This window comes from Macrotis lagotis, chromosome X, assembly GCF_037893015.1.
Source record: "Macrotis lagotis isolate mMagLag1 chromosome X, bilby.v1.9.chrom.fasta, whole genome shotgun sequence".
In the NCBI taxonomy this organism is placed as follows: domain Eukaryota; kingdom Metazoa; phylum Chordata; class Mammalia; order Peramelemorphia; family Peramelidae; genus Macrotis; species Macrotis lagotis.
In genome coordinates this window covers 629,779,170-629,919,728 of record NC_133666.1, presented here as the reverse complement: position 1 = coordinate 629,919,728, position 140,559 = coordinate 629,779,170, and the positions used below count along the sequence as shown (strand labels likewise).

The 140,559-nt window shown below is 44.4% G+C and overlaps 6 protein-coding genes across 11 annotated transcripts in view; 3 read left to right on the top strand and 3 right to left on the bottom strand.

The window, feature by feature from the left end:
- The window catches only part of C3 (complement C3), a 16,318-nt gene extending 4,124 nt beyond the window's left edge, over window positions 1–12,194 (bottom strand). Inside the window, exons 1-12 of the mRNA XM_074203714.1 lie at window positions 12,045–12,194; window positions 10,957–11,149; window positions 7,113–7,272; window positions 6,817–6,887; window positions 6,504–6,598; window positions 5,883–5,965; window positions 4,991–5,081; window positions 3,562–3,664; window positions 3,129–3,246; window positions 2,875–2,990; window positions 2,547–2,693; window positions 336–548 (exon numbers count right to left, since the gene is read on the bottom strand). Coding sequence (XP_074059815.1) covers window positions 336–548; window positions 2,547–2,693; window positions 2,875–2,990; window positions 3,129–3,246; window positions 3,562–3,664; window positions 4,991–5,081; window positions 5,883–5,965; window positions 6,504–6,598; window positions 6,817–6,887; window positions 7,113–7,272; window positions 10,957–11,149; window positions 12,045–12,106 — 1,452 coding nt within the window. The 5' untranslated portion in view covers window positions 12,107–12,194. The remainder of the gene's footprint in view (window positions 1–335; window positions 549–2,546; window positions 2,694–2,874; window positions 2,991–3,128; window positions 3,247–3,561; window positions 3,665–4,990; window positions 5,082–5,882; window positions 5,966–6,503; window positions 6,599–6,816; window positions 6,888–7,112; window positions 7,273–10,956; window positions 11,150–12,044) is intronic.
- Window positions 12,195–41,090: 28,896 nt separating this feature from the next.
- LOC141500501 (retinol dehydrogenase 8-like) lies at window positions 41,091–46,789 on the top strand. Its single transcript, XM_074203713.1, has 7 exons — window positions 41,091–41,336; window positions 42,429–42,598; window positions 43,087–43,248; window positions 44,668–44,847; window positions 44,949–45,042; window positions 45,707–45,890; window positions 46,049–46,789. Exons 2-7 carry the CDS (start codon window positions 42,502–42,504, stop codon window positions 46,289–46,291), a joined length of 960 nt encoding a protein of 319 aa, XP_074059814.1. The 5' UTR covers window positions 41,091–41,336; window positions 42,429–42,501; the 3' UTR covers window positions 46,292–46,789.
- A 96-nt stretch (window positions 46,790–46,885) lies between these two features.
- On the bottom strand, window positions 46,886–54,393 carry GPR108 (G protein-coupled receptor 108). 4 transcript variants are annotated; one of them, XM_074203712.1, is made up of 18 exons: window positions 54,211–54,392; window positions 52,774–52,893; window positions 52,473–52,523; window positions 51,983–52,065; window positions 51,677–51,768; window positions 51,507–51,562; window positions 50,854–50,922; window positions 50,554–50,658; window positions 50,347–50,480; window positions 50,107–50,182; window positions 49,799–49,872; window positions 49,218–49,335; window positions 48,782–48,912; window positions 48,191–48,234; window positions 48,051–48,100; window positions 47,620–47,703; window positions 47,406–47,533; window positions 46,886–47,280 (listed from the first exon to the last, which is right to left on the bottom strand). In XM_074203712.1, exons 1-18 carry the CDS (start codon window positions 54,346–54,348, stop codon window positions 47,208–47,210), a joined length of 1,626 nt encoding a protein of 541 aa, XP_074059813.1. In that variant the 5' UTR covers window positions 54,349–54,392; the 3' UTR covers window positions 46,886–47,207. The 4 variants fall into 4 exon arrangements, with proteins under 4 accessions (XP_074059813.1, XP_074059812.1, XP_074059811.1 ...); XM_074203711.1 differs by lacking the exon at window positions 54,211–54,392 and adding an exon at window positions 53,828–54,049; XM_074203710.1 differs by having other exon boundaries at window positions 48,051–48,234; window positions 54,211–54,393.
- Window positions 54,394–68,840: 14,447 nt separating this feature from the next.
- On the top strand, window positions 68,841–79,784 carry TRIP10 (thyroid hormone receptor interactor 10). Of its 2 annotated transcripts, XM_074203707.1 has the most exons (15): window positions 68,841–68,915; window positions 72,936–73,051; window positions 73,299–73,355; window positions 73,497–73,644; window positions 73,836–73,898; window positions 74,300–74,404; window positions 74,488–74,616; window positions 74,823–74,969; window positions 75,361–75,555; window positions 76,707–76,871; window positions 77,218–77,327; window positions 77,783–77,915; window positions 78,134–78,264; window positions 78,538–78,659; window positions 78,989–79,784. In XM_074203707.1, the coding sequence occupies exons 1-15, from the start codon at window positions 68,892–68,894 to the stop codon at window positions 79,135–79,137; spliced, it is 1,794 nt and encodes a 597-aa protein (XP_074059808.1). In that variant the 5' UTR covers window positions 68,841–68,891; the 3' UTR covers window positions 79,138–79,784. The 2 variants fall into 2 exon arrangements, with proteins under 2 accessions (XP_074059808.1, XP_074059809.1); XM_074203708.1 differs by lacking the exon at window positions 76,707–76,871 and having other exon boundaries at window positions 78,989–79,780.
- Window positions 76,958–85,751, bottom strand: SH2D3A (SH2 domain containing 3A). 2 transcript variants are annotated; one of them, XM_074203705.1, is made up of 11 exons: window positions 85,664–85,751; window positions 84,401–84,649; window positions 83,624–84,021; window positions 82,701–82,786; window positions 81,921–82,561; window positions 81,719–81,834; window positions 80,991–81,168; window positions 80,808–80,919; window positions 80,498–80,683; window positions 80,220–80,394; window positions 76,958–79,981 (listed from the first exon to the last, which is right to left on the bottom strand). In XM_074203705.1, exons 2-10 carry the CDS (start codon window positions 84,476–84,478, stop codon window positions 80,234–80,236), a joined length of 1,956 nt encoding a protein of 651 aa, XP_074059806.1. In that variant the 5' UTR covers window positions 84,479–84,649; window positions 85,664–85,751; the 3' UTR covers window positions 76,958–79,981; window positions 80,220–80,233. The 2 variants fall into 2 exon arrangements, with proteins under 2 accessions (XP_074059806.1, XP_074059807.1); XM_074203706.1 differs by having other exon boundaries at window positions 84,401–84,497; window positions 85,664–85,732.
- Window positions 85,752–87,442: 1,691 nt separating this feature from the next.
- On the top strand, window positions 87,443–127,524 carry VAV1 (vav guanine nucleotide exchange factor 1). Its single transcript, XM_074203704.1, has 27 exons — window positions 87,443–87,752; window positions 100,260–100,376; window positions 101,537–101,595; window positions 101,884–101,952; window positions 102,214–102,322; window positions 102,437–102,532; window positions 102,634–102,702; window positions 107,011–107,114; window positions 107,647–107,746; window positions 114,065–114,160; window positions 114,451–114,519; window positions 114,923–115,009; window positions 115,104–115,189; window positions 115,916–116,048; window positions 116,261–116,370; window positions 116,793–116,894; window positions 117,306–117,403; window positions 117,927–117,949; window positions 118,480–118,525; window positions 118,675–118,811; window positions 119,754–119,819; window positions 119,994–120,025; window positions 122,490–122,606; window positions 124,087–124,174; window positions 124,570–124,684; window positions 125,900–126,054; window positions 126,561–127,524. Exons 1-27 carry the CDS (start codon window positions 87,549–87,551, stop codon window positions 126,612–126,614), a joined length of 2,541 nt encoding a protein of 846 aa, XP_074059805.1. The 5' UTR covers window positions 87,443–87,548; the 3' UTR covers window positions 126,615–127,524.
- The last annotated feature ends 13,035 nt before the right edge of the window (window positions 127,525–140,559 follow it).

Below are 140,559 nucleotides of genomic sequence, written 5' to 3'. Positions count from 1 at the left end.
GGAAATTAATAATAATAATAATAATAATAATAATAATAATAATAATAAATTTATATAATAATTCAAAGTTTACAAATCAAGCAAATGTAAGAGTTGGGATTTGAATTCAGGCCATTCTGCCTTCAAGTTCAGCTCCCTGTGAACAACACTTTTCATTAGGGATGAAGGTGACTCAAGAAGGATCATAGAGATGGAGGATAGGAGGTGCAGAAAGGACCTGGGGCGGGGAGGTTAAGGTGTACAGAAGGGGAAAATGAATAATCTGAGCAAGGGATACCTAGGAGATAGGGAGAGGAGGAAGAAGAGTGGTGTCAGGGATTGCATTGGGGATATACCACATAGGTGAAGTAATTGATTTGCTGGTTCACGTTGGGCCCATCTGTTCGCAAATGGAAGTTGATGTTCAGGTTATCTCCAGCCTTGAGCTCCACTGAGGGGACGGACAGGTGCAAGTAATTGTTGGAGCCAGCTATGGTTTGATAGGGTTGAGCTACCATTTCCTGGGTTGCCTGGCGATCCTCAGGAAGACCTTTCTTGTCCGTCCTTACCTGAGGGTAGGAAGTAAGTAAAACCTTAGCACACAGCACAAATTTGTTTTGCATATGCAAATGAATTTTCTAAGGATAAGATCACTTTTGGCCAGGAGAATAGATAGGATGACTTTTGGTCAGCACCATCCAGAAAGCCCACAGGGACTTGTTGAAAGCTGGCATTTGTCCAGAGTAAGCAAAGGACAGGGGTAGCAGGGAACTTCAAAAATGAAAAGGGAAGAGGAAAGTCTATATGGAAGAAATGTATATACATATCACAAAAAAAGCCAGAGATGGGGTGGGGAGAAAGGGAGAAGATATAGAAAAAGAAGAAAGAAAGAAAGAAAGAAAGAAAGAAAGAAAGAAAGAAAGAAAGAAAGAAAGAAAGAAAGAAAGAAAGAAAGGAAGGAAGGAAGGAAGGAAGGAAGGAAGGAAGGAAGGAAGGAAGGAAGGAAGGAAGGAAGGAAGGAAGGAAGGAAGGAAAAAGAAAGAAAGAAAGAAAGAAAGAACGAAAAATACAGTCTCAGAGACAGAAAGTAAGAGGAGGGAAGAGAGACAGATAGGGGAAAGATGGGGGCAAAAAGGAGAAGAAAGGGGGAGAGAGAGAAAAAGAAATGGAGAGAGGTGGAGGGAGAGAGAGAGACAGTCAGAGATAGAGACAGAGAGAGACAGAACCCAAGAGAAAGAGAGAAGAGAGAAACAGAGAGAAGGGTGGAGGAGTCAGCTTTTGCTGTCTGAAAAACTGCCAGAAGCATTGAGGGAGGATAGGGAGGAAGGAAGAGAGAGGACTATGAACTGCAGTATTCCTTATCCACCACTAAGACATATTAGCAACAGAAAGAGTACTAGCTCGTAATGATCTGGTAAAATATGTAGATGTTGAAAACCTATATAAACAGCTAACAATTATATCAGACTAAAAGTCATTCCACAAAAGAGAAATTGTCAAAGGATATGAACACAGAATTTTCTGCAAATTATGAGCAGCCATATGAAAGAATGGTCCAAATCATTAATAATAGGAAATAAAAATCAAAAGACTTTCTTTTCACCTCCCACCAGCAAATTAGTAAAGATGACCATAAATAGAAATAGTCAGTATTGGAAGGATTATGGAAAGATGGATACATCAATGCACTGATGGGACTGAGAATTTGTAGAATGGTTTCAGAAAGTACTTTGGAATTATGTAAAGAGTGTCTAAAATATCCATATCCTTTGACTGCTAGGACTATACACCAAGGAAGTCAATGACCAAAAGAAAGACCAAAATACACCAAAGTATTCATAGCAAAGTAGCAAAGAAGTGGATCTCAAAACTTATTGATTAAGAAATGGCTAAATAAATTGGACTGCAAGAAAAGATGAATATGATAACTACGGAGAAATTTGAGAAGATATTGTCTGATGTGAAGTGAAATAAGCAGAATTAGCAAAATATCTACAATGACTATAACAACCTAAATGGAACAAAACATTTGAAATTGAATGCTGTGAAATTGTAGCAAGCAAGCTTGGCTCCAGAGAGGTAACATAAGACTCCTCTCCTTGTTTCTTAGTAAAAGTAAGCAACCCAGAGTGAAAAATATTATAAATAACATCAGACTTTTTAACTTTGCAGAAGGTTTTCCTTTTCTTCTTTTAAAAATTTCATTATTTGTGGAAATCATAAACTTGCAAATGGATGAATTTGAAAACTATCTTTGCCTGTAATTGAAAAAAATTAAAGTGTTAAAAATTCATTATTATGAGAGCTGGCTCTTTGAGAGTCAGTGGGGAGAGGGATGCAGTGGCAAATGGAGGAGATATAAAAGGAAAAAAATCCATAAAAATTTTGAAATAAAAATTAGATTCCTTTTTTCTCCAAACCATGAACCTTGGCTCTAGGTAAATAATATAAGTCCATCATTTCAGAGAAAAGAAAAATATCTCAACTATTCAAGCAACAGGACTGTGAGTATGTCAAGGAGAGACCCTGATTATCCAAATGACAGAACCCTTCCTGAGATTACTTACTTTGATGTTCAGAGGACCACGGTTATTGGGTGTGTTGATTCTCAACTTGGCCAAGCCGTCTGCTTGAGTCATAGACTGAACCTTAAAGTTTGGGACCACCACTGGAATCTGAGAGGCTGGGGATCCATCTGGATTAGTCACAAAAACCTGGAAAGGTCACAGAACAAAGAATGTTCAACAGAACAAAGGGATTCATTCCTCATCAGTTATCCCCACCTCTATGACAAGGAAAGTGACTAGACCTAATCATCCTCACCGTCAGCCTTGTGATGGCTGACCTAGGAGGGAAATGACAGAGAAAGAGAGCCTGTGCATTCAAGGGTCTCACCGTGAGATCAAAAGGCATAGCTGGCTTGAAGTGCTTAGGAGTCTTGGTGAAGTGGATTTGGTAAGGAGATGTCACGATAGGGATCCCAGTGTATTCAGCCTCAACCATGTCACTCCCTGCAGAGGGAAAGGAGAGGTGAGACCAGAAAAAAAGGAAGGGGCCCAGGGATCATATGTATACATATGCATGTATATACAAGCATGTTGGTTGCACTTTCACACACACAGACAGACACAATCTCCCCTATCACTCACCAGTCTCCAGTATAACTGTGACTGACACATACAAGGACTTTCCCACCAGGTTTTGACCTGGGAACTGTTTCACCAGAGCATTCCGGGACAGAATAACTTCTCCATTACCATCATCAATCTGTGTGTGATATAGGCCAGTGAGAAATGAAGAGCAGAAAAAATGATCTTCACAAGGAGGCAGACATGAGCACAATGAGGATAAGGAGGGAGGAGGACAAAGTGAGGAGGAGGCTCCATGAATCGAACACCAGTGAAAGGGTGTGGGAGACGCTGTGAGGAGGACCCCAGCTCAGAAAGGAGCAAGAGTGATCAGGATGGATGTAGGGCTTAGAAGAATGGGAGGCCAATAAAGGAATACAAAGTCCAGCAGTTCAGTGATGGAAATGGGGGCTACAGTAAAAGGCATGGGGTCTGGGTGTGGCAGGTCACATACCACAACTCGGGAGAGTGATTCAGGAATGCTACGCTTATTTCCTTCATCCAAGATTCCAAAGATGGCAAAGGCAGTACCATCCACCATCTTTCCATACAGGAACCTGTGCAGGGAAAGGAAAAGTGGTTTGATCATTTCATCCTTCCCATTGCTTCTAAGAAGGATTGGTCCTCCTCTGGGATTCACCATCTTCCTTGACTCAGAAAGTAACCCTTAGTATATGATAGATGAACTCTGATAATTCAGGACAATGCTGAGACCTCCCAAGATATTCTTTTACCCTTATTTCCACAGCTAGCATTCATCTGGTTCTCCTCCTACCTCTCTGACCATTCCTTTGTCGTGGTCCATTTTCTCTTCAATTCTTCTCTTGTCTATTTAACTAAAGTATTCCCCAGTGCAATACTCTTTTCTAGGCCCTCCTCTCTTTTTTTTGTGAAGGTTTAGATAGATCATGTCCAAAACAATATCTTCATTACTGACCTTTCTCCCCAAAGTTCTGGTCCCATATTACCAACTGCTTGCAGGATATCTCTACCAGACTATCCTATTGACCTCAAACTCATCATCTTTCCCTAAACCATCTCCTTTCCCTATCTTCCTTACATCTATGGATGGTAGCTCATCCAAGCTAGAACCTTGAGAGTCACTTTTGGCTCTCCCCTCTCCTTTATCCATTATATCCAGTCAACTGTCAATTCTTTTCATTCCTACCAGCACATTTCTTACATGCCATTGCTTCTTTCCCCTCTCATTGCCACTATCCACTATTCATCTAGATTGTAATAATGAAGGAGTCCCTCTGCCTCTGGTCTCTCCCCTTTCTTTCCTTTATAGCAATGCCTGGGTCATCTTCTTAATGCAGTGCTATGACCATGACACTCCCCTCCTTAAATGCCTCCAAGGGCTCCCTACCACATACAGAATAGATAGCTTACACTGTAACTCCATACTATTCCACAGCCTGGCTCCAACCAACCTTTCCAACCTTATCTCAAACTGCTAGATAGGTCTGTCTTCCAATTTTGCCTTGAATTTTGCCTAGGTGAGGGTCTTCCTTTTCTTTAAGGCTCATCTCAGGTACTTCGTCTTCTATGAAGTCTTCCCAGGCTCCCTTCCCCACCTCTTCCCAAACTCCCTCTACAAATGTTGTATCTCTTTCCTGGTCTCTCTTTCAACGTCTGTTATAATTATTTGTTCACATGTCATATGTCCACCAGAGATCATTAAACTCCTTCAGGAAAGAAACTTTGCCATTCCACAGCAAAAAGCCTTGTAGAAAATAGGGCTCAATCAACATTTGCCAAATTGAATTCTGCATGCTCCATGCTGAGCACTTGGTCCTTCCCCTAGCATGATCACATTCCTCCTCCCCTTGTCTTTCCATGGTCTCTTTTCCTCAGTCCCTAAATTCTAAATAAGTCCTTACCTGGCTGTGATGGAGACTTTTAGACCATCATTATTGTCAATATAGAAGAATTTTTCCTCTGGGTGCAGCTTTACCTCAAAGCTTGGCAGCACTGGGTAAGAAAGAAGAAATGGTGTTCTGAGTTTTCTGAGTCCAGATGGGGAGATGTAGGAGCTATTCTGAGGACTCTGGGACTGGGAGAAGGAACTGGGGTCTTCCTTGGGGGGGTCTGGGTCTGGGAGGAGACTCTGGGGTCATCCCTGGGGGTCTGGGTCTGGGAGGAGACATTGGGGCCATTCTTAGGATCTGAGTGTAAATAAACATATTTTGAGGCATGTTCTGAGGGTTCTTGGTCTGAGGAGGGAAATAGTGAGTAGAGAGATATTCTGATAGGGCTGGGTATGGAAGGAAGAGCCTGAGGAACATTTTGCCATTGTACCCTAGAGACCAGGGGAATCTTTCTATCTTGCTCTGCAATTGAACCTTCCTACATGTTTTTGCCTCTCCCCATCCCCAGGAATTGACTTGCTTTTCTGTTTATATCCCCAGTGATTACTTCAGTTCTTGATACCTAATAATACTTAATAAATATTTATTCATTCATTCTGAGAGATCTGAGTCTGGCAGAGGGGAGACTGGGGGAAATTCTTTGGAGTCCGAGGAGAACCCTGGGTGGTGAACACTAGGAGACATTCAGAGAGACCAGAGGAAAAAGACAGTGAAGGTGACACTTTAAGAAGTATGGTTAGGGGACTGGGAGGTACTGGGAAGGCCTTCTGACAGGTCTAAGTCTGATAGGATCACTGGGAGTTAAAATTGGGGGACATCTAGAAGGATCTGAGGAACTTTCTTGGTGAACGCTGGAAGGGAAATCATGTTCCTTTCCATCTTTAATGCCCCCTCCCTTTCTTACCATACTCCTTCACTTCAAACTCAGCAGAGAAGGTTTTATGGGGGGAGTCATCATAATAAGCAATGATTTTCCACTGGCCCATCCTAAGAAGGGGAAGGAGACATGGACAAGACTGAGCAGAGTATGAAGCAGGTAGTCTGCTCTAGGGAGCATTCGTTTTTAAAAGATGATCATAAGGACATAACATAGCAAGCCTGGAGGGACCTCAGAAAACCAGTCCAAATTCCTTCATTTTACTATGAAGAAACAGACCCAGAGAGATCAAGTGACTTCTCCAAAGTCATAAAGCAAGGCCTTATTATTCTGGAAGCAGAGTTAGTACTCCAACCCAGATGCCCTGAGACATGCCCTGGATTTCCCCCTCCCCAAACTGAAGTATCTCAGGGCAAGTCAAGCAGATATGAAACAGATTCAAATCAGGACCCAAAGTGGATGACCAGGAGCAAAGCTGCCCACTGTCCACGTCCTTCTAGTAGGTTTCCCTCTGGGTTTTGTCCCCCAAGAAGCATAGACACAGACAGAGATCCAGACACAAAGAGCTGAGTTCAGCTAAGGAAGAAAGTTGGGAGAATAAATGCAGCTCTCAGATCACCCCCCCCCCAGAACAGGTGGGCCACCTACGTGACAAGCTCAGGAATCCCCCAGGACTGACTCAGTATGCCATTCTTGTTCTGAGAGGACAGCGGGTCCTTCTTGATAATGACCCCATCAGGAGTCTGTGGACAAAGAGCTTAGGTTAAAATTCAACTGGTCCCTTCAGCCCATGGTCCCCTCTCCACCTCTGTATAGATAAGTCTGTGTGTGCCCCTGTGGCTATTTGTGGTGGCTCTCCATGCAGCATGGTGGTGGTGGTGGGGCTGTACCTTTCTATATGTGTATGAATGTTTGTGTCTATCTGTGCTCCTTTGAGTGTGTGTCTCCTGGGTCCCATTACCTGGATGCTGACAGTCAGAGTTTTGGCCAGAGGCTGAAGCTTGTGACCCACAGTGAAGATCCGGTACAAAACTGAAAAGGGGAAGGGGAGAGAGGCTCATGAACCCTAGCTCTCTGTGGTCTGTCTGTTTTTCACTCCCTCCCTTCTTTCCTCCCACCTCAATTATATACCAGCAGGGATGGTTCCCTGCCTGGGAGCCCATGCCCAGGGTCTGAGCCCTGTCTCAGGACCACTGCAGAGTCAGGGAAGCTGATCAGGGCTGGGGTTTCCACCTGAGGGTCTAAGTGGGAGCTCACCTGTGGAGCCCGGTGTGTAGATGGTTTTGTCTGTTTGGATAAATAGATAGCCACTGTGGAGAGACACCAGCACCACTTTTTCTATTTTTTCCTTGTCAAACTTGGCCACGATACTGACATACTGGTGGTCTTTGTTATTCTGGAAGTTCTGTGCTGGAATCTGGAAAGGAATGGGGGTGAGGCAATATGCCTTGGTGATCCAGTCACCTGCCTGCCTACCTTTCTCCCTAATCTCATCTCCAGGAGGTTCTCTGAGCTGAGCTCAAACTCTTCCTCTTCCAGGAAATGTCCCCTGATTCTTGCAATTTGCAGGGATATCAGTCTCCCTTCTGGTCTAGGATGGTCCCACCTCTGGGGAACTCTTTTCTAAGATCTCTTGAGTTCATAACCTCAGACTCAGTCCTGCTTTCTGGGGAGGAGGGAAAGGAGCAGGTCCATTTCTTCTTGGGGTTCTTCTGGGGTGAGGTTCAGGTGACCAGGATTATGGTAAGCCCATGGGACAGAAACAATTTATTAGGACTTCAGAATTTACAGCACAGTGCTTTTGTTGAATTGAATTGAATTTACAGAGCATTTTCTCTACTAACATCTCTAAGGAATATAGATAGAATAAATATTATGAACCATAAAAACATAAGTCTAGAGATGGATGGGACCTTAGAGGTCATCTAGGGTAACCCCTTTATTTTACAGATAGGGAAACTGAGTGGACAGCTAGGTGGCACATTGGATAGAGCACTGGCCTTGGAATCACAAAGACAGAAGTTCAAATCCAGTCTCAGACACTTGACACTAGCTGTGTGAACTTGGGCAAGTCACTTAACCTGATTGTCTCCCATCCAGGGCCATCTGCAGTTGTCCTGATTCATATCTGACCTCTAGACCCAGATGGCTCTGGAGGAGAAAGTGAGGCTGGTGTCTTAGCATAACACCCCCCCCTTTACTCAAATCCAATTCACATGCTTGTCATGGCCTCACCTCCCTGATGTCATGGTCTTCTTTGAGAATGAAGAACAAACATCATCATCAGGGAAACTGAGGCCCACTTGGGTGAAAGTATTTTGCCCTATATGTCTCCCAAGGACAAGCCAAAAAAGCTCAAGTCCTTTGAATACTTGAAGAGAGTTATCTTTTACACCCTATCTTTTTTTCTTTGGGCTAAAAACATCTCAATTCCTTCAAAGGATCCTCTCATGTGGCCTGAATACCAGGCTCTTCAGCATCCTGAACACTTTCCAGACTGAATATTGTCTGAATAACAGAGCCAGAAATCAAAAAGATCTTGACTGTCACAATGGGCTAACTCTAGATGAAATCTAATAGGAATAAAAGTAAAGAAATTCTCAAATAATGTGCTATAGATAGCAGAGAAAAAGTTGACCAGGAAGATTTGGATTCAAATTCTGCCTCTGACACATATTAGTTGTGTGACCATGTGCAAATCCTGGGGTTGCTGAAGCCAGTTCTGAATATTTTTATCTTGTTTTTCAGGGCTTGGTTTCTTGGTTTTTTTTTTTTTTTATTGTCAGGACTTTAAGAAGTGGGGCAACTAATTGGGGCAACTAAGTGGTGCAACCAGACCCGGAGTCAGGAAATTGCATCTTCCTGAGTTCAAATCCAGCCTCAGACACCTACTGTTTGACCTTGTTTGTCTCAGTTTCTTCATCTATAAAATGAACTGGCAAATCATTCCAGTATCTTCACCAAAACAAACCAAACAAAACCCAAATGGGATTACAAAGAGTTAGACACAACTGAAATGACTCAACAGCAACAAATAACTTAAGAAAGTGAGGGATAATATATTAAATAATCCTACTTATATTTGGGGAGATTGTTAAACATTCACCAGCACATATTTGCAAATTTCTTACCTTCTTCATGCCTTAAGGCAATTTTAAAAAACTCTTAAGCTACAAAGGAGTAAGAGGAACAAGATGATAGAGGAAGTTTCCTCACCTAAATTCACCACACTGAAGAAGTCACCTATCTAGACTACTCATTTCAAATGTAGAGATTTACATTTGGGCTCAAAAGAAAAATCAGCTCTCCAAATACAAGGCAAGACAATTGAGTTTGTCTGGAAAACCCTGGGAGCTTTGATGGACAGCAAGCTAAATTGAGTCAATGTGAGATTATGGCAACTCAAAAAAATGATCTTTGACTATTCTGAAAAGCTTAGTATCCAAGAACAAGGAGGGCTTTGCTCCCTCCTTTTCCCTGGTTAGAGACCACATGTGAAGTTGTATATTTAGTTCTGAGCTACTACATTTAAGCAAAGACTTTAATGGACTGAAAAACATTCTTAAATAGGTAAACAGAATATTGAAAAAGCTTTTGTTGGTGTTTAGTTGGTTCAAACTCTTAATAGTAAAGGAATTGGTTTAGGAGTGAGTGACTTGCCCAGGGTCGCAAAGCTAAGTGTCTCTGATCAGATTTGAACTCAGGAAGTGAAGTCTTCTAGATTCCAGGCATGACACTCTATCACATTTGAGTTGTTTGAAGGAAATGGAGAGTCTTCAGAAGATGAAAACTTAAGAGAGACTGGTGGTTATTTTCGATTATTTGAAAGGATGAGACTTGCTCAGGTTGGCCTTAGAAGGGACAACTAGAATCAATGGGTAGAAATTGCAAAGAAACAAATTTAGATTTGGCTTAAGGAAAAACATTAGCAACGACAGCTGTCTCAAAGAAAAATGGACTTCCTTGGGAGGGGTGGGGTCCCTGTCCCTGGAGATACTGAAGAAAACTCTGTATGAATGACCATTTGTGAACTAGGGTGGAGAAGACACTCTGGTTCAGGTGTCTCTAACACTGAGCTTCTACAGAGCTACAAAGATCTTTTGGTGAGCAACTCCTTGCTAAGCCATGCCTTTTTCAGGCTGAACTAGGTTTCCTTTTTGTTTTGTTTAGTTTTGCTTTGTTTAACCCAAGTGCAAGACTTCATTATTTATTACTAATACATTTTCTTTTTATTGGACTTGGCTCATTAATCTAGCCTGCCTTCCAAAGTATTAATGGTCCCTCTTAGCTTTGTGCCATCTGTAACTTGAGTGGACTTTGTATCTATGTCTTAAAGACATTCTGACTGATGTTAGGCATCACTGGAAGCCCTAGGTGAGTGAGAGAATATTGTAGAAGAAACAGAAGCTGAATTTTACATTAAAAGTTTAGAATAAAGTTTCATCTCTACCCCCTTTATACCTGTATGCACTTGGGTGAATCACTCATTAAGCTTCAGTTTTTTTTAACTTTAAAATTGTTTAGTATTGCATTTGAAAGTTTGCAAAGACTTTTACATGTTATCTCATTGGAACTCAAAACAACTCCATGATATTAGAATTATTATTTCCATTTTACTAGTGAAGAAACAGAATAAGAGCCTTGCCCAGGATCACCAACTAAGAAGCAAGTGAAGCAGAATTCAAACTCAGCTCTTCCTGACTGCAAGTTCAGGACTCTATCCACTGTACCATCCAACTGCCTGCAAGGAGAGACTTGGCCAATCATGAGTGTACAAATTTTTAGCTCTTCTCAGTGGCATCACCCAACAAAAACTTGTCAAGGGCCACATGCAGAATTTAATATTTATTTATGACTACAATGTAAGCCAATTACCAATGAGTATAATAATAAAATATAATAATGTCATATGAATTGACTTTGAGGGTCATATGTGACCCTCGGTCCATGAACTAGACACACTGCAAGGCCCCTTCTAGCTTTGAAATTTTATCATTCTGATAATGGGTATCTCTGGGGGCAATCCGAGCAGACTTTGTGTAGGCTTCATGTTTAGGAAAAGGAAAGTTGGACAGATTGACCAGATGAAGATTCTACTCACCTTAACAGTGATGGTGCTCAGGTAACTATTGGCATTGTTCAGTGTGGTCTTTTCCGAATAAAGTACTTGCTTCTTTTGGGGGAAGTCATGAATGGTGACCTCAACAGGTATCTCACCTGCCACTTCATGGGCCTCCAGGATTAGTTGCTCCTCACTTTCCAGTCTCATGACATTGGGAGTGAGCAGGACATAGCTTGAAAGAGGGTTAAGTGGAAGAAGAAGTCATTGTGAGCCCTTGACAACCAGTACCTCCTGGGTCCTCTCTCCAGGGCTGAGGAGTCCCAACCAAAGAGGCCTAAAGAAGGCAGTAGCTGAAAGCTAACCTGGAGAAGGCACTGAGACCTTATTAATATTAGGCTCTTGGATCTCTGTTCTTGACACTGCTCCACTCTGTGCTCTGTGGCTGGGGTCATGGTATAGCCTGATGCCACCCTTTAGGTCCCTTCTTCCCCAGAACTCACTACCTGAAGACTTGATTCTATCCATCTTCAATATCTAGGAATATCTAGATTCCTTAGCTAGCAACTGAACGTGGCCAGAAACATTGTCTAAATCTCTATTCTTCTTTCTGACCCAGGGCAAATAATCCCTGGCTCCCACAGGTTTGTCTCTAACTCCTACAGATGCAACCTGCATCTTTTGGAGGAACCCAAATCCCATAGACATCTAGGCCCCACAGTTATCTCCTGGATCCTTCAACTGTTTCCAGAATTCTAGGGTCACTCATCAAGTCCATGGTTGCCTAAATTCCATAAATATTATATGTCTTCCAGCCTCTCAAGCCCAGAGACTGAAGTCTCTGAACTTATTTCAAAAAATATTTTGATAATCATATTGCAATATAAATGATTCCTTTTATAATCCAATGGTTATAATTTTTGCACTTAAAACATTATTCCAAGAAGAACTTGCAAATGAGTCCATAACAACAACAAAAAAAAACAATAAAGAACCGCTGAGCTAAGCATTCCTCAATCCCACAGCAATCCTGGAGGCCCAGGACTACCTACCTAACTCAATACACCAATCCCTACAGATCTCGAACTCCCCAGGGGAAGAAGTTGGGAGGTGGGCTCCCCACTACTCACAGTGGATCTCCTTGAACCAGGGTCACATAGCTCAGGGCCAGCAGGACAGCCAGTGGCCCCATGGCTCTGAACTGGAACTGAGAGAGCAAATCAGGAAAGATCAGTTGGGGAAGAGGAGGGAGAGGGAGAGGGAAAGGAGTGAGCAGAATTCTGGAGGTGCTTTCTTATCCTGGGACTCAGAGACTGCCCCCCACCAAACCCTCCCCTGGAGGGGCGGGCCTGGGGATTTCTCAATCTGGGATAGTCCTGGTCGAACCAAGCAAGGGGAGGGCCGGAACTCTTTGTTTCCTTCTTCATTTGTCTGGGTTTTAACTCTTCTAAGGGAGTCAAGGCCAGGACATGGAGAACATCTGCCTTCATAATCTCACACATCTGTATTAATAAACCTGCACATCTGCATTAATGAACCAACACAAGTGTGTTAAGAAATCCAAAGTCTATATTAATAGTCATTCAACTACATTAATAGGCTTATTTTACAGATCAGAAAAGGAACAACCAAGCAAGGGAAGAAAATTATGGTCCAGTGTCATAAAGTCAGTTAAATTTGGAACTGGGACCAGACAGTCAACCTAGTTTTTTTTTTCCACTATATATGCCAAGTGACTTCACTGTAGTGCAACCAACTAGTCCAGACCCAAGTGCACGACTTGGTTCAAAATAGGACTTTGCTTCCTACTATCTTTGGAGCTTTGGGGAGAGTCACAACCATTTGGGGGCTTCCTATTCTTCTCCCCTAAAATGAGGGAACAATAAAATGAGGAATTTAGATAAAATGATCCCTAAGTCTCCCACAAGTTCTAACCTTAAGAATGCTTACATAGGGTGTGACTGAGATCGTGACTTGAACTAACTCTAAGTTAGAAGAGGCAGCAAGAAAATGCCCCTGGTGACAGCCACACCACTTTCTATATTTCCTTATAGACTTTCTCACTTACCTGTTCTCTATCAGGGTTAAGTGACTTGCCCAGGGTCACACAGCTAGTAAGTGTCTGAGGTGGGATTCTGACTAATTCTTGACTCTGGGACAGGTGCTCTATCCACTACACCACTCTACTCCACCACCGACAAAAATTCTTAAGGTCCTTGAAATGGAAAAAATAATATTGGGGGGGAGGAGGAGGAGAGAAGGAAGAGAGTCTCTTGGGAGTTGGACATATGTCATCAAATCACCTAGATACAGTAGGTCCATTTTCTGTGACTATGTTATAATGCTAGGAGAGGTGCCTTAGGTCCCAGCCTTCCTGCCCTCCCTCCACAACCCCAGGTCTTATTTTCACCTGGGATAGGGGTGAGGGGGTATGGGAAATGGTAGGGGGAGCATGGTTGTATTTTAATGTAACTTGCTCCCTTTAAGGCTCAACTCAAATGTTTTCCATCCAATTCTATCCTGATCCTCTGAACTGCTGTCTTTCACACTTCCTGTATTCATTTTCTTCACTTTTTGCACTTATGTATCTGGTTAAATGTATTTCTCTACCCATCCCCTACCCCACAAATATAAGACCCCACTAAAATATGGGATCTTTTTGTATACTGGGCACCTAGGCTGACTCTTGGTTCACAGAAGATGCTTAAGACATGGTTATTGAATGGAATGGCATGGAATTGAATGGAGCTTCTGGCAGTCCCTCTCTCCTCAATATTTCCATCTTTATTGCACCTGTTGGCTATTGCACCGTTGAGGCGGGCAATAACTAATATTCAAAGAGAACAATGAATTTGTTCAGGTACACACAGCAACCATGCATGAGGGTCCCAATTCCCAGAGTCAAAAAAGCCAGCCCTGCCCCCACCGTGTACCATTTACTCTCTATTCCAAGCTCCCTGCCCCCCTTCTTGAGGGGAATGCTGGCTTGGTTTCCCGGTAAGCCCCACCCCTTTCTTGGCACTGATTTAGGTTGGCAGAAGATTGGAAAGATTAAGAGAAAACAAACCTGACCTCCATCTCCCCACCTCCAGCTGTTGCAACATGCCTTTCAGGGGAAAGGGAACTCAGGGCTCCATCTGGTCACTCCAACCAGGAGGGCACTTAGAGCTCAATTGGCATTTTAGAAAACTGGGACCCAGAGAAATGAAGGCACCAGCTTGAAGTCACTTAGTGAATCATATCTCCTGATTCCTAAGCCCAGGACTCCTTACATCACAAAGAATACTCTCACAAACCTCAAAAATTTGAGGAGAGAGAGCAGTTATGTGGTAGTGTGGATAGAGCATCAGTCCTGGAGTCAAAGGATCTAAATTCAAATCCCACCTCAGACACTTCCAACTGTGTGACCCTGGGCAAGTCACTTAATCCCAATTACCTCATCAAAAAAGGGGTGGGGGAGATTGGGGTGAGGGAATGAGGAAGGAGAGTCTGAGGGAGAGAGACAGCAGAGGAAAAATTGCCAAAAGAACCCCTCCTCTATTCTTTCTTCAAGATTTTTCCTTACTGGAATTGTTTCACTTAGTTAAACATATATAACTTATATTACTCACTGTCAAGGGGAGGGGAGATGGAAAGGGGGAAGAGAGAAAAAATGTGGAACTCAAGATATTACAAAAATTGAATATTGAAAACTATCTTTGTTTGTAATTAGAATAATAAATAAATTTAAATTAAGATTTTTCTTCCATCTTCTTATCGCCAGCCCCCCCCCCCACAAGATTTCTGGATATCAGTCCCTGCAGGGTTAGTCCTGCTCCCTCTATACTCTGGGATATCATGAGTGTAAGATTATACATTGGACCTCCAGAAGGATATAAAGTCATTGGTTATAATGCCCAACTCTAAATTGGTAGAGATCATTTACACCCCACTCATTTTATAGCTATCGATGTCAAGAAACAGGGAGAGAGGGTGGCTAGGCGGTGCAGTGGATGGAGCACCGGCCCTGGAGTCAGGAGTACCTGGGTTCAAATCTGGTCTCAGACACTTAATAATTACCTAGCTGTGTGGCCTTGGGCAAGCCACTTAACCCTATTTGCCTTGCAAAAACCTAAAAAAAAAAAAAAAGAAACAGGGAGAGATTTTGCACAAAAACATACAGGAAATGCTGAGATTTAAACTCCTGTTGATCGTCTCCCAGGGTCCTTGACTGCTAACTGGTGAGACTGGAGTTAAAATTGGGAAGAGAGGGATGGTCAGACTTTTACAGGGATTTTCCAATATTAGGAAAAGGAGATGATGGTGAATAAGAATAAAGGGTCTTGGAGAAGGGGGGGGAGAGCAACTAAAATACCTCATGTCCGAAGGCAGGAATGGACCAATTAGGTACCAAGCAGGGAGCTGGGCAGGCAAGGTCCAGAGGACATTGTACAAGAGTCCATCTGAGGTCTTTGCCCCCTCCACCCCCATGGACATATTTCCCATCAATCAGTAATCACCACCCTCTGGAAATCAGCAGGAAAGGCCAAGCTGGAGATAATTCAAGTTGGACCAATATGTACTGTTTTCACCTGCCTATGGGAAGATAGCGTCATTACTTGCAGGGGGGGTGGGGCTCCCTCTTGCAACACCAACTCCCCTGAGCTTGATCACTTTTCAGTTCATCTTGGCTCTGCCTTCCTCCACTCTTCCCCACTCTGGGTCAATATAAGCATGTTATCTCTTCAGATCCAACCTGCCCCAGCTCTGTGGAACCTCCTCCCCAGAGAAGGCACCATCCTTCACAGAAAGGAAAGGGGGCAAGGATATTCTGGGGAAATCCATAACAGAAGCATTCTCATAATGGAGAACTGAAAGAGAAGGGGAACTTTTCAAAAACCATTTATTTATTTATTTTGCCAACTACAAGCAAAGACAATTTTCAATAATAATTTTTGTAAGGTTTTTGGGTTTCATATTTTCTCCCTCCCTCCTTTATCTCTCCCTTCCATCTAACAGAGAACAATCTAATATAGATTATATATATATATAACTATGTTAAACATATGTTCATATTTATCATAGGAAACAAAAATTATTAAGCACCTAATATTTGCCAGGTTCTTGTACTAAGTGCTTTCCAAATAATATGACATTTTAACCTCACTACACCCCTGGAAAGTAAGTTTTATTATGACCCTCAATTTATAGTTGAGGAAACTAAGGCAGACAAAGGTTAAGTACTTGACCAGGATCACACAGCTTATAAGTGTCTAAGGCTAGATTTGAACTCAAAACTTCTTGACTCTAGGCCTGGTGCACCATCTAACCCAACCTTCCTCATCTCCCCCTCATTTTACAAAGAATGAAACCGAGGCTCAGAGAGAAGACTGACTTGTCCTAAGTCATCCAGTGAGTAACAGAACTTAAACAATCTTGGAATCTGAAGGGGTCGTCTTAGTCTAACCTTTAACTAAGCCAGAATCCATTGTAGTTCACCTGATACCTAGTCTCTGATTCTAGGTGCTGTTCATTCTACCTTGTTATGACTCTAATTATAAGGAATTTTTTTTTCTTACATTGGAATCAGAATTTGAACACAGGACTTTGAACTTCAAATTCAGAAATGTGGGCACTACCTCAAAATGTTGGCCAATCTTGTCTCCCATGAAAAGGGAGGAGAAAGAGGGAACCTCAGGGTGAGCTCTCTCTCCACCTCCATTTTGTTCAGAACCTCATCCAGGAAGAATCAACCAGATTCCTTCGCCAGTAAGTTCTCTTAGCATCTCGAAGCACTCACATCTCTTCTCCATCCTAGTTCCCCGAGCTTCAATTATTCATTAACTTCCCCATGTCCTTGACCCAGTAATAAAGTCCGCAGCTTTAGTGAAAAGTTTTCCCACTTTATCGTTCTCCCATCTTTTGTGCCTGTTCTTCCATCCTTGTTAGGAAAAGTTCTGGCCCAGATAATTTTATTCCTAAAAATCCCATTTACACATGAGAAATGGAAATCGGGTTGGAGAAGTAAGAATTGACCCAAACACCAATTTAATCCCATTATCCCAAAGCATCCTCCTTTCTTCTCAAAGCAAGAAGTTGAAGGGCCAGGAATAAATCCATCCAAGGGCCATGGTGTCGGGGCAGATGATATGGAGGTCAGGATTCTGACCTTAGACTAGTCCCTTCCCTACCTGGGTGTTACCTAAAGCCCCTAGGGGTGGTGGACAGAGCACTGATCTGGAAGGGAGGAAATTCAAGTTAAAATCTGACCTGTCACTTTATTAATTGTGTGATCTTGGGCAAGTCACTTTGCCTGTTTCCTCAACTGTAAAATGGAGATCACAATAGCAACTACCTCTCAGGGTCGATGTGATGATAAAATGTCATGCTATTTGTAAAACATTTAGCATGCTATCTCATGATAGACATTACATATATGCTAGCTATTATTATCACCCATCATTTATCCTCTTCCCTGTCATTCCTCTCAACCTCTAACCCTGGATTCATAATAGCATGTGATTCAGCTTCCATTCAAAAACAGTTCTGGAGTGCCCACTCTCTCTTTAATCCTAACCAGATTAAAATATAATTGGGAAATATTTAATAAAATAAAACAAATATAATAAAACATAGATAATTTCATATTTTGAGAAGTTAGATGGCACAATGGATGGAACACTGGTCCTGGAATTAGGAAGACCTGAAGCATATCCAGCCTCAGACACTTACTGTATGACCCAGGGCAAGTCATTTAACCTGGTTTGCCTCAGTTTCTTCATCTGTAAAATGAACCAGAAAAAAAGGAAATGGCAAAATGTTCTAGTATCTCTGCCAAGAAAGCCTCAAATGGGTATATGGATACATTGAAACAACAACAATATCATATTTTAAAACTAAGACAATATTTGCCCTTCAGACATTCTTATATAAAGATTATTGACCCTGGCTTCTATTTGAATTTGACATCCCAGTTGCAAAGGAATGTAGAAAAGTCCATCCAGGCTTAGCTTGGACTGTCATATCAGCATATAAAAATCCAAGAAAAGAGACAAGGGCCTTACCAAGGGATTAACTTTGTCTCGAGAACTTTTCCATTCCCTTCCTCCCTATGAAAGAACTTAGTGTTCAAAAGCAAGGGAACCTTGAACCCCATTGTTGAATGTTTTGTTTATCTTCAACAAGTCTTTTTGCCAACATTGGGCAAAAGTTTCTGCCTCTTCTAGCTAGAAAGAGTATATGGTCTTTAAGCTAAAATGGCATGGCACCATTTACCCATCCCTTAAGACAGTCATTAGGAGGTATGTGGACTGCTCATAAAGTACTAGAGTGGGGGCAGTTAGGTGACACAGAAGATAGAGCACTGGCCCTGGAGTCAGGAGGATCTGAGTTCAAATCCAATCTCAGACACTTAAGAATTGCCTAGCTGTGTGACCTTGAGCAAGTCACTCAAAATTCCATTGCCTTAAATAAATTTAAAAAATTAAAAACAAAGTACTAGAGTGAGGTCACTCACAAGAGACCCCTCCAAGTCCAGTGTTCAGAAAGTTAACACCAAAGAAAAGACAAACTCATCCCATTTCCTTAACCTAGCTTGAAGTACTCCTGCTCTTTGTTCAACAGACCCCTAAGACTGAGAATCTCCTGCTAGAGGAAACTGAGACCTCATAGCAAAGACTATTGGGGAGCAAGGCAATTCATTACAAAAGGAAAAAAGATGAGATTTGTTTTGTTTTATTTATCATAGGGAAGGCTTTTGCCATCATTAGGGAGAAGTTTCTGCCTCTTCTAGCTTGAAAAAGTATATGATCTTTAAGCTAAAGGGCATGGCAACACTTACTCTTCCCTTGAGAGATCACCTAGGATTTCTACTAAACCAGAGGCAGCAGAGCAGCATCCAGCAGACACCACGCATATCCATTAGGGTTGGAGGAGGCAATAAAAGAAGGCCCATCTTGGAATGTTTGTCTCTACATATGTCTCCTCAGGTGAGAAAAGGAAGCAAACATTTCTCTGATGTCTCACTTTGTCCTGAGAGGTTGTAGGTGTCTTCCATCTGTTCAGGGAGTCTACCACTTTCATCTCCCACCAGGTGAAAAGAAGAACCAACCCTCCTCTGTCCAGATGGGTTCAACATATCCCCTGAGGGAAGGTAGAAAGAGGACTGGCCAGATATCCTCCAGTCAGCCAGTCTATCCATCTGTGATGGAACAAGAATTCCTAGTCCCTTTATCATTTTGCTAAATATACCCTACCTAACTTCAACCTTGGGTCACTCCCACCATTTATTGCCTTCTCCCCTATACGGGGGAGGTATAGAAAGTATAAAAGTATAGAAATATGAAGGTATAGAAAGTCATGCAACCATTCTGACTAGGTCGACTACAAAATTTATATTGAATAACTTCAACTGGGCCTTAACTGTAGCTAGGTTCTACCATACTATACCTCCCTTATCAACTTATTATCCCACTCACCATGGCAACTCTTCCAAACTTCGTTATCGCTCCTTAAGCCTCCTATGTATGACTCCTCCTCCTTATACTGTTTCAGATTTAAACCCTTCTTCCTATTTTACTGAAAACACTTGAGGCCATTCACCATGAATTCCCTCTTCTCTTTTTCATCTCCTATCACTCAAGTGCCTTCTGCCACTCTCTTCTTCACCTCCTCCCACATGATGAAGTGACCTTATCCTTTACCAAAGCCAACCCCTCTTCTTATTCAAGTGATTCCATTCCATCACATCTCTTCCAAAACACTGTCCCCTTTGATACTTATTTTTAGTCTCTCCCTGCCTACTGGTTCATTCCTGCAGCCTACAAACATGTCCTTGTCTCCCTCACTTGATCCTTCCATCCCTGCTAATCATTGTCTGCTTTTGTAGATAAAGTCTTTAAAAAGGCCATCTACAATAGATATAGAATTTACTTCTTCTCCTTTCTCTCTATTTTTAACTCTAACTTTGTATCACAAAGTGGAAAAAACATGAGGTTTTCATAAAAGATAGTTGTTATGTTGTATAATCTTGTGGGACTTTGAAAGAACATATGTAATTTATGAGTGATTGGCTCTTGGAAGCACTTTTGGTTTGTTCACATAGCTGACTGGCACTCCTGAGAACACAGCTATGGTACTGATGAAGATTATAAATGACCATATAGCTGGATCTGTGGGGCAACTGGAGCTAGCTCATGGAAGTACCAAGTGACTGAATCACCCTCTGGCTTCAACTTGTGCCCACCACACATTAGGATGGTATGGATTAAAGGAAGTTGGCCTCTTGGATGGTCCAGGGCCAGCCTGTTGATTATTGAACAGCCTCCTGGGGCCCAGGGTTGAGTAGTAGATGGACTTAAGTGGCAACTGGAAGAAAATGAACGTAAGTTTCTACAATGACTTCAAGATGGAATGAGTTTGATCGTGTTGAGGTTCCTCTTCTCAGAGGGACTGAATTACAGTATCTAATGCTGAGTGAAGGGAACAGAACCACATTAACATGCACATTAACAACAACATTGCGAGTTGATCAACTGTGATGATGCGGCTCCTCTCAGCAGTCCCGAGTGCAAGGACAACCCTACTAAACCAGCTAGGGACAATGCTATTCTCATCCAGAGGAAGAAAAACACTTCCCTCACTTTTTAAAAATTTCTCTTATGGATTTCTTTCCTATCTCATGGATTTCTTTCTTTTACCTTAATCCTAATTCCTCATACCGAAAATGACTAATTTATAAACATGTTAAACATAAATATGTATGTAAATATTCACCTGACTGTTCACCACTGAGGGGGGTGGGGTGGGAAGGGAGGGTGGAAGGGAAATCATGTAACTTAAAAATATGCATATGTATGTGAATGAATGTTGAAAACTTTTCATAACATGTAATTAGAAAAATAAAATATCAATGGAAAAAAGAATAAAGGAAAAAATGAGACTCCCCTTTTCCCCATGACTTTGAAAAGTAGGATTGTTGAAAGTACTTCTCTGTAATGGCTTTTGTTTTCACTTGGGAAAATGAAAAGGCATGATACAGAAAGCAGTAGAGGGGAATTGAAAAGTCTACTTTATAAAGAGTAGGTATATCTAACTGCTCCCAAATCTTATTGTTTTATAATGAGGGTCTTGGATCATGCCTAGATCAGTTTCCCTACACCTTCTATATAGCCTGCGATTGGTTATGCAGCCAAATGATTATATCTTTAAAACTTACCAGATTGGGGGGTAGATTGCTTGACTAAGAGATATTTGGTAAACTTGGTAAAAATGCTTATTTTGCTGAATCTGTATAACTTTGTATTTTGACTAATTGTGATTTTCATCTGTTCATGTGGGATTGTATATGATCATACAGCATAGACTATTTTGAAACTTTACTGAATGACACTGAGGAAGCAAATTAATATTCATTGTTTATGCCATGTCTTCCCATCCTCAACTATTCTAATTACCTGCTGTTGCATCTGGATGGGGTAAGATCATAGCTGGGCACCATAAACAAAATTGGGGGGGGGAAATACCTTCCTACTTCCTCTTTTTTACTTTGGGTCTGAGAAATGGGTCTAGTCATTTGTTTCTATTAATTTTGGGTACCACTGAGGCCTTGGTGGGACATGGAAAAGTCAGGATGTCTAGGACTCTAAGATGCGGTTTAGATCTGGAACTTAGGTACAAGTTTGTTGTACCTTTGAAGTAAAGTATTCTTCGTAAAAGCTAATCTGTTAGTTCAGGGGACCTCCTCTGAGGGAACAGTATTGGTGGAGGCTAGAGCTACTGGCAGAGAAATCCTAGACACAACCCAATCCCCTTAAGGATACTAGAGAACTTTGTGGTGGAGAATTGAAACTTAACACAATTGGGCTGGGGTGGAGGTGGGGGGGTGCTCACAGGTATGGTTACATTTTTCTTTTATCTTCTGTGTAGTAAATATAATTTAGCCTCTATGCAGGGGTGTGCTGGTAAATGTTTTAACAGTTTCATGGAGAAAATTTGCATCATTAATATTGTCTCCATTACTTTCTGAAGTCTAAACAACCAACAAAACCATACACCAAGCTCAGATCTGCAGCATTTTGCTGATTTCTGAGATAATATTCAGCGTAAATATTCACACTGAAAATTTATCAATTTGACGTGGTTGGCCCCTATGTTGTAACAAGAGTGGACTCCACATGTCTAAGGAGGTCCACCTGTATGGAGGGTTGTGATTGAGCAATTTGGAGGGAGTCACAGTAGTTATCTCTAGCTTCTCTTCCTCCCCACTCTCTCCAAGTGAACTTTTAATTCCTGCCAGAAGAAAATGTGAGGGCTGGTGACTCCCACTCTACTATTCTCAGAAAGTTGGAGGGGAGGGATTACTAAATTAGAATTATATCTTTCTGCTCCCTTAACTATTATTAGTCAAGAGTATAAGATCGTTCCAATTTCAGTATATATACTGCCAAAGTCAGCACAAGGGTATAAAAATTGAGTTCCTATAAATTTTCAGCTCCACAATGAACACACAAAGCAAATAGCAAAAAATAAATTCATTTATCCAAATCATAGCAAAACAGAAATCATATGATAATATATATGATATAATATAATGACATAATACATATGATAATATATATTTGACAAAACAAAAGGAAGGAGCTTATGTCACCCAAGGAGAAACTCCCCTAAATCTCTAGATAAGAGATGGGGGACATGTTGGAGACTGCCAGCTATTTTCATGTCTTCCTAGAGTCTTTTTTCCAGCACCATGAAGTGGGCTTGGTCTCTTATGTCTTCCTTCTTGAAGCTGGAAGCAAGAAGCACCCAACTCCACCACAGAAGGATTTCAAAGGGAAATTGGTCAGGGTAAGAACTTTCTGCTGTCATTGAGTCACCAGGACAGGGCATTCATCTCTACCAATAAAGAGACAGTCAAATACTAATGGTCTTTGGGACAGGGGTGACCATGCCATTTGATTAAGTTCTTTAAGGACACACTGAGACAGGGAAAGAATGAGAAACAGAAGTGAGTGAGGGGGGACATGAACTGAATGAGTTATGAATGACCATTTAAATACAGATACCTTTAGGTGGAAAGAACCTAGAAAGCACTAGGAGGAAAAGACTGGATCTACAGGGATGTACAGTCACTTTCCTAGGATGCAGTGAAGTGGCACTGTGGATAGGGTCTACAGTCAAGAAGTCCTGAGTTTGAATTCAACCCTGTTTTATGACCATGAGCAAATCACTTAATCTTTGTCTGGCTCAGTTTCTTCAACTTAAATCAGGATCCTACCTCAAATGGTTGCTGTGAAGATCAAATGAGATAATATTTTTAAATCATTTCACACAGTTCCTTATATATAATAGATGCTATATGAATACTTATTTCCTTCCCCTTGGGGAAATGTCCTATGTGGAGGCAAAAGTATTTCATAATAAAATAGTAGAGTAAGAAAAATAACAATAGACCCTTTCCTCCATAAGTTTGAGGCACTCCTTCTGGTGATGTCATCGAACTGCTTTCTTCCGGGCCTGCTCCTAGTGAATCATGTCTCTGTTACCCCCTCACCTCTGTGGGGATCTTATTGATGCTGCCATGTACTAGGTCTCAACTGTGGTCCAAAGGGAAGTGGGGCTCATAAGGGGCTCAATTGGTCTTCTCTGACACCTAAGTGAATATTTCCTAAATGAGCCCCTTTTGTGTGGTGATTTGAGCAGCCACAGCAGGAAATGAAAAACAAACCACAAAAATGAAGAATCTGTGGGCAAATTGAACGAAAGATATTTTAGGGGTATGATTGGTTGGTTCTTGGTCTCTAGTATGTGGAAACAGCCTCTGACGAATTTGGAAAGATTCCATTTGGACCATGCCCTCTCAGGTTTTAGGTCTGGTTGGATCACATCAGTGGAAGTGGTCACAGTTTTAAGACAGCTCCTAGACTTGTGCACTAACCCAAAGATGAGGTTTTCATCCTTCCTTATACAGAAGAAGGAGGAGTCTTCTGACTTGATCCATGAGGTGCCAACCATTGCTTCCCTGCTTCTAAGGTCTATGACATACTGGGGTTTGAGTCAGAAGTCAAATTTGGGCTTGAATCTGTGAAAGAATTTTCATATCTGCCTGGATTCAAAATGGAAGAATTTCATCTGAATTTGTTTTCTTGTTAAACAATAGGAATGAATGGCAACCTGATTAATTTTTGGAAATCAAGGAGACAGAAACAAAACTGAAAAAAAATAGTATAAGAAAACACATGTAGCAGTTCATTTAACAGGAAAGTTTCATTAGTTCAGTATAATTCTAAGCCCAGATCTTCCAGGCCTTCTCCAACACATGGCCACAATGCTGGCAGCCTCTCTCATAAGTTGCAGTATTCCCTATGGTCACTAGAGGGACTTCAAGGTTGCAATACCAAGGCTACTCCTTCCACCATGCTATTGTCTGAAATGCATCTTTTATCAATCCCTCCTTTTTGATGTTTTCTTCTTGGAAGATATGACCTTTTTTTCTGATTGGTCAATTCCTCCTAGACTTTCATTTGAAGGAAGTGTCCACTCCAGTAACATTCATTTCTCTATTTGGTTTCCACTTCTGACTCTTCAAGGGCAGCTAGATGGTAAATTGGGTAGAGCACCAGATCTGCAATCAGCAAGATCCGAATGATGTGTGACTCTGAGCAAGTCACTTAACCTTTATTTATCTCAGTTACTAATCTGTAAAATGGGGATGCATTAGAGAAAGAAATGGCAAGCTGGTGTCTTTCACACACACACACACACACACACACACACACACACACACACACCCCTAGGGAAAAACCCATGGGGTCTGGTTCAGTAAGGTACAACTGAACAATAAATCAAAACTGACCCTTCTGATTTTTTTAGTTCCTTATCTCCATCCTACCCCCTCCCTTTTTAGTGATGTCTTACTTACTAGAATGTAAGCTCCATGAGGGCAGTAATTACCTTTTTGTTTGTATTTCTATTCTCAGTGCTTAGCAGGCACAAAGTAAGCATTTAATAAATGCTAACTGACTTTAATAAAGAAATTATTAATTAAGACATTGTGGTGGTGGTGTTGAATTGTTTTTGTCATGTCTGCCCTTTGTGACCCCGTTTGGGATTTTCTTGACAAAGATACTGGAGTGGTTTGCCATTTCCTTCCCCAGCTCATTTTATAGATGTGGCAACTGAGGCAAATCAGGTTAATTAACTTGCCCAGGGTCACCCAGCTAATATGTGTTTGAGACTGTAGATGAACTCAGGCCCTCCTTACTCCAGAGCCAGGGCTCTATTCAACCACCTGGCTGAAATGTAATGCATTGCATATATTTTTAGATTTTTTTCAATGTATTGATCAGCTATGCTGAGTTTCTTGTTGACTTAAAAAAATTACCATTGGATGACTCTCTGGGAATGGGACAGGGGAATAATAATGGGAAAAACTGGTGATGTAAAAAACAAAAGACAGTAGTCAAAACTTATTTTTTTAAAGTTTAAGGGATAAATAAAATATTGATCCAAATATTAAATCATATATATATATATACTGACATATATTCACATATATATGTATATACACATAAATAAGTTAAGTCCCTATCTAATGAAATATTTTACTCTCCCTTCTTTCTTCTCAAATGAAAATTCCATTCAAAGTCTTGTTTGTTCTGGATTCCTATATTGTTATTTGTTCTTCATTCTCGAAGAGGATCTTGACATTTGGAAGGTGATGCTATGACTTGCAAATTAATTGAATTTAAGGGGGGGGGGGCTGTGCAAAGTCACCAGTTTCACTTTCTCCTCTAAATCCATCGCTCTGGAGCTATTTTTTTTTACTAGGTAAAAAGACCATTCTTTGAGAACTCAATGAGAAATTGTCTCTTTTCTTACCTAGTCATGATCACTGAATGAATGTTGCCTCCAAATTGAGACCTGAGAAAGAATTTCTATAGCTATTGTATTATAAATTTTTGAGTGACCCATTATATATGAAATGCTCAGGAAACCACATGAAAATAGATGAGATGATGGAATTCCACCTAGAAATGGATAGTCTCCATAGTGTTGTTTTTAAACCTTTGAGGGGTTTTAGAAGAAAAGAGGAAAAAGAACTCAGAACTTTGAATATGGAATACTGCTAAGACCCTAAAGGAATGACCTGGACTTCCCACTATTCCTAGAGCAAAGATCCTAGTTCTCTTTAAATAGGATGAAGAGGAATAAACAATTATTAAGTACCTACTATTTGCCAGGTACTATGTTAGAATTGTTGAGTTCATTTGGTCCTCACAAGTCTGTAAGGTAGATGTTGCGTTTATCTCTATTTTACACTGAGGTGACAGAAGTTAAGTAACCTGACCAAGGTTGCATAGCTAGTAAGTATCTGAGGTTGATTTGAACTCAGGTCTTCCTGCCTCCAGATCTAGCACTCTATCCAAAGAAGCACCTCCTTGAGACACCATTGAAGCCCTAGCTCAATGACTTCCATCATCATGTGACTCGGTGGACTTTGCTGCCATCATTATATTGACCTTCTCATCCTGGACTTACACCTTTCTCCCACTACTGAACTCCTTTGGGACCTCTGTGTTTGGAAATGGCTCAGGTTATCCCTGCTTCATTCCCCTTCCAGCTATGTTTCTGACTCTACAGACTACATTACCTTGCCCTTGCCCATGGTAGCTTCTCTCCCCCATTCCTTTTAGGTGTTGTCTTTTTCCATTAGAATACAAGCTCCTTTAAGGGCAGGGGTTATCTTTATTTTTGTTTATATTTGCCTCTCCAGTGCTTAGCAAAATGGCCAGCACATAATAAATGTTTATTTATTCACAGTAATAGAAATAGTAATAAAATATTAATAAATTAAATATTAAGTTGGTGCCATATTGATTTGTAGAGACTATGGTCTAGCAGGAAAGTATAGCAAGGCAAAGATGCTGTGACCAGCAGTAAGCAAGTCCAAGGAGCTGAGCAGAGAAGCATACTTCATAGAGATGGCAAACCCAATGAAAAGTAGGTAGAGGACATTATGGAAAGATATGCAACATCAGATATATAACTTGCCCCTCCACAAGTATTCTCCATTTGGAGAAGTGTGTACAATCTCCATACCATCTCACTTTCTCTCTATATGCATGTATATGTATGTATATATATATATATATATACATATATATGTGTGTGTATGTGTGTGTGTGTGTATGATATATATATATATGTATATATATATATATATATATATATATGTATTGCAGGCTAAGGGAGAATGTTCTAATGTACTATCTTATTCCCGTTAAATGCCTTTTGCACTAAGCTAATTTTTTTTTCTTTTAGTTTAATACTGAAAGGTAAACAGGTTGGGGCTAATGAACTATAATTTTAAATATGCAGTACCACAGAGTACCTTGAATTTAGGGTAGCTATCCACTGAAGAAACCAATTTTCAAATGCTTAGTTGTAAATTGAGGAAGGGGAGATACAGCATAGTGCAAAGAGGAGCTGTAATACATAGAAGAAAGTGAAGAGAAAACTAGACATAATGCTCCTATATTTAATCACCTTTCTCCTCCCCCAGTCATTTATCTTTCCTAATCCTTCCATTTCACTGTAAGATCTGTGAATATAGATGGGGTAAAATTCTGACCACAAGTATCTTTAACTCTTGAAAAGAAAGTGGGGGAAATGGAAAGAGGCATTTACTATACATTTTAAAATCATAGACTAGAAAGGGAAAATGACTCATTAGTCAAACTGGATTTTAGAATCCAGGTTCAGTCTTTTTTTTTTTCAGTTGTGTCCAATTCTTTGTGACTCCTTTTGGGGTGGGGGTGGGGCAGTTTCTTGACTGAGATATTAGTGTGTTTTGCCATTTCCTTCTCCAACCCAGTTTACAGAGAGGAAACTGAGACAAAGAAGGTTAAGTCACTTTCCCAGGGTCACACAGATAGTGTCTGAGGCCAGATTTGAACTCAGGAGGATGAATCTTCCTAATTCCAGGCCTGGCATTCTATCCAGGCTGCCCTCTAAAAGTCTTCTTTAGCAACTCTGCATCTCTTTTCTGTTCCTAGCTTCAGATCTCAAAGGCTGCTCATGATGCTGGCAAAGGAATACATATGGGAGTTGTGGTTGCCACCAAACCTTGATCACTTCTGAGTGTTGCTTGTCAGGTCTGTGTCTCTTCATTCAGTTCCTGATCTCCAAAGCTAATCTCTTCACTCTTTTTTTTGGGGATTTTTTTAAAATTTAAGACAATGGGGTTAAGTGACTTGCCCAAGGTCACACAACTAGGCAATTATTAAGTGTCTGAGACTGGATTTGAACTCAGATACTCCTGACTCCAGGGCTGGTGCTCTATCTTTTGCACCACCTGACTGCCCCATAATCCCCTCACTCTTCCAGAAGTCTGGGGAGAATTATTCTAATAGGTTATTTCTGCCCCATCACAAAAAGGGAAGAGAAGGCTCATTGTGATCCCAATAAGGTAGGTAGGGAGACTGGATTTCTTTCGTTATAATCATCAACAATTGCTCTGCCTTTCCATTTCCCCAAACAAGAAAGTATTCAAGACCTTACCCAAGCCTGTAATCATTACCTGCCCCCATCTTGGCCTGAGTGAGGCCATTTGTTAGTCTGAGCCATATGCCCATCTCTCCAGCAACTAGAGAAAGGTAGGTGAACAGACCCATGTCTCTTTATTAATCACTCCATGCTTCTCTACACTCCCTCCATTCCCGAGAGATGTGCAGTCTCCCTCTATTTTCTCCTATTTCCTTGTTCTACTTAGTGTTCATTCCATGTTGACTACCACTCTCCTGGATCATTCAGGGTTCTCAAAAAACCCATGACTGATGAAAAAAAAAAAAGAAATTGCTCTCCAACTCAATGGATGTCATCAATGAAAGAATCAAACCAAGAAAAGAGTACAATTAAGAGGGGAAAAGGTCAAAATTGACCAATACCTCTTGAAGGTACCTTCAGTTCCTGTTCTACAACTGTAACTAGCCAAATAGGCTGCTCTTCAACATGTGGTTAGCATATCAGAAGCAGATAAAGAATGTCTAAGTATGGTTCAAAGGCAATTCCATTGTATGTCCTCATGTAATGGCTTCCCAGACTCTTTTATGAGAAACTGCATCAGCAGAACAAACTGATATACTCTTCTCTGTATCATAAGGACTGGGCTTATTGACTTGTTCCCTCATTACATTAGCCATAACATAGAAAGGATATTCAGTAAGACTATAGTACTTAACTCAGGAGAAACTCCATCCTCTTGGCTTGATATCTAAATGCAAATGGTTTGAAAGGCAGGGACTGATGACTTCTTTAGCCTCCAAATGTAAGTCAAGTTAATGAAAACTGAGCTTAAGCCTTAGTGTCCCTGGACCAATCAAGTCTTCAGAACAGTTCCTTGACTTCAGGATGAGAACTTGCCTAACCAAATGGAAGGTGGAAGAACCCTAGTAGATATTGATACTATCACAGAGGATAATGACAGAAGTCTTCTCCCAATCTACTCTGTTTGAGGTACCTCCCATGGATCTGAGTATGTGCTCATGGTAAGTGGTCCTTGGATCCCCATGACTAGGAAGGTATATATGACAATGGATTAGCTGCTAATCTGGAAAGGTTATCAATTGATTAGACTGAATAGATAAATGAAAAGAGAAATAATTTATTAAGTATCTACTATGTACTAAATACTAGGGAATATAAATTTTTAAAAAAGCAAAGATATCCCTACCCTTTCAGGCTTGCATTCTAATGGGGCAGGGAGGAAACAACACATATAGGAGGCCAGACAGGCATCTCTGGTCCAAAAAGTTACCAAGATGCTGAGTGGAACCAAAAGATAATAGATTAATAGAGCCCACCTAGGAACAATAACAGAATTGATTTGTTCCAGAATGGGTTGGGGATGGAGAAAGATTGAAAGACAAAACAGAGAGGAAAGGGTATATGATAAAGCAGTTCAAAAATTGTGGAAGAGATGAAATATGATTCTGGGAGAGGCAGTTACCCATCAGGATAGCAAAGCTCCAGAATGAGTGTTTCTCCGGGGCAGCAAGATGGTAATAGAAAGTCAAGGGAATTTTATTTCATATAGAGGTAACTGTCACAGCTGATTTTAGAAAAATCCCTGGCATGGATAGATTAAAATGACATAGGCATGAAGTAGGGAAATAGATGGCTACTGTCATAATTCAGGTGAGAGGAGATGAGGGTCTGAAGGAGGCTGGTGGTTACATAATTAAAGAGAAGAGAAGAGGATGTAGGCAAAAAATTAGAGAAAGATATTACAAAAGATTTTTAGTCTTAGAAAGTGATTGAATAGAGAAAGAGGGAGAGAGAGAGAGAGGAAGGAAGAAGAAAGAAGAGAGAAAGAGGAGAATGAAGAGGAGGAGGAAAGAGAGGGGAGAGGGAAAGAGAAGATATAGGAAAGAGAGGAGAAAGAGAGAGAGAAATAGGAAAATTCAGAATAATGGAGGGTTTGAGGGGAAAGAGTTTTGAACATATTGAGTTGAGGTGCCTATGGGAAGGGTCTACAGCTGGCTAAATGTATCTTGGAATCATCTGCATTTTAATGTACAGAGGTGGGCTGGGGTTCTGCCCCCCCCCCCAAAAGGTTCTGATATGAAGATTGAATCAATTAATCAAGCAAAAGTAAACTAAGTATAAGTGTGAATAAGTCCTTAATGAATTTGAAAGGATCATGGTTAGGGAAGTGGGGGTGGTTGGTTAAAAATTGTTGACACTAGGCAGGAAATATCTTGTGACTAACTAAAAGATTTCCCTATTTCTATCTCTCTCTGTTATCCTCTCTTCTTCTTCTTCTTCTTCTTCTTCTTCTTCTTCTTCTTCTTCTTCTTCTTCTTCTGCTTCTTCTGCTTCTTCTGCTTCTTCTGCTTCTGCTCTTGCTTCTTTTCTTTTTTCCCCTTTCTTTTTCTTTCTTCTTTCCTCTTCTTTCTTCTTTCTTCTTCCCTCTTTCTTCTTCTTTCTTGAAGTTCTACTTTCAGAACCAAGAAAAGTGACACTTAAGGTAACCTTTGTAAGGATCCTATGAGAGGAGAGCTCTAAGTTTATTCTTTTGTCACATGTGCTGTCTAAGTTTCAGCTTATCCATCCAAATGGTTACAGGATTTAGACATAAAAAAACAATACTATAAGCAAATTAGAAGATCAAGGACTAGTTTACCTGTCAGATCTATGGAAAGGGGAACAGTTTATGCCTAAGGAAGAGTTGGAGAATATCACCAAAAACAAACTAGATGATTTCGATTACATTAAATTAAAAAGCTTTTGCACAAATAAAACCACTGTAACCAGGATCAAAAGAAATGTAGTAAATTGGGAAACAATCTTTACAACTAATGATTCTGACAAAGGGCTCATTTCTAAAATATACAGAGAACTGAGTCATATTTTTAAAACAAAAAGCCATTCCCCAACTGACAAATGGTCAAAGGATATGCAAAGGCAATTTACAGATGAGGAGATCAAAGCAATCCATAGCCATATGAAAAATTGCTCTAAATCATTAATTATTAGAGAAATGCAAATTGAAGCTTCTCTGAGGTACCACCTCACACCTCTCAGACTGGCCAATATGACCAGAAAGGATAATGATCATTGTTGGAAGGGTTGTGGGAAATCTGGGACACCATTACACTGTTGGTGGAGCTGTGAACTCATCCAACCTTTCTTGGAGAGAAATTTGGATCTATGCCCAAAGGGCAACAAAAATGTGCATACCCTTTGACCCAGCAATACCACTACTGGGTCTATATCCTGAAGAGATGATGAAAAAGGGTAAAAACATTACTTGTACAAAAATATTCATAGCAGCCCTGTTTGTGGTGGCAAAGAATTGGAAATCAAATAAATGTCCTTCAATTGGGGAATGGCTTAGCAAACTGTGGTATATGTATGTCATGGAAAACTACTGTTCTATTAGAAACCAGGAGGGACAAGAATCAGGGAAGCCTGGAGGGATTTGCATGAACTGATGATGAGTGAGATGAGCAGAACCAGAAAAACACTGTACACCCTAACAGCAACATGGGGGTGGTGTTCAACCTTTATGGACCTGCTCATTCCATTAGTGCAACATTCAGGGACAATTTTGGGCTGTCTGCAATGGAGAATACCATCTGCATCTAGATAAAGAGCCGTGGAGTTTGAACAAAGTTCAAGGACTATTCTCTTTAATTTAGGGGAAAAAAACAGATATCTTATTGTCTGATCTTGTTATCTTTTAGACTTTTTGTCTCTTCCTTAAGGATATGATTTCTCTCTCATCACACTCAATTTGGTTCAGTGTACAACATGGAAACAAAGTAAAGACTGAAAGATTGCTTTCTGTGGGGGGTGGGGTGGGGGGAGGGAAGTAAGATTGGGGGAAAAATTGTAAAACTCAAAAACTCAAATAAAATCTTTAATAAGTTTGAGCTTATCCTTTCCCTCACTCTCCCAGTACTCTATGTATGGAAGGGAAGAATGTCTCAGGGGCTGTTTCAACTGTCATTGTTCTGCCAACTTAATAAATCCAAAACACTGTTTACTGACTGATTGAAATGGGAAACACACTAATGGGAGGCTTGTGAGCCTAGAAACCTCAGTCCCTCAAGGTTTCCCCCCCCCAGAACCCTGAGAAAGAGAGTAGTAGTAGTAGTAGTAGTAGTAGTAGTAGTAGTAGTAGTAGTAGTAGTTGTAGTTGTAGTTGTAGTAGTGGTAGTAGTAGTAGTAGTGCAACTGACTTCTCACAAGCTGGCCAAATAGTGCTAGTGGGATTTGAAAAAGGAGCTGTGGAAAGTTGCTACAAAAATATATTTTCCCTTCTTTCTTTCCATGTTGTTGTAAGGACTGAAGGAACAATTGCCTGAGAAGGCACTTCCTTTGTTTCCCTTCTCACCAAATCATCCTGTCAATTCTACTCTGGCAATGTTTCATCCTTGTCTCCATGCTGGAGCCATCAAGCTTTTGTTAAATTTTCATGAGTATTTATGCCTCAGAAATCATCAAGTGTTACAAATAACAACTTGATTTATGCTCTGATGTCTGTCTAAACTTAAGAAGCAGAGTCAAAATGGTGAAGAAAAGGCAGAGACCAAAAAAAGATAAACAACAGAAATGAAACAACTTTCTAGGCAACTTAGATCAGCAGAAAAGTTCTGTTGTTCCTGAGGTGGCAGTGAAGCTCAGACCAGCACGGGTAGACTGGAAAGATAGCAACAGGTCTAGAGGGCAATCAAGAAGTAATGGCTCTGGGGCTCTCAGCCTACAGTTGGTAAGGAGTTGGACATCTGGTCAGAAAGAGAATAAAGGGGTCCCTTTTCCAGCACTGGGTGAAGAACTATTTTACATACATAAATCTAGGTCACAGTCCTCATAAATCTAGGTCACAGTCTAAGAGTGAGGAGGAACACTAGCACACCAGGGTTTGTGGCTGTAGTCCCTAGTGACTATAGTGTGACCTTAGTCACAGTTCTAGGACAGAAAAAAGTACTGGTGGTTGCTCATAGATCAAAATAGTAGTAAAGCTCATACCACCTTGGAAAACTTACAGACCCCCCCCCCACACACACGTAGCTCTGATACAACTGCACAAAAAAAATCCCTAAATCTTAGGACAATGCCCCTTCCAACTTTTATATTAAATTAAAGTAGAGCAGAACATCACAGAGCCAAGAAGCTAGAAGCTTTTCCAGTCTCTCTCTGAATAAATCTTAAAATCAAACCTCTAAATAGAGCCTGAAGTGACAGAACTCACAAAAAGACAGAGTGAAACAACTTTTCTGCTCAAGATATCTTGGAGACCCTTTGGGAAAGCCTCAAAGAAAAATCTGAATTGGTTCTCAGTCCCAAAAAGAATTTCTGGAAGTGCTCAAAAGGAATTTTCAAAATCAAATAAGAGAGGTAGAAGAAAAATTGGGAAAAGAAATGTGATGTAAGAAAATTATGAAAAGAAACTAATAGCTTGGTAAAAGAGAAAGAAAAATACTGAAGCAAAAAATACCTTTAAAAAACAATCTGGGGGTGGCTAGGTGGTGCAGTGGACAGAGCACCAGCCCTGGAGTCAGGGGTACCTGAGTTCAAATGTGGCCTCAGACACTTAATTACCTAGCTGTGTGGCCTTGGGCAAGCCACTTAACCCCATTTGCCTTGCAAAAAAAAACCTAAAAAAATTAATCTAATGACAAAATAAGTACAAAATTTTACTAAAGAGAACTCCTTAAAAAAAGACTTGACCAAACAGGAAAAAACATACAAAAATTTACTGAAGAAAATAATTCCCTAAAAATTAGAATTGGGCAGGTAGAAGCTAATGACTCCATAACAAGGTAAGAAAATGAATGAAAAAAGATAAGGAAATGTGAAATATCTCCTCAGAAAAACAATTAATCTATAAAATAGATCCAGAAGAGATAATTTAAGAATTATTGGATTACCTGAAAGCAATGATCAAAAAAGAGCATTTTATAAACTTTCAAAAAATCATAAAACTTCCCCACTATTCTAGAACCAAATTTTAAAATTAAAATCAAAAGAATCTACCAATAAGTTCCTGAAAAAAATCCCCAAAGGAAAACTCCCCAGAATGTTTCAACCAAATTCCAGCTCTCTGAGATCAAGAAGAAAATAACCTCAAGCAGTTAGAAAGAAACAAATTTAAATATTGTGGAATCACATTCAGAATAACACAAAATTAGCAGCCTTACATAAAAGATCAAAGAAATGTATTTTTAATGGGTAGAAGACTTTTGAACATCCCAATGAAAAAACCAGACTTGAGTAGAAACTTTAAAATATAAATAAACACCAGGGTCAAGAGAAATCTAGAAAGGCAAATTGATATGAGTAACTGGAAGGGGACTGTAGGATGTTACTATGTTAACATTTTAATAAAGATCAACTAGGTGGTGCAGTGGATAGAGCACTGGTCCTGGAATCAGGAACATCTGAGTTCAAATGCAACCTTAGACATTTGATACTTACTAACTGCCTGACTTTGGGTGCTTAAGTCACTTAACCTCGCATTCAGGGCCATCTCCAGTTGTCCTGATTCATATCTGTCTATTGGTCTCACATGACTCCGGAGGAGAAAGTGAGGTTGGTTCAGCCTCATTTAGCCCAGAAGCCCCTTACTCAAATCCAATTCATGTGCTTATCATGGCATCACTTCCTTGATGTCATGATCTTCTTTGAGAATGAAGGACAAATAATAATAAGACAAGAAACAAGTGTCCTTTCAGGATCATATTCAGGTTATTAAAGAAGTTAAATAAGAAAGGCAAAGAACCTAAGGGAGGATGGGTTCTTTTCTGAGGATGTTAAGAGGAGAAAGAAGGAGGGGGAGGAGGGTAAAAGGAATACATTGGTGAAAAAATGGGGTGAAATTTATTTCTCCTATCAGAACTAAACAAAAGAGGGCAAAATATATACTTTACACACACACACACACACACACACACACACACATGCATCAAAACTCAAACTCAACAGAAAAAAAGCTATTCAACAGGACAGAGAAGGAAGGAAATAAGAATTTGTTAAGAGTCAACCATGTGCCAGTCACTGTGCTAAGTGTTTAATTATTATCTAATTCGATCCTCAAACTAGCCTGGGATAAAAGTACAAATATACAAAAATACAAAAGTATTATATTTGCAGTTAATGAAGTTAGTCAGAAAAGAACAAGCAGAAAGACCAAGGACCTGGGGCCTTTTTCTTGAAAGTCACACAGTCTTGATAGGGGGGGAAATTCCCAAGACCTGACCTCTTCCTGCATTATTTCTCAATGGATGCTGTGAACAGAGTCACTGAAGAGAGTTGGGCCAGAGCTCCAGAGTTAAGTGGAACAATGGATAAAGCCATCTGGAATCAGGAAGATCTGAGTTCAAATTTGACCTCAGATGTTTATTAGTTGTGTATCCCACACAAGTCACTTTACCCTGTTTGCCTCAGTTTCCTCATTTGTAAGAATAAGCTGGAGAAGAAACTGGCAAACCACTCCACTATCTTTGTCAAGAAAAAAACAATGGTGGCATGAGGAGTTAAAAAGACTGAATAACACCCACAATCAAATTCACCTATGGTTAGTGGGTTGAAATTAGCTGCAGAATGTTCATATATGCTCCAGTCTCTCCAAGCCAGTTCCATCCTGTATCATCACTTTCCTGGAAGCAGGGGTCTCCTCATTGGGAGATACTAGTAAAGGAGTTCTGTGCATGCACTAAGGCCCTATTGCAAAGAAAAGAAGGGAAAAGAAAAATAAGGGAAGGAAGGAAAGTAAAGGGAGAAGGAAAGTGGAAAAGAAAGGGAAAAGGAATAGAAAAAGGAAAGGAAAGGAAAGGAAAGGAAAGGAAAGGAAAGGAAAGGAAAGGAAAATAAGAAGGGAGGAAAGAAAAGGGAAACAAGAGAAGGAAGGAAAGGAAAACAAGAGAAGAGAAGAGGAATGGAGAGAGGGAAAAAGGAAAGGAAGGGAAACCAAGCTTGTTTGCTTCATCAGAAGAGAAGGGGTGGGATAGGTGATTCAAGTTGGAATCCTCAAAGCCCCAGATTGCGGCTCTGCTGGGACTACTTTGAGGAGGTTCAGTTTAGGCTGATATCACCACCTGGTGGCTTGTGCAGAGATCACACAAGGAGCAGCTATTCCTGCTTACCTCATATTTTTTTTAGTGCCATCTAAGATAGTTTCTCCAGTGGAGAGGGGCACTTCTGGCATCTTCCATGTGTGATCGTTATCTGTTTTTGTGCCCTATTCCCCTATTATTAGACTGTGAGCTCTTTAAAGAGTGGAGGGGGGGGGGCGCTAAATTTTGTATCTTCCAACTCATCACAGGGCTCAGCACAAAGTAGGTGTTTAATGAATGTTTACTAAGTAAATAAATGGATGGATTCTTGCTCTTCTACCAATATGTTTTGTCAATGCAATCTCAGAATATAGGATTTTGGAAGTGGAGGGGGATTTGGGAATGGTTGTGATGTTCTTATTTTATAAATAAGGGAATTAAGGCTCAAGGATGGGAACAAACTTCAAAAAAAAAGGTCATGAATTACATGAATGGGAGAGCAGAGACTTGAATACATTCTAGTGTTCTTCTTGTTAGCCTGAGCTCTCTGTGAGCTCCAAAAGCAGAACTAGCTGCATTATTTTGTAAAATAATGGTTAGGGGGTAGTTTTTTGTTTAAAAAAACATTTTTGGTAATTAATTTCTCCCTTGTTACTAAAAAGGGAAGGACCCACAAAAGGAAAAAAAATTAAGCTCCTACTATGTATCAGGTACTGTGCTAAGTGTCTTATGAATATTATTTCATTTGATCCCCATAATGATCTTGTGAGGTAGGTTCTATTGTAATCCCTGTTTTATAGTTGAAAATGAAGCAGAGGCTAAGTGACTTGTCTACAGTCACAGAGCTATTAAGTGTATAAGGACAGATTAGGACTTAGGTTTGGGCAAATCATTAAACTTTTTTTGTCTTGGTTTCCTCGTTTATAAAATGAGCTGGAGAAGGAAATGGACTCTGGTATCTTTGCCAAGAAAACCCCAAAGGGGATAGTTAGTCAAGACTGAAACCAACTGAACAGTTTCCTTTCTCAGGTCTAGAATTCTATCTACCATACCACCTAGCTGCCTCAAATAAATATATTTAACCAAAACAAATCGATGCATTGGTTCTGTCTGAAATATGTCTCACTTGGCATGTTGAGTCTACCACCATTCAGAGGTTGGCAATATGATTGGTAATTACATTGTTTAGAGTTCTAATGACTTTCATTACATGACTGTAATCATTGCACTAGTCAGTCTATTCTACATTCTTCATATTAATCATTTCTTACAGCACAATGATATTGTATCTCACACACATACCATAATTTGTTCAGTTACTCTTTAATTGATAGGTGTTCATTAGCTCTTTGCTACTACAAAAAGGGCTACAACAAATATTTTGGTACTTTGATATTTTGGATCTTTCCTTTTGTCTTTGACATCTTAAGGGTAGGTACCTGGTAGTTATATTATTAGATTAAAAGGCAGATACCATTTGTTGGTTTTGTGGGTATCAATCCATAAGTATCTTCCAGGAGTGGTTGGATCAATTCACAACTCCACCAACAATGCATTAGTTTATCTGTCATCTCGTAGTACAATATTTGCCATTTTCATTTTTCTATTATTTTTCCAGAAGAGTGAATTCTTCTATAATGCACTATGTCACAAAGTTCCTATTATAAGGATGTAGTATGAAGCTTCTTTTGGACTTGACCTTTTTCAGACCCCAAGGGATATCATTTGCTTATGTACAGTTTGGGAATTTGTGAGTATTCATCAGACAATGATCTTGCCTTATATATACTTAAAGTCATGGACTCATTCCCATTGCCCCCAACCATTTATTTATATGGAGAAGCATGAGATTCATAAGTAAAACTTGGTTTAATCTAAGATACTAGATATAGTTTGTGATTATTATGAAAAGCAACCATTGTTTGGGTTACAGCCTTCAAAGATATAAATTTAGGAAATAAATGGGCTAATCACCATAATAGGATGAGGTTTTTGACCAGGATCAGCTAGCCCCAAGACAATTGCTTGCTGTATGATTTCTTTTTTTCTTTTATCCCAAAGGAATTAATGTTTAGGGCTCAGAATGTCTCTGGTCTTTTTGTTTCCTCATGTGAACACTTCCTACTTGTGACCTCTGTATGGCATTCTTCTCCCTGATGATTTGTATGTTTATAGTAGAATGTATCAAAGGTTTACAAATATATTAATAAGGTTTATTTCAAAAGTTTTATTAAGATATTAGTATATGCCTTTTCTTTGAACTAATTATGATTTTCTGTTTTTCTGTCTGACTATATTACTAGAGTAACACACATTAGTCGGGAGCCTGACAACAGTGATTCTGAAAGTCTAGACATACAGTACCTTGAACCTGGGTTAGCTGTTCCCCTACGGGAACACAATATGTGAATTGAAGGAAAGGGTAACTAACCCAAAGGGAGCATTAAATATGGAACAAGTTCTAAATTTCTTAGGTTGGTTATCAAATATCCTTTACAATCCTGGCTCCACCCTCTTCTTTGATATTGGGCATGATACTTAATAGCCAAAATAGTGTAGGAGAGGGCCCTGGATTTGAAGTCAGAAGACCTGGATTTGAACTCCCCCTCTGTCACTCTTGATTTCTGGTGACCTTAGCAAATCATTTAACCTCTCTGAGCCTCAGTTTCTTCAGGTGCAAAATGAGGGAGCTAGGCTTGTATGTACCTTTTGTAATACCTTCCAGTTCTAAAGCTATGATCTGATGAACCTCTCTATGTGTTTTTTTTAATCTGTAAAATGAAGGGATTGGTCTAAATGAAGCTTTAGGTCTCTCCTATTTGTAACTCCCAGGACTCTAGGATTCTTTGCAGCCTAACCCTCTCCAATTTCTTTTCTCAGTTATCATCCTCCTGGATTTCACAGCAGCCTTTGAGAACTGTTGATTGTCCTCTTCTCCTTGATACTCTATTTTCTCAGGATATCACGCTCTCCTGGTTTTTCTCCTGTTTATAAGTCTACTTCTTCTCTGACTCTCTTTGATGGATTTTTCTCCAGATTGTCAAGGGAATTATGATTTTTATATCAATTAATGAGACATGTATAATAAATTTAATAATAATAATAATAATAATAATAATAATAATAATAATAATTTAGTTTCTAAAGATTCTTTTCACAGGCAAGTTCTGGGCCTGGGAAACTGAAAAACAAACTAGTCAATTGTTTTACTCATGACAAGTTCTGCATTCTTGTGCCCTGTGTTAAGTGAAGTGGCTCAGCCCTGTTGTGTTCTGTACTGAATGACCCAAAACTATACAATCAACCTAGCCATTCCCACAGGACTCCCACTTGGTTAAGAGTAATGTCTTCGTTTTATTGTGGGCTTGTCCTGGATAGATCACTCGGGTTCTAAAAATGAATGTATATATTTATCTCTACCCAAACTTTAGCAAGGCAGAGCTCCAAGAATGGAGTTATCCCATGATTTGCAAATTGGTTCCTTACAAAGAAGGTTATTAATAAACTGCTACCTTGTTACTGGCACTCTTGGCTCTAGCCTGCTTTGTTCCCAAGTTAGGTCAGTCAAAACCTGTTGAGAAGATCATTTCCTCTAACTGAAGGAGTCCCTCTGGGTTCTTGTCCTGGACTTTAGACCCACCTAGCAGTCCTACAACCTGGCTGACTCTCTTCGGCCTGACTGTCCTTTTCCTGATGGTTTTTCTGTTGGTGGGAGAATGTACCCTAGGTTTATGGGGGTGAAATTGGGAGAGGAACTTTTCCTTACAGCTATTTTGTTGTTTGTTTTGTATTCCTGTCTTATCTAGCAGATAAAAGTAAACCCAGTGGTGAAGGTAAAGGATTCAGACCCATACAGACCCACACTTGAATGGGGGTAGTTAAGCTAGGCAAAGTGTGTGGGGATACCCTAAATGCTCCCCGGTCCCTTTCCTCCCTCCCTCCCTCTCTCTCTCTCTGAAGGAGGCAGGGTGAGATTTGGCCGGAGGGGAGTTCACCAGGGGTTTATTGTTGCAGTTTGTCCATTGTTCTCAAAAAAGGATGGTGACAACAGGAGGTGATGCCAGGACAGGAAAGAGTCAAGGATTTGAGTGAGGGGGAGTGACCAACCTCACTTTCTTCTCCGGAACCATCTGCATCCAGTGGCCAAATATGGAGATGATGGACAGGACCGGATACCTCTAAAGAAAGCTTCAGCCCTCAGTGCAGAGAGGCAATTTTCGGCTCTTCTGGCTAAAATCGGGACCTTGGGGCCCCTTCTCTTGGTCCGAGCCCTAGAGTCCATGGTCCCCGAGTCAGGTACCCCACCGTCCTGGGGGAGATGATTACAGCTGACTGGGGCAGATTTCAACTTTGGGGTGCCTCCAGACTTGCTCCTGGGCTTCTGACTCCCTCAGAGGAGGGAAATCCAGGTATCCCCCATCCCACAGGATTCCAGGCTCTGCCCCTTCTCACTTGGCCTCAATTTCCCCCATTTGTAAAATTAGAGATTGGATTTATGTCTAGTTTTTTAAAAAAAGCCAGCCTGAGGGGGCCTATAAAACAAGTCGCTGGGTCTCAGCCTGGGGAAAAAAGATCGGGGCCGCCGCCAGGTCTGGCCAGGCCTTTCAGCCCTGGACCCCCAGGATTCGGAGCCCAACGTCCCAGCGTTCTGGGGCCCGCTCTGGCCCGGGGGCTCCCGGAGGGCGTCCCGGAGGCGGTGCGGGCTCCGGACTACAAGGCCCGGCCTGCCTCGGGCCGGCAGAGGCGGGGCCGGAGTCCGGGGGGCCGGAGTCCGGGGAGCCCGAGCCCGGGCAGCGGCCGAGGTGCGGCGGGGCCCCGGGCCAGGGCAGCGGCCGCCGCCATCGCGGGGCAGTAGGACGGACGGCCGGGGCAGGCGCCGGGGTGAGCCACAGCGGACAGTCCTGGGGCCGGCTGCCTGGCCCTTTAACTACGGCCGGGTTGGGGGAGTGAGGGGGGCGGGGGCGGGAACAGCCCCCAGCCCCACCCCCGGCGGGGACCGCCCCGACTCCCCCAGATACTGGCGTCCTCGCTCCCTGGCCTTGGGGCTGGGGGCTCCCTCCAGGAGCCAGCCCCCTCTCTTCCCCCCCCCCACTTCCCAACCCTCCACCCCCTTTCCATCCCCCACCCCCACCCCCATCCCCCCCATCCCCAACGGTGCCCTGTTAATCCTGGACCTAAGCCTGCCCGGAATAGCCCTGCCGGGACTGGCCGGGTGTCCCTGGCCGGGAGAGGGGCTAAGAGGAGGAGGAGGGCATTCCGCCAGAATTCAGGGGTTGGGGGGACGCCACCTTCGCCCAAACCCCAAACCTGAGGGATTCCCAGCAAGCACCCCAAACCCCAGCCCTGCCCTCACTTAATCCCGGGCCCGTCTTCTCGACACCTGTCTGCCATTCTTCCCTTCCCTCTCCCCACCCCCAGCCTAGTGGGGGTCGGAGGGAGAATCCCTAGCCCTGAGGTGGGGGTAGGGGTGGTAGGAAGCCCGTCGGGTAATGTTGATGGGACAGGGAAGGCAAAGCTGTTGTCTTAGACTTAGAAGGAGGGGCGGGTGGGTGGGTGGTGATGGGGTAGGGAAAATAGTGAAAATAGCCCCATTTGCGGGAATGACTTCACTTCTCTGGGCCTCAACTTCCCCATTCATCAAAAAGAAGGGCTTGGCCTTTTGTAACTTCATTAATAGCTTTGTGCCTCCGTTTCTGTTGAGGTAAAGGGAGTGGGCTACTACACGACTTCATAAAGGTCAAGCTAAAGGGCACCCCCCAAAATCTTCAAGCTGTTTTACATTGTGAATCTATGATCCCTGATGTTTCAGCATCAAAAAGTGTGTGATACCCAGCTTCATTATTATAATGTTGACATTATGACGGCATCTCTATAAGCTTTTCCCCAGTTCTAACACTGTATGTTCATGTCTGGACCATCTGCGATCCTCCATGTTTTGAAATCTCTCCCAGCTCTGTTGTTCTGTGTTCTTAGGATTCTTCCAGCTGGCATGCTCTGATTTCTAGGATTCAGTAGTTTGGCACTGTCTGTCTTACCCAAGACAGCAATGGCCTACAAGAATGTACTGATCACTGGTTGCTCTTCTGGCATTGGCCTGGCCCTGGCTGTGCGGTTGGCCAAGGATGAACTGAAGAGGTTCAAAGGTGAACTTGGGAGTATCCTGGGCTCTCTTCTCATGACCTCTCCGTCTCTCTTCCCCACCTTTTCACACCTTCTCTAGGCTAGGAGCATAGGCTGTGGAGGCAGGATAGAAGGAGTTAGGTCCAATCCCACCCTCACCCCCAGCTCCAGCCTTCTCAGACAGCCTGGCCATTTCTACTCCCACCATCAGAAGCAGACCCCATGCCTGACCCTAGGCCTGACGGGAGAATAGCATTATAGATAACCTTTAGTTTCCCCATCTATATAATAAGATTGACCTCCATGACCTCTCAAGCCTCCCTTCTCACTCTGACATTTTGTGTTGTGACAAATTTAACTGTGGGAGGATTGGGGTATATGGGGGAGGAGGGGGATCCCAACCAGGTTTGGATTTTAACATGTAGAGTTTGGTGGCTTGTGTTAGAAGAGTTGTGGACAGCTGCTGGTCTGGGCCTTGGTGGGAAATTTCTGTTCCTTTGCTACCCCAAAGTGATTGCCACCATGAGGGACATGGCAAAGAAGGGCACCCTAGAGGAGAAGGCTGGGGAGACACTGGAGAAGACCCTTCAGATTCGGCCCTTGGATGTCACCTGTGGAGATTCGATTCGTCAGTGTGTGGCTGCCATGCCAGACCAAAGAGTGGACATTCTGGGTGAGTCCAGCCCTTCTAGAATGAGGGCCCAAAGTCAAGGAGGACTAAAGTTGGAGCCTAAGCTTGAGTGTCTTGGGGGTAGTGGGGGGAGGCAGCAGTGCCTATAGAAGCTTTGCTTCCAGTTTTTGGGGATCAACATGCAGGATCCCTGCCTCCTGCTTGGGGGTGGAGATGTTTGAGAGGGCAGTGCGCATTCAGGAGCTGTGCCTCCAGCTTTGGAAAGAAGTTGTTTTGGGGAGGAGGGGGGCACATTTAGCATACAAGAGATATGACTTGCTTATAGATTCTCAAAGTCAAGGATCTCAGAATCCACCTTGTCCAACATTTATCTGTCTTAGAACCCCTTCTGCCATATAGCAAACCTGATCGTCCAATCTTATCTTTTTAAAAATTTTTTTTTTTAGATTTTTTTTTTTTTTTTGCAAGGCAAATGGGGTCAAGTGGCTTGCCCAAGGCCACACAGCTAGGTAATTATTAAGTGTCTGAGGCTGGATTTGAACTCAGGTATTTCTGACTCCAGGGCCAGCGCCTCTATCCACTGCGCCACCTAGCTGCCCCCATCCAGTCTTTTCTTAAAGAGTTTTAGTGAGGGTAAACTCCCCACAATCCTCCCTAATTCCGTAGGCAGATTCTACTTGGGATACTAGAATCATGGGGAAATGGTCTCAGAGAACACACATAAAACTGTCTTGTACCTTGTCCCACCCAGAGTTTTGTTTGGTCCTCTGGGACTGAGCAGAATAAAACTAGACCCCCTTCCCAGTCTCAGGCCTCCACATCCCCTCTAAGTTTTATCTTTTCTAAGACATTTCTTATTCCTTTAAGGGATCTTGGAAAGACATGAGCTGGAACTGGAGTTTTTAACTTGGGCTAAAAAACAAAACTAACCTAAAAACTTCTACTTCAATTAAAATGGAATTATAAATTCTAGTCACATTTCAATAAATTGCTGTTTTATTTTATGCAGCCCAAGGGGTCCATGACACAAAAGAACAGGCATCCTTGCCCTGTGGGCTTTTTCCTATCGTGGCCATCCTCCTCTGGATATTTCATGGCTTCTTAAAGGAGTCAAATTACAATAACAGTCTTCAAGAAAGCTAGACTTGGGGAGGAGGGTGTCTTGTTCTGTCTGGTCCCAGACAGTGGATGTTTAACGGGGTATGGGTAGGGATGAGAGGGTGAGTTGTGGAAAGGCAAATTTCAGCTGCACATGAGGGGAAAACTTCCTTGCATGTAGAGCTGATACATGCTGTGGTGGGAGGGCATGGTCACCAAAGTGTTGGATGGCCACTGGTCTGGGATGGCATTCGGGGGTGGGGGGGCATTCCTGATTCGGGACAGCTTTAGACAAGATCTCTGGTATCCCTTCCAGCCCTGAGCCCTCTCTTCCCTTCTTTTCTCCTCTCTCCCCATTGGCAGTGAGCAATGCAGGAGTGGGTCTGATTGGCCCCTTGGAGTGTCACAGCATGGCGGTCGTGAAGCAGGTACTAGACACCAACTTTCTAGGCCTGGTGCGGCTGGTCCAGGAAGTATTCCCCAGCATGAAGCGGCGCCGTCAGGGCCACATTGTAGTCACGAGCAGCATCCTGGGCCAGCAGGGTGAGGCCTGGGTCCTGAGAAGTCTCAGGTGGGGAGGGACAGAGGCCTCAAGGGGACTCATCAGGCAAGAGCCCTAGCTCTCATTTCCTTCTGACCCCCAGGGCTGCTTTTCAATGATGTGTACTGTGCTTCCAAGTTTGCTGTGGAGGGGTTCTGTGAAAGCCTTGCCCTACAGGCCCTCAAGTTTGGGGTAAAGTGAGTGATGGGGTCCAGGGAATGTGTGGGGTAGGCTGGGGAGCAGAGAGCAGCTCAGAACAGCAAGCTACCTGGGCTTACAAATGGCTTGGCTTCACCTTCTCAAGTTTGCCAAGGGCTTTTCTCACACCAAGCCAATGAGGCTTGGAGTGCATGCATTAATTGTCTTGTTTACAGATGAGGAGATGGAGGCTGAAAGTGCTTTGATACCCAGGGTGAAGTTACCCCATCACCTTTATAGGTCACACTGATTATGCCTCCTTGGACAAGTCCAATCCAAACCTGGGGTTCAGCCCATTAACTTTGCCCACCTGGATCTGGGGTCATTTCCTGGCTTTCCTATCTAGTCGTGAGATCTCTGAGCTTCATCTTGTTCATCTGAAGAATAAGGAATAGTAATGCATGCTCTGCGTCCCATATAAGACCAAATAACATGGATAGCAAAGGGCTTTGTAAATTCCGAAGAGGTCTGCTTGGGTCACAAAGCCTGAGGGTCTAATGGGCCTCTCCTCCCAACTTGGGACCACACACAGACATACATGTCCTCCCTCTCCCCCATTCATGGATCTGCCCCCCAGAGGGGGGGTGAAGTTAGGAGTTGGGGGAGGGGATGTGGAGTGTCAGGGCAGGAGGCAGCTGGAGCCTATGTTCCCTCAACTCCCAGTATCAGCCTCCTGGAACCAGGGCCTGTGGTAACAGAGTTTGAGAAGAAACTGTATGACGAGGTAGCCTCCCTGGACTTCTCCAAGGTGGACGCTGAAACTCAGAAAATCTTCCAGGGCTTCTACATGGCCTACTCAAAAGATGTCTTCTCTGCCTTGGGTCAGAGCCCTGAGGAGGTGGCAGAGGTAACCTTCCCCCATCCCCCAGAGCCTGGCCAGCTCCTGGGAAAAACCCAGGTGTCCCCTTCGCTTCTCCCCAGATCTGGAATTTGTCTCTTCAGGGAAACTGGGCATCTCCACTTCTGAAGAATTAGCCAAGTGATGCTCTGCTCTCTCTTTACCAGCATGCAGTGCAGGTGATCGGGGCATCCAACCCTCCATTCCGCTGCCAGACCAACAGTGTGTACACCCCACTGACCACTCTGAAGCATGCGGACCCATCAGGTCAGCTGCCCCTCAGTGCTTTTCACCAACTGGTCTTCCAGCATGACCGGCTATTCCGGGCCAGTCTCAGCCTCCTGAAGATGCTCCAATGGAGGAAGCGCCGTGACCTGGGCCCTCTGCCCCGGCCCCCAGCACCTCCTTGACTCCTCACCCCTAGCCCTGACATCCCTTCCCCCACCTTCTTCCAATAGCCCCAGGGACCCAAGGCTGGCAGTAATTACAGAGTATGTGGTAGAAAAAGATCCTGAGGTCCTGAGACCTGCCCACTTTTTTCTCCTCTTCCTAGGCTGTGGGTACCCCAGGGCCTTGGGAATTTTAAGTGTGCAGAGAAGGTTGGCTGGTCCTACCCCTAGTTCCTACTGCAGAAGATGGCACATTTTCTTAGTCTCCTTGTCTGTTCCCCTTCCCCCCCCAATCCCTCAAGTTCCTCCCAAAGGGCCAGAACTTGCTGTGAGGCCTACTCCAAATGACCCTCAACCCTAGGATGTTACTAGCCTGGGACCAGGGGCTTGCCCATAGCCAGCATAAGCACAAGCCTAGGTGGATCCTGACCTCCTTGAGAGAGGCCTTCATTGCCTCGGGGGGCTCTCTAAGGGAAGTGAATACCTTCCCCCTTCTAATAAATATGCATGTCTGAAATACACCTGTCTATTCTGCTTTGCCTTATGGAGCTCTGGCCTGTGTCCTATGAGGAAGAGCCAGGGAAGGGCAAAGGAAGGCGGACTTACACAAACCACTTAGCAAAAAAGACTGATTATTATACAGCAGGAGATTGTGTGTGTGTGTGTGTGTGTGTGTGTGTGTGTGTGTGTGTGTGTGTGTGTAGGCAAGGGAACCATCCGAGGCTGACCCCCTTCCCCCACTCAACAGGGGCAGTGAAAGTGAGGTATTGCCCTTCAAACCAAGGAGGGTTCCCCCATTTCCCCCAAACGGAGTTCTCCTTTCTCCCTGCTGAGGAGCCTTGTCCTGGGAGGGAGAACAGGAAGGAGTGTGGCCATGGAATGTGGACAGTGAACAGTATGTACCACAGAGGCCCCCTAAGGACAAGGCATGCTGGTCTCAGAGCACCTCTCTGCTGGTAGCTGTTTTGTTGACCTTGGACAAGCCTTCCCGGAGCCCAGATTCTGTCATCCTATTAAGGGAAAAAGTTGAAGAGATGGGGATTCAGGGGCTGAGAAACAGACCCTCAACTGGAGCTGCCAATCCTGGGAGTCTCTGGGTCAGTGTTCCTATCTCCCTCCCTCCCGGATCGCTCACACTTGGTCCATCTGCACATCTTCCTCGTCATCCTCCTGGGGCAGTTGCAGGTAGGGATTGTTGGATGCAGGGCGGAACTTATAGCCAGTGAGGATGAAGAAGACCAGGGTAGAGACCTCCACCAGCAGCTGGTATGGAGAGAGAAAAGAATCAGTGACCAAGCCTCCCAGGCCCAGGATACCCCAGGTAGCATGTGACCTCTGGCCCCACTCACCTCATACAGCCACTGCCACTGAAAGGGTACGCTGACTCGGAGCAGGACAGCTACGATCCGACTGAAGTAGATGTAGCACACCGTCTACATAGGAGGTAGGGAGAAAAATAAGGGCTAGACGGGGCAGCTCCCAGAGAACGGATGGACAAACGGGCAGCTCCAAGGGCATGGACAGACAACAAGGACAGTTCCCAGGGCACAGGTGGATAAGCAGGGGTAGTTCCCAAGAGCATGGATGGACAGGAGACAGTTCCCAGGGGTGGGAGACAGACAGGCTCAGATCTGGGAATAGCAACAGAGAAGGCAAGATCAATTCCCAAGGGGCTCATTTAAAGAGATAGTGGGATAGCTCCAGGGATGGGAACCCTAAAGAATAGAAGGGATACTATCCAGGAGGTTCAGTCCCACTCCCCTGCCCTTCTTGTTCCTACCATGACGTAGTAATGCCGGAACAACTTTAGCTTTGCCAAATTCACTGCCACTGAGAGAGGGAACAGATGAAGGAAGTCAGGGACCAGAAGGAGATTGGGGGGTGGGGAGAACAACAGGAGCACACAGAATAGACACTCACCCTTCCCATCAGTGCCCGATGCCTCTTGGAGATGGCGGATGGACCTGCCATTTGTGTGGATGGGGAAGGAAGAAGACACATGGTCAGTGTTTACTGTGGGTGTGGACAGTCCTGGGCCACAGGGTTTCCAGTCACCCTCCTAAAATTCCAGGATCAAAGACTCTCCAAGCTTTTGCTAGTCAACCTACTTTAAGATGAAAGGAGAACTAAAGCCCAAGTTCACACAAGTAAACAGCAGCCTGCCCCCCATCCTGACATTCTCCACCTTACCAACCATAATCCTGGGCACTTAGCAACACTCCCTCCAGGAAGTACCACCCTTTCCTGACATGTCTGACCAATCTCCCTTTTAACTGGGATCACAGATCCATAGCTGGAGGGGAAATCAGATATCATTTGCATGAACCCTCATTTAACATATAGGAAAATGGAATAGATGTGGCCCTAAGAGAGAGGGTGGCTCCAGGACACGTGGTAGAGCCTCCATGTCATGACCTCCAAGGAAGCTCCAGTTCCAGAGGCCTGCTAGGAAGGACCCAGTGCTGGGAAACTAGAAGAGGAGGGAATAAGAACTAAAGGCCAGGTCCTCACCATACAACAGGAAAGAGGATGGCCCCGCAGCAGATGAGATCAACCAAGAACAGAATCTCCTTCCACAGAGCATAATCGCTGGTCCCCTCCTCAGTGGATTCAATAATGATGTAGGCCACGTTGGCCAGAACCTGGGTAGAGTTGGACAGGGGTGATCCCCAATGTGGCCTCACATTCTGACATCTTCCCCCTTCACCCCAGGATGGATCTAAGGGCAAAGCTGAAAGGTACCCGAGATACCCCCTTGATTCACAAATAGGGAAACTGGAAAGGGCTTGCTCGAGGACCTAGAGCTATTAAGGAGCCAAGACAGAATTTGAAACCTAGATCTCCAGCTACAAGCCCAAGTGTTCCTCCAACTGGGGAGAAGAGGATCCATCAACTCTGGGAGATGAGATTCCATCTAAGAGATTCAGAGTCAGGATGCATCAGGTACCTGCAAGGGGATGACAACCCCAAAAAGCTTCTTCTCCTTGTCAGACAGGACATATTTGACAAAGGCCCAGCCGGAGCCAATGAGAGCAATGGTGATGAAGAGGAGGGCACCCTTCAGTCTGTGATAGGAAGGAGAGAGGGAGAGGAGAGGGTTGATAGTTGGAGGAGAGAAAGAGTGGAATGGGAGAGCTCCAGTGCTCCGGCCCAGAGAATGAAAAGCAGCCTCCCCAGCCCTTTCCTGTCCTTCTTCCTTCCCCTCCCCCTCCTCTTTCTCTTCCCTTCCCTCCTCATTTCTCCTTTCTCTTCCCTTCCCCTTTCCTTTTTTCCCTTCCTCTCTTCTCTTTTCAATTCCCTCCTTTCTTCTTTCCCTTCCCCTTTTCTTCCCTTTCTTTTCCTTCCCTCCTTTCTCTCTCTCTCTCTTCTCCTTTCCTTCCCTCCCCTGTTCTCTTTTCCCTTCCTCTTTCCTTCCCTCCCCTCACCTCCCCCTGGGTTTTAAGGCTGAACAATCTGGAATGGGGGCAAGAGGTAGATAAGCCATCTTCCTCCACCCTGGGACCATGGAAGGGTTGGACCCTCACTCACAGATGGGTGATGTAATCAGTGACAGCAAGGCCTTCGATGGGACGGCCCTGGCTGTTGATGAAGTAGTAGTTGATCTAGAGAAAGAGGACCAGACATGGGCAAATTGGGTGGGGTTGGGGAGATAGCCAGGTGCCTACAGCTATGGAATGACAGAAGAATGGAGGGACAGGGTCTCCTATTTGAGGCTCCTGGAATGAACAATACTTGCTGTCACCAAAAAAGGGCCATGAGCTCAGACTTCCAAGTCCCTCCCATGGCCTAATGATCCCCCTTGCCCCTTCCCCATCTTGCCCCAGCTGGGAACTCACACTGTGAAAGAGGAGGGATGCACTCTTGGTGAAGGCCAGAGCTGCCATCAGCCAGTGGATCTTGAAGACATTGTATCTGGGAGGAGAAGGGCATGCTCAGAAGAAGAGGAGGCTGGGGAAATCCCTTGGGATTTGGGAGGGAGACAAGTCTGGGTCTAGGGGAGCACCAGGGACTCAGGGTTGCCAGGGCTATGAAAGGGGAAGTAAGGACTTCCAATTTGGGATAAACAAGATTGTTACTTGTGCTTGCAGAGAACAGAAACCCATAAGGCTCCAGCCCCCAGGAAACAGGCTGACATGACCAGGTAGAGCTTGAAGAGTGGAATCTCAGTAGCAGACAGGAAGCCCTCGGGGTTCTTCTCCCGGATCTTTATCTAGATGAAGATATCAGGATAAGGGGCAGGCCAGGCTTCTGACCCTGTACCTTCCCAGGGGAAGGAGTCTCACCGTGATGTCAAAGGGCCTTTCATGTCCAGGGATGGCATTGTAACAGTTGTGAAAGTTGAGGTTGTAAAGTCCTTCCTCAGCTGGGGAGCCAATCACCACATGGAACTGGTGGGGGGAGAGAGTGACCCTCAGGATTCCTGTCTCTGTGGCCCTAAGGAGACCCAGGTCTCCCTCCCCCTTCTGGTCTTCTAGGCAAGCCAGAGGCTACTGTGCTGGGGAGGGGAAAGGTTTGGGCTGATGGGGCTGAGGATCAGTCGTGGTGACAGAGGAAGTGGAACCTGGAATCAGGATGGTACTCACACTGAAGTTGTAGGAATCATTGTTGTAACCCAAGTTCAGGACCAGCCCTGTCTCCTTATGGCTGGGGTCCTATGGAAAATGAAGCCCAGAGTCAGAGCAGTCAAGGAACTCTATCTAGAAGAGTTATTTCTAGGAGCAGCCCTTCCTGCCTTCATCTCCAGGATCTTTACCTCTGCCTCATTCAGATCAGTCCATCCCCATCCCATCTTGTACATGGGTGCCTAGCTGACTGGACGAAGAAGGCCCAGCTCAAACTCTTTCCTGTAGGAAGTCTTCTTGGTCCTATCCCAGCCTGCTCTGAACTGCCCTCTTTCTACTTGTCTTGTCAGAAAGATTGGACTTTGGAGACAAAGGGATGCAGTCCTGGCTCTGTGGGAATCCCTCTTCCCCAGGAGTTTTGATTTTCCCCCTCTATAAAATGGGGCGTGCTGAACCTTGAGCTATCATGATCTCCTGTGGTGGGGGAAGGGGGGAATGAAGCTCATCAATTCCCAGGAAAGCCTGAGTCTTCTCAGGGTCACAGAGAGGTAGCATTGACCTTGTGGTAGAAGAATCTCTTACTCTGTGTGACTCTCCTCTCCTTCAAACAGCCTGGGCCCTGCCTATGTTCAATGCTCTGGTTGGATGCTTGATGCTCCCAAAATCTCCCTTACCTGGCCCCCCAAAGTCAGTGGTGGAGATTTTCCAACCTGCTTGGCTGAATTGATCCCTGCAAAGCAAGTACAGGCCTATAGACCAATGATGGCAAAGGGTCAGTAAGGGGGGGGGGGGGAAGGGGAGGATAGGTGGTGACAGATAAGACAGGGCTCCTGTTGGAACTCACCACTGGTTGGAATGGGCAGGGGTACACCTTCTTGGAGAAGCCCTGGAGAAATCTGGAGTTTCTTTTGCTCCCCAAACTGGCATACTTGGACCCTACATCAGGAGAGGAGAATTAAGAACCCTAGGTTCTAGCTCTCCTCTTAAAACTGGGTTATCTTGATCTGGCACCTCCCCCTTTCTGAGCCTCACTTTCCTCATTTGTTAAATAGAGACTGGCCTGGATAATTTCCAAGGTCCTTTTTGGTTACTCCCCTACTTCTTCAATATCCAATCTCTGAACTCCAGTTCCAAAGATGATAAAACTTACTGTTTTCCCTTGAGGTCAATGAGGAAGGTGGCCATCAGGTTGCTCCCATTGTGTTTGAGAGCACAGGTATGGGGTTCTGGGGCCTGGGGGAAGGAGAGAAGCAGAATGGGTAGGAAGGCCAGGTTTATGCTTGGGCTCTGCCACCTCCAGCCCCAGATCTCTCATTACCCATTCAGCAAAAGGTATGCCAGCACACACACACACACACACACACACACACACACACACACACAACACTCTTTATCTCTCTCTCTCCCCTGATTCCAGGGGGCAGGGGAGAGCTCTGGGAAGGAGGATGGTATAACAAAAATAGTAGGGGTGAAGATAAACATCTGGAAGGGAAAAATATTGGCAAAGGGTCTGTTCCTAATGATAATAACTCATTTACATGGCAAGAAAGAAATATTGGCAGGTTCTATGTTAAATGTATAGAAAGCAGATGCTCCCTGTCCTGAGACACCCCACCTCAGCCCATCAGACAGGGACTCACAGAATAGGATCGGATGCTGCCAGTTCGAGCTCGGGATAGGCTGAAGCCCACCTAGGGTAAAAAGAAAAGAGAGTCACTTGGGACTGTAGAGACAGTTCTCCCCTCTCTCTCCCCAGATTTATAATCCTGTCTCTTCTTTCCTTTAAATCCAGCCTCTGATGTAAACAGGGTACCTCCTGCCCCCATCTCTGGGGCCCTGTCTTCTAACCCCTCTGGACTCCAGAAAATGAGTTCCTCTTTTGGTTTTAGAGTCTAAAACCAAACCCCAGGCTGTCTCCTCCCCAAATGTCTCCGTACTCACCAGCTGTGGCTGTTCTTCCTGGTGCTGCAGACTGAGACGAAGGAGGCTGAGTTCCACTTCCAAGGATCCATTGGTAAAGAAGCCAAAGCTGTTCAGCTGGATGTCAGCCCGTTTTTCCCCCTAAAAGAGAACATGACTGAACGGTCATCAGAGGGAGGGTGGTCAAGAACATCCCAAAAGCTCAATATACACTCTAGATGCAAACTTTCCTTTCATCTGATGGCTTCAATCTCACCTCTACTCCTTAGACCAACACCTAAACCCAGATCGAGGGGGTAATCTTCTCAGGGATAAAGAGGAAAGAAGGGAGAGGGCATACTGAGCAAGACCACTGGACACTTGGGTCCCAGTCATAGACCAACCCCACAGGAATAACCTACCCTTGGTCTTGCCTTCCTGGGTTCAGGGGGGAGACCTCATTTATCAGTTCTAACTTCCTTCCCTTGGCCCAGTGAAGGGGGCTGTTTCCCTGAATGAAGATGATCACAGCAGACACCAGGTCCCCTTTCCTCCGATCCACCCATCCATGTCCAGGTTCTTTACCTCCCTCAACTCAGAACCAACACACAAAAATGTAAACGCTCCTGGTTTTCTCCTCAAGATACATATCCATGCCTAGATGGATATCCACTCAAGATTTCCATGTAACAGGTAGTTGGGGAGTCCCGGACCCCCTCTGGCCATCTGGATCCTTCTGGAGATAACCACGATTTTAATGCATAAGATACAATAGGATTACCAAAGGAACCAATTTACTGCAAATTGCCAAAATATTGAGGCAAGCAAGTTCAGGGACTCCAGGTGGTGGATTAATCTAAAGATCTCTTGGCCACCCTGCCTCCTCCCCAGGCCCTCTTCCCCTCCCCCTAAGGGCTATGAAATAGGAGCCGCTGCCGCTTATTTGCATTGCTGCCAGTCACAGCTCTAGCAAGCCTGGCCTCCATGCCCCGGGCACTTCTTTAAGGGAAGGGGCAGGGGGATGGCTGGCACCTGCGCCTACAGAGGGGGTCCCTCCCGGGCTGAGGATGAAATCCGGGCTCTGACCCTTGCCCACCTCCCGGGGCAGGTGGCACAGCTGTGCCCGTTGTGCAGGGAGGCGCCCTCGCCCCCCGCAGCACCTGGAGGATGCTCGGGATGCCAGTGCCGGGGGGGGGGGGGGTGTCACAAGGAGGAAACGGCCCCGCCCGGGGAAGCCAGAGCGGGGGAGGAGGCGGAGCGAGGCGGACGGTCCCATCTGGGCGGGAGGGGGGCCACTGCGAGGGGTTCTGGCCAGACGAGACCATTAAGGCTGCAGGTGGGGGGGTGAGGGGTGAAGGGCGCTGGGCCGCTCCATCGGGAGAAAAGGAGGGGGATCGGACGAGTCCACCCGAGCCGGGGGAGGCCCCAGGAACACCTCTCCCACCCCCCTCCCGCGCCCTGCATGGCCCGCGACTTCACCGTCAGCACCAACTGGTGGATCCTCCCCGAGCAGCCGTCCAGCAGCAGCAGCCCCAACAGCAGCGGCAGCGGCAGCGGCGGCGGGACCCACTTTGCTCGGGTCCCACCACCGAGCCCCCTCCTCGGGTCCTCGGCCATCGCTGGAGCCGCCACCGCCTCCGACAACGCCCCCGGCCCTCTAGGATCCTCCCCCAACGCAGCCAATCACAGCGCGCGAGGGCAAGCCCTGCCTACCCGGGTGGCGAAGGAGCCAATTGACAACCAGGATCTCGACAACTTGGCACCTGACCGATAGCAACCAAAGCAAATCGAAGAGCAAAGCTCTCTCGTCCGACCCTTCAGGGACACCCAATGGGAGGTGAGAGTCCAGCCAGTGCGCCTGACAGACAAGCAAGTGAGCCAATTGAAATGTGTCCGGTTCGGTAGGGTACGGAAGAAATCCCCGATTTTTGCAACTGACAGGAAGAGCCAGGACTACCATTCCCAGAAGGCAGCATCGCTGATGACAGCACCGGGGAAAGGCCTGGGAGGTGGCGAGACTACATTTCCCATAATGCACAGGGAGGCAAACCAGGTGGTGTGCTTTGGAATGTTTATTCCTTCCTTGGGCAGAGGGACAGGAGTGGAGAGCCGGGCACGCCCAGCCCCGGGGCCGAGCTGGCTTGGGCGCGGGCCTCCTCCGAGTCCCTTTTCCTCTGATCCTAAATTGTAGCGCGGGTAAATAAGCGCCTCAGGGACCATCTCCTAGTCCATTCCCCTCAGTTTGCAGAGCAAAGAGCTGTCATGGGGGGGGGGGGGGGGGGGGGTGTCTCCAAAGCGAATAGAATTTACAGCCCTTTAGAGGATGGTGCAGTGGCCGGCCCTGGGGCCCAGAGGACCTGAGTTCTTGGGCAAGTCACCTAATCCCATTGCCTTGCAAAAGGAAACAAAATAAAATCTTAATAAAAATGAAATAAAATAAAAAAAATTTAAAAAGATGTTCTATGCAGAGATCAAGACACCGAAGTTATAATTATATATAAATAAAATAAAATTTAAGGTTTGCAAAGAGACTTACAAATATCATCTACTATCCCAATCTGGGAGGTTGATGCTGTTATTTCCCCCGTTGGCTTGTCATGGCACCACCTCCCTGATGTCTTGTGTCCTGGAGAAGGAAGGACAAACATATGAAAGATGAGGAAACAGAGGTAAAGTGACTTGTCCAAGGTCACTTGGCTAGTAGGCAGAATCAAACAGGTTATAACCCGGTGCCTATAATTAATGCATGCTTATTAAAATGAATTGATTCCAGGTCCTGAACTCCGTTCACAGTGTCACCTAACTGCTTATTAATTAAGCAGAAAGAGGATTTGAGCTCATGTTTAGTTAAATATCCAGGAAAAAGGAATTGAACCCAGGTCATTTAATTTCAAGGGACAGGAGTCAGTGAAGACTCATCTTCCTGAGTTCCCTCAAATGCTTAATACCTATCTGATCTTGCGCAAGTCACTTAACCCCGTTTGCCTCAGTCTCCTCACCAATAAAAGTAACCTGGAGAAGGAAATGATAAACCACTCCAGTACATTTGCCAAGAAAAACCCCACAACTGAACAACATCCAATTTCAAACCAGACAAAATTCATCATTCTCTCAGTTAGCTTTCCATCTCCTGCTTCCCCCAACTGCCCACGCAATACTGGAGTAACTAAAAAGCGATTCCCTCTGAAACACAGTTGACAAGATTTTCTGGACTTACTTGAAGATTCTCTGGAGGAGGAAGCTGCTGCCTCCAAGTCCTAGTCCAGGTTTAAGGGTTTTTCTAAGATTTGGTCACTATGTTATAATTTACTTGTAAGGAATGATGCTGCTAGATACAGTTCAGAAACACCTAGAAAGACTTACTTGAACTGATACTGAATGAAGTCACCAGAAACAGAAGAACATTGTACATGGTAACAGTAACACTATTCAATGATCAACTGTGGTAATCTTAGCTCTTCTCAGCACTACAGTGATTCAAGATAATTTCAAAGGACTCATGATGGAAAAGGCTATCCACATCCAGAGAAAGAACTATGGAGTCTGAAAGTACATTGAAGCATAATATTTTCATTTTTTGATTTGTTTTTTGTTTTTCATTCTTATGGTTTTTCCCTTTTGCTCTGATTCTTCTTTCACAACATGACTAATGTTGAAATATGTTAGATACAATTGTACATCGTATAGCCTATATTAGATCACTTGCTGTCTTGGGGAAGTGTGGAGGGAGGGAGAAAAATTTGGAAATCTTACAAAAATGAATGTTGAAAACTGTCTTTATGTGTAATTGGGAAAAAATAAAATACTATCAAGTGCAAAAAAAAAAACTTTTCAAAAATTTACCCAGAAAAAAATTATGCTGCCATTTCTATATCACTGAAGGGTTTCCCCAGTGGATATATAATTGAAGAGAGGAAGAAGTAACAGAACAGCAAGAAAGGCCAGTCTGCCTTGGGTCTTATGAATCTATTTGGAGACTATTGGACTGGTGAAAATGAAGAGGGTTTTAAAGAGTTGGTCAATGACCTTAAATGGGCATCAGTATTGGATTAGGCAAATTTGTGCAAATCTTCTGCCCTGCATGCAAATGCTTCTCTGAATGACTTTCATACAATCCTATACCAGTGAGGGAGAAGACTTCCTAAAGTGAGACTCTATCCCATACACAAACTGAATTCTTGGCTTTGAAATAGGCTGCCACTGAGAGATGTATAGAGCTAAATTTCAAGTATGGTTATGACACTATATTTTATTTTATAATTTGTTTTTTATTTAATTAACTTTTGCTATATTTGAAGTTCCAAAATATCTCTATCTGTCCTTCCCACCCTAAACCAGAGGTCCCTATTTAATATAAATATATACACACACACATATATATATATATATATATATATGCATGTTCATAAGACTATAATATGCATACTTCTATTCTTCAGTTCTTTCTCTGGAAGTGAATAGCATCATCATGGGTCCTTTGAAGTTGATTTGAGTACTTATACTATTCATAATAACATTTATTCATAGTTGTTCTAATAATACTGCTATTACTGTATACAACATTCTCTTGGTGCAGCTCATTTCATTCTTCATCATTTCATGCAAATTTTTCTACATGTTTCTAAAATCAGCCAAGTTATCACATCTTACTACGCAGAATTTTCTTAAATTATTTATTTAACAAATGCCAAAATAAAATAGACATTTTCATTTATCAAGTCAAAAAAAGAGAATTATGGGGGCAGCTAGGTGGCGCAGTGGATAGAGCACAGGCCCTGAAGTCAGGAGTACCTGAGTTCAAATCCAGCTTCAGACCTTAATAATTACCTAGCTGTGTGACCTTGGGCAAGCCACTTAACCCCATTGCCTAGCCAAAAAAAAAAAAGAAAAGAGAATTGTACATGAAATTGTAAACATCGATTATATATAATATAGCTTTCTTGTATATATAGCTCATATAATCACATATATATTTATTTACATATATAATCATTTATCATATTATATATATCATTTATCATTATAATAAGTTTAGCATGTAATTTTCAAAACCATCTTTCTTGTCTGTGATTCTTTCTATCTTTCTGTCCTGATTCTCTGACATATTTTGACCAATACCATGTTGGACAATGCCTGCCAGAGATAGGTAACAGTACTAATTGACAACAATTTGGCCTCTGCTATCCACCAGGGAAGGACTTGAATATAAATGTTGGAATGCAGAGATCAAGACTCTGAGCTTATGGTCATGTCCAGGAAAGCACTGAAAACTATTTGGAATGTCCAGGGAATTGGCTACTGTCAAATAGGAATGTAACTGAGAGGTTGGGATTTTTCCCCAACAGTTTAATAGCAGTGTGTGTTAACCTTTGCTCCATTGGCTGAAAATTTCCCTGTTGGTAGTGGTCAAATTATAATAGGTCAGTGAATTGTCATCCATCCATACTTGAAATTTAAGTTGTTTCGTTTCCTCCCTAAATGACTAGTGCCTGAAGCAAGGGACTCTTGCGGGTTTGCAGGAAGTGATAGACACCAAAGGACTCAAGAGCTATCCAATAATTAGTCCCTAAATATTGAGACAATGTCAGATGTTGCTTTAACTTATCCTATATGTGGAATTAGTTGGTGCTATTCAAGATATATTGATCATAGAGTATATGGTGACCTTGGACATTTGAGTCAAGAGAGAACCCTGGAGCTAGGATGAAATTGTTTTTACTGTTCCCAGGTGATAACATGTTATTTAAGAAGTGTAAAGTTTACATTTGCTGTATTAGAAGAAAAGCACTACATATTTATGCTGCCTATTTGGAAAGTATAAATATCAGAAGACCTTTAAAACTCATTTTTTTGATTTATCAAATGCTATGCAATTCTTCCTCCTGTTATACAGTTCCTTTTTTAAAATAAGTTTTCATTTATTTTTTTTTGGGGGGGGGGAGGTTCTTGCATCACCATAGCATCCCTTATATCCTTCTCCTTTCTCTTCACTGACAGCTATCCCCTATCATAGATAATATTTTTTTTAGAGAGGAAAAAAAATCACCATAACCAATCAATACATTGGAAAAGTCTGAAATCATGTGCAATGTGGAATACCTGTGGAACTCAGGAAGGGGTATATCAGGATTTCTTCTCATGTCTTCTTTTGAGTGAATTCAAATTGATCTTTATAATTTTGTTACATTTACTTTGGAATTTTGGGGGTCTTGTGACTGTTTTCTGGCATAAGGGAATCCCTCTTGGAAACATATGAATTTCCCTTCTGATCTAAGGCCAGGGTCACAGCTAGAGACATTACAGAAAACAGGCCCCATAATGAGTTTAATCGTGAAGAATATGTCATAACAATGTGAGCCAATTTAATACTTAAGTTTTAGTGACAAATAATTAGGAAGAATGGCAGAGGAGGGAAAAGGAAAAAAAGGAAGAAGAGGATCTGATATACAAGTCAGATGTATGCCATATTAATGTAAAATAAAACTCACATAAGTGTGGCACTGCAATGGGGAGCACAGGGATACAGGTCCATTCAAGTGGTCCATTCATGTGGGAAGGCTTGATCCCATGGGAGCACCATCTCTCCCAGAAAGGGGAGAGTGACTCTACGGAACCTTTCTAAGAGTGGAATCCTTAAACCTTCATCTTGGTGATCACCTGGCATTGGCCAATTTTCATGGTATATAAAGGACAAACTGGTAATTGGCAAGTCCATTATTTGAGGACATAGCTGTATTAACCTTAAAATATAACTTTCAATATTTTTCCATGGCCTAATTTTTTTTTTTTAGATTTTTCAAGGCAATGGGGTTAAGTGTCTTGCCCAAGGCCACACAACTAGGTAATTATTAAATGTCTGAGACCAGATTTGAACCCAGGTACTCCTGACTCCAGGGCCGGTGCTCTATCCAGTGGGCACCACCTAGCTGCCCTCCATGGCCTAATCTTATAGCAATTGTTTCCATACATAGATTCTATGAACTAGCTTTTCCTAAGAGAGGTTATCATGGTTATCTCAAGACCTGTTAGTCTTATCTTACAGTATGGTGTGTGTCTTTGTTCTTTCTGTCTGCATTGTTGTAGTCACTATTATGTATAGTTTTCTTGATTCTTGATTCTCCTTACTTTATTCTGCATCATTCCATATAGGTCTTCCCATGTTTGTTTGTAGTCATCACATACATTATTTCTTATAGCTTGGTAGTATTTAGTTTCATGCATCACAACTTGTTTAGCCATCCCCTAAGGGAGAACACTTTTTTTTTTTTTTTAGTTTTTGCAAGGCAGTGGGATTAAGTGGCTTGCCCAAGGCCACACAGCTAGGTAATTATTAAGTATCTCAGACAGGATTTGAACTCAGGTACTCCTGACTCCAGGGCCAGTGCTCTATCCACTGCACCACCTAGCTGCCCCTACCTATTTTATTTCCAAGTTTTAGCTAACATAAAAAAACAATGCTTCAAGGATTTTCATGTATGTGGGGATTTTTTTCTTATCAATGACTTCCTTGGGGTTTAAACCCAATAATGGCTCTAGTGGCTATAGCTCAGTATAATTCATTAATTTCCTTGGAATTTTTGGTTTTTCATTCTTTCAGGTGAATTTTGTTATTATTTTTTCTAACTGTTAAGTAGTGCTTAATTGGTACAGCACTAAATAAGTTAATTTACATAGTGTGTTCATTTTTACTATATTGGTGTGAATTTCCCATGAAAAATTAATATTCCATCAGTTGTTTAGGTCCATATTTATTTCCATAAAGAGTGTTTTGTAGTTGTATTCAAATATCTCTTGAGTGTGTATTGGTAGATGGGCTACCCAAAATTACTTTTTATAATTATTTTGTATGGAATTTCTTCTTCTACCTCTTTCATTGGATTTCACTGGTAATTTACATCCATGCTGATAATTTATGTGGATTCATTTTGTATTTATATATTCATTTAATTGGTGATATACAGAAATGCCAATGATTTATGTGGATTTATTTATTTATTTATGCATCAATTTAGTTAACTTTTTAGGGTTCTCTAGACAAACATTATCTACAAAAAGTGATGGTTTTGTTTTTTCTATCTATTGTTTATTTCATCAGTTTCTTTTTCTTTCTTATTGCTATAGCTAGTCTTTCTAGTTCTTTATTACATAATAAAGGTGATAATATACATAATTGATTACCCACCAAGCATTTATACCTCAGAAATTTGGCCAATGCTGTAAATCAGACCTTGATTTATTGTTTTGTTGATTGTCTAGACTTGATAAAAGTAATGGAGAAAATGTGAATGATGTAGATTAAATTTACAACTATGTCATGGGGAGCAGCTAGATGGCACAGTGGATAGAGTACCGCCCTGGAATCTGAAGGACCCGAGTTCAAGTGTGACCTCAGACACCTAATACTTACCTAGCTATGTGACCTTGGGTAAGTCACTTAATCCTTGCCTTGCCAAAAAAGTTCCAAAACAATAACTGTGTCATGGATACATTTCCCACCCACCCCTGGAGAGCTGGTTGTTAAATATTTAGCAGCACACCTTGCCCCCCCACCCCTATTATTAGAAAGGCCTCTAGTTTTTCTCTTGTTAACCAAAAACTATACCACAGGTCCAGGAAATGTGTTGCAAGGAAACACATATGGGAACATATGGGGAGGCCCTTATACCAAGAAGGCCAGAGTTACAGGGAAAGCCTTGGTCTTTATGTTACAGAGAAAAAAGGGAAATCAAAGGGAAAAGAAAAGGACTAATCCTTTCCCTAAGGGGAGATGGAAGGTGATGGCAAAAGCGGCACTTTGGCGGGGGTGGGGGGGGAGCCAAGATGTCGACAGGAGAGGTTTGTCTCTTAGGTGCTCTGGATTAAAAACTTATAAGCTAAGGACAAAAGCAGCACTTTCCCCTTGGGAACTGCTAGCCCATGAAGTCTGTTTTTCCTACAAGGGTCCTAGCTGCATAAAACAATTTCTCAGTCTGGTACAGACTGACTGGTGCCTGTGTTGACTCCTAAGGATACATGGGGAATCTAGCTTTGGATGCAAACAACAAATTATGTCAACTAGGGATGGAGGTTTCATCCTTGTCATGTTCAGGTCATCCAGCATCCTCTGGGTCAGTGTCTCTGGAAAATATGGAAGCTCACATAGACAAGTTTGGGGGGGGGGGGGTCCTTAATATTCATACCTGTTGGATATAAGGTGAGTACACTTGGTAAAACATTACTATGGAGTCTCCAAAGGCTAAGAGAAAGAAACACTTTCCCAAGGATAAATTTCAACAGATACAAAGCTAACTAAAGACCTAGAGCAGTTTACATCTGGGGGGGGTACTCCTGACTCCAGGGCCGGTGCTCTATCCACTGCGCCACCTAGCTGCCCCGATGAATTTCTACTCTTTCTCAAGGATCTTCTATTGAGAAAAAGAAGAAAATTATTTGGCAAAATCAAACCTGAGATACATAGTTCAAGTTTAGGGTTTATGATTTGCCAGACAGAACAATAGAAATGTTGCTCCCTGAAGCAACATTGGGAAAATATTTTCCTGAAACCAACTCCTCCCCAGGGCCTGAAGTCAGGAAGGTTTGTTTTCCTGAGTTCAAATCTGACTTCAGACACTTACCAGCTATGCCATGCTGGACAAGTCACTTAACCCTGTTCACCTCAGTTTCCTCATCTGTAAAAATGTGAAAGAAATGGCAAACCACTCCAGTGTCTTTGCCAAGCAAATCCCAAAAGGGCTCATGAAGAGTAGGCTGAAACAACTGAACAATTATTTTCCCTTTCATTCTGTTCAAAGGTCAGCAAAGGGAGATCTTTCTCAACTGGATTAAAGGAAGCTGTGGTCATTTTTTAATTTAGACTTCAAAAACAGGACAAAATCATGTTAAGCACTCTCTGGGCTCCCAATCATAATCAGGTCATTAGATCTCCCAGTTATGGGACTTCCCTCAAGGTATTGGGGTGTTAAAGGTAAATTTCAAGGGGCAGGGAGGGGGATTCTAAATTCAATAAATTTAGGAGCTTTTGGGGATGAATTAATTAAATATTTGACCAAATACAGTCCAAGAATGATGTTATAAATATCCAAATGGCCCTTGGCAGAAAAAAAAAAGGTTGCTCATCCCTAATCTAGGGCAGGCCTATCATCCCTGAGAGGAGCAAAATGAATCAGAGTCAGTTGTAAGAGGCACCTTGTTCACCTTTGCTACCTTTCCATCCTCTTCAGTCCCTCAATACTCACTTCATCAGTACCTTGGGACCTCAGAGGAAAGAGAACAATATGGTGCAGAGCTCCCCAGAGCACTGGCTTTGGAGTCAGAAGAACTAGGTCCAAATCCTGCCTCTGGTGCTTGCTACTTATATGACATTAGGAAAATCACTTAATTAGACCTCATCTTCCTTGTATGTACATTGAGGGTGTAGAATATAGATGGTTTTTGAGGTTCTTCTTGATTCTGGATTTCTAATGCCCACCAATCCCCTGTTTGAGCTAAATGTGTAGACTTTTCGTCTGTTGGAGTCTTTTATGACCTCTCTGTAGCCTTGGATGTGGTTGATCCCCCTCTCTTCCTCAGCATTTTCTCCCTTCTTGGCTTTCATGATGTAGTTCTTTCCTGCTTCTTTTATTTTCCCATTCTCCTTTGCAGGACCATAATCCAAGGGAAGAGTTTTCTTCTCTTATCTCAGTCTGCTTCTGTTAATCTAATCAGCTTCCATAGGTTCAATGGCCATTTCTGTGTCAATGATTTACAAGCTCTCTACTCCCAGTCAATTCTGTTCCTTTGGTTCTTTCAGACCCCAACAGAGCCCCTCAGTACCCTCTGCCCCTCAAAATCCTCAGTCCTTTTACTGTTACTTCACTCCCCTCAACCCACTCTCCCCCTATCTCCCACAAATCTCATGCCTTTTCAATCCATTCAGCATATAAAGTCAGTATCTCTGGACTCCCTCCTCCAGTCCTTCCTCTCTCAGCCCTGTTAACTCATGCTACATCCTCCACACCTGCCATTATCTCATCCTTCTTTGCTTCTTCAATTCAATTATATTCAGCAAACATTAGACTTCTGCTTTGTGCAACAATCTATATTAGTTGCTGAATCTTCAAAGACATGAAAAAAGTCTCTGCCTTGAAGAAAGTTACATCTTGGGAAAACACAACATGGATACAGAGAAAGAAATATAGTTTATAGAACATGTATTGGGTAGATTTGATAGAAGGGCTTTTTTTAAAAATTTAAGGCAATGGGGTTAAGTGACTTGCCCAAATCACACAGCTAGGCAATTATTAAGTGTCTGAGGTCAAATTTGAACTCAGACTCCAGGACTAGTGCTCTATCCACTGCACCACCTAGCTGCCCTAGAAGGACTTTTAAATATTTTGCTCAATCTGACAATTGATGACTTTTCCTCATTGTTGCTTCCCAATCCCACCCTTTGGCTTCTATGCCACTTTTTCTATATGAAAGTGAAAACACTTAGAAAACGGGATTTACATTTAAAATGAGAGTAAATTCGGGAGGCAGAGAGTACTAATTAACCAAGTGACAAGCCCTGGTTCAAGGTACTCTTCCAATCTGAACTCTTACAGCTCCTGCTCATGATGTGTTTACCTTTCAGAAGTCAGTCCAAAGATACAATTAGCTCATGGTACAACAAAATAGCAGAGTTAAGAAAAACAGAAACATGTCTCCTGCATAAAGTTGGGGTATACTCTGCTACAAATCCAGTCAGCCATATCCGAAAGAGTATATAAACAGAGCATTCCCAAGTGTGGCAACAAATCCAGAAGGAATTGCAGCAGCAGAGAACCCTGCCTCACTAATATGTCTTCTTGCCATCTTGTGCTACTCCTTCTAGAGGTCTAGCTTTGCTGGATGATTTGCTTTACTGGTCCCTGAAGACTGCTATGGAACTCGGGGCATGGCTCCAAAGCAAGATCATTCCAAGGCCCAGGGTACTTTCAGAAAGAACTGGAGCCATAATTTAGGATCAGCAAGGGTCTTGGTTCAGGGGCCTACTTCCTTACAGGGTCCATTAGTTCCTTTCAGATAACAACTCCACTTAACACCACAGGTGTCCCCTGATGTGTGCTTCAGTGGCAAGGTGCCAGTACAAATGGAAAGTGGGGAAGGAAGCAAAAGAAATTCTATCTTCCCATTTGTGGAAGGAAGGAAGGAAAGTTGGCAGGAAGAAAGGAAAAATGGAAGGAAGGAAGATTGGAAAAGGAAGGAAAGAAGGAAGGATGGAAGGAAAAAAAGAAAGATAATTTTGTCTTTGATTTTTGAAAAAAGACCATGACATCAGGGAGGTGATACCATGACAAGCACATGGATTGGCTCTGAATGAGAGGATGTTGTGCTAGGTCACCAACCTCACTTTCTCCTCTAGAACCATCGGGTCCAGTGGCCAGAATCAGGAGGACTGGAGATGGCCCCAAATGTGAGGCACTCAGGGTTAAGTGACTTGCCCAAGGTGGCACAGCTATAAGTCAAGTGTCTGAGGCTGAATTTGAACTCCTTTCCTCCTGACTCCAAGGTCAGTCTATCCACTTTGAGGATGGAAGGAAGAGTGGAAGGATGGAAGGAAAAGTGGAAGGATTGGAAGGAAAGAACAGAAAGAGGGAGAGAAGAAAGAAAAGGAAGAAAGGAGGGAAAGAAGGAAACAAGGATTTATTAAGGGCCTACCCTATATTCTAGACATTCTAGAAAATATCTCATCTGATCCACAAAACAACCCTGGAAGGAAGGTCCTTTTATCATTCTCATTTTGAGGGGATGTAGAGGCAAACAGAGACTAAATGCCCAGGGTCAAATAGGGAGTGTCTGAGGCCACATTTGAATTCTGCTCTTTCTGACAGCAGCTACAGTGTTCACATCTTGTGATTTCATCACATGGATCAGTGAGATTCAATTAATCAGGATTAACCTCATCAACTCCTTTTCCCCATGTGTTTCAATGATATTGTTTTTATAAACTATTGGAACAATTAGAAATAGATGAGATTATAAAGAGAGAGAGAGAGAGAGAGAGAGAGAGAGAGAGAGAGAGAGAGGCCAATCAGAAGACAATAGTCAAGGAGAGAAGAGGACCTTGACTAGGGTAGAAATAGATTGAGTGGAAAAAATTGATGCAAAGATGTTATGGAGACAGAATCTCTTAAATTTCTTTTAATTTATTTATAATTCATTTGTTTTATTTACAGTTTTGAATTCTCTCCTCTTCCTCCATTAAGGAGGCAAGAAAAAATCATATATATATATATATATATATATATATATATATATATATATATCCATGTATAGTTAAATCAAATTCCTGAATTAGGCAGGAGGAGGTAGAATTTTGACCAAACAGCAACTTCCCCAATTCCTTGAATCAGAAATCATATCCTGGAATATTAACCCTTCTAGCTCCTGAGGTTCTGATTGGTGGTGTCTTCTCTGTGACCCACTAACTCAGGCCAAGTCCTCTGCCCCATCATTTTCTTTCAGCCCTCTGCATGACCCTGCCCCCTAACTCTGGGACTATAATCAGATCAACACTGCAATTGGAAAGAATGAGTCAATCCTACCTCCCTGGGATGATGAGGGCCGGAATTAGGGGCAAAATTGAGTGAGTGAAGCTATAGAGATAGATGCAGAGATGTTGTGCAGGTGGACTCTTGGCAAGGTTTCAACTCTCTTTGTTTCTTGAACATCCCAGTTACTCTCCAAACCAAAATCCTCTGCCCTTGCCTCCCCTTTGTTATTTCCCTCTATTTGATTGTGAGTTCAAAGGAGAAGAACATCCCTAGAACAGAGCCTAGTGCTTTGGCAAAAAAAGAAGTTCCAAATAAACATTCATCTTAAGAAATACTTGTGGATTGATTGGCTGATATTTCATTCATTTATTCCCTAAATGGGCTTAGTACTTGAGGTTTAGCTTGGGGCATAGAAGATTTGTAATCAATGTTTATTGGATTTAGTGGATTCTGGCATATTGGAGAAAGGCCTAGCCTCAAGCTAGGCTGCCTTGAGTCCAAGTTTCTACTTTGAGACATTAAAACTATATAATTTGGGACTAGTCAATCTTTTCCTGTTGTATTCTTTGTTATTGAAGAAGACCATGACATCAGAGAGGTGACGCCACGACAAGCACATGAACTGGATTTGAGTGAGGGGATGCTAAGTCACCAGCTTCACTTTCTCCTCCAGAGCCATCTGGAGTCAGTGGCCAGATATGAATAAGGATGACTGGAGATGGTTCTGGATTTGAGGCAATCAGGGTTAAGTGACTTGCCCAAGGTCACACAGCTAGTAAATGGCAAGTGTCTGAAGCTGGATTCAAATATTGGGGGGCAGCTAGTTGGTGCAGATTTACTGGCCTTGGAGTCAGGAGGACACAGGAGTTCAAGTCTAGCCCCAGAAACTTGGTACTTACTAGCTGTGTGACCTTGGGCAAGTCACTTAACCCTGCCTGCCCCACATCCAGAGCCATCTCCAGTCGTCCTGATCCATATCTGACCACTGGACCCAGTGAGGAGGTGAGTGAGGCTGGTGACTTAACACAGCACCCCCTCACTCAAACTCAATTCTTGTGCTTGTCATGGTATCACCCCCGTGATGTCTGGTTGTCTTTGATTACAAAAGTCAAACCTCATCATCCTGTTGGTTACAGCTCTGGATTCTGAACTGCAAGCAGGGTACTGGTTGCCTCGAATTGGCAGAGATAATTTCTGCATTTTAGTAGTTCCCTGTACCAATAAAATCATACATTCAGTCTCTATCTTCTATCATTCCCTGGGAGGGGGAAACCTGAGGAAAAGATGAGAGATGAGAGGGATGAGTAGAACTCTCTTTCCGCCTCTTGGGGAGCGGGAGCTTGCTGCCCTCTGGGATCTGTGTTGGTGGGTACAACCTATAGAAGTCAGGTTGCTTTAGCTTCCAGGTGAGGACACTGAGGCAGTCTCGGCGCGGATTTGACCCTATTTAGGCATGGTGCAAGCTTCCTGTGTCTGGAATGACCAGTAGGTGGGGCACGTGTCCCAGCAGTGACTGATCCTCCAGGTTCCCCTGTCTGCCCTTGGCAACTTTGGGGTGTGGGCTCCCCACAGTGCAGACACCCCTCAATCTAGCGCCCTGTCTCCCCCCCTCCGAATGATGCGCAAGCACTTAACTCCTCCAAAGGAACAACAACTGACAGAGGCTCCAGGGGAGTCTTTCTGGCTCCAGTGAGGACCCCAAAGTGGCTGGGAACCAGGGAGACCTGGCCCCCAGCCCAGGCAGCTCTAAAGGCTCCCGACAAAGAAGAAAGCTAGTCCAGGCAGCAGGAGAAGGGGCAGGGGGCAGGTTGGGACCTTTCACCCCATCCTCCTCTTTTCATCCCAGCAGCCTCAAAGAGTTTTACAAGGTGGGAACTGGCTTTTATGGGCTGCAAGGCAGAGGTCTGCGGGCCTGGGGTGGAGGTGAGAACCACCTCCTCGGGGCGGGGCGAGAAGGCTGGGCAGGTGGGGATCAAGGCGGCCTGGGCCCCGGAGTCGGGCCAGGCCCGTCCAAGGTCGCTCCGTCTCTGCATTTCCGATGCGGAGGAGCCGGGGGCCGCGGCCCGGGGGGGCACTGATGGAGCTGCCCGCAGGGCGGCCCGGGGCGGGATCCGGCCCCCCTTCCTCCCCTCCGTCCTTGTGGCCGGAGACCATTAGTGGCGACAAGGTAGCTGTCTGGAAGCTGGCCCTGGACCCAAAATAACCGAGTGACCTCAGCGCGCCGTCTCCTCTCGTGTGTGGTCCGCTCTGGGGCGCCGGGGGAGGGGATCCCGGCCTGGCCCTTTGAGGGGGGGAGGTGGCCCGGGGCGGGCTTCTGGGGAAAGCAGAACCCCAGTCTAGTCCCCTTAAGACCCGGGGCGGGGGGCGGCGGGGGCGGAGGGCGCCGGCAGTCGCCGGAGCCGGATAATGAAGGGGTTAAGCGGCTGGAGCTGGCTCCGGGGCTTTGGAAAAAGTCCTAGGTCTTTAAAAGGGGGCGGGGCGCCCCGCCCCGCGGCCCCGCCCCGCCCCGCCCTTCCCTCCTCGGGTTGGGCGGTGCCGGGGCGGGGGCGGGGCCCGCGCTTGGGGGCGGGGCCGAGTCGGGCCGGGCCGGGCCGGGCCGCGCGGGGCTGTGGCAGTGTCTCGGGGCTGGCTGGCGGCGCGGGCAGCATGGATTGGGGCACGGAGCTGTGGGTGAGTCTGCCCCGGCCCCCTCCCGCGGCTTCCCCCAGCCCGCGCCCCCTCCGACTTTTCTGCCTTTGCCGGGCCCCGGGGCGGCCCCCCACCTCCCCCCTCCCGCTCCCCCGGCCCCCCTCGCCAAGCGCTTCCATTTCTTCCCCCTTCCCCACCACGTCCTCTCCGGGACGGCCCCTCCCGACGCCCCCCACTCAGCGCCGCCCGGCCCCCTCCCCTCCTCAGCTCCCAACAGTTTTCTCCAACTCTTGGATTTCAGTTTCTCTTCTCTCCCGCGGCCCCCCCCCCCCCCCCCCGGCTCTCTCCTTGCCCGGCTTTCTTCTAGTCCCTTCTACTTCTCCCGGGACCCTCTCTCAGGCCTCTGCTTCCCCCCGCCCCCACCCCTTTCCCCCTCCTCTTTCACTCCCTCGCCCCCTCTTTCTTTCTCAAGTTCCTTCTCCCGTTTGTCTTCTTTCCTCAGTTTCCGCCGGCCCGGGCTTCTCTCGTACCCCTTCCATCCTTGCCCAGTGTCTCCCCCTTGCCTTCTCCCCTCTGTGCTTCGAGGCCCGGCCTTTGTCACCGGCCGCTTCCCTCCCTCCCATTGAACTCCAGGGTTGGAAGGGGGGCCGCGAGGACTGGAAGAATGGGGTGGGGGGCGTCGGCAACTCCTCCCCTCCCGGTCCCGGCCTAGCTGACCTCGACCCAAGTTATTTAGGTGGCCCCTCATGCCCCACCCACAGAGGATCCCCGAGCCTCAGGGGCCGCACTCTGGAGTCCTGTAGGGATCCTCTCCCATCTAAATGCCAGGCCTGCCTAGACTTGGCCGGGAGTCCAGTGGTTAGGATGGGCCACAGCAGCAGACCCTTGAGTTTTGGTGGGTACGGTGTGGGGGGGTTGTCATTAGTGACCCCTCCCTTGGCTTGAGCTACTGTGTTTACATCCCTTGCTCTCCTCCTCCCCACCCCCCCAACAGGAAGTGGATTTCCTTCCCAGCTTAAAGCCCGGGCCAGGGATCCCAGTCCTCCCCCCCCCCCCCAAAAAAAAAATAAAAAGGCCCAGTCCTTAGATTGCCTGGGTCCCTTCCCCTGGCTGGGCCTCAGGCTCTCCTCTCCCTGTTTTGTTTTCTTTACCCTGGCCCTCTGGCCCTCAGTCTCTCCCTTTCTCCCTCTCCCTGGCAAACCAGTTTGTCCTCGATGGATGCCTCATACTTTGGCTCCATCCAGCTTGGACCTCTGGGAGGACTTTAATCTAGGACTGGAAGGAAGATTCCTCCCCACCTCCAACTCCTAGCTCTGGTTCAGGCTCTCCCCTCCCCCTGGCCTCCTTGACCTTTTGGCTTTGAGAATCCTGGGATAGTATGCCTGAGGGGATGATGGGGGGTGGGTGGGGGTACTGACTTCTTGGACTCTGACCTTAGGGCTCAGTCAGGGGCCTTGTTGAGCCACAAGTTGTCCAAGATGCTGAGGCCTTTCCTTAGAAAAGGATTTGATTTTTGTTGGGTCTGAACCCTTCCTGGTTTCGGTTTCCCTACCCTCACTTTGGGGTCTGAAAGGGGGAGGAGGAGCTGAGGCCTGAGCTCTGTTGGGACCTCTGGATCTAGGGTCATTCCCTGGGAATTGCATCGGTCTTGCCAGATGAAAGAGGAGTGTGTGGAAAGCTGGAATAGGTCACCTATTTTGAGCGCCCTGACCAGGTCAGGTCCCTTCTTATCTTACTGGGTCTCTGGGTCTTTGCCCAGGGGCAGCTGGTTCGGCACATATCTGGGGGTGGAGGGTGGTGTGGAATGGTAAACAGTGTGGAATGGTAAGCAGACATCCACCAGGTGGTTATTAGGACCCAGGATTTGTCTCCAGGCTGGTGCCCCATCTCCTTCAGCCATATTATCCCAGGAAAGCTCTGACACTTCTTCCAGGGATCTGGAGACATCTTTCCCTCCCTCGTGCTCTTTTAAGGGATGGGGGTCTGGTTCCTGAGCTCCTCCCTCTTCCTGGCTAGGGTTAATCCATTTACTGGGCAGAGACTGATAAAATCCTGGGGTGGGGGGGAGGAGAGGAGACAATTGGATGGCTAAAAGGCTTCAATTTCAGGAGAGGGGTTGTCCTGCCTTCTTTTAGACTCCAGGGTTTTCTTCCATGAAGGGGGGGGGAAGGGCCAGAGAGGCTCCAAGGAAAGAGCCCAGGGAGCCATGGGAGGTGTGAGGATTCACAGTCTCCACAAGTCTCAACTCTTCTTTCTCTCTACCTCTTGATCCTCATCCCTCCCCATCTTGGGCTGCTAGAAGTTCCCACCTCCAGGGCCCTGGAAAACCCAACACCCAGCAGAAATCCCCAGGAATCCCAGGGCAATGTGGCAGAGAGGTCAAATCAAGAGAGGTCCAGTCCAAGGACCGAGCTCTGTTTCCTAGGCAGGGAGGGGGCACTCCACCTGAGAGGGGAAACTTCAGAACAAATGGCTGCACCAGTTTCTTGCCCCTTTCTGAAATCTGACTCAACTGAGGAAGGGCAGGGAGACAGGTTAAGATGGGAGTGTAAGACACTTCCCATCTTACAGATGAGGAAACTGAAGTCCTGAAAAAAGCCAGGAACTTAGCCACTGACACAAAGCTAGGAAAGGGCAGATCCCAGTCAGCTCTTTGAACTCTCTCAAGTGTAGAGCTGCTTAATGGAACAGCTAAGTGCTCTTGGGGGACAGGGTGAGGAGGCAGAGTAAAGATGGGCAGGAAATGGGGCTTGGGGTGGGGAGGGAAAAGGAGGGTCCAGAGATACTTGGGACTTTATGGGAGACTTTTGTGACTCAGGGGGAACTGATTCAATGACTGAGACTTAGGGGTTTTTTAGGTATGCAGGGAGGGGTTGAGAGAGAGAGAGCTTATAATTTTCTTTCCGTGGGGAGAAGGGGGGGTAGTGACATTTCCTTTTGTCTTCCTCCAGACCCCTACAGCAGATAATTGGAGAAGAGTAATAGGTTAATAGGTTTAAAATGGAAATCCTTTTATGGGAAGACTGAGACCCACAAAAGTAGGAGAACCAGAATTCTAAATGATAGACATGTGTTCTGATTCTTGCTGTTGCAAGGGCTTACCTCAACTGTAGAGTTCCTAGGCCCCCCTGGAGAGAAGGGAACTCAAGAACCCCTGATCCCAGATTCTGGGGGCTGGGGGGTTAAGTACTATTGGCCCATGGGGCAGTGCCCGCCCCTTGCCTGCCAGTAACACTGCCCCCCTCGCTCTGTCTTTCTGTAGTGCCTGACTCACCCACTCTTGCCCGCCCAGCCGGATTTTCCGGAATGGAGGGGGATTAGGGGTGTGTGTGGGGTAACCTGGCTGGAGCTGGGGCCTTGGGGGTAAGAGCCTGGGAGCAAGCAGGTTCCGGGCTAGTTTTGTCCCCTGGGAGAAGAGCATGATTTCTATGAGGCCGTTGTGCCCCTCTTCCTCTCCACCCTGCCCTGAAAAACCCTTGTGATCTCGAAACAGGTTTCAGCCCCTTGGATGCCCACCGCTACTCTCACCCCTTGTCTCAGGGACACTGATGGGGGGGAACTCCACCTCCGGCTGCCCTGGGCTTCTCTTTTCTGAGGCCCCTCCTCCAGAAGGGTTAGAGCTGTTTTTCTGGCCACTCCCAGTCCAGTCTATCAGGGGTGGGGCTTTGGCGACTACACCCATAGAAGGGGGGGGATGATTGGAGCTGAGAGTCTGGTCCCCCGGGCCTCTCTGAGGTCATAGGATTGGAGAGGACTGTCTCTAGAAGGAACACTAGAGACCCCCTGTTACAGAGAAGGAAACTGAGGCCTAGAGAGGGAAAGGAATGTGTTTCAAGCAACTCTCCTCTTTCCTCTCCCCACATTTTCTGCTCCCCTTCAGGAGCAGTTTGAGGTGACTGAACCCCACACACAATGGGGCCTAGTCTGCTAGATTATTGGATTGGAGAAGGCTGTCTCTAGAGACCTTTTGTTACAGAGAAGGAAACTGAGGCCTAGAGAGGGAAAGGAACTTGTTTCAAGTATCCCCTCCTTTCTCTCCTCACATTTTCTGCTCCCTTTCAGGACCAGTTTGAGGTGATTGAACGCCATACACAATGGGGCCTGGACCTGCTAGACAAATACGTGAAGTTTGTGAAGGAGCGAACAGAAGTAGAACAGAGCTATGCCAAGCAGCTAAGGTGGGCTCACAATGGCAGAGTTTGGGGACCCAGAGCTGCAAGGCTAAGGGGAGGTCATGAGAGGCTCACTCTGTGGGGGAGGTGGGGAAAGTTCCTTAGGACTCAGGAAAGTTGGAATGGGGGATGTCGGTCCTCACATACTGGGAGGGACTATTGGGATGTCCTTCCTGGGATCTTTGTTGGGGGGGAGGGGACAAAGCTTAGACTTAATGGTTCTCTTCCTCTCTCCTGCCCATGTCCCTAACAGGAGCCTAGTGAAAAAATACCTGCCCAAGAGATCGACAAAGGATGACCCAGAGTCCAAGTGAGAAAGGGGGGAGGTGACTGGGGTGGTGGAGTTGATCCCTCTCTTCCCTCCTTTGTGGGAGCCTGGATAGAGAAGGTGATCTGTGCTACATTCTCTTCTCCCCCAACCTGTCCTCATCCCCCCCCCCCCCCCCACCAGGTTCAGTCAACAGCAGTCCTTCATGCAAGTTTTACAAGAACTCAATGATTTTGCTGGCCAACGAGAGCTGGTGGCTGAGAACCTGACCGTGCAGGTGTGTCTGGAGTTGGCCAAGTATTCACAGGACATCAAACAGGAGAGGAAGATGGTGAGGACCCCTGAGCATTCTTCCCCATCCCCCCAAACCCCAAGCCTTTCCTCTGAGTCCCCCCACCAACAAGGCTTCTGACTGAGATCCTCAGTCAACCTGGGCCCCAGCTGTTCCAGCCTCAGTTTCTCTCAGCAACCGAGTCCCCAGAACCTTCATTTATTTCTAAGCACTATCCCCAATTCCTGCAGCATTTTCAGGAGGGCCGCCGGGCTCAGCAGCAGCTGGAAAATGGACTCAAGCAGCTGGAGAATGTGAGTGTTAAAACAGAGGAGAAGAGAGGGTAGAGAAATGAACAGGGCCACAAAGCTGGAGGTCCCACATGCCTCTCAACCTATGGGCCAGGAATGGGGGAAGGCTCCATGTTATGGGGAGTAGATCACTTAACATTCTCATTTAAGTCCCAACAAGGAAAAAAGTCAAGTCTTAGGACCAGAGGCTTTATTACTAACCTTATTACTCACTTGTTTGACCTTGAGGAAATATGTCCTTTTTCCTCATTGAGACTTGATTTCTCCTTCTGTAAAAATGGGAGTAGTACCTTCCCCTCCTTTTTCCCCCCTCCAAACCTTGGGTGTGGTGAGGCTGAAGCCCAGGAATGTGAGGGTGAGGGCTGGCCTGTGGGTGACTTGATTATCATTGTCACATTCCTCAGAGCAAACGGAAGTTTGAACGAGACTGTCGGGAGGCAGAGAAGGCAGCTCAGACGGCCGAGCGGCTGGACCAGGACATCAATGCCACCAAAGCTGATGTGGAGAAGGTGGGAGGACTGTGGGACTCTGGGAGTGAAGGTGGGACCTGTGAGCTGGTGGCCTGGCTCATGACCTAAGTGACCTCCCCCAGGCAAAGCAGCAGGCCCATGTGCGAAGCCACATGGCTGAAGAGAGCAAGAATGAATATGCTGCCCAGCTACAGCGTTTCAACCGTGACCAGGCCCACTTCTACTTTACTGAGATGCCTCAGATTTTTGATGTGAGCAGCCAGTCCCTCTGTGAGCCCCGGTCCCTTTTGGCTCCTCCCCATACTCAGCTCTTCCTTTCTGTGTGCCATGGCCCCCAGAGTCGATCTAGGCCCTTCTGCTTCTCCAGATTCCTGAGACCCTCCTCATTGGAGCCCCCACCATCTCTGATCTTCCCACGTCCCAACCCTCTGCCCCTCAATTTCCTATGTCTCCCCAGAAGCTACAGGACATGGATGAGCGGCGGACGGCCCGGCTTGGTGCTAGTTATGGGCTTCTGTCAGAGACTGAGCTCCAGGTTATGCCTATCATTGGGAAATGCCTGGAGGGCATGAAGGTGGCTGCTGCTGCTGTGGACCCCAAGAATGTAGGTGATGGGGTACTCGGATACTGGGGGTAGGTGGGAAGGGAGGAAGCTTGTCTTGGCAGGGATGGCAATGGGAAAGGTAGTCCCAGGGATGAAAGGGAAGGAAAATAGCTCCAGGAGGTCTGGAACTGGCTCCTCCTGTGCTGCCACTGTGCCCTGGCTGGCTGACCCCATGCCAGGTCTCTACTTGCTCTTGATTTCTCCATCTATAAAATCAGATAGATGAACTTATATGTTCCCTAAGGTCACCTGCAGCTCAGGAAACCCACTGGCTTTAAGAGCCTCTATCTGCTATAATCTTCTATGTGAAGAGACTAACTGGGGCTAGCAGCATGTGGGGGCCTAGATTGCCCCACCTCTCCTCAACACCATCTCTTCTGTTGGCTTCCAGGATTCCCAGGTGCTCATCGGCTTGCATAAATCTGGCTTCACTCGGCCTGGGGATGTCGAGTTTGAGGACTTCAGCCAACCCATGACCCGAGCCCCATCAGACAACAGCCTGGGAGTACCCCCTGATGGGCGCCCTGACCCCCGAGGCCCAGTCAGGAATCGCCCCAAACGCTGGCCCTTTGGAAAGAAGAATAAGGTAGGGGCTCAGGGAGGCCTAGGTTGACTGGGTTTGTGTGCAGGCATGATCTGACCCCTTCCCCTGGATGGGGCTGGGAGCAGGCTGGGGAGGGGTATCACCGGCCAGAAAGCTGGAGACACGAATGACTGGGGGAGGGTGGGGCCCCGTTGAGTCAGCCCCCCTCCACCCCCTCACCCCTGAAGCCCCAGGGAGCCACCGGCCGGAACGCCGAGTCCCGGGCAGGAATCTTCCTCTTGGCTCTTGGCCCGGCTGGGATTGAGAACCCAGTCCTTTGGGGCCTGGAGCTTCAGGGCGGGGACAGGGGGGCTGAGGAGGGTTCTCAGCTTGAACGTTTAATGTGGGGCTTCCTGCTCTGCATGCAGCTGGCTCTCACCGAGACTGGGGTCAGAGAAAGAGAGAGTTGTGTGTGAGTGTGTGTGCGAAAGTGCTTGAGTGTGTGAGAGAGTGATGTGGGCGGGGAAGCGGCTAGCAAGGGAAGCTGCTCATTCCACTCTTCCCTCTCTTCGTCTTGGGGATCTGGCCCCATGTGGGGGTGGAGCGGGGCAGTTCAAGGCCACACTTTCATTTCCTGCTGACCTGGCCTCCAGGCCCACTCCCCGCAGCACCCTGGGCTCCCCATTGCCAGCTCTCTGCCTCTCCTGCTTCTGTGACCTTAGCCCCAGGCCACCAGTGATGCTTCCTTCTCCAATTCTGAGGGTGACCTTCAATCCCGTGCCTTTCATTTTTGACCTGCCACCTTGCCTGTCCTGAATCTGCTTCTGCATGTGTTGACTAGGGAAGACAAGGCTTGAGATGTAGGGGCCCAGAGTAAGGGAGAGGAGAGTCTTTGGTGGGGGGAGAGGAGCCAGAATTCCTTCCTTGGTGAACTGAGGAGGGCGGTTCTGGTGCCCCGGGAGCTCAAAGCCTTGTCTCCCTTTTCTTCCTCTTCTCTTGCTTCGTATTTTGTGTTGCTCTCTGGAATGTGCATGTTTTATGTCCCTGTGTGTATGTGTGTATGTGTGTGTGCATATGTGTGTATGTGTCCCAGTTTTCTTACCGTTTTTTTCTCCATTTTGTGTTTCCTTTTTTCCTTTTTTGTGTGTCTGTCCATCCATCCCTGCTCTTGACCCACCCTCACCCCATATCCCATCCCTTGCCCCTGCCTGTAGCTGCCCCCCCCACCCCTGTCCCCCCTGGGGAACCCCACTCCCTCAGCGTATGCTAATGGACCCCCATCCCCCCGCTTCAGCCGGGACCCCCTGGCCTTACTGAGTGAGATCAGTAAGTCAGTCAAGCCCCGGATAGCCTCCTTCCGCAGTCTCCGAAGTCGAGGGGTAAGTGGGCCATTGGCCCCTGGGGAGGGGCCTCGGGGGTATTGAGGCACTGACCCCCCCCCACACTGGCTAGAGAAGGGTGGGAGCCAGACAGCTCCATCTTAACCATCTACCTCCTCTCCCATTCACCACTCTCTTCCGAACTTCCCACCTAAGGTTTCATTAGGAAGAGTCAAGGGACTGGGTGGCAGGTACTTCCCACACCTGTCACCTGGCTTTGCTCCTTAGGCTGCTGGGCTGGGTGGTCAGGAAAGGCTGGGGACAGGGAGGAGACTAGGGTTTCCTGGGACCACTGGGGATATGGAGACTGGAGGAAGATTGAACCTCCTTCTGTCTTCCCTCTTAGACAGTGGTCACTGAGGATTTCAGCCACCTGCCCCCTGAACAACGAAGAAAAAAGTTGAAACAGCAACTGGAAGAACGAGGGCGGGAGCTACAGAAGGAGATAGATCAAAGGTGAATAGTGGGGCATTGGGGTCACCTCTGCTCCAGAGATCCAGGAATGGCCAAGGTCATGCCAATGCAAAGGTTGGCTCTCAATGCTGGTCCTCCCCTCCAACATCATGTCCCTTGAGTGTAATTTTTCTTTGGGTATCTGAGTGACTGGGTCTTGTAAAAGTTGAGACTTACTTTCCTTGGCTGAGCTGGGAGAACTTGGAGGGATTGGGGACATGTTGCCAAATGACCATTTTATGTAGCATTGGCTCCATCAGAATTGTGCTTGTTGGGTTGCGTCATGGAAGGAGGGAGTTCCCCATCACTGGAGGCCTGGAAGCCTCTCGTCACTTTTTGGGACGCCCTGCTCAGGCTTGGACCAAAAATCCCCTGAGGACCCTTGTTGTTGGAACTCTGGCTGCTGTTCAGGGGAGAGAACTGGGCAGACTGAGGAACTCTCTTCCCTTGCTCTCTAGGGAAGCCCTAAAGAAGATGAAGGATGTTTATGAGAAAACGCCACAGATGGGTGACCCTGCCAGCCTGGAACCCCGCATCTCAGAGACCCTGGGCAATATCGAGAGGCTGAAGCTAGAGATCCAAAAGTATGAGGTGAGCTCCTCTGGTCTGGGACCTGGCAGCCACCCAGCTGAGTCATTGGGGGAGGGGTAGTGGCTCCAGCTGTTTCCCATCATGGCCTAGGCAAGCAGCAAAGTGACCTTAGGAAACCTCCCTCTCTGCTTTCGGAGGGTGGTGGGAGATGAGGCACGTTGCGGGGGGAGGGTGTTCATGGCCAACCAGCTCCCAAACTCTGATTGCCTTGCTCTTAGACATGGCTGGCTGAGGCTGAGAATAGAGTTCTGGGTAACCGCAGTGACAGCCTGGGAAGGCATGGTCGTCCCCCAGAACCACCCACTGGGGCTCCCCCAGATACAAACAACTGTGCTTCTGACAAGGAGAGGTAAGGGACTGGGGCCTAGGAAGGGGGTATGTGTGTGTGTGTGTGTGTATGTTGGAGAAGGGCCCTTAGATGGAGGGAAAGAGAGAGATATTAAGTGGGGGTGGGGTGGGGGTAGGCCATGGTAAGGAGTATCAGTGACCAAAGTAGATGGGGGACCAGAAGGGCCGTGGGAGAGTAGATGAGGTATGGGTTGTTAGAACTGGCCAGGTGGTGGGAGTTAAGGTGTGGTGAGGGGTGGGGAGTGAATGCTGACCTCTAACTAACTCTCTTCAGCCCAGAGGCTCCCCCCTCAGATGAGGGAACAGACACCTCCATCTACACAGAGTTTGAAGAAGACTTTGAAGAGGAGCCAGCCTTCCCCATTGGTCACTGTGTTGCTGTCTACCAGTTTGAAGGTGAGAAGGAAATAGGGAATACTTAAGTGACCTGTTGGCAAGCCTGCAGCTGAACCCTTCTTGAAAAGCCCAGCACATCAGAAGAGACAGATGGCTCCTCTCAGGAGACCAGTCTTGTGCATTTTCCATAGGATTTCGGATTACATGAGCCCTGGGGGTGGGGTAGACTCTAGATTCTGCCACTTGGTGTTATCTATAAACTAGAAGGGACCTTTTTAAACATTCTGTGATACCTTGATTGGCCAGCATGGGGGCATCTGACAATATTGGGGCGTGGGCTTCTGGCCCATCTTCAATCTGGCTCAAATCTCCCATTACCCCCCCATCAGGGTCCAGTGAGGGTACCATCTCTATGGATGAAGGCGAGGACCTGTGCCTAATGGAGGAGGATAAAGGCGATGGATGGACAAGAGTCCGACGGAAACAGGGGGGTGAAGGCTATGTGCCAACCTCCTACCTTCGAGTCACGCCCAGCTGAGCCCCTTTGCCATCCCTTGGGGTGGGTAGATCCCTGACAGGGCGTCTGTCCTGCCTCCTGCTCTCTGCCTAGGACCTGGCTGTTGCTGCTTTAGGACCCTGCCCAGGGGGCGGGGAGGGGGGCTAGGCCTGGCTGCCCCTCACTCCACACCATATATGCACTTTATTCCTGGGGTGGCCCGGGCATCTGCTCCCCACATGCTCCTCAGCCCAGAGTTCTAGCTGGGGCCTGTGTAACCCCTGCTGCAGGCCCAGCCCACTGTGCCTCCTACACTCGATGTAAATACTTGTGCAAGTGCAGTTTGGTTTTGTTTTTTTTTTAAAAAACAACAAAACAGAAACTTGTATAAATGGACTGTGTGTAGCCCCTGACTGGAGCTTTATTTAGGACTTGGGTGGGCTGGCCTGTGTCTCTGGACCCTTCCCCAGGACATCACCCACCTGTTGGGGAGCGCCAGAGAAGAGTGTGAAGAACTGGAGGTGGTGGGCAGCCACAAAAGCCTCCTTTGTCCCTTGCAGCTGCCCAGCCTCTAATGTAGAGGGCCTCGTGGGGCCAGTTTCTCTACTGATCTGATCCCTGTGACTGGTGGGAAGGGCTCTGGGGTTCCCACCTTCTCTGCACAGATGAGCTTATCCAAGGGTGGGGTGGGGGGCTTGCTAGCAATGTCCCATTCCTACTGTGGAAGAAAAACTAGATTTGCTCTGATGAAGAGCTCCAAGGGGGTGGGGGGAGGATGTTTCAAAGCAGCAGGCTCAGCTTCTGTGAGGTAGTGAGTTCCCTTTCACCCGAAACCTTCTGGGTTCTGGAAGGGCTATGAGAGAAGAGCCAGTGGCACTTCGTGGTCCTAGCAAAGAAGAGGAGGAAGAGAGAATGGGTATGAGGGCTCAGCTACACCTGCCTCCTTCCTCCTGCTCTGGAGGATCTCACTTCTCTAGGTATGGGTGCTGCAGGACAAGATCTGAGCTGTGCTAGCCCAGCTGGCATTGTGGTGGTAGTCAGCTTGGAGTGCAGGTGCCCCTGGGATTTCAGGCCCCTGGACAGAGGACAATGGGCAGCTGTGGTCAGCAAAGGTGAATCTTTACCGTTTAGCGTGACCTCAACCCTCGGGCTCCAGCCTGCGGGAAAGGGCACTTAGGACAAGGTGGAACTTCTTGTGTCTTTCGGCCTGTCCGGCTCCAGCACCCCGGCTGCCCCAGAGAAGCCTCAGGGCAAACTCAGTCTGGAAGGCTTCATATAGTTGAGGGGTGGGTTGGAAACCTGGGTAGGGGAAGGAAAAAGAACCCAGGATAAGGCTAGGAGACTGGAAAGGGGAAGGGGAGGAGAAGGAGTGATTTCTTGAGAGGTGGAGGCCAGAGCTCACCCTTTAGTCTGGCCCTGGCCACCTCTCGGTAGTGGGAGGCATTGTTGGCCATGGTTCGGGCTCCCTGCAGGGTCCAAAGCAGCCGCTCACAGCTCTCCTCGTCAGACCCCCACAACTGGACCCCTTCCAGCAGCTGGGCCACAGGCACTAGGTGAGGCAGGGCCACCTCTCCTGGCTGGCCAATTTCTGTGAGGAGAGAAAAATCTCAGTGCCAGCTACAAATCAATTCCACTTCCCTGAGTCTCATGATTCCAGTTCCCTGCTTCCAGGTCTAAAATGCCATCAGACAAAGATTTAGCTTCCCACTTACCAGCCCCTTCATCCAGAGCTCGGACAAAGGGCTTCAGCTCCTTCTCAAAGGCCAGCGCGGCTTCCGTGTGATTCTGGCGGAGGAGGCGCCACGTCCGTTCTAGCCGTGTGATCTGGGGAGAACTGACATACTTAGCCCCTGAACCTGTCTGATGACAGGTCCCTTCCCCATCCTTCACCTTACCTGGGGCAGCTGCAAGGCAGTCATCACTGAAGAAAGAGCAAACAGGTCTCCTGTACCTCCAGGGGCCCGAAGGGCTAGTGCCAGCTGGATAAGGCCAAGCAAGGTGTCCACTCGTTCTGCCACTGACCCCGAGCATCCCACCACGGCTATGGCTGCAGCCAGGGCCAAGGCCTCATGTCTGGGGGAAGTTTGTGGGTTCGGGAAGAAAGGGGGATTGGAGATATAGGGCAGGGTTGTACAAGGTCTAGGCTTAAAGGGTGGGAGGGGGCTTGGGGGGACGCTGGCAAGGAGCTGAAAGGAAATGGAAGAAACTGCAAAGGTTTGGAAGGCAAAACTAGCAATTTTTGAAAAGTAAAACCTTGTGAGCCACACTCTCAAATGAATTTGGTGATGGGACCAGTAGGGTATATGAATGTGTGTCTAAGTCACCATTATAAAATAAAACCCACACGATATTGATGCCTTGTTTTTACTACCAATATACTTTATACTTTAAGTTACTGAGAGTCCCTCTGAAGTCTTCAAATTTTTTTTCTGAAAGGACAACACCATCGGTACCCCATTTAAATTTTAGCATCCTGGGACAGAATTTTTATCGTCTCACCCTAGTTGTAGCTCTGGGACTGGTTTGGAGGGAAAGAATGGCTGTGAGGGTGGCATGGTTATTATCCTCTGATGTTCTCCTGGGGGAGACGGGGGCAGGGTTAGGGTTAGAGCTTGGGGCTCACCTCTCTAATAGGTTAAGCCGAAGTTGATGCCCATGAGGCAGCGTGAGGAGTTCCAGACCCGAGTGGACGCCCATTGCTTGGCGCTGAGTTCGAGTTACACCCAGGATCTGGGCTGCCTGGGAGGAAAGAAATGGTGAGCCCAGGGAAAGCTGCCTTTAGGATATCTCAAGTCACAGTGCTGCCAGATTCTGGGTCTGCTGACCTGGCAATTGGTGAGAAGTAGGTGTTGGGCTACAGTACCCACATCATGCTGTAGGAACAAGATACGGAGAGTACTCAGGGCACTGGGCTCCAGGGCCCGGTTTTCAGGACCCAGCAAGCAGGAAGAGAAGGCTTGGGGCTGAAGGGCAGCGGGAATTCCTCCTTGAGGTTTCACAAAATCTTCAGCCTCTTCTTGCTCCCACTCTTCCCACCAAGGGGACTCCTGGAGACCTTCCATGTTGCTCAGATGGGCCTCGTGGTTGTGTTGATCCTTCTGCTTTTCTCTTTGATCAGCTTCTTCCCCAGGCAAGGCCTCTGTCTTGTCCTCAGTCTCTTGTCTATCTCTTGGTCCAAGTCTTGCCTCCTCCTCAGTCCTAACTTCCTCCCCACTACCTTGGGAGTGGAGGGTCTCCTGAGGCACCAGCTCACTGGAGGTGGGAGTCCCAGAGCATTCTGGCAACATTACTGAGGGTGCCCGTGGAGGTTTGGGTGGCACCTTGGGATGTAGCTGACCATCTGAGCCCCATAGTGGGGTGACCAGACTCAGTAGCTGGGCCCTACGGAGTACAGGATCACTGCCAGTACGGAAGAGGGGGGAAGCAGGAGGTAGTACTTTGGCCATTGGAGAGTCTTCTGGGGAACCTGAGTGAAAGAGATAAAAGCGGACAGACTTGGGATTGGAGACGCGGTGGAGATAGGGAAGAAGTCAGAAGGAAGACACACAGAGAGAAGAGGAAACCCTGTGGTAGATACTTTCTGTCCCCCAGCTTCTCCAACTTACCTGGTGCTTTGTTATCCTTAGAGGGACCTTCCTTGTGACCCAGGATATCTAGGCTGGCTGGCTGGCTACCACTGAGTGTCTTGGTCCTAGTGGCAAATTCAATTTAAGAAGCATGAATGGAAAGTGACTACTTTGTCCAGAGAATTGTGCTAAATGCTAGGTAGTTATAAGGGAATCAACTCTCACATTCAAAGAGCTTACTTTCATTTGAGGTTGGGGAGGCAGAACAATTTGGACAAAGCTAAGTAAATACAAAGGACATACAAAGTAATTGGGGTTGGGGAGATTTCCATAACAACTGAAAGATTATGAAATGTTTCCCCTACTGAAGTTCAGCTTTAAAGAGAACTAGGGAGTGCACAGGTAGAGGTGAAGAAGGGAGAACATTTGAGATTGAGACACAGAAGGAGGCAAGGAGAACATGAGAAAGAGTGTTGTTACTGCCTCTGGAAGCAGGGAACCCTCAGACCCACTCCCCCAGCTTGTTTTGTGTCTGAATGAATGTTAGTAGTTCATATGTCTGTGGTTCATTTCTCACAATTCCATAAGGCAGGCAATGCAAATATGCTTCAGATGAAGGAACTAGTGCTTAGAGAAATGAGGTGACTTGTCCAATCAATGGCAGAACTGGGTTTGAAGCTTGGTCTCCTGACTCAGTTCAGAGCTCTTTAATTTCCTGCTACCTTGTCTCTTCTCTTCCTCCCATTCCGTTTCCTCTAGCCATTTCCTAGTGGGTAGAGGGGATACGGATCCCCAAGCTCTTATCTCCCGAAAGATTATCTGGTCCCATCTCAAGGATGGAGGTCCCTCTTCTATTCCAAGGGTCCTCTGAGTAATGCCAATGTGAAAGGAGGGGGACAAAATGCTCTCTTCTCTGACCCTTCTTCCCCATCTCTTAACCCCAATAACACATCTCTCCATACCTGAGTAGCTCTTTATGGACCTGGCGAGCACCATCACTGCAGTTGTCGTCACTCAGGCTCCGCCGGTGGTGGGGCTTGCCAAAGATCAGAGGATGTGGAGGTCCATGGCGGGCTATGGGGTGAGAAGCCACAGCCCCTGAGGCCTGGGATAATGGGCGTTGCATAGCCACATAACAGTTTACCAGGGCAGGCAGGCTGGGGAAGCGCTCATCCTCCAACTGGAAGAGGGCACGAGGCCTGCCAGGGCGTGGGCGCAGTTGGATACGCACCACCTCAAAATGGAGGGGTTGACCACCCCAGCAGCAGGACAGCATCAGGGGGCTCGAGCCCAAAACTAAGGTGGGAGTGGAGGCCCATACCAGGAAGTCCCCATCTGCCAGCAGCAGGGCCTCTGCTTCCTAGGGATGGAAAAGACAAGATTGGCAGGGGATGGAGCCAGGCTCAGTGGTGACGGCAGATTGGGTTGTCTAAAGCTCCCAACAACAGGAGACAGGGCATGGATGGCAATGAGATGTTCCCAGAGGCAGGAGTGATTGGGAGAAGGGCTTCTCATTTTTTGAAGGAGGCACAGTAGGGTAGCTGGGATATGAAGTTACTGAAATTCAGGCGGGAGAGGAGACCTCAAGTGGGGAAGTCAAGTGAACGGTGAATCCCTTCTACCTTAGGTCTGGTTTTCCTCAGGGAGACTATGGGAAGTTAGACCTGAGCAACAGGTAGGTAGCAAGAGTGTTAATACCCTCAGCCAGGAGTCTCCACCAGGGGGTGCTCTGGGGTTACCTTTTGGGAAAGTCCTCCATGGTACCAGATCTGGTCAACCAACTCTTTCTCAGGGTCCAGAGGCTCCTCTCCTTCCATTGGCAGCTCCTGGACCCCACTTGGAAAAGAAAGAGTAGGGGATGGGGATCACTGAGGAGGCAGCATTTGGACTGGAAGTCAGGAGATCTAGATTCTAATGTTGGCTCTGCCCCCTGTCTTGACTTGGATGCCTTGGGCACGTCTCTTCCCTTCTAGGGGTCCTTGTTCCTTCTGAAAAAAAAAATAAACCAGGCCACAAGGTGAAGGAAGCACGAGAAGCAATCAAAACATCCCATAGCTGGAAAGCCCTTTATTTAGACAATAACAAAGCCCAAAGGTTTACAAAGTCATTTCCCTAAAATTAATGTCCTTAAGAGGCAGTAAGAGATCTGAGACCATAGAATGTCAAAACTGGAAGGGGGCATTAGGATATGAAACACTGAATGCAGAGTACAAAGAACCTTTAAGAGGAGGTAATCTAGTCCACGCACTAAAGGTGACTTTGAGACCGGAAGACCTGAGTTCAGATGCTACCTCAGACACTTTACCAGCAGTGTGACTCTAGGCAAGTCACTTAACCTTTCTCTACCTCAGTTGACTCAATTGTAAATTGGGGATTATCATAGAATCTCCGCCTCGGAGTTGTGAGGATTCCGAGAGCTTGACATTGTGCCTGGCCCGTATCAGGTGGCTAAATAAATGTTGGTTCCCTTATTTACAGAGGGTCCGGGAAGGGAAGTGATTTGTCTAGGGTCACAGAGTCAGCACTCAGGACTTTATTGGAAGGCGGGCTGCAGTCGGGAAAAGGAGCCAGTGGAGATGGTTTCCCTAGTGGTTCTCCTGTGCCCGAGGGGTAGGAGAATGCAGGACCGTAGGGCGTGGAGCTGGGGTTGTGGCTGTACCTGGGATTCCAGCGGCCTGAGTCAAGCGAAAGGGGGGAGGAGAGAAGCAGAAGGAAGTTCCGGGGACAGAAAAGGGGGGGAGGGACGCAGTTCCAAGGCCTCTCTCCTAATCCAAGACCCCCCACCCCCGATTTACAGAGACCTGCAGGCTGCGGATGTGGGCAGGGAGGGGCGGCGGTGGGGGGGGACTCCTCATGGATGCGGGATAAGGTTGGGAGGCTGGGGGTGTCTGCAGCAGGAGGGGATCTCCATTGCCCTCCCCCTCGACCCCGCAGGTAGAATGTCCAGGTTTCTCCGCACCCCCCCCCCCCCCAATCTCTGCCCAGAGTCCTAGGAAGCTCACCTGCAGCGCCTTAAGTCAGCGGGTCCGGCTCCAAGACTCAGCGCCTCCTCGAGACCAGGCTCAGGTCTGCCCCTGGCCCGGCCCGGCCCCGCCCCTCCCCACCTGGCCCCGCCCCGCCTGGCCCCGCCCCGCCTGGCCCCGCCCCGCCTGGCACCGCCCCGCCTGGCACCGCCCCGCCTGGAGCCGCCCCCTGCCCGTAATCGCCTCGCCTCCCCTCAGTTTCCTCCAAAGAGCAGCAGCCTCTGCCGGGCGGAGCCCGGGGCTGCCCTTCCTTTCCCACCCCCACCCCTTCTTTCTGGTGCTGAAATTTTTTCCGGTCCATGGAGGGAGAGTTGGGGGGGGGATGGATCAGGGAAAGGACCCCCGGGGTATGCCTCGGTGTCTCTGGGGGGGGGCCCTCGGCTTCACCTCTGCCCCTGTGTGGGCCTGAGGAAGTTTCTTCATCAAAATCAGTGAATTTTAAAACAGTTTCTATGCTTGGCTTTGGAGAGGCAAAGCAAATACCCTTGGCCTCAGTTTCCCTATCTGAAAACAAAGAGGTTGGACATGGACCTTTCAGCTGCTGATGTTGAGCCGGGCTCTGATTCCCTCATCTCCCTTCTCTCTCCCGATCCTGGTGTCCTGAATCCAAACTAAGGCTCTACCAGAGTCTCAGAGGCTGTTCATGTGCATCTTGCCCCAAGACCTAGTGAAGAGGAGGGGGTGGGCCCTGAAGTTAGGTCTCTTCCTTTCTCCCAGGAGAAGCAAATGGAAATGGATAAACTCAACTGGGGAGGTCTTCTTAGAATTCCTTTACTCACTATCCTCTTTTTTCCTGGTTTTTTTTTTTGCAAAGTAATGGGGTTAAGTGACTTGCCCAAGGCCACACTGCTAGCTAATTATTAAGTGTCTGAGGCCAGATTTGAACTCAAGTCCTCCTGACCCCAGGACTGGTGCTTTATCCACTGTGCCACCTAGCCACTTCTCTAACCACTATTCTTTTATTTATTTATTTATTCATTTATTTATTTTAGGTTTTTGTAAGGAAAATGGGGTTAAGTGGCTTGCCCAAGACCACACATTATTAAGCATCTGAGACCAGATTTGAACCCAGGTACTCCTGACTCCAAGGACGGTGCTTTATCCACTGTGCCACCTAGCCGCTCCTCTAACCACTATTCTTAACCAGACATCCTTTTCAAAGCCCCTGAGTAATGATGGGGAAGGGGAAGAAAGACCACAACTTCCACCTCTTCTCTTCCCATCCTCAGCACCCCTTCATTCTTCTATCCTGGAGTTTTCCTCCTTATAGTTTAAGGGAGGACTTAAGAGGTAGGAGAGAGAATTCTTGAGGGTAGGAAGGTGGCCTCTTAAGACACTATTTGAGTCATTTGATTCCCTCCTGATTCTGGACAGGACTAATTGGAGGATAGGGGATAGGAGGCTCTGACCCTATCAGCATCTCCAAGGAAGAAGGCCAGAATAGAACCAGGAAGATGCTTCCATTTCAATCATTTGAATAGATGAGGTCATTGAGGCTGAGAGAAAAGAGAGCTGGGCAAGATCACAGTGGCAGAGTTAGGACCTGGCCCCAGGTTTGCTGACTTCTGTCCCTTTTCATGTTTCTAGGCTTCCTGGAGCAAGAGAGACTAGAACTGGACCTCAAAGGATAGGGATTAGTGACCAGGTACTCGGGGTGCCTTCTCCTCTCCTCTAGGGGTGCTCCCCCCTCCTACCCCCAAGGCCCCTCCCCCAAGAGTTAATATCTTTGTAACTGGCAGAGAAGAGGAAGTGGTACATTAGGCCGCAGATAGTGAGTGGCGGCAGCAGTAGCAGCAGCAGCAGTGGCGGCGGGACTGGCAGGCTGGGCCTTGGGGTCTGTCTGGGCCTGGTTGGGGGGGCCACCATGGAGCTGTGGCGTCAGTGTGCCCACTGGCTTATCCAGTGTCGGGTGCTACCCCCCAACCACCGGGTGACATGGGATGGGGCCCAGGTCTGTGAGCTTGCTCAGGCCCTCCGTGATGGCGTCCTCCTATGTCAGCTGCTCAACAACCTGCTGCCCCATGCGGTCAACCTTCGAGAGATTAACCTGAGACCCCAAATGTCCCAGGTGAGTCCTGACCACCGTGTTGGGTGGGGAGGCACTCAGAACAAAGGAAGCTGAGGATTCAGGCCAGAAGGGGGGAACTAGGGGGCCTCAAAGATGCTAGGCTTGTACCCTAGGCTAGGGCAGTGTCTAGCTGGACATTTATGGGGTCAGAAACTTCAGGTCATGGCTGGGTTTGAGTATGGCCCAATCAGGATTCACAGTTCAACTAGGACTCAGTTCCAAGCTACAGGGCCTGTGACCTTAAAACCCCATTCTTCCAATGCAATACACCAAAGGGCATAATTTAGTTTAGCCCCACTCAGATATGAAGTTCCTGAGTCTGGAGGAGGGTGGGAAGGCATCTAGAGGTTGGGTTAGGCTCACATAGGGTATTGAAACCCCTATATAAAGGGGAAGATTTGAAGGATGGGATAGAAATCATTATGGTATATGTAGAGAGAGATGAGAAGAAAGAGGTGGGGGGTGGGGAAGGGGATGGTGGTATAGACTGAGGGGTTCCGGATTGTTGGATTTGGAACTAGAAAGTCCTGATTTCACTTCAAATCCAAGCTAAAGCATTTCGTTACTGAATGACTCTGGGCAAGGCATTTTCCCTGCTCTGGATCTCTCTGGATCTCTCCAGATCTCTCTGGATCAATGGCCTGCATGATCCCTTCCACCTCTGAATGCTATTATAACTTTTTATCTGTGTAGAATGGAATACCCCATAGTTGGGCATTCTGGGAGGAGGTTTATGGAATTGAAGCCCCTATGGTTAAAGTTAGGGGAACTGGAATGGGGGATGGGAGTTGATGATTCCCCTTGGCAAGTGGGAGACAGCATAGGAGGCTCCAGCTCCCTCTCCCTGCAGGGTCATCCTCAGTGGGTTCCTGGGTGACTAGCTTCCTCAGGACTCATCCCTGGATCCCTGCTCATCCCTGGATCCCTGCTGCCCCTGTCCCTACACACACACACACACACACACACACACACACACACACACACACACACACACATATATAATCCCCCAGAAACTTGCCTTTGATCTCTTCCAGCTCAGGTGACAGGTCGGATGATTGGAAGGAGGTCATTGTATACCCAATGCTTTTGTTGTCCCTACAAGTCTCTCCCTCAGTTTCTGTCCCCCTTTCTCCTTGGGCCCCTTCTTTCCCGGACTGCCCCAGACTCTTCCTTCCTCTTCCCCTTTCTCCTCAGCAGCTTCCTGCCCCAACCTCCAGAAAGACTCTGAGCTAAAAGAAGGGTCCCTCTGTGGGGTGAAGGGGTCAAACATGCCTGGCTGGTTCTGCCCTGTCTTGGTCCCCAGAGAGGGAGGCAGGGAGGCAGGGAGCCTGGACACCTGGGCTCTTAGCCTTGGGCTTGAGGTCTCCCTGGGGTCCTTAAACTTCCTACTGTGCCCTGAGGACCTTTTGGGCTAGTGAGTAGAAAGAAGAATCCAAAAGCGATGGGTGCAAGTGGAAAAAGAGATATTTAGGTCTGATCTCAGGAAAAAAAAAACAAAAAAAAATTTCCTAACAATTAGACTAGTCCCAAAGTGGAATGGTTGCTTTAAGAAATAGTGTTGGTTCTTCTTTCCTCCTTGGAGGCCTTCAGATAGAGACTGTACAACCACTTGTTTATTATAATGAAGATCCCCTTTCTGTTGGGGTTGGAAAACAGGGCTCTTGAAGTCCTTCTCAATTGTCAAATTCTGTGATTCTGTGAGACCCCTCCTCTTCCTCTGGTTCCTTCCCCTTTTTGGTTTTTATGAGCACTCTACTGCTTCCTATCCTTCCTGCTGCTGAGAGAAGGTGGGGTCTGATTTCACAAGGGGAGGTGTGAAGCCTCCAGATGTGAGGAGGACAAACTATAGCTTCATTCCAGAGGGAACTACAGGAGCTCCCCACAAGTCTAAGCAAGAAGACATAGGTCCTATCTCCATGTAAGCCCTATCTTGCAGGATTCCAGATTCTGGAGGTAGGGGGTAGGGAGGAACATACAGGAAGAGAGGTTAGAATGATCCCACTTATTCATAGTAGCTATAGTGGGAAAAGAGGTTTTGAAGGAGTAATTTGGACAGGCATTTTAGAAGAGTAAACTGTTGGGCTGGGTGAAAAAGGGAAGTGAATGATCACAGAGTGAGACCAGAGATGAACCCTGAGGGGCGATGGGGTTTTCCCAGGCTTAGTGATGGGCTAGTCTAGGACAGAGTGGTTATTAGCTTCCCTGTCCTTCCTCTTCCCTCTCTTCCTCTTCCTCTATCTAGTCTGCCCTCTAGTTTCAACCAGGACACCTAGGCCTCAGCAGACATAGGGCTCAGAGAAGATCATTGTGCACTGTTGTATTATTAACTATGTGACCCCGGGGGAAATTATTTGCCCTCTCTGGACCTCAGTTTTCATATCTGTTAAGTGAAGGGACTGGATTAGATGATCTTAGATGTCTTCCTTTTTTGTTTCCCCCCAAGTTTCTGGAGTTCTAGAAGTTGGGGGGGGCTAGATTCCTGGGAGCAACCCCTTCTCTTCTCCTGGCAATGCTTGCCTTCATTCAGGGGTATGTATACTGAAAAAAGACTGGCAGGTGCTTATTTTCATTCATTTGCATACTGTTTGCATGCTATTTGCATACAACTCCTTTTGTCTGAGCCCTGAAGAGAAAAGAACTCCTTTTCCTATTCCAATCTTCCCCTGTTCTAGTTTGTCTGTGGGGACCAGAATTTATAAGGACAGACAATTGGGATTAGGAGAGAGTTGATCCAAACCAAGTTTCAGCCACCACATAGATTTAGAACTGAAGACCCTTTTAGATCATCTTGTTCAATTCTTCCATTTACATGTAATGGAAGTGAGGCCCAGGAAGGGGAATGAGTCAACCAAAGGTCTTTATCCACCAATAAACAGCAGAGTTGGGTTTTGAACTCTGGTCCTCTTTCTCCAAATTCAGTAGCATGCTTCCTTCCTATGGTACCTCCAGTAAGCAGATCTGACAAGACCTTCTTCATTATGTCCTTGAGAATATTCTGGGCAGAGACTCTTTAGGGAGAGGATGGGAAGTCTGGGATCTGCCCTTGGGTTTCCCAATGATACTTGACCTGGGAAGAAGAGGAATCAAGAGAAGGGAGGTCAATGGTGGAGGGACTAAAGGAGGTAAAACTTGATGAGGACTAAGATCTGAAAATTTCCCTTTAATGATGTGCTCCAGTGCAGTCTCTTTTGGACCTTTAGAAGGTGATTGCCTGCTTCTATAGGCAGTTGGGTAGTGCAGTGGATAGAATCCAGGAGCTGGAATCACAAAGGCCTGAATTCAAATCTAGCCTCAGTTTAGCTGTATTCTAGACAAGTCACTTTAGCCTCTGAACTCCAGAAATGGAGACAATAAAATCACCCTCCTTAGAATTTGTTGTAAAGAGCAAATTAATTTATTAATACATAAAATGTTTTGCAAAACTTAAAGTGCTCAATAATTATTAACTATGATGATAACAGTGGGGGACAAGAGGGGAGAGAGAACAGAGACATTCTGGAGACCACTAGGCATTTGTTATAATAGTCTGGTGTGGAAGTAATGAAGGTCTGGGGTAGAGGAAAGGCAGTGAGTATGGAGAGGAGGGGACTGATTCAAGAGATGCTCCAGAAAAAGAAACAATAGTACCTTAGGACCCATGGGATATGGTTTGGGGGGGAAGAGGAAGAGTCTGTTTCAAGGAAGTAGCAGAATCCAGTGGTAACAGTACCAGTATAGAGTCAGAAGATCTGAGATCAAATCCTACCTTCCATTATAGGACCCCTTTGACTTGATTATTTCTTGGGTCCTTTCTAGCTCTAAATCTAAAGCTAAAATTTAATCTATGGTTTCAACCTGTGATCTGGAAAAGCTGAATTTGTACAAAAATGGGGGTCAGTGGGGCAGCTAGGTGGCTCAGTGGATAGATCACTGGCCCTGGAGTCAGGAGTGCCTGAATTCAAATCTGGCATCAGACATCTAATAATTGCCTAGCTCTGTGACCTTGGGCAAGCCACTTAACCTCATTGCCTTAAATAAATAAAAAAATTTTAAAAATGGGGGTCAGGAAGAGATTCAGTGCCAAATGGATGAGCACATATTATCCTTTGGTGAATGGGGGAGGGTCAAGATAGTTCCAAAGAGAATCCACCAGCACCAGTGTAATAAAAGCAATTCTTTCCTATAGAAGGTTTACCATTCACTTCCCCAGCAATAACCCCATGAAGATGATAGTGAAGGTATTTTTATAGATTAAAGAGCTGAGGCTTAGAGAAATAAAGTGAATTTTCTGAAGTCTTATAGCCAGGAATATTCCCCTATTCCTGCTAAGGTAGTGGTTTTTCAAAAGGTATGCCTGGGGTTTCTCTAGAAATGCCTTGAAATCCTTAGTCCTTGCTCCCCCACCCCCAACTGTTCTTAATTTGATCTTGGAAAAGACACAGTAGTAGCATAATCCTGCACAAAGTCACCTCCTCCCTTGAGGAAATGAAGGAGAGGATGAGGGGTTGAAGGAGGGAATGGAGTAGTGGTAGAATCCCAAGTCTAGAAAATGGGTCTGGAGAGTCAAATGCCTGGTAAGAGTTCTTTGTTGCTAACTTACTTGTTCAACATACCTTGATTACTCTAAGTGAAGAATGCTTTGCTATGAGGGAAAGAAAGAAGTCTGAGAACTACTAGCCTAAGGAATGGTCAAGGTAGCTATGTTCAGACTAAGGAAAACAGAATAGACTTTTGGGGAAGGGGGAGTGTCAACCTAATGAATTCTCAGCAAGAATGAATGAGAGAGATGGCAGATTAGTGAGTGAATCTTGGTGTTGAAGCTCTGAAGAAATATTTAATGCAACCACAGAATTTAGACATGAAAGGGATTAGAGATTGAATAAACCAATTTCATAATTTTACAAATGTTGAAACTAAGGCCCCAAGAGATAAACTGACTTGTTTAAAAGCACATAAAGAATATGCAACAGTGTCATAGTTCAAACCCAGATCATTTGATTTTAGTGATTATTACCTGTAAGCACTTTGAAAAGAAAAGTGATCATTAGGAGACAATGGATGTGGATTCACTAAGCATATATACCTTGAAACACAAATCTTTCCTTTTTAGTTTGTTCTTTGTTTTGTTTGACTAGAGGAGATTGATACTAGACTGGCAAAACAGGGAAATGCCATAGACAGAGTATTCTAGATTTCAAACAAAGCATTGAAGAATCCATCATAATATTCCTGTTTAGATAGCTATAGAGAGAGATAGTTCCATTAATTGGATTTGTAACTTGATGAACAGCACCAGGAGGGAGGTCTTTTTCATGGCTCTGCCCCAGAGATGATAATGATTATGATTCTAATTAACCTTTCTAGTCTGCAAAATGTAACAATAGCTTGTGAAATCAATAGTACAAGCATAATTATCTCCTTGATGAAGAAAGATGGGGAAACTGAGGTATGGGAAAGTCATGTCACTTGCCCAAGATTATACAGTTTAGGAAGTGATAGAGATGCAATCCAGGTTCAGGTCTCCTGACTCTGAATCATGTGCTTTCCACACCACACCACAGCGATTTGTTTGTCTTTGGTTTGTGCTGGTCAATGGTACGGTTGTTCTTATTTTTGAAATCTTTTAAGGCCTAGAAGGAATGCTACTCAAATCTGTAGATTTCAGGAAGTTTGGAGGAAAAGATAATGCTACGGATAGAGTTAGTCGGTCCTTGAAATGTTAGGGGGTGAATGGATGAAGATCTTTAAATTGCTGAAAAACTACTGAGAGATAGAAATTTGTCTCTTCCTCCCTCCCTCCCCATCCTGTCCTAGTCTAGGTAACCTTATTTATTCTGCTTTGTTCTAAAGAAATAATTGAGGGGCAGCTAGGTGGCACAGTGAATAAAGCACCGGCCCTGGAGTCAGGAGTACCTGGGTTCAAATCCGGTCTCAGACACTTAATAATTACCTAGCTGTGTGGCCTTGGGCAAGCCACTTAACCCGGTTTGCCTTAGAAAAACCTAAAAAAAGAAATTAGAGTTAGTGAGGAGTCTTGGAGGCCATCTGAAAGAGTTTCCCAAAGACAATTCAATTTAATAAACATTTATTACATTTCCACTGTTTTACAGACAGTATCTTTGGATTTAAAGACAAAACCAAGATAATCCCTGCCTGCATTCATGAAGCTCATTTTTTTTTGGGGGGGGGGGCGTTGAGCAAACCCAGTATGTCCATAGATATACTATTCAAAGTAATTGAAGAATAGAAGAAGAAGCGCTGGTGGATTAGGAAAGGTCTCTTGCAGGATATGAAAATAGAGCTAAACCAAAGGGAGAATACTCCAGTTCCTGGGAATGATCTAGGCAAAGGCAGGAAAGTGGGAGGTGGAAAGGTCACAAATGGGGGAAGCCAAGAGGACAGTTTGTTTGGAATGAAGTGTTTAAGAGGGAGGATAATATAGAATCATGGTATCCCAGTTTTAGAGCTGGGAGAGACTTCAGAGTTTTCTAGGGAAAGTCCAATCCTTCTCAATGTACAGTTTTGAAAATTAAATCCAAGGAGATTAAATCACAGACCCAAGGCCTGAGAAAAAAGATCTGACTCAAGAGATAGGACTTCTTCCACTGGACCAAGTGGTTCTTGATCTTTTGTATTTCAGAACCCCTTTAGACTTTAAAATTATTTATTAATTTTTATTAAAATAAATTAGCAAAGAATTTTTGTTTATATTGTGGGTTATATCTATTAATTTTTTACTCTATTAAAAATAAAATTGATCAATTAAATATTTATTTATTAGCTCATTTAAGATAACAAGATAATCCATTATGGATCAACATAAATTATAATTTCTTAATGAAAAATAACTATATTTTCTAAAACAAAAATATTAGAGAGAAAGGGAACACACAGACCTTTATAGTGCTTGCTAATATGCCAGGTATATTGGGGGGGCATTTCAAGAAATGGGGTAAAGTGCCTTGCCCAAGGGCACACAGCTAAGTAAGTATTAAGTGTCTGAAGTCACATTTGAACTCCAGTTCTCCTAACTCTAGGGCCAGTGCTCTATCCACTGTGCCACCTAGTTGCTCTACCATGAGGCACTTTTTACAAATATCTCATTTGAGTTTCACAACAAACCCAGGAAGTAGATGCTTTTATTCACATCTTACATTTAAGGAAACTGAGGCAGAGGATAAGCGACTTGCTCGGGGTGACACAGTTAGTAAATGTCTATTATGAGACCATATTTTAACTGAAGCTTTCCTGACTCCAGTTCTAGTCCTTCATCTACTGCACCACCAACCATCTGAGGAAGAAGAGTGGTCTGGTGTGACATATTTTTGCAAATCTCTTTAATGTCTGAAAATAGAAAAAAAAAACAACTGGATTCTTATCTCTGTTTCTGCATTCAATCTGAGGCAATATGTTATTTTGATTGAAATATATGTGGAAAATCTGGTGTCACAGTTATGGAGTTGGACAAGGAATGAGTATTTTAAAAGACAAAAATTATCTTGGTATTCATAATGAAAATCGTTTTGACCTTGTGGACCATTCCCAGGGATCACTAGGACCCTTGAACCACACTTGGAGAACCTATACAATACCATGCATAGAATCAGCCATGAAAAATTGACTGGAGAAATATTACAGAGGGTTCTAACTCAAAGAGAGGAGTTGGTATTTTATCCTGAAGGTGATAGGGAATTATTGAAACTTTTGGAATAGGAGAATGACTTGAACTTTAGAAATATCAATTTGGTAGCTATATGGAACATGAATCAGAGCTGTCTCTTTACAGGAAGGCAGCCTGGTATAGTGGAAAGATCCTTGGACCTGGAGTGAGGTGACTTTGTGACTGCTTATTTTTTAATCCTGTGACTTTGAACCTTCTAATTGCTATTATGCTTTTCCTTCTGAAATTAATTTTTTAAATAAATTTCTGTTAATGACTTTCATTTTCTTATCACTTTGATTCTCCCTTGTATCTCTCCCTCTGTCTCCCAGAGAGTCATAACATATAACAAAGAAGTTAGTTCAAAAGAGAAAAAAAAGGGGGAAATAATAGCAAAATTAATCAATATACCAAAAAAACCTGATTATATATATAGATAGATATAGATATAATTATGCATCTATAGTTTCTTACCTTAGCAAAGGAGTATAAGGAAGTGTCTTCTCATAATACATTTTTCTTTACTGTAACACTGAAATTATTTTCTCTATATTTTTGTATTTATTGATCAGGATGCAAATTTTATCTCCCTAGTAGAACAGTAGAACACAAACTTGCAGTCAATAACCACTTTTTTGTGAATCTATTCCCAGCACCTTCCAAAATGCTTATAATCTCATCTGATTAAATTGAATTGATTTAGGGCAGGGACTCATTGAGTCTGTTTTCCCATATGCAAAATAGAAATACCAATACTCACAGCTCATACAGAGCTATTGTGATGTGAGTACTATTTAATATTATTATTATAATAATATCAGTAGTCAAGATGGAATGAGCTGCCTTGGGAGTTAACAAGCTCCCCAAAATGAGAGGTGTCCAAGCAGATGCCCCACTTCTTGACAGGCTAAGGGGGGAGGGAATTCCTGCCTCAGGGAAGGGATCCTGGGGGTCCTTGAGAGCTCAGAGATTCTTGGATTCTATAAGGGGTTAATTTTGCTAAAACATGAGTTAGTGGGGTGAAAGTATGTGGGTCCATAGTATCATCAATTTAGAATGTGGCATCAGGTCCAAAGGCTAACATGATGCACAGCATGCACGACCTCTCTGGTCAGGCAGACAGGCTCTGTCGTGACCTCAGAGGGAGACAGCAGCTGCAGGGGGTTTAGGGGCGGAAAGGGGCCTCCCCCCTAGGCAGGGCCTATTCTGGGCTGTCATTTCCTGTTTCCGGCCTTGCTCCCAAGGGCGGTGGTTGATGGGGAGTGAATGGGTAACCTCCTCTCCTCCCAATCCCCCCCCCCCAGGTTTGGGCCACATTCCCCCTGGGGAAGGTCTTCTAAAGCGGAAGCCTGCCTGGAGTAGGCGGCTGAGCCTGGATAGAAAGATGGCTTTCCCCCTTTCCTTCCTTTGTGGGATCTGGGCTGCGAGGTTGCCTCCCACCCTCACTCTAGTTAGAGTTAGTGAGAAAGTTCTCTGTGAGGTCTAACCCAGGGAACCCCGAGCTAACCTGGGGAGCCCCGAGCCTTGAGTCTTGGCTTCCTGGTCACAGGACTCAGGGCAGTGGATCTGTATATAGGCTTTTGATTATCAGCTCATCTTCTAGAGGTCAAGGAGGAACTTACCCAGCCTCTCTCTCTCTCCCCTCCCCATCTCCTTTCTTCTCCCTCCTCCCTCCTCTCTGTCTCTTCTCTCTCTCCATCTGTCTCTTCTCTACTGTCTCTCTTTCTCCGTATGTATGTGATTGTCTTTGTCTCTCCGACTCTCTTCTCTCAACCTCATCCCTCTACCTATCTGTCTCTGACTCTCTCTGTCTCCCTCATCTCCCTTCTCCCCTCTTCCTCTCTTCTCTCCTCTCATTCCAGCTCCTTGGAAGGTTAAGGCTGGTGGATCACTTTTGCGTTCCGGCATCCTGAGATTGAGATACAGGCTGGGCTACAATTGATCGGGTGTCCATATTAAGAATGGTACCAATATGGGGACTATCTAAGGAAGGGTTCCCAATCTGATCAGTGGTGAGACTGGACTGTTGAATAGACTCTTCACTTCAAGTCTGGGTGAAATGAGTGGACCTAGACCCTCTACTGTCCTCCCTCTCCTCTCCAATAAGAACCTAATAATATTAACTAACACTTCTATGGTGTCTCCTATGTTCTGGTTATTTTATAAATATTACAACCATGTAAAATATGCTTTTATGATTTCCATTTTTATAGATGAGAAACCTAAGGCAAAGAGAGAGTTAGTGACTTTCTCAGGGTCACATAATTAGTAAATAAATAGCTTAAACTGTATTTGAACTCAGGTCTTCCTGACTCCAGGGCAGCCTCTAGATGCACTGTGGTTCTGAGGTTATAGGGTTAAAAAGGAACCAGTCCTTGACTCCAGAAACTTGGACTGTATCTGCTGAAACAACGCATATATGTCTATCAATTTTTTTTCCTATACTACTGGTAAAGGATTTTCTGGGGGTGGGGGGGAACAAGTGTTTCAAGCCCTGAGATATTAAATAAGCCATCTGAGCCCCACCTAGTGTAGGCTGTGGCAGAAGGTCAGGGACGTGCCAAAGCCAGCTCCAGGCCTCCCACAAGAGGGATTATTGGATTTTTGGAAATCTAATAACAATAAAAATCAGAACTTGATGTATTTTTCTTTTGATCACTTAGACTTAAGAAAGGAAAGGGAAAAAGTGTTAATTTAGCAGAACTCTCTGTTTTTGAACAAGACCACATTGCCTCTCCTATAAATACATAAAAAATACAAAGTCATTTAATGGGGTTGTTCTTCCTTTTGGGGAGGGTGAATAAAGAAAGGTATGGAGGGAGTGGCATATATGCGGGGTGGCATATATCTGGTTCTAAGAGACTGAGGGAAGAGGGAAGACAGTCCAGCTGATTTTAAGACATCCAGTAGGGACTTAGAATGTTCCATGATCAAATGAATGATGAAGAGTAATATACAATAAATCAGGAAAGACTGTGAAGAGCTTTACATACTGAAGTTATATCTATTTGATTCCACAGGAAACAGGGAGCCACCAATGTTTCTCGATCAGGGCAATGGCACAATCAGACTTGGTTTTTTTTTTTTTAGGCTTTTGCAAGGCAAATGGGGTTAAGTGGCTTGCGCAAGGCCACATATTATTAAGTATCTGAGGCCAGATTTAAACTCAAGTGTCTGAGGCCTAATTTGAACTCAGGTACTTCTGACTCCAGGGCCAGTACTTTGTCCACTGTGCCACCTAGCCGCCCCAAGACTTGTGTTTTTATGAACTTGTTTGGCACCTGAAGATGGGGGAGAGGAAATAGACTGGAAGTGAGAAGTCTGAGGAGGAGGCTAATGCAATAGTCCAAGAGACAAATGACAGGGCTTGAGAAAGATATGAGAGATGCTAGGGTGGCAGAATGTGACAACTGTCCAGATTTGAAAATGAGGGAGGGGGAAGAGTTAAGAATGATTCTGAGGGCCTTGAGTGTTGGCCAGCCTGAGATCTTAAAAGGTCACCTTTCATCTGAATTATTTTAAATTTATCTTTTTATTATGAACTTAACAAACATGAACATTTCGATATACAAAGAACAGAAAAGAAGATTATATGTGAACCAATCCATTACACAGTCTGTTTTTTAAAGAAAGCATACAATATGTCAGTGTTCCTATGGATGGACTTGGATTCAGAAGACCTGAGTTCAAGTCCAACCTCAGACACTTATTAACTGTGGGACTCTTGGAAAAGTCATTTAACTCTTTTTTTTCAGTTTCTTCAACTGGTAAATGGGGGACAGTAATAGCTACTACTTTTATAGGTTGTTTTGAGGATGAGCTAATGCTTGTAAACCACTTATAATCCCTGGCCCAAGTAAATACTTAAAAATGCTAGCTGTCATTATTATTATTATTATTATTGTTAATTTGAGCACTATAATAACAAAACTGTCCTTCTTGTCTATCTCCTGCTTTCTTCAGAACATTTTTTTGTTGGTATATCACCGTCACTACCAACTCCACCTCCCCCAAAGCCTTTAGATATCCTCCCTCATGGCAAATAAATGTGATCATGCAAAACAAACTCTCACATTGGGCACATCCAAAAATGTCTGCCCATTTCTGTCCCTGCAGCCCATCCATCACTCCTTTATCAGGAGGTGGGAAACATTTTGTCCATGGGTCCTTGTTTGAACCTTCTTTAAGCATTGCCTGGTCCCAGATCTGAAGTTTCACAAAACATTTTTTTTTGTCTAAGTTTTCGTTACTGCAGTCATTGTATGAATTATCTTGGTTTTGCTTACTTCTCGGCAACATTCCATATGTGTTTCCCCCTGGGTTCCTTCACATCTCTCCTTTTGGAGAGATTTTCTTTTCTTTTCTTTGTTTTGTTCTTGCAAGGCAATGGGGTTAAGTGACTTGCCCAAGATCATGCTGCCAGGTAATTATTTTTTTTTTGCAAGGCAAATGGGGTTAATTGGCTTTCCCAAGGCCACACAGCTAGGTAATTATTAAGTGTCTGAGGTTGGATTTGAACTCAGTTACTCCTGACTCCAGGGCTGGTGCTCTATCCATTGCACCACCTAGCTATCCCTTCTTTTATAATTTCTTAAAACACAATAATATTCCACTTCATTCAGAGGCTAGAAGTTCCTCAGCCTTTCCCCAATTGATAGACCTCTTGTTTTACTTCCAGATTTTTTTTTTGACACAATATAAAATGCCACTGTGGATATTTTTGTGCATAAGGGGCATGATCTTGCTGCTTGAGTATTTGGGAAGGAGACTTCCTGCTAAGTTTTGGGTGGGATGGAGAGGGTGGGGGGCAGCATCAGGTACAGGTCTCATTTGCCCCCATCCCTTTTACTTCTCTCTCTCTCCTATAGTTCCTTTGCCTCAAGAACATCCGCACCTTCTTGTCAGCCTGCTGTGAGAAGTTTGGCCTTCGAAGAAGCCAGCTTTTCGAGGTCTTTGACCTCTTTGATGTGCAGGACTTTGGGAAGGTAAGCCTTTTGAATTCTGTCCCTCCCTGGGTCCCTTGGTCTTTTCTCTAGGACCAAGAGAGCTGACCTTAGCAGGCAGGATTTAGAGCTAGAAGGGATATTAGAAACAATCTAAAGATCACTAATACTGAGTACTCCCTACCTCCTCCAAATGAAAGCCCAAGATCCCAAAGTTTGGAAAAAAACTATCAATGTATATGTGTATGGGGTGGGAGGAGTGGCCAAAGAAGGAAGATGACTGGGTTAAAAAACTGAATTGTGTAAACTTCAAGTTCACCTACTCTGTATGAGTGGAGAGAGCTAGATCTGAGGTACAGTGGGGATTTCCATAGGAAAGAGAAAACAGGGATCCTTAATTTGGGTAAGGAGGAGCGGGAGGTTGAAGAAAAAGAAGTCACTGATTAATTGAGTTGGAAGGATCAGTTAAAAGCAATTCTTAGTAAAGGAGGCATCAGAAACTTGGAGAGGTAGGTTTGAGGGAGAGTTCAATTAAACAAGGCTTCCTAAAGGAGAGGGGCTTGAGCTTGGATGTTCAGGATTCATGACTTGTCAGGAAAGGAAGAAGAAAGACTGGGTTATTTGTAGTCCTAGCAAAGGAATGCTGAACTTTGGGAGTGGAGTTTCAAATTATATGCCTCCAAGGTTTTTGCAGTTTTGTCTCCTGGTGAAAAGTTAATGGATAACTGTGTTGGGAACTCTAAGAATTCTTTTTATTGAGGGGGGGAATTTTTTGCAAGGCAGTGGGGTTAAGCAACTTGCCCAAGGTCACACAGCTAAGTAAGTATTAAATATCTTAGATCACATATGAACCCAGGTCCTTCTGACTCCAGGGCTGGTACTCTATCAACTGTACCACCTAGTTGCCCCGACTCTAGGAGTTCTGATACTCTAAAATTGGGAAATCCTGAAACCTCAAAAATCCACATTCATAGAATTTTAAAACCCCAGTCTCCTGGGATCTTAGAAGTTTAGAATTCTAGACTCTTAAGGGACTGAAATTCTAGAATCTAGAAAAGATCAGAATCCTGGACTACTTGAAATTAAAGTTCTAGGGGAGTCCAGGGTTAAGAGTTAATCAGAGTTCATGGTGTTCATGCTAAGGTTGGTTATCAGGTTGGACTTATCTGGATTCTTATTTTTGAGTCTTTTTTCATGTCTAGGTAATCTACACTTTGTCAGCGCTGTCATGGACAATGATTGCCCAGAACAAGGGGATCATGTGAGTTCAATCATTTTTTTCTTTCGATGGTAGCCACTGTACTTCTAACCCCCTCCTCTTGCCCCATTTCCTCCCATCACCTAGTTGACCTTCTGGCTGCTTTCTTCTTGTCCTGTGGTGTATTTATAGGGTTTTTGATCACACCTTACAATGCATATAAATATGAGTAATGATGATGATTGTAGCCAGAATATGCAGAAGTATGTGAAACAGGGATATAACTTCATTTCACTGCCCAGGAAATGTTTCACAGCCTCTTTTTTCCAACTCTGTCTCTCTCCTTTCCAGGCCCTTCCCCACAGATGAAGACAACCTTGGGGATGATGACATCTACAGTGGATTGTCAGATCAGATTGAGTGAGTGACCCTTGCTGGGAGATGGATCATAAACCAGGGAGCTTTTCCAGTATAGGTTTTCCACAATTCTTTGATAGAAAGAGCATAGGTGCAGTTTTACCCTCCAGGAGGCCTGAAAAGCATATTAGGAAGGTTAGATAGAGCTGTCAGAAATCTAGGAAGGCTTCCCAGAGAAGGTGATTTGGTAGGGCCACTTTAGACCCTAGACTTGGGCACTAGAGGAGAGAGGTATCATGTATGATGAGCATGCCTTCTCCTAAGTGACACCGTGGAGGAAGATGAGGACCTGTATGACTGTGTGGAGAATGAGGAGGCAGAGGGAGATGAAATCTATGAAGACCTAATGCGGACAGAACCCACACCCATGCTGGTAAGTTGGAGGTATGGGTGGTATCAGCCCCTCTGTCCTGGGGCTGATAAATGACCCCCAAGTCAGTACTTAGAAGGACCTCCAAAATGTGTGTATACTTCCTCTCTTTCTCAGCCAAAGATGACCGAATTGGACAAGAGAATCTGTTGTCTCCGGGAGATTCAGCAGACAGAAGAGAAATATACTGACACCCTCGGCTCCATCCAGCAGGTGGGCACCTGACCTGGGGTAGCCTAAGGAATGTCTGTCTGGACTGACTGCAGAACCTTTCCCTCTTATTTTAGCTCACTTCTCTCTTCTTCAACCTTTAGCACTTCCTGAGGCCCCTACAGCGGTTCCTAAGAACAGAAGACATTGAGATTATCTTTATCAACCTGGAGGTGAGTTTAGCCTGCCCTTGCCTGAATCTTTCCAGGTCTCTCTAATCCACCTTTTCTGTCCCACTCATTCATTCACTCATTCACTACTTCTACCTTTCATTCAGCATGTTAAGATGTCCCAAATACTTGACTCAGAGTCAGGAAGACACAAGTTCAAATCCTGTCTCTGAGGGAAACTAACAGGTTCAGATGGAGGTGTCTTCAGATGGTGAAGTTAGAAGACTGGAGCTGAGGTAGAGGTTGGGGTGGCAATTGGGATGTGGGAATCATTTGTGTAGGGTCACTCAATGGGGCCTAGTTACTGGGCAAATTATTTGGAGTCTCTGGGCCTCACTTATCAATAGGTAGAACAGTATACATGTAATATTTACCTCAGAGGGTCAAACCAAATCAACATAAATTTATTAAATAGGGAAGCTAGGTGGCACAGTGGATAGAGCACCAGCCCTGGAGTCAGGAGTACCTGAGTTCAAATCCGGCCTCAGACACTTAATAATTAGTTGTGTGGCCTTGGGCAAGCCACTTAGCCCCATTGCCTTGCCAAAAGAAAACCCTAAAAAAATAAATGTACTAAATACATACTGGGGGGGGGGCAGCTAAGTGGCTCCAAGGATAGAGCACCAGCCTCAGACACTTACTAGCTGTATGACCCTGGACAAGTCACTTATTTAACCATAATCACCTCAAAAACACCAGATACTGTACTGAAGAAAGGCAACAGATGGTGTCTGCTTTTAGATTGGACAGTCTTATGAGAGCTGAGAGACAACATGCAAACCACTATGTGTAAAAACAATATGCCCAGGATACATTAGATATACTAGATCATACAGCTTTACAGAGAAGTGCTGCATTAATGGTACTTGTTATTATTTAGCAAACATTTATTAAGCCCCTACTCTGTGTAAAGCCCTGGATGTAGCCCCAGATCGTTATGATGTGGAGTTTACTACAAGTTAATAGGGGCAGCAAGGAAGTGGGAGGAGTCAGTTCCATAAAGAATTGTGATGTGGCTGCCAAGAAGGGTTAAATAAAATGTTACGAGAAATTTGAGGAGGGAGGGATCACTTTCACTTGTAGGGGTTGGAGGGTCAGGGGTGGCTTCGTGGTAGAATGGGCACATGGGTGGACCTTGAAGGAAAGAAGTCACTTCATCACAGGGCAATGGGAAGGAAGCACTCTAAGCATGGGAGATGGAGAGGGGAGGATGAACATTGGGAGTGAGAATGTGATTGTGTAAGATAAGATTGGAGGCACCTGAAATATCTTGAGAAGGAGGGGGACTGTGTCATGGGGGTCTGTGTCTCAGGAAACTTTTTTTGGTAGCTGTGTGGATGATAGATAAGAGAGTGGGAGACTGGAGGCAGAGAGACCTGTTAGGAGGCTATTAGAATGGTCCAAGGAAGTGACGATTAGGGTAGCTGCAGTGTGAATGGAGGCAGGGAATAGATAGGAGAGATGGGCACTGCCTTGATTGGATGTAGGGATTGAAGGTTAGCAAAGAGTCATAGATGACTCTGAGGTTTTTAGCCTGATTGGCAATCTGGTGAGACTGACAAAAGAATTAAAGAGAAGGAAGGATGTTAAGGGGAAGATGATGAGTTCAGTTTTGGACATGTCAAGGATGAGATGCTAAGAGTATGTCAGTGTAGTACAGTGGAAAATCTGCTAGATTAAGTCAGAGAATCCAGGTTCATAATAATCCCTGCTCTACCTAACTACCCCTATGACTGTAGCAAATCACCTGTCTTCTCTGGGCCTCAGTTTCTCTATTTGTTAAAATGAGGGGGTTGTGCTAGATGACATTTAAGAGCCCTTTTAGAATGATCTTATGGTCCTATTCAGATGGAGGTATCTTCAGATGGTGAAGTTAGAAGACTGGAGTTGAGATAGAGGTTGGGGTGGAAATTTATATATGGGAATCATTTGTGTAGGGTCATTTAATGGGGCCTAGAAAACAAATGAGATGAAGAAGGCAAGAAGGTTGAGAAGAGAGCCCAGAAGGAACTTTGGGAAGCAACTTCTATTTAAGGGGAAGACAGTGGAGGAATGAATATTCAAGAATTAGGGAGAAAAATGGGGGCAGGGGAACACAGAAGCCAAGCAAGGAATGAAGATCAGGAAGACTGAAACCTACCTGTAAAGAGGCCCAAGAGGAGGATAAGAACAGAAAAGGAGGAGTTTCTGCCTCACTCAGGGTGAGTGCTATAGGAAAATCCCAAGTCATTTTGTTCCTGTCTCTGGGCCCTGTTCTGAAGAACTGAAGGTTTAGTTTGTTCTTAGGTCTTGAGAAAGGGTGCTCTGGGCTCAGAATGGATCTCAGAAGGACAAAGAAATTTTTGATGGCAAGCTCCTGATGGTGAGCTAGGGAACCTATAACTTGGTCATCTATGTATGTGGTGTGTGTGTGTGTGTGTGTGTGTGTGTGTGTGTGTGTGTAGATTCCTTTTGAGGAATATCACATCAAAGTAACTATTGCTCTGGGCCTTATGGGATCGAAGGTTACCAATGATTTCAGATATAGATTTTTTTTTTGCAAGGCAAATGGGGTTAAGTGGCTTGCCCAAGGCCACACAGCTAGGTAATTAATAAGTGTCTGAGATCAGATTTGAACCCAGGTACTCCTGACTCCAGGACTGGTGCTTTATCCACTGTGCCACCTAGCCGCCCCAGATATAGATTTAATAAGCAGTGCTAGATACTGTGCTTAGCATTTTACAATATTATCTCATTTGACCTTCATGACAACTCTGGGAAGCAGGTGCTCCTATTACATCTCTCATTTTATAGATGATGAAACTGAGACAAATGGCAGTTGCCAGGGTTAAACAGTTAAGTGCCTGTGTTCAGATTGGAACTCAGGTCTTTCAGACTCCAAATTGAGGGCTCTAGCCACTGAGCACCTACTGATCTTTTCTTTCCTGGTCTTAACCTGTTCTTAAAGGAGTCCTCATACTTCAGGATCAACCCCCTATCTCCTATCTATCCCCATATCTGTTTATTGACATTTAATGAAGATAAATGTAAAGTTTTCTAGTTGGGGTTCAAAAACCAAGCTGCTCAAGTGCAGTTTATGTGAAAAGGACTTAGATGTTAGTGAATGACAAGATCAATATAAATCAACTGATATACTCCAGGGACCTGGTCCTCCCCTCCCCTCATTCCTCTCACACCCCTCTGCCAAAAGCAAACTGATATTATATTTGACTGCATTAAGAGAGGCACATTGTCCAGGAGAAGGGAGACAATGGTATTCCTCTGCTTTGATCAGATCACATCACATTTGAAACACTGTATTCCATTTTGAGTGTTCTCATTTTAGGAAAGATTAACAAGCTGGAATAAATCCAGAGGACCACTAGAAGAGTAAAGGGTCAGCACACCAGGTCATTTAGGACTAATTGGGGAAATTGATGCCATAAGTTGAAAAGGACCTTGAAGGTCATTTAGTTCAAATCCCTTTATAGATGAGAAACTTGGGTCTAGGGAGGGTAGATGATTTGTGGTCATTCTTGGGAATAAGTGGCAGGTGCGAACTCTGGTTCTCTCATTCCTCTGAGGTCAAATTCAGTGTTCTCCCCAAGATATTTAACCTGGAGAAATGAAGAGAAGATTGGAGACCGTAAGAAATCCAAGGCTATTGTGGAAGAGGTCAAGATCTCACCAACCACAGAGTGCTATATAAAAATGAGATATTGATTGTTGCTGTTGTTAGTTCTGCTTAGCCCCCAAAGGGCAGAACTAGATGCAATAAGTGAAGCTGCCTAGAGATAGATTTAGGTCTATTGATTGATAGAAGGGGGAAAAAAAACTCTAAATTCTGGTTTTTTTTTAATTAAGTGTCTGAGGTCAAATTTGAACTTAGGTCCTCTTGACTCTAGGACTGGTGTTCCATCCACTGTGCCACCTGGCTGCCCCAAACCTTAAATTCTTAACAATCAAAACTTTTTAAAAGTGAGGGTAGGAGGTTTCTCAATATATAGAAGTCTTCGGAAGGAGAGGGGATAATTAATTGTAGGGAATGTTAGGAGTAGATTTGTAGTCATATATGGGTTGTGCCAGAGCAAAACTGTCAAACTCAAATAGAAATGGAGACCAATAATCCATGCATAAGGATCCCTGCCAGCAGTATATGAACTTTCAAGTGTTCAACTTTCAACTATTCGATTATATTTTTATTTATTTTGTTGAATATTTACCAACTACATATTTATCTGGTGTCCCATGTCTTGTGTTTGATATCTCTGGGCTCTTGGACCTTTGGGCTTCCCATTACCTCGATTCTTTGATTCTGTATTTTCTTCTCAGGACCTTCTCAGTATCCACAGCAGCTTCCTGAGGGACCTGAAGGAAGCACTTTCTGCTAATGGTGCTCCAGATCTTTATCAGGTGTTCATCAACTATAAGGAAAGGTGAGGATGGAAGGGGGGAGGGGACTTTAAAGGAACTACTTCTGCCCAAGCAAATGCTATGTGGCCACTAGTGTCTCCTGCTTAACCAACCACCATGGGGCTATAGATCTGAATTCTAGTACTGACTCATTCACTGATTGGTTTTAGGTAAATCATTTGCCTTCTCTGAGCTTTAACTTCCTCCATAGTCCAATGGAGGTACGCCAAGTCTCAGTGAAGTTCCAGGATAAGGAGAAAAGATGCCCAGACTGAGGCACTGAAATTCCCTTGGGTTCTCAGAGATGTGCTAGGGGAAATTCAACTCTTGAGAGATGATTGTTAAATTTTTATCATGAGCATTCACACTGGAAATTGGCAAACATTATCAATTAGGGTTTAATTTATTATTTTGTTAATTGTCTAGACTTAAGAATGTGATAGATAAAATGCTAAAAGAACAGATTTAACTTAAAAATATGTTGTGGACACATTTCTACACCCCTAAGAAACTGATTGTATTTGCCAGCACAACCCTGGTTTTCTCCCATTGCAGGTTCCTTGTCTATGGCCGTTACTGCAGTCAGGTGGAATCAGCCAGCAAGCACCTGGACCGAGTGGCCAGCACTCGGGAGGATGTGCAGATGAAACTGGAGGTTAGTGTACTTGGAGTGGAGTGGGGAAGGAGACACTGGTAGGAATAACCATGTGGCCAGACTGAGTTGTACCCCATCTCACAATAATTATAACAACAATACCTCAAAATATCTAAATGGTTCTGTGGTTTTATCAATATAGTATTCTCTCCCAAGATGCAGATTGCAAGCCATCTACACCTGTTCATTCTGTATAATTCTTTTTTATATGGTTCCTCCCTTTCTGTGGAACACCATGGGAAGACCACCCAAAGTTCTGGAAGCCTTTCTTAATTTCCCTTGACATTAAGAGGGTACCAAGGGAGCAACCAACCCTCTTGTTCTGTAGGTAAGAAATTCAGATCCAAATAGGTTGAGTGATTTGCCCATGATCATATAAGGAATAAGTAAAAGAGGCAGATTTTGAACTCAGCTCCTTTGACTCCAAATTCAGAGCTGCATTCTCTCTTATTCTAACTTATATCTTCTTTTTTTCATTCATATATTTCTTTGATAACTCCTAGTACTCTATTCTTCATTTCTTTTTGCAAGGCAATGGGATTAAGTGGCTTGCCCAAGGCCACATAGCTAGGTAATTACTAAGTGTCTGAGACCAGATTTGAACTCAGGTATTCCTGACTTCAGGGCTGCTGCTCTATCCACTGTACCCCCTAGCCACCCCTACTCTATTCTTCTTTCATAATTCTTTGTTGGTAATGTATTACTAACCAAAAAAAATTGGTCACATTTACCTTTTGGCTGTTCATTGCCCTCAGGGTAATGGCACTCATATTCAATTCTTCAGAGACTGTAGTGTTCCTTGTCTTACAGCCATCCAAGAACACCATCAGACAGTATTGGTAGCAAATGAATGGGACCTTTTTCTTCTTCCTGGAAGAGGTCCATTTTACTAAAGTCTCCCTCTGATGTCTCACTGTGCTATGAAGGTAACTTGGGGGTCTTCCAAGTTATCTTTCCAGGCAGCAAAGCATAATTCTGTCTGATTCTGTTTCTCAAGAAAGATTGTGAGTGTGACCTTAAATTGTGTCTGCTTCCTGAAGATGGAACTAGCTAGCAGAACCTGGAAAGATTAAACAACTGAGGATGAATTCTTTGGCTGTGGCCACCCATGAAACAAAAATACAAAATGGCCCTCATTTCTCACCTGCTTCTGCAGTGACAGCGATAGCACATCAAGAAAGGCAGCAGACTTAGGAAGAATAAAAGTTTAATAGCCTGAATAAACTTTTCCCTTGACCAGTGATGCAATAAAAGTGAGATCCTTGTCCAATGATTAACAAGGGTACATATTACTGAAGGGAAGTGAATCATATCCCTTTTGACACTCTCACCCTAGAGAAAACCAGAAGAAAGAAGGAAGTTGCCTCTGGATAGAATGATGCTCATGGGTTTTTTTTAAAAGACAAATAAAGGTGCTGGTGGAATTGGTTTTAGCCATGCATCAACTACACCAACATCTTGAGAATGAAGAGAAAGAGAAATTCTAGAAGAACCAATAAAACTTCCTAAATTAAATCAACATACACTTTGATATTTGGAAACTTCAAAGCAAAGATGGGAATAGATGAAGATGATGAAAATTATGATGGAAAATATGGTTTAGGAGTAAAGAATGAGAAAGGTCAATGTCAGGCAGACTACAGAAAAACCTTATTTGTGTGGATCATAAATACTTTCTTTGGGGAAAGTACTGAAAGACTTTGGCCATGGAATAGACTGACTAGCATTTCAGAAAAGGAAACTTTATGTTTTTATTTTTGTGAGGCAATCAGGGTTAAGTAACTTGTCCAGGGTCTCACAGCTAGTAAAGTATCAAGTATCTGAGCCTGGATTTGAACTCTGGTCCTCCTGACTCCAGGGTTGGTGCTCTATCCACTGTACCACCTACTGCCCCTAAGTTATCTTATTTAACAGAGAGAAATGACTTATTGTTGATATGAGGAGTCATCTCTGAATTATTAACTATCTGGGTATTGTCAGACCACCAACATGTTAGAGCAAAGATCAAAATTCATATAACTCTAAAAGGAAGGAGTATGGAAAAGATATGTTTGTATAATGAAACCAACTCAAACTTGATAAAACCATAACAAGACTTTTAAAAATATTTTTATTGATGTCTCTTGTTTTTGCATTACGTCGAACAAATGATCAATGATGACAATGAAACATGCATAGAAGAAAGTCCTAGACACAAATTGTAATAATTTCATATATATGTCTATCAATCATCCTAAAAAGACATGAAAGGAGTCTACAAAGTGCCTTAACAAATACTTGATTAATTTTCCAAGAGGAATAATGTGGCATCCATAGGTTATGCCGCTTTAGAATATAGATTGATTTGTGAAATCTTTCAGAGAAGTGATGAGAAGAATGAGAAGTAAAGTCTAAAAAATTAGAGGCAATTAAAAAGTATTTATTAAATGGTTACCGAATACTAGGTATTGTTCTAGGTGCTGGGGATAGAAGTACCAAGAATGCAGTGATGTCTACTTGGAATGAGTTTACATTCTACTGAGGATTTATAAAATATTCACTTATAAGTCAATTTAATTTGCATAGGACATTTAATATCAATTGAATAACTAGGTAGAGGGTGGGTTAAAGAGGGAGAACCTGGTAAAGGGTGACCAGTAAGGATGTTAGTATAATAGTCAAGGAAAAATGATTGGAGTTCACACTAGTGTGATTTTAGTGTGAATAGAGAAGGACAAAAGGGCAGTTGAAAGAGCTCTTGAGGAAGTGGAATTGTTAAGACTACGCAGTTGATTGGATATATGTAAGTGGGGGGAATGAGTGATAGTGAAAAGTTGAAAGTGACACCTAAGTTGTGAACCTGAGTGACTGAAAGATTGGGGGTGTTTTGATAGAAATGGAGATATGAGAAGGAATGGAAGTGATAGGAAGTGATAATGAGTTCTGAGATAGTGATATACAGCAAGCAGTTAGAGATGTAGAACTGAAATTCATGTGAAGAAAAGAGGGTTGGTGATATATCTGGGGATAATTTGGGGGGTTAGTTTTAAAAGTTCATTTAGTATTTTATTTTCCCCCAGTTATTTATAAAATCTTTTTATCATTCATTTTTTTAGGTTTTTGCAAGGCAAATGGGGTTAAATTTAGCATTCATTTTTAAACCTTTTTGAGTTCTACTTCTCTCCCATTCACTCTTCCATTGAGGAAAGCAAACAATTTGATATGTTTTAAATGTGTAGTAATGTAAAACATTTCCATAATAGTCATGTTGTGAAAGAAAACATATAGTCCCCCCCCAAAAAAAGAAGCCTCAAGAAAAATAGAGTAAAAAAGAGTGCTTAGTTTGTATTTAGACACCATTAACTCTTTCTCTGAGAATGGTAACATTCTCCATAAGTGTGTCCTGGGTCAGTCACTGTATTGCTGAGAAAAGCTAAGTGATTCACAGTTGATCATCCTACAATATTGCTGTTACTTTGTACACAGTACAATTCACTTTGCATCAGCTCATGTAAGTTGTTTCTGAGAATAATTTGTATAGAGATGATGGCTGAATATATGATAAGAATACCTAGAAAGAGAAGGTTCAGGACAGAGGAAGTGGAGGGGGCAAAACCAGTTTAAAGATAATGTAATAAGAAACTCACTAAACAAAGCCATCCCAAGAATGAAACTGAAAAGAAGATAACAAACAAGTGGAAGATGGAAAAGATCTGAAGTGGTTCTAAAACTACAGCAGCAGAAACAACAAAACATCACTCTTTTTACCATCAAGGACAATAGAGCCATGACTCTGGTATTTCATTCCCAGAAGTACTTAAGGAGAAAGAAGAAATGCCAGGAAAGGAAACATAGATGGACAAATCAACTGAATTAGAACAAGTATTTCCAGAAGAGGTCCAAGTTGAAGATGATAGGATTGAAGGATTAATTAATTTAAGTTTCTGAAAGAAGTGAAGATACCAGTATGTAGGTGGGAAAAACCAAACAATAGCAACTTGGACCTTAGTAATATTAAAAAAAAGAAGATGGAGAGAACAATAAACTCCCAAAGCCTACTTTTATATGTGTGTGTTTTACCCTCAACACACATACACATATTACATATACATGCATATGTGTATGTGCATTGAGAATATTCTTGATGAAATTATTAGAAGGGGCCAGGTAGACTTTTGCAAGCAAAATTCCACCACAGACCACATTTTTTTTCATCATGCAATTAAGTGAAAGATAGACATCTCCCTTGTTTGTTGACTATAAAAAAGTATTTGATTTAGTAAAGTAAAATGCTGACTTAAGGCATCTTCTCCAACAAAATGTCTCCTATGCATTGGTCAACATTGTACAAGATTCCTTGAAAGATGTGACAGCGGATAACCTTGTTTGACCAACTTGTGATCATTAAGATAAGGTGACACCTGAAATAGAAAAATGTACACTCAGAGAATGGGTTTGCTACTGTTGTGGAAGCACTCCAGCTCAAAGTCCATGTTGAAGAGGGATTTTCCTATGGGATGTTGAACTCCAGATGCCACTGTTTGTGGGTGACGTGTTAATTATATCAAGCATTAATTGTATCAAACCTCTTGGAGGAGATCCATAACCTTTCAAAATACTTTGTCCTAACTATCCACCCAGAAAAACTAAATGGATGAAGAGGACAGGGACAATTATTAAATACTGCCAGAGGACTGTCAAATATTAAACAGCACATATTGACTAACATATACAGTTGGTTGCAAAATCTATAGAACTGATCTATCTGTATGTTTTATATAGATGCACATATAGGCATTCACACATATAAGCAAACACATTATACATGTACACATATATATGCACATGTATTTAGAATTTGAATTGGACAATAAACTGGCACTGCATTTGAACTGGAAAAGCAGCAGAATGGACTGAGTTGCCTTTGGAAAATTGCCAAATTCTATAAATGATAACTGATAAGATTTAGAAATGGGAGGGGCCATGTAGTACAAACCCTTCAATTTACAGATGAAGCCCAATTTAAATAAACTGCCCAATGTCATCATTAGTAAATAATAGAGCTCCCAGGTTCCTAATCTAGTGCTCTTTCTCTAGACAGCACCATGGTGATAATTGTCAGCATTCCTCACTTCTCCACATAGAAAGAACTTTCCTCACAACAGATCTTGAGGAAGACAAGTATCATGATCTCCATTTTCCAGATGTGGGAACTAAGTTCAGAGGAAAGGAAGTGACTTGCCTAAGGTCACACAGCTGGACTAATAACTGATAAACATTTTCAGGCTATCCAAGAGCTTTACTTACATTATCTCACTTGAACCTCATAAGAGCCCTCTGGCTTCTAGTGAGAGAGACTACAAGCATTGTTCTTAGCCTCCTTATTTTACATATGAAAAAATTGAGGCTCAGAGAGATGAAGCTGTGACTTGTCTATGGTCAAACAGCTGGTAACTGTCAGTATATTTATACTCAGGTAGCAGTGGTGTACCAACCAGTTCTCAAATAAAGCAAAACAAACATCAACCAAAAAACCCCAACCAACCATACCCATTTCTTGCTGTTAAATTTAATCTGCCTTATTTACTTTTACCATCACTTTATTATTTTATTATTATTTTTTTTTTGGTTAGGCAATCAGGGTTAAGTGACTTACACAGGATGACACAGCTAGTATCAAGTGTCTGAGACTGGATTTGAACTTAGGTCTTCCTGATTCCAGGGTTGGGTTCTCTATCCACTGAGACACCAAGCTGCCTGTTTCTATCACTTCAAATCTAGATTAGAGGTTTCTAATATATTACCTGTGGGCTGCCTCCCAGGACATCTGCACCAAAGAAATGTAACTGGGAAATGCTTAACAAAGTTAATATAATGTTAATAAATAATTTTCTAAGTCAATGTGCTGCCATCAGTTCAGTTCTATACCACTAGTCTAGAATTGATTGTTAAATTGAGTCCTGACTTTAGCATTTGTGGAATTTCCCAGATGTAAAAATGCTTACTCTGAAGATTTTTTTTTTTTAAACTGATGGGTATGGGCTCAATTTGACTTCAGCACAGCTCTAACCCTTCATCTTGCTGGCTCCAAGACCAAAACAGTCTGCTGTGCCAGGCCACCGCTCAGGAATGACAACTGGAATTTGACTCACTCTCCTGACAGCTTAAAGTTCTTTGTCCCATAACCTACATGTGGCTTCCCAGGGTGAACTTGGAAATGCAAGGATCCCTCTTCTTAGCCAGACAAACACTTGACTTCTTTCCCAGAAGATGGTTAGGCACAGTGAGGTGTGAACTCACCTAACCTGGCTCTGGGCTTGTCTCCCCCCTCCCCCCCAGGAATGTTCCCAGAGAGCAAACAATGGGCGATTCACTCTGAGAGATCTCCTCATGGTGCCCATGCAGAGGGTACTTAAATACCATCTCCTCCTTCAGGTGAGTTCTCTACCTTCCCAACATCATGGGGTGGCCCCTGTCCAGGAATGGGGTGATTTAGCAACCTCAATTAATAGGGGCCTGGGTGGCTCAGGGCAGCTGAGTGACTGGCTGGGGGTGAGGTGGGCAGGGAACATGAACAAAAAATAATTTAAGAGAAATTGTTTCACCTTATCCAGCATGAATCAGATTCCTTAGAGAAAGGTATAAGATAATTGGGGGAGTTACGGAAGAATTTAGGGCAGGAAGCTATAACCTTCTTTTACTTCTGAACCTTTGACCTCCTCCAGGAGCTGGTGAAGCATACTACAGATGCCACAGAGAAAGAGAATATGCGACTGGCACTGGATGCCATGAGGGTGAGGAAGAGAAGCGTGCGTGTTTGTGTGTGTGTGTGTGTGTGTGTGTGTGTGTGTGCGCGTGCGCGCTAAAGGGACAGTATCTGGTATTGGGGGATAACTTGAGCAACACAGGCATAAGACTCAGATAGTAGGAAACCACTCGTGTAGGCAAAATGAGTGATAAATTCATGTTTGGAGGACTCCTATGAGAGCATGGACCTACCTGTGTAACCTTGGTCAAATCACTTTTTTTTTTCTTGGTCTCAGATTCTACTTCTGTGATATGAAAGATTTAAGTTAGATAATTTATTGAAGGTCCCTTCGGGGTCTTATTTCTGGAGATTTTGGGGGTTTTGAGTCAACCTTCTCTTCCCCTTGAGGACCCCTACTACCCATACTCAGCTGTCTTCTTTATCCCCAGGATTTGGCCCAATGTGTGAATGAGGTCAAGAGAGACAATGAGACCCTGAAGCAGATCACCAACTTCCAGCTCTCCATTGAGCACTTGGTGAGGACTGGGACCTTGGACAGAATGGGACACTCCTGGGGGGAACTGGACTGGGGAGGTGAGCAAGAGGACTCTTCCCCTCTTCCATGCCTAGACCAAGAACCTGGCAACCTACGGACGGCCCAAGATCGACGGAGAGCTCAAGATCTCTACATCTGAGAGGAGATCCAAGATAGACAGGTAACAGCTCTGCCTCTTGGCATCCCCAGCTTCCTCCCAGGCTCCCAAATACCATCTCTTATTGGAGCAGGGGTTAATTATGTTAATAATGGACCTTGAAAGCATTCATTTGTAAATGTGTAAGCATATGAATACAAAGAAAACCCACCAAGGTAAAATAAAGGTTGTTTTGTTCAATCCAAGTCCATGGACCCCTTGAGATCTGACCATGGAATCCTTGGAATTTATAGATTCTAGGTGAAGGGCTATTTACTTAAAAGCTTTTCTTTACTTTTTACTTTTTTCTTTTTACTTTTTCTTTACTTTTTCTTTTACTTAAAAGCTTTTTTTCCCCTTACCCCCCAGTTACTAGTGTCTACAAATTAGCTTGTTGATAATTTATATGTACCTTGTATGGACATACTTGGGTTCATGTAGTTTTCCCCACAGTGGAGTGAATGGAGACTCTTAAGGGCAGAGGAGGTTTCATTTTTGTCTTGTATACTGAAAGCTTTACACATAGTAGTGTATAATGAAAGCTTATTGAATGAATGAATGACTGAATGAGTGAATGATTGAACAAATGAAGGAATGAATGAATGAACGTGAGGCTGGAGGAAGAATTGATAAAGCTCCCAGTACCCCCAGGGCCCAGAAACAACTCCCCCACTCCAACCCCTATACCCCATAGAGCCTGGATCCCTGGGGCTTTTCAGGGATCAGGGCTCTTCCTCTTCCCTGCTCCAGGTATGCCTTCCTCCTGGACAAAGCCCTGCTCATCTGTAAAAGGCGAGGAGATATCTATGACTTAAAGGACTTTGTGAATCTGCCCAACTACCAGGTCCGAGATGACTCCTCTGGGGATCGAGATAACAAGAAGGTACCTTGTATGAAAGTGCCAGAGCTCCTGGCCTCACCTGCTTGCTGAAGGGGTTGGGGGGTGGGGGTGGAAGTTGGGGCATTGGTGAGAGGAAGCAGCCAAAGGTGGGAACTCCCTGGCCGACAATGTCCATGGGTGACCATTTGTCTGAAGAGCTGGGTGGTCATGGGACTCAGGATCCAGACCTAACCATCTTTCTCTGGCCTCCCCAGTGGACCCACATGTTTCTCCTGATCGAGGACCAGGGCACTCAAGGCTATGAACTCTTCTTTAAGACAAGAGAACTGAAGAAGAAGTGGATGGAGCAGTTTGAGATGGCTCTGTGAGAACTGGCCCCAGCTCTTTTCCTCATTTCCCCCTACCTGCCCTTAGCCTCAGTTCCCATTCCAGTCAGTTATAGGCAGGTTACAGTGAAACAGGTCCCAGAGAGGCAAAGAGTAGGATGGAGAGGTAAGAGTACTGAATGGAGGGAATGGTGGGGTAGGGAGGATCAGAAGATCTAGTTTCCATCACTCTTAGCTATTCCCCTGACCCTGTGTGACTTCAGTCAGGTTCCTTCTCTCTGGGCCTTTGAGGGATTGAACTGAAGGTTCCCTGAGAGATCTGTTAGCTCTATGAGAGATTGGGAAGTAGGTTGGTGTCCTAGGAGGAAGCACCTTGAATCCGGGCCTTTTTTCTCCTTCCCTTCCCCTTCCCCTTCCCCTTCCCAGGACCTGACCTGACTTTATCTTTCATTATTTCCAGTTCCAACATTTACCCTGAGAATGCCACTGCCAATGGCCATGAGTTCCATATGTTCTCCTTTGAGGAGACAGCGTCCTGCAAAGCCTGCCAGATGCTGCTGAGGTGGGGGCTGTTGCTGTCTGGGGTGAATGGTGTGGTCTAATGGGTGGTAGGGTCTAAGGTCTGGGTTCTTGGTTGTATCCTATCTTTCCCCAGAGAATCATGGTCTCAAATCCTGGCTGGTGAACTCCATGGGTTAGGTTTCTGAGAACTCAGGGTGAGGGGATGATAGTATATGATAACTGAGTTAAGAGACTCAGTCCTTCGTTCTTTTGCTGACCTTCAGTAAAATTCTTGCGTCCTCCGCTCTCAGTTTCCCCAATTATAATGTGAGTGAGCTAGGGATGTCCCTTTTAATTCTGACATTCTGGGGACCTCTTCTCCTACTCCCACCCCAATCCAGAGTAGGGAGATTGAGTGGTTCAGGGGCAGGCAGGACTGGATTCATTAATCTATCCTCAACCCTACCCCCAGGGGCACCTTCTACCAAGGATACCGCTGCCATCGTTGCCGTGCACCTGCTCACAAGGAGTGTCTAGGAAGGGTGCCTCCCTGTGGCAGACACAGCTCAGGTAACTGGGGAAGGGTCATGCTGGGGGTACAGTTATTGTGGGCTAGGTCACAACAGGGGTAACCATGCTATGGGAAGTGTGTGTGAGAGCTTCAGGCTGCTTAACTCTGGCATTTGAGAAAAAGAAAGACAGAGACAGAGAGAGAAACAGAGAGAAGAGGGAGAGACAGAAGTAGAGACAGAGACAGAGAGAAGAGACAGGGATAGAGAAGAGAGAGAGAGAGAGACAGAGATTGATAGAGAAGAGACAGAGATAGTGACTTAGAGGAGAGATGGAATGATAGAGAGACAGAGAGACAGAGACAGAGAAACTGAGAAATATGGAGAGAGGGAGGAGAGGAGATAGATAGATAGAGAAAGAGAGGAGATAGATAGATAGATAGATAGATAGAGAGAGAGAGAGAGAGAGAGAGAGAGAGAGAGAGAGATTGAGTGTGTGTGTGTGCGTTGAGCAAAATATACTTGCCCTTTCCCCCACGGTCTTTGACACAACAGAATGGTCCCTTTTTCTTCTCTCCCCACAGATCATGGGACTACCTTGAAAAAGGTAAATAAAGCAGTTCTCCATTCCTCTGGTAGTAAAGGGGCCAGGTCCATGGGTGGTCTTGGGGATAAGAGAATGAAGTCAAGACCAGAACTGGAACCTGCGGATCTAGGCCTCCGACTCTGGGCCTGGTGACAACTGGATCAGGAGAGGAGGCCCAGGAACAATGGTCAGAGCTGGAGCTGGGAAAGCAGGGAACAGGAGGCAGATCAGCTCCAGGCTGAGGCTAGACTTGGGATTTGGGAGAGGAGTCTGAGGACTATAGAATAGGCAGCACAATTTGGGGGAAGAGAGTAGAATTTGGAATGAACATGACAGTAGACTTAAAGCTGTTTCCAACATTTCCTGGCTATGTGACATTGAATAAATTCCTTAATGTCTATGTGCCTCAGTTTCCCTCAATGTAAAATGGGGCTATTCATCCTGGCACTCTTTTCCTCCTTGCCTTTCCTGGGTATGTAGAAGAGGAAGATGGAATGGAGGGGTCAGGGATGGTAGGAATTAGAGTTCACCCTCCTGTCTTCTCTCCTTAGCACAAGACAAGTCGATTGGCCCAGGACAAGAGGAAGAATGAGCTAGGTGAGTCCTCTAGGCCCCGAAAGGGCTGGGTGTTGGCTGGGAGAGGATGGGAACGCCCCAGAGGCCTTCCTCAGCCTCCTTCCAGGAGCTCTCCCCAGCCATCTGGAGACTGAGCCCTGAATCCCTGCCCTTTGCTCTCCCCTCTTCAGGCTTGCCCAAGATGGAGGTTTGCCAGGAATACTACGGGCTGCCGCCACCCCCTGTAGCCTTCGGCCCTTTCTTGAGGCTGAACCCAGGAGACATTGTAGAGCTGACCAAGGCAGAGGCTGAGCAGAACTGGTGGCAGGTGAGGGTTAGGAAAGACAGGCAGATAAACCTGGAGTCAGGAAGACCTGAGTTCAAGTCTGACCTCAGACATTTACTAGCTGTGTGACCCTGGACAAGTCATCTAGCCTCTGTCTGTCTCAGTTTCCTCACTTGTAAAATGGGAATCATCACCTACTTCTCAGGGTGTTGTTGAGATCATCTTTGGAAAGCACTTCGCAGTGTCTGGCAATGCTTATTTTCTTCCTTTTTGGGAAGGACTTGGATATCTAGGAAAGGACAGAAGGTGGGGGGTAATCTTTAGGAGAGAATCAGGAATGGGATATAGGGACCCACCTTTCTCTGTCATCTCCCTGACCATGTATAGCTCCTGGGCTAAGGGTTCCAGAGCCCTTTAACCCTAACCTATTGCCAAAACAGTTTTTTTTCCTCCCCAGAATTGGAATGACTGCTGGGGTGGGAGAAGAAGAGGCCTGGGATGCCAGCTGGGCTTCAGGAGGAGGACCATGGGCAGCCATGGAGTTTAAACCCCTTTTCAGCAGACTCAGGCTTATGAGGGATGCAGTGCCAGCTCACACTTAATAACCTGTGGGTTCTTGGGAAAAATCTGTTTCCTTCTTTGATTCTCAGTTTTCCCATCTAAAAATGGGAGCAAAAAGACTTGTTTCACTCTGACCAAAAAGTGGGTATGTGAGTGAAATGCTTCACAAACCCTAAAGGCACGGAGAGATGAAAGTCAGCATCTCTGTGGCATCAGATATTGGGATGGCCAAAAGTGACTGGAAATGAAAAAAATGTTCTTTTCAAAACAAAAGTCAACCTATGCCCAGACAAATTTCAGGTAGGCAAGGAGAAGCAGATGAATGAGAAAGCCATGGGCAGCTAGATACACTTGCTCTGTTCCCCCCCCTCTGCCCTCCTTATTGCCTCTTCTTCAATGTCTCCCTCTTCCCCTGACTCACAGGGCAGGAACACAGCTACCAATGAGACAGGATGGTTTCCTTGCCAGAAGGTCAAGCCCTATGTTCATGTGAGTGGGGCCTGGACCCCTATCCCAGATCCAGCTGGGCCAGGGGGAGGGGATATTCCCATGGGAGGTTGGTGTGTGGCTATCTCAGGTTCCCCAGCGTGGAGAGGAAACCAAGTCTTCCATGGTCTTGAAGCCTTTTATCTGACCCTTCTGTCTCTTTTGTGTGTCTTCTAGGGCCCCCCACAGGACCTGTCTGTCCATCTCTGGTGAGTCTGGGTAGAGGGGTCACAATTCTCTTCCCTCAGATGGTGTTCTGAAATCTTCAGGCCAAGGTTTCAGAACATGGTATAAGAGGGCAGGGCAGACTACAAGATTCAGCATTGTAGATAGAACATTAGACTGGGTAATAGGGTCCCCCTGAATAAGTCACAACTCTACTTGCCTCAGTTTCCTCATAAATAAAATGAACTGGAGAAGGAAATTGCAACCACCCTAGTATCTTGTGGATATAAGCAGACTCATGGAAAGTTGGAGAGAAGTGAACCCAACAAAAATAACTTAGACTTTATTGGGAGACTATATCACCCACAAGGGAGCTGAAAAGTGGTGGTTGTGAATGGTCCATGATGTGGAGATGACCTATAAGCAACATTGAGTCCTGGTTCAGGACACAGTGAGGAGAAAATTTATCTGTTAATGTTAAATACTTTTAATCAGGGACTATGATAATGAGACAAAAAGCAGTGAAAGTCAGTCCTGCCTTCAAGAAGTTTACAATCTAATGGAGGAGAAAGCATGCAAGACAATGATTTACAAAACAAGCTACACAGAGATAGAAGGGAAATAACTAAAAGTGGAAAGGCTTTTAATATTGGGATACAGAGATGGAAGGGGCATCAAAGATCATTGCACAGATGCTTAATTGTAGTTTTTCAGCCATCCAACCAGTTCAACCCCACTTTATAGATGATTAAACTGAGGTGAAGTGAGTTGTTCAAGGTCACCCGTGAAAGATATGGGATGACAATGACTGATTATCTTATTTGATTCTTACCCATAACCTTGTGAGATAGTTTCCATAAGTATTTTTATTCCCATTTTATAGATGGATAAATTGATGCCCAGAGAGATATTATTGTTTTGTCTAAGGTCACATAGCTAGTAAGTGTCTGAAACAAGATCTGAACTCTGGTCTTCCTGGCCCTAAGCCCAGCAATCTCTAGTGCACCATATTGCCAGGTCCTCTGACTCCCAAACTGCTGTGTTTTTCTCTGTTTTGATGAGGTGGAGTCTGGCTTTTCTTCAGGCCCTTACTTCATACAAGACACAGAAGTAGAGACATAGATTAAAAAACACGGCCACAATAATAGGCTCTCATCTACTCACACTGAGCACTTTCTTTTCCATTATCTGATTCTGGAATTCAGCCCTCAGCACACTCCTGGGAGGAGGCCCTTGTACTAGACTGTGTTTGGCCAGGAGAGATGGATACAGCCCAGTCCCTGTCCTGGGGGAGCCCACAGTCTTGCTTGGAGGGGCGTGGGGACAAGGCTCCTCGGCTATCCAAGGACATTAAAATTGTGACTCATACATAGGCTCAGAGATTTAGAACTGGAAGGCATCTTAAGAGTCATTGAGCCCTAACTTCTCATTTTACAGAAGAGGGAATGGAGACCCAGGACTTGTGACTTGCCCAAAGTCACAAAGACCATATACTGGAACTGAGATGAGAAGCTAGGTCCTCTGACTCCAAATCTCCTGTCCTCTTCCCGGTGCCTCGCTAAATCAGTTTATACAAATTTAATGAACTTGTTATTGGAAGCGGCAGCTCAGCGGGACAGTGGCTAGAGTCAGGAGTCAATAAGTCCTGAGTTCAAAACTGGCCTTAGACATGTACTAGCTGTGTGACCTTGGACAAGTCATTTAATCCCGTTTGCCTCGCTTTCCTCATCTATAAAATGAACTGGTGAAGGAAATGCAAACCCCTCCAGGATCTCTGCCAAGAAAACCCCCAAATTGAATCAAAAAGAGTCAGACACAACTGAAACAACTGAATAGCAACAACGTTGTTGGAATCATGGGAGGCTTGTCTAAATACATCAAATCTGTATGTACCAAATACCAGAGGGGTTGTATAGCTCAGTTGTTAGAGGCCTGAACTTGTAGTCAAGAAGACCAACTTCCTCCCACAAAATGCTTCTGCTGCTTATTAGCTTTGCGATTCTGGCTAGGTCATTTAGCCTCTCTGTACTTCTGTTTCCTCATCTGAAAAATGGGATCCTAATGATACATACCTCATAGGGAGGGGAAAATGAGATAATGGATTTAAAATACTTAGCAAACCTGAAGGCTTCATACAGAATGTCTGCAGTTATTCTTATGAGACTAATGGGGTGGGAGTGGAGTTGATCCTGTTGAAAGAACATTGTATTTAGGATCAGGAGATACCAGGTTCAAATTCCAACTCTGCAGGGACCTTGATGGCATTTCTTTAATACCCTTTTTCACTCCATCTCAGCTCCTTGGCTACCATTTTTAAAAGAACCTTGCTTAACCCAAAAGATTGAATTCTAATGAAGATTCTTCTGCTCCTGTGATTGATTGGGGGGAACTGGTGGGGATAGGTACCTTCCTGGTGTCTGTCAGGGCCCCTAGATAGTATGAACTGCTTTGAGGCACCATTGGCCTGGACTGGCCTGCAGTCATCTTTTGTGGTCATCTATCTGGCAGGTATGCAGGACCCATGGAGCGTGCAGGAGCCGAGAACATTCTGACCAATCGTTCTGACGGGACTTTCCTGGTGCGGCAAAGGGTGAAGGATAGTGCGGAGTTTGCCATCAGCATCAAGTAACTTGCTCCTGTTCCAGGTTTCTCTAGACCTAAAGTGGGATATCCTCACCATGATCCTCCCCACATGGGTGTTAAGAACAAGGAGATCATAGGTATAGGGAGGAAAGGAACCTTAGAGGCCATTAGTCCAACCCCCATCACCACCACCATTTTATAGAAGAGAAGCCTGAGACCCAAGAGGAAGGAACCTGTTCAAGGTCACATATCTGTGCCGGGATTTGAACCTGGTTTCTGAACTCCCAGGCCAGGATTTTATTGATTCTTCCTGCTGAGTTGGAATGGATCCGAAAGGAGATCTAATCCAATATATACCCAGAAATCCCTCCTATAATATCCTGGACATTCAGGTTCTACTTGAAGATCTCTAGGGAGAGGGAGCTCCCTCCCTGCCCAGGAACCCTTTCAAATGACTGGGACAATTTTTCTCCCTCCTATCTCCATCTGTTTCTTCAGTCTCTATCCACTGGATCTAATTCTGCTTGCAGGAGTCAAACAGAAGTAATAAAATCCCCTCTTTATGATGGTCCTTCAAAGACTGGGAGGTCTATCCCATCCCTGTCAAAGATCTCCAGATCCATCGCTTGATCCTCATATAATCTGGTGCTTCCCAGTCTTAGACACTAACTATTTGTGTGACTCAGGCAGCTCACTTAATTTCTATCTGGCTTGGTTTCCTCATCTATAAAAGGAGGATAATAATATAATAGCGCCCATCTCCAAAGGTCGTTCTCACATTCATCACTTGATCATCATATAACCTGGTGATCCCCAACCTCAGACATATACTAGCTGTGCGACCCTGGGCAGGGTATTTAACTTCTATCTACCCATCTGGAAAATGGGAATAATAATATAATAGCACCTGTCTCCTAGGGTTGTTGTGAAGACCAAGTGCAATGGTAATAATGATAATAACAATAATAATAATTTATTATTATTATTATTAGTGGTATATAGTAGATGCTCTATAAGTATTTATTATTATTATCATTATTATTATTCTGGTTTTCCTCCTCTGTGCTTCAGTTTCTCAGTGTCTTTCCTACAAATGTGCTTCCAGAACCCATTGCCTCCCTTGTTTTGAACATTGTACCTCTCTTAAATGCAGCCTTCAATATAGCACTGGCTTGCTTGGCTGACAAAGACTTAGTAGTGTTGCTATCACCAGAACCCGAGAGGATCATTTCTTGACCCTTAGTTCAGGGTTAATTTGCACCATCTCTGTCCGGGTAGAATAGAGCCCCAGATGGTGTCAGTTGAAAGAGGTTCTGGGTCAGTGCCGGGGAGCTGAGTGCCCTGTTCTTTGAGGGGGGTTGAGGCTGCTTGCCCAGTGGATGCTCCCTCCTGGCAGGTTGTCAGTCCTGCTTCCAGAGATCGACCAGATGCTCCAGAGTCCAAATGTTCCCTGTTTATCCCATGGTGGGTAGAAAAAGGGCTGGCTGGTAGCACCTCTGTGTCTGTCTGTTTGTCTGGGCAGGTTCAATGTGGAAGTGAAGCATATTAAGATCACGACGACTGAGGGGCTATACCGGATCACAGAGAAGAAGGCATTCAGAGGGCTTGTGGTGAGGCCCCTGTGGGATGGGTGTGGGTACATGGAAAAAGGGTCTGATTTCTCATCTGTGAGGCGGGACAGGGGTCTGTGTATAAATGTGTTTGGTCATGGGTGTCTATGTACCTAGGAGTGTGTGTGTATGTGTGTATTGTAGGTGTGATGTGTGTGTGTGGTCAAATGTGTGTGATGATTGCAGGTGTGTGTGTGTGTGTGTGTGTGGTGTGTTTGTAGTGTGCATGTATGATAAGGCTCCACCCAGAGACAATTGTCATCCCTCCTAGTCTCAGGGCTCTCAGAGGGCCTGGCTGACTCTCCCTACCTCTGAGTCAGACATAACTTGGCTATATTTGCCGAGCAGCTCCCAGACTGAGGATTTCAAACTGGTCACTGTCTTTTCCCTCCCAGGAGCTGGTGGAGTTTTACCAGCAAAACTCCCTGAAAGATTGCTTCAAGTCCCTTGACACAATGCTGCAGCTTCCCTTTAAGGAGCCAGAGAGGAAGGCCATTGCCAGAGGCCCAGGTAGGCTCTCAAGAGGCAGTTTGGAGTCTTGAGTCCTGTGTTCGAATATCACCAATTCTTCATGACCTTAGTCAAGTCATTGAGACTTTCTGGGTCTCAGTTTCTCTAACTATAAAAACATGATGGTCATTTGATTTCTTAGGTCCTTTTCAGCTTTGCTTTTTTGTGAGTTTGCAACCTGGAGCACAGAGAAATGAATGAATGACAAAACTTTTAGTAAATTCTTACCTATGTACCAAATTAAATGCTTATGTTTACAGCAACCCAATCCAGTGTCTGCCCAGAAGGAGTCTCCATTCTAATGGGGGGGGGGAAGGGGAGAAGAGTAGGCCCATATACACACCCTTTCTTCCATGCTGTCTCTGTTTATCTCTCTTTTTTGCCTCTCTCTGTCTCTCTATAGTCACATGTTGAAAGAAACACATTTTAAATCTATCCCTCCCCTCTCCAACACACACACACACACACACACACACACACACATCCCTTGACTCTAGGGAAGAGAAACCAGAAAGGACTGATGAATGGGTATTTATTATAAGCAAAGGCAACCCTTGCCTTCAGGGATCTTCCATTCTTATTGGGAGAGACAAGATACCAGGATGGCAGTGGCTAAGCAAGTGTTACCTATAAGAGTGGAGGAACAATGTATGACAATCCATTAATGAGTCTTTGGAAGAGACCACAGGAGAAAGTGTATGTGTGTGTGTGTGTGTGTGGTGGGGAACAGCAGGGCAAAAGTTACCTGAGGTGAAGATGTGAATACAAGTTCCCCAGGGGTGCAGAGCTGAGTGATTTACTCCTCCCAGGCCTGGCTCCTGGTGGGCTCAGGGAAGGCCTTGAAGGGTCTTTCTCTCTCTAAGATCTGGGCCTCATGGGTGTGATTGGAGGGAATGAACAGGACTTGATAGAGGTCATCCTCCTGAAGCAAGAGAGAGAGTGCAGGCTCTGTGATCCCAGCTAGAAAGCAAGGGCCAGATGGAGTTGGCAATGGCTGGGCAGCAAAGGGGGATGCTCTCAGGAGGACTGGCAGACCCATTCTGAAGGGCTTGTCTCTCTTCGCAGCATCTCCATCCAAGAGTGGCCATTCTATAGGGGCCACCTGCTGCCCATATTTCCCCTTTCATCCCTCCCACCCTCACTCCACTTGCTCTGCCATGCCAAGCTGCTTCATCTGGACCTCTGGCATCGAGGACCAATGGTTTTTGTCTTTAGCTGCAGGAAGCACCAGGTACTTTGGGTCGGCCAAAGCTCGTTATGACTTCTGTGCACGAGACCGAACGGAACTGTCTCTCAAGGAGGGTGACATAATCAAGATTATCAGCAAGAAGGGACATCAAGGCTGGTGGAGAGGGGAGATATATGGCCGGGTGAGTTGGGCCTGATCTCAGCCCAGGGAGGGCAGGGGAGACAGGCAGGGGCCAGGAAGCAGGCCAGATGGAGTGGGAGTGGTGGGGTGGTAAGGAGGAGGCTGAGGTCAGATTGTGGAGGTCTCATCTGTTAAGCTGAGGAGTTGGAGTCTAGGCTTCATCCCACAGGGCCGGTGGTCTTCACCTTTTTTTGTGTCGTGGACCAAAGGAGACACTTCTTAGAAGAATGTCTTCAGATGCATATTTAATACATATAATTATCAAAAAACCCCAATGATACTGAAAAAAAAAGTTATCAATGTATTAACAACCCAAGTTCACAGTGCCCAGGTTAAGAAACTTTGCTGGTGGCCATGGGGAGCTTCTGGGGGCAGGCCAGCAGTGGCTCCACACCTCCCTCCTCTCAATGTCACAGAGGCTTCCCAGCAGAGCTGGCCAGGCACATCCAGGAGGGCCCATGGCCAACTCTAATCTTACCCCCTCTCTCTCTTCCTGCCTCCTTTCAGATCGGCTGGTTTCCATCCAATTATGTGGAGGAAGACTATTCTGAGTACTGCTGAGGCTGGGTGCCTGGTTTCTACAGAGTTGAGACACTGCCTGAAGCAGGAATCCCTGTGACCAGTCCAAGAAGGACTGCTTGGGGTCCCTAGGAGGACTTTCAGCAGGTCTTGGGCCCAGATCCCAGGACTGTTAATTTATGAAACCCTGGTTTCCTCCTTAGTTGAAGGAAACCAATTTTAATAAAGAGATAAAAGATGAGGATGGGGATGGTGGTGGTCTGTCCTGGGAATGGGGGGGCATCTTCCTCACAAGGAGCATGATCATCTAGCTCTGAGAGTACAAGAAAGGAGAGGAATTGAAGGAAGAGAAGAACTGGGGTTGAGTCCTGCCTGGCAGTGGCCCCCAGGTTGGAGGGGGGGCCCTATCTCTCTGTCAGTCTTACCACTTCCTGCTCTATGCTATCATTCCTCCCTCCCCCCATCACCTCATGTGGGTGAATCCACACATACTCTTGCTCACTCATAGACACACATACACACACATCCCCACTCATAGTTGAAGTCACATGTTGGCACAGAGATCCACAAAAGAGATATGTTTAGATAATACAGAAACACATATGTAACATATCTACAAATAAAGTTGCTTCCCTTCTTTGGGACTCAGTTTCTCCTCCTGGAAAATGAGAGAGCATTGGCTCTAATTTATTTCATTTCATGAACCTTAATTTCCTTGTTCTAAAACCAGAGGGATAAGACTGGATGAGCAGGTAATGTGGTGGAATTGGAGGATTTGGTCTTTAATTCTAGCTCTGCAGTTAAGATCCCTGAATGATTCTGGGCAAGATACTTCCTTCTCAGTGCCTCAGTTCCTGCCTTTGTAAAATGAGTCAGTGTGATCACTAAGGCACCTTTTCAGACCCCCTGAAAGCCCACTCCCCTCAAGCTGCACTGGCCCTCAATGATTTTCTGGTCTATAACCCCTGGTGGAGCTGCCCTCTCCTCCCAGAAAGAGGGGTTGCTGACTATCACAAAGTGAAGGAAATAGCCCTAATTTGGACACAGGAAAGGGGAGGGAAGGGATTGCTGCCCTGGTCTTTTCCCTTCTCTCCAGACTGAAATTTTTTTATACTTCAAATCAGAGAATACCTGAGATCAAACAGTCTGATCTCTCACAAGAGAGCATTTGGTTAGTGGAAAGAACTCGGCCCCACAGCTTATTACCTCTGAGACTTTGGCCCAGTCATCTCTTTGGGGCTGTTTCTTATCAAAGGAGAGGGTTGGGTCAGATGTCTTCTGAAATCCTGTCCAGCTCTGAATCAGTAAACAAACAGAGGTGCAGACATGTTAATAAGGCTTGCCCAAGGTCAACTAATTAGTGACTGAGCCAGTTCTAGAAACTCAGACTCCTAGCTCTCTGGGTTCTTTCCATTACTCACAGGAACAGGTGCTTTCAATGGTGAGTGGCAGGGTAGGGGGCATGGGGGGGTGGAGAAAATGGAGGGACTTTGGGTCTAGGGCAGGTAGGTGTGCGTATTTGGGTGTATGTGCTTGGGTGTATATGTGTGTGCTTGTGTATTTGTGCTTGAGTGTATGCATGTGTGTTTTTTTTAGAAAGATTTAATTTATTTTGAATTTTACAATTTTCCCCCTAACCTTGCTTCTTCCCCCCCACCCCTCACAGAAGGCAGTCTGTTAGTCTTTACATTGTTTCCATGGTATACATTGATCTAAGTTGAATGTGAGGAGAGAGAAATCATATCCTTAAGGAAGAAACATAAAGTATGAGATATAGCAGAATTGCATAATAAGATAACAATTAAAAAAAAATTAAAGATAATAGTCCTTGGTTTTTGTTCAAACTCCACGATTCTTTCTCAGGATACAGATGGCATTCTCTATCACAGATACCACAAAATTGTCCCTGATTGTTTCCCTGTTGGTATGAGCAAGTCCATTAAGGTTGATCATCACTCCCATGTTGCTGTTAGGGTGTACAATGTTCTCATCTCGCTCAGCATCAGTTCATGCAAATCCTTCCAGACTTCCCTGAAATCCCATCCCTTCTGGTTTCTAATAGAACAATAGTGTTCCATGACATACATATACCACAGTTTGTTAAGCCATTCTCCAATTGATGGACATTCACTCAATTTCCAATTCTTTGCCACCACAAAGAGAGTTGCTATGAATATTTTTGTACAAGTGATGTTTTTACCCTTTTTCATAATCTCTTTATGGTATAGACCCAGTAGTGGTATTGCTGGATCAAAGGGTATGCACATTTTTATTGCATAATTCCAAATTGATCTCCAGAAAGGTTGGATGTGTTCACAGCTCCACCAACAATGTATTAGTGTCCTAGATTTCCCGCATCTCTTCCAACATTGGTCATTGTCCTTTCTGATCATATTGGCTAGTCTGAGAGGTGTGAGGTGGCACTTCAGCGATGCTTTAATTTTCATTTCTCTAATAATAGTGATTTAGAGCAATTTTTCATATGACTAGTGATCACTTTGATTTCCTCATCTATAAATTGCCTTTGTGTATCCTTTGACCATTTGTCAATTGGGGAATGACTTGTCTTTTTTTTTTAATTGACTCAATTCTCTGTATATTTTAGAAATGAGTCCTTTGTCAGAAACATTAGTTGTAAAGATTGTTTCCCAGTTTACTACATTTCTTTTGATCTTGGTTACAGTGGTTTTGTCTGTGCAAAGGCTTTTTAATTTAATGTAATCAAAATTGTCTAGTTTATTTTTAATGATGTTTATGTGTTTGTTTTTGTGTATGTGTCTGTGCTTCGGTGTATGTGTGGATTTGTGTATATGTATGCTCTGTGTCAGTGTGTGTTTGGAGTGGGGGAATTTATGCAAGGCCCTGCAGAGGGTCCATAATCTTCACCCCTATTCTTCCCCTTCCCATTAACCTTCAAGGTTGGAGACTGGGGATGGAGTAATACATAAAGGGAGAGCTATATGAGATTAGGAGGTTTGAGTTTCATGGGAGCATTTGTATGACCTTGGGTCCCAGTCTCCATGGTCCTGGACATTAAATTCACCTTAATTCAACTATCATTTATAGGGCCCTGAGATATAGAATGTTTTGTTCAATCTGGGGGAAGATGAAAAGCTGAGATAAGACATGGATGGCCCTTGCCTTCCTGGAGCCTCTAGCTTATATGTAGAAAGGGTGGGGGATGGAATGGTGCAATGTGGATAGTGGTAATGCATGACAACCCTTTAAAACGTATGACAGGGCATAGCAAAATTCAGGATTCAAAAATCCTCTGGAGGAATCAGGAAAAACCAATGGAGAAAATCCTGCTGCTGGGGTTTCAAGGTCAGGAATGCAACTTGGGAAGAGGAGGAGGAGGAAGAAGGGTATAGGACCCAGGTATGGGAAATAGCTTGAGTAAAGTCTCAGAGGTAGGAAAGACAGGGAAAGTTCCAGGCAAGAATAGTCAGACTGGGATGGTACATAGAGAACCATGAGCTCAAGCTAGTTGGGAAAGTAGTGGAGAAAGCCTTGGCTGCCAGGCTAAGGACTGTCAACTTTAGGCAAGAAGCAACAGAGGGTAATGAAAGATTTTGAGTAGTAGAATAATATGATCTTTTTTGAGAGAGAGAGAGACAGAAATAGAGACAGAAAGATGGAGAAAGAGAGACAGAGACAGAGATAGAAACTGAGAAAGAGATAGAGACAAAGATTGAGATAGACATAGAAAGGCAGAGAGAGGGGGAGAGAGAGAGAGAGAGAGAGAGAGAGAGAGAGAGAGAGAGAAGGGGCTATGCAAGACAACCGGAAAGGAGCACAGAGGGTGGAGGAGGAGGAGGATTAGTTTCCCCGGGTCACTGCAGGCTGTGGAATTAATGACCTTTAAAACCTTTCCAACTCTAAGCCTAGGATGTGAGCTCCTGACCTGTCTCCGATGAGGATCTGGAGCTGATTTCTGCCTCGCCAGGCTGTAAATGCTGCCCTCTTGTGGACAGATTGCTCACAGATAGCTTCCGGACATTGTTGAACTTGGCAGAGCTCCTGACTCTGTGAGACTCAGGTGCTGACTTTTGGTGATCTAATTGGTAGGGTATACCACAGAGCCATAAACTGTTAATGCCAATATTTCGCTGTTGAGGAAACTAAGGCTCATAGAAGACCCTCAGAATTTGCAAGAATCCTAGAGGAAGGGATTTTAAAAATTTGTGTTGGAGGTTGATCTAGAGTTTCTAAATTCACTCTTAGCTCCTATAAATTCTTGGATATTTTAGTGAGGGAAGGCATTACCTCTTTTTTTCATTTACTTTTACCTTGAAAAAATTTTAACATTCCTTTAAAAAAATTTGATTCCAAATTCCAGATTCTCTCCTTTTCTCATTCTAAAGAAGTGCAATCATGCAAAACACTTCCATATTAGCCATGTTGCAAAATAAAACACAGACCAATAAAACCCAAGAACAATAAAGTTAAAAAAAGTATGTTTCAATCAGTATTTGGATACCATCAGTTCTTTCTTTGGAGGTGGATAGCATTAAGCTCATTACCTCTTAAGGCAGCTTGTTCTATTGTTGGAACACTCAAATTATGAAGTAGTTCTCCTATTGAGCCAATATCTACCTTCCTATTCAGTCCCTTGCTTTTTAGTTTTATTCTCTAGGGCCAAGCAGATTGTGTTCTTCCTCTTCCACATAATGGTCCATATAGCTTAAAGAGAGCATTAAAGAGAGCTCTCATTCATGCCCTAAGACTAATTATTCTTCACACTAACCACCCCAGATCTTTCAACTGAACCTAATAGGATTAGGTTTCCAGACACTTCACTGTTCAGATTACCCACCTTTTTACTCATTAGATTTTTGTCAATATTCTACTTTAAAAATGGCACCTGGGATTAGACACAATGCTCCTGAAGGGGGCTCACCAGGACAGAGAACAATGGTTCCCACAATAAGAAAGATAGTGAAGCTGAGATGGGGAATTCTGAAGGTAGCAGTTGCTACCACAAACCCTAGTGAGGGCACCAACTCCTCCAGACTGGCAGGATGCTAGTGTTTGTGACCTGTTTAGCTTGGATGGTGCACTTGATTCTGGTTTCAGACCTGATTTTCACAAGAAAAGAGGAAGAAGAGGAAGAGGTATGAGTATGCTCTTCATGGTGGAGCAGGACATTATGCTAGTCTAATGTTCCGGGGTGGCTTTCCTGTCTCTCTGTGTCTCTTTTCTCGTATTGTGGGTGATCCAGGATAAGTCTTATTTGCCAAGTCTTATTTGCTATAAGAAAAAGGGTTGGATTATTTGGTGAACTTTGGCACTGATTTGTTAATTTTTGTTATTTTGTTTTTATTGTTTGTATTTTTAGTGAAGGGACCTATATACTACCTACCCATCTATATTACTTTTTTGGTCCTTTGATGAGGAGGAAGAGAAAGGCGTGATTGATTTCCTAAATCATGTGACTGATCAGCTAACCATTGTCATAATAAAAATTAGTGGCATTTATAAAATGTTTTAAGATTTACAAAGTGGTTGACAGACCTTAACTCATTTGATCTTCATAACAACCCTGTGAAGAATGGATGATTGCCAATGAGGAAACTGAGTCAAGAGAAGGGCTAAATGACTTACACAAGGTCACATAGTAAATATCTGAGATTAGATTCAAAGTCAAGTCTTTCTGTGAGTTTGGAAAACTTCATTGGCTGGTAGAGAGCTAGAAATTAAAGGACAGATGCCCAGTTTAATACAGCATATATCTCTGGGTCATCTTGGAAGCCAGAGATTTAGAACTGGTAGAGACCTCAGAAAGCATTTATTCCAATGCTTTTCTTTTTATGTAGAAGGAAACTGACATTCATAGAGAGGTAGCAGAACCAGAACCAGAACCCTGGTTCTCTCCAAGTCCAACATTCTTTCCATTGTGTCATACTGGGGTTTCCCTAAGGTCACAGCATCATTGACCTTAGAGATGGAAGGTTCCTTAAAGATCCTCTAGTGAAGCTCTCTCAATATACAGATAAAGAAATTGAGGCCCAGAGTAATTAAGTGACTTGCCCAATATCACCCAGTAATAAATATTAGAGTCGGGATTCAAATTCAAATATTCTGACATCTGGGATACCACATCGCAGAGACTCTATTCTGGTCTGTGGCCAGGAGGTAACTAGATGACCCTGCTTAGGGGAGCTCCTGATGAGCCAAGCTAGGACTGGGGAGCTGTAACCAGAGAGAATCATTCAGGAAGCAAACTCAGGTGCCACCATGTCTGGGACTAAGTAGACTTATTTTAAATAGACCTGACTGGTCCATGTGATTTCTAGATTTATACTTTCTCTTTTCTCTGAGGTGGATGTGGATGGAGAAAACACTTTTGTGGTCAGTCTGCAGTGTTGTGGAGGCAGGAGAAAGAAAGGAAAGAGAGAAGTGGATATTTCTGGAATCCAGCCCTACCCCCACACCCTCCATGTGATGGCGGGGCAGAGGAAACCAACTCATCAGATGTGGCAGATCTCTGTAACTGGGGAGCCCTGCTGCTTCAAGGGCCAGGAAGTTTCAGGTGGCTGGGGCTTTGGGTGAGCAAGAGAGACTGCAAAAGAAATGACAGGAGAGGCAATATGGTGTAGTGGATAGAGGGTGCCTTGTGAGTCAGTATTACTCTCAAGGTTAAAGTCCTACTTCTGACACATACTTACTCTGTGCCTCTGGGCAATTGTAAGATTATAAATTATTGTTCAGTTGCTGATTTGCATTGGTAGAAGGAGTTTCAGCACCTGGGAGTTTTAGACATTGATGAAAAATTGCTCTGGAAAGGAAAAGAGACAATAATGTATTTATTTAACTTTAAGGTTTGCAAAGGACTTTACGAATATCTCACTTTTTCTTCACAACCCTCCTAGAAGATAGTTACTATTATTATCTCCAATTTACAGATGAGGAAACTAAGGCAGGCAAAGGTTAAATGACTTGCCCAGGATCACACAACTTAATAATTGTCTGAGGTAAGAGCTGAACTCTGGTCTTCCTGACTCCAAGACCATCAAGACACTATCTACTGTGTCACCTAGTAGTCTTTGGGGGCTGATTCCAAGCAAATATACAGTGAAGCTTAGGGCAGGATCCTTTTTAGATCCAGAGAAGCTGAAGGGTTTGGGTGCTGATGACTCTATGCAACAAGCTCAGTATCACTTGAATCGTTGATGATGCAATATCTGGGAAGTACTCTCATTTGACATTTGAATCTTTCATAGAAGGCTACAGAGCCTCAAGGTAGTCTATGTGCTCCACCAATTCAGAGCCATAGCTCATGGGCCCCAACCAATATGTTTACTTTTATTGGTTAGCTGGTAGGCAAATTAGATCAAAGGAAAGTCATTTAATGAAGTAGAATAGTAAGAAAAGCACCCATAAAACTGAGGCACACTCTCCCATAAATCCACCATTACAAGAAAGAATGGACAAATGAATGGAAAGGGATATAGTCAGGATGGCATCTGACCTATAGCAGATGTTGGATAAATGCTTGCTGATTACTTAATTGATGTAGGACCAGTCATGTTTTTGGTTCTATTAATCATTCTGCTCCTTTGAACCTTTAGTTTTTTGGTTAGCGGCCTCTCTAATGGGTGGGCATGTATTCTCTACCAGTTGCTTGGCCATAGCTCCATGGATAGAATGATTCTTTCCTTTTGAGGAGATTGTTTGATGTTGCTCTGTTGGTGCCAGAGACAATGTTTGGCACTTCTAGATCATAAGATTATAGCACATTTTTTTTTCTCTACAGCTTTTGAATTCAGTTGGGATTCTTAATGGAGATGTTATCTCTTCCCTGTAAGAAGAGTAGGTCCTATCATAATAAATTTTTTTTTGGAGAGGGGCTTAAAACTCTGAATTTTTTTTTTATTTTTGCTTTGCTACAATTTTTTTAGGAAGGGTATTACACTCATTTAATCAATTATTGGACTAGAGGTGGGGGGGGGGGACCTCTGTGGCTTTTTTCCGAGCCTAGACAAGAATGGATATTTCCTCTTCAGAAAAAGATTACGCCCCACTGGTGACAAGCTCATAGAAACATAGGACCACCCCAGACAACTAATTACTTACATATATTACATATATTTCTAAGTCTGCATTCTTGCTTGCTAAGGGTAGGCTCTCTTTGGGAAGTCTCATTGATTTAGGGCTGTCAGATGGCTCTCAGGAAACATTACATACAGAGGCTACCTTTCTAGTAAATTGTCTAAGGCTTTTATGGTTGAGTCCCTCAGTTTTTAGACTCCAAGATAGTTTTGATCTTTCATACAAATGAATGGAATGGAGAAAGGCATAAGAAAAAAATGGTAAACCCATGTTTGAAAGTTTTGCCTTCTTCTAGTCTAGCCACATTCCTTCCTTTATTATGTATAGGTTGTGGAGGAACATCTATCCCATTCTACATCCTTCTCTATTTTGTTAAGTACTACCTTGTCTGAGATCCCCTAAGATCTTCCTGGCTGTTTTATCAGTATCTTGGAGTCTCCCTTCCCTGGTTTCTTCTACCTTTGGTGGCTTTGTTATGCTGGGTTCTAGTATGGAATTTTTACCCACATCTTAGGGGTAGCAGGAATAGAATTTATTTTTTTTTTAGGTCAGTGAAAAGTAGCATTTAATACAAAACCTAAAGGGGCAACTAGATGGTGCAGTGGATAGGGCACCAGCCTTAGAATCAGGAGGACTTGAGTTCAAATCTAGCCTCAGACACTTAATAATTACCTAACTGCATGACAAGTCACTTAACCCCATTTTCTTGCAAAAACTTAAAAAAAACTAGATAATACACAACCTAAGACTTTTGTAATAGATTTGTCCTTATCAGAAAATTATAGGTAGAAAAGAGCTCTCTGAATTTGCCATCTCCTCAGATGGATAATTATCAGTATTTTAAGCCAGTTCCTAACTTTCTGGGATATCTATGTCAGAAACAAAATGTAGAAACCTTGATGTTAGTAATTTGACAAAAGAATCACTTATATAATCCAAAAGGTTCCATTCTTTCTGGGTCTCTAGTAAGCTTCCCCAAGTTTAAAATTCTTTGTGGATTAGAATCCTTTCCAACCCATGGTTTATGAGCCCCCACTAATGGGTTCCCACTATATTTTTTACTAGTCAATCAGATACACAGTTTGTTATTTAAAAAGTTATCATAATTAAATAGTGTAAGTAAAATACTTACAAAAGAATTTTCTTCTCTATCCCATAAACCATAATTTTGCTTTCTCACAAATAAATGTGTATTTGGTGAGAGAAATGAACCTTCCTTTATAGGAATGTATAGGACATACATGTGGAAAACATGTGGCCATCCACATGTGAGGGAAATACACAACCATTCTTATAGGGCTGCAAACTAGGCAAAGCTGGTCAAGATTTGTTTCCAAATGTTGTAATTATTCTGTTTTTTTTTTTAGTTTTTTTTTTTTTTTACAAGGCAAATGGGGTTAAGTGGCTTGCCCAAGGCACACGGCTAGGTAATTATCAAGTGTCTGAGACCGGATTTGAACCCAGGTACTCCTCACTCCAAGGTTGGTGCTTTATCCACTAGGCCACCTAGCCGCCCCAATTATTCTGTTTTCTGTGAGGCCTGCTCCCTACAAGGAACTGCTTTTTCCTTTAGTTGCTCATCAGCTTTGGCTTTTTTCTTTTCTTCTTTTTTTCATTAATCTCAATTCTCCATCTCCTCGTGATTAGTAAAGTCTTCCCCTGGAAGGAAAGTGAACACAGCAGACAGAGGTTAAATGACATAAGGGAAGGTAAAATTTGAACTGAATCTTTCTGAGAGTCAGGTTCCCTCCACTGCCCCACCTAGTTATTTAACCAGTTACTTTCTTTTGAACGCCTTCCTCTCTCGATTGAACTGCCTTGTGCTCTATTGCCTCCCCTGGGTGTCTCAATTTAACTGGTACTTAATGCATATTCAAAAACTTATTTTAGTCCTTATTATCTCCAACTTAGGGTAAATTAGGTTCTGTTTCTTCAAATAGACAAGGGGGGGGCAAGAGGCATAATGGTGAAGAAACTGGATTAAACTCACTATAACCTCTATTCTATGCAAAATACCAATGAAGAGAAAATTCTAAAAGCCTGATAATATTTATTCAATTTCCCCCAGCAATACATCATAGCTAGTTTTTTCTCTGTATTCTCTCCATTTGCATCAAGGAATTTCTTGAGATTAAAAGCCATCTTAGAATAGGAGAAAGAAGCATTGTTGGAAATATTTAAGCAGTGAGTAAGCAAAGAATTTAGAGACTGGCAAATAAGATAGCTCCTTCAGAGACCAGACTTCTCTGATGATACTGTTAATGTCACTGAAAAACAAACAGCCATCCCTGGATAGCAGTCTCCTGGGGCAGGGGGGGGGGGGGTGGGATTCCCATGCTTTGTGAAGGTCTTAGCATAACCGATAAGACACAAAAGTAGTTCTGAGTTGGAAGAGAACATTCCTCCAGGACATTATAGAATGTCTGAGGGTCACTCCCTGGATGGACAAGCAGAAGTAGCTTTTTCAGATTCTGCCTCTGCTAATGGAATTGTATAAGAATCTCTCTCCAAAATTCCATTTGGGATCTGGTTTTCTAACTAGAATTCCAGAATCCCTATATCTGCATAATCAGGAAACTTAGAGAAATCTTAATAAATGGGTTTGTTAACCTGATTCTGTTTGTTCTTTCTTGAGACCAAACTCTGAAGATTAATGTTTGACTTATTAGAGAGGTTGACACATGTTGAATTTAATTCTTTATTAAGGCCAAACTCATGGAGGTTATCAGTAAGTTAGTCCAATAAGATGGGAAAAAGAAGGAAGATACAGACCAGGAGGAATATTCCTTGCTACTTGGTCCCAAACCCATATAGCTATGGAACATTGTTTCCTTAAGAGTTTACCAGGTTTTTTTTTAAAATTTGAATTAACTTTTTACCAATGAATAAAAATCTACTTTCTTTCTCACTCCCCCTACACTTTACAAGCAGGGGAGAAGGGGAAGAAAAAAAACACTCCTATAGCATATATTTAGTTAAGTAAATACAAAAAGGATGTCTTGATCTGGACTCTGTGTTGATAATTACTCCCTCAGGAGATGGGTACCATGATTGATAATTATGCTGACCAGTTTTTAAGTCTTTCAAAGTAATTTTCTTTACAATCTTGTTATTGTATAAAATGTTCTCCTGATTGTGCTTATTTTACTCTGCATCAGTTCAGGTCTTCCCAGATTTCTTCATTATTTCTTATGACACATTAGTATTCCATTGCATTTATATTCTGTAATTTGTTCAGTCAGTCCCCATTTAGTAGGCACTCCCTTGGATTTGGGCTCTTTGGTATTGCAAAAAAGACAGCTATACACTTTTCTTTTCATATAGGTCCTTTTCCTATTTCTTTGATCTATTTGAGGTAAAGACCTGCTCACTATATTTTAAAACATCTCCTCATCATCTTGTGTGCCAGTGTTACAAATTTGGGGTCTAAACAATGTTGGAGACTTTAGAAAGGCAAGAGAGTTCAGAAATAACTCAAGGGGAAAACTGGAGAGCTGCATTTCCCAAGGTAATAGAATGAGTGGAAACAGCTAAGTGGTGCAGTGGATAGAGCATCAGATCTAGAGTCAGGAGGACCTGAATTCAAATTTGACCTCAGACACGTGACTTTGGGTAAGTCACTTAACCTTGATTGCCTTGAACCCAGGGCCATCTTCAGTTGTTCTGATTCATATCTGGTCCCTGGACCCAGATGACTCTAGAGGAAAGAGTGAGCTGGTGATTTTGCATAACTGCCCCTCCCTCAAATCCAATTCACTTCTTGTCCTGGCATCATCTTCCTGACATAATGGTCTTCTTCAAGAACAAAGGACAAACATCATCATCAGAATGAACTCATAAGGCATAGTTCAGAACTTGTGTTAAGTACTTTTGTTAAGCAGGACTCTTTGTGTTGGCTACAGCCAACTGTGGGGAACAGACTCAGGGAAAATGAAGAGACATTCTTCTAAGTCACTCTCTAGGTCTAGGCATGATTGCTTGGGAAGCTGGGGAAGGATGGATACAGCTCTAATCAGTTTGGGAAGCCTTTAGGGCTTGTATTATCTGTATCTTATTAGTGAAGTAGGTTATGATATTTCAGAGATATTCTGTCCTTGAGCAGCATGTCAAAGCTTAAGAGGAATATCTGGGTAGAGGGTCAGTATGGCAAGAAGCCATTCCCCTCACCTTGCTAAGTCTGGGAGATCATGAGATGAGCACTGGAATCAGTATTGGGAGTTAATATTATGGTAATGTATGGTAAAGGGATAAGTTACATAGCTAGAAAGATGACCTTTCACTCTGGGGTTCCCATTAATTCTACCAGATTCTAATATTTTGTGGGGGTCAGAATTCTTTCTGGGTAGTTTACTTGGTCTCAGCAGGGCAGTAGAAATAATCTATTTTCTATTTTCTATTTTGAGCACTGATGACCCAGTGGGCAGTTAGGTCCTTGGTTCTCTTCTGGCTTCCAGACCCAACTCTTGACATACACTAGCTGTATGACTTTATCTTTCAGTACTCTAAGCAGTTCTCTATAAGTTGCTAAACAAGTGCTGACCTACTTGGGTATAGGAAGTTTCATATGTTAGTGATGATTTCCAGGTCCAATTTTGCTGACCTCATTTTTATTGAGAGGCAGTGAGGCATCACAGAAAGAGTCAGTTTTGAAACCCAAGAGATCTGAGTTCAAATCCTGCCTATGACAATAGGTTTTGTGATTCTGGGCAATCACTCAGTTTCCTAGTACCTTAAGATTATAAATTGCAGAGGAAGTAATGACCTGCATTGAAGAAGGAAATATCTTCACCTGGAAGTTCCATATACTAATGAAATCCCAGGACTAGGCTCTACCCCTATTCAGTGGTGTGTGTGTGTGTGTGTGTGTGTGTGTGGTATTTGGGCATTTGCTCCTCCTGTCATCCTTTGAATGTGTTCTGTCTGAGCACATCAACAAGCTACATCACCCTTCCTCATTGGGATATTTTTATATTTGAGAATTTGCCATCCTTCTTTCTTTTTAGACTCTCAGGTCACGGGATTCTCCCTCCCTTCCCCTCCCCCCTTCCCCCCTGAATTAAAAATAAAAATCTGTTCTCCTGTCTAAGGGTTACATCTGATTTAATCTTCTCTGGCTAGCATGGCTGCTGTGGCAAGGTTCTCACTTTCCCCTACTGTCCCCTCTACTTTTACATCGTCAACCATTTCCTCTTCGTGGGTCAGATTTCGGCCCAGGATAGCGGTTCTTATTACTTCCTCTCTCTTCTCAGAGATTAAATGATTAGTAAGGTACATTAAGATTGTGTCAGATACTTGACTTTAGTAGAAAAAAGGTATCTGCTGGTGTGTGGGAAACTGGATCTATTCTTCCCTTCTCACCCCCATACACACCCCTGCTCTGGAGCCAGCTGGCCTCTGAACTAGCTTGGCAGTTGGTTTCAGGAGATCTTTGCCTATAGACTTGGTTTAATAATAGCTGAGTTTTTATAAATTGCTTTTCTTACAATACCTACTGAAGTTAGTGAAATAGCTATTGTTTGTTTTTGAGGCACTCAGGGTTAAGTGACTTGCCCAAGGTCACTTGGCTGGATTTGAACTAAGGTCTTCTTGACTTCTGTCCACTTCACCAACCTAGGTACCCCATGTGCAATAATTATTGTTACAATGACTATTATCTCCATTAGATCATGGGATTCTTTAAGACAGGGACTAGTTTTTACCTTTCTTTGTTTTCCCAGTGCTTTGTTGAGTTACTGTAGGTGTTTTATTTTATTATTTTTTTGGATAGGGTTATTTCACTAAGGTTTTTTTTTAAATAGGGATATTTTGTTGTTAGTAACAAAAGTTAGTACAAGATTTCCTCCTTTCTTAATAAAAGTTTATGATATACTCTCTTATTAATACTTAAAAATTCCAGGGAAAGTGGGTTCAAATTTTATGTCCTCCTTTGAGGGGA

Bases quoted from the DNA above. Each gene is read 5' to 3' on its own strand.
- LOC141500501 (XM_074203713.1), top strand. From the start codon at position 42,502: ATGGCCTACAAGAATGTACTGATCACTGGTTGCTCTTCTGGCATTGGC. The intron at 42,599-43,086 runs GTGAACTTGGGA...GCTACCCCAAAG, and splicing joins TGAACTGAAGAGGTTCAAAG to TGATTGCCACCATGAGGGAC. The intron at 45,043-45,706 runs GTGAGTGATGGG...CTCAACTCCCAG, and splicing joins GCCCTCAAGTTTGGGGTAAA to TATCAGCCTCCTGGAACCAG.
- VAV1 (XM_074203704.1), top strand. From the start codon at position 87,549: ATGGAGCTGTGGCGTCAGTGTGCCCACTGGCTTATCCAGTGTCGGGTG. The intron at 100,377-101,536 runs GTAAGCCTTTTG...TTTCATGTCTAG, and splicing joins ATGTGCAGGACTTTGGGAAG to GTAATCTACACTTTGTCAGC. The intron at 114,161-114,450 runs GTGAGTTCTCTA...GACCTCCTCCAG, and splicing joins AATACCATCTCCTCCTTCAG to GAGCTGGTGAAGCATACTAC.
- SH2D3A (XM_074203705.1), bottom strand. From the start codon at position 84,478: ATGGAAGGAGAGGAGCCTCTGGACCCTGAGAAAGAGTTGGTTGACCAG. The intron at 80,684-80,807 runs GTAAGTGGGAAG...CTCTCCTCACAG, and splicing joins AGCTCTGGATGAAGGGGCTG to AAATTGGCCAGCCAGGAGAG. The intron at 80,395-80,497 runs GTGAGCTCTGGC...TCCCCTACCCAG, and splicing joins GGCCAGGGCCAGACTAAAGG to GTTTCCAACCCACCCCTCAA.
- GPR108 (XM_074203709.1), bottom strand. From the start codon at position 54,007: ATGGGACCGTCCGCCTCGCTCCGCCTCCTCCCCCGCTCTGGCTTCCCC. The intron at 52,524-52,773 runs GTGAGTACGGAG...TTTTTACCCTAG, and splicing joins AGGAAGAACAGCCACAGCTG to GTGGGCTTCAGCCTATCCCG. The intron at 50,659-50,853 runs GTGAGTACCATC...TCCCCCCACCAG, and splicing joins ATGATTCCTACAACTTCAGT to TTCCATGTGGTGATTGGCTC.
- TRIP10 (XM_074203707.1), top strand. From the start codon at position 68,892: ATGGATTGGGGCACGGAGCTGTGG. The intron at 68,916-72,935 runs GTGAGTCTGCCC...GCTCCCTTTCAG, and splicing joins ATTGGGGCACGGAGCTGTGG to GACCAGTTTGAGGTGATTGA. The intron at 77,328-77,782 runs GTGAATAGTGGG...CTTGCTCTCTAG, and splicing joins CAGAAGGAGATAGATCAAAG to GGAAGCCCTAAAGAAGATGA.